Source organism: Python bivittatus, unplaced genomic scaffold (assembly GCF_059951505.1).
Source record: "Python bivittatus isolate LINGU-HERP-01145 unplaced genomic scaffold, Pbiv_v1 ctg000980_np1212, whole genome shotgun sequence".
Classification (NCBI taxonomy): domain Eukaryota; kingdom Metazoa; phylum Chordata; class Lepidosauria; order Squamata; family Pythonidae; genus Python; species Python bivittatus.
This window is the reverse complement of record NW_028277125.1, coordinates 42,917,650-43,028,030: the sequence shown is the minus strand read 5'-3', so window position 1 is coordinate 43,028,030 and position 110,381 is coordinate 42,917,650. Positions and strand designations below refer to the sequence as shown.

The window sequence follows — 110,381 nt, the reverse complement described above, 5'->3', positions numbered from 1 at the left end:
CTGAAAAAATTAAAGCCCTTGACTGGGTTCAGATTCAAAGCTATTGAATCTCTCATTACTGCATGCGGGTATGTTGCATTTGAGAATTTTCAAACATCCTGCAACCACAAATAAAGTCCATGTTGGAAAGAGCCCAATCAAAAGAGAGGCTCTTTTAAGGATATTACTTTTATTGCTCAAAATACAAACCAAACTCCATCCCATCTCTGACCGGCCGCTTCTTTACAGGACTGGTTTACGACAATGTCTTTGTTACCATTTTGTCTTTTTCAGGATACCTGTTACGCTACCCAACCACAATTCCCATAAAAGCTGCACGGCGTCGAAAACATAAAGAACTTTTTCCATCTCTATCGTGGACTCTATAATTTTCTAGTTCTATGGGTTTTACGAAAGCATATTAAGTGGATGACGTCATCTCTCGTCTTCTTAGCGCAACGTCATATCCTTGCGACTCCAGTCTCTAAGCAACGCAGAGATGCGTCTATTATGGCAGCGAGGAGGCTCTTATTCTCATTCCTGCTCTTGCTGTCGGAGTTGTGGTGGGAGTCCGAGACTGACAATGTCACTCTAAAAGCAGAAAACTTCTCCACGGAGGAAACGCCCCTCACCGGGACGCCTCCCAGCGGAACTTCCGACGTGCAAACAGAAGAGGGTCTTGGACCCCGTGTTGGTGAGCGGGGGAGAGTCTGGGCTATGACTCAGAGGCGTACACTCCTCTTCCCCTTCAAGCGAATCATCCCCTTTATCATCGACTTTTTTTGTTCTGATTTTTTGCTTTGTTTTTAAAATCTTCGCTCATGCTGCTTCTTTCCCTCACAGATGCTTTGTCAGACTGCCCCTGTGACCTGCATCCAGGCTTCTGCGACCTCAATTGCTGCTGTGATTCACATTGTGGTTCAGAATGCAACCTGGGTGCGCCTGGGTGCCCCTTCTCTTTCTGTCTTCCAGGCAGTACCAGGTGAGATGGCAGCTTTGGAGATTTTTTTTAGGTTTCTAGACATCCTACCAAGACCAGAAGCTTCAACTGGTCCAGAATGCAATGGCATGGACAGCCTTGGTATGTCTGTGTGACACATCTGCCTTGTGAGCTGCACTGGTGCTTCCAGGTGCAATTCAAGGTGCCCGCCATCACCTATAAAACTCCACATGGCATAGGGCCAGGTTGTTTGAGAGACCACATGTCTCCCATGGTTGCTGCCTGGCCAGAACCCATGCTGGGTTTCTTTGATTAAACAATGCCATCTATTGGGATCCAGGAAGTGTGCCTTCTTTGTGGTGGCACCTGCCCCCTGGAATGAGATCTCCTCTGAAATCCATGTGGCTCCCACCCTGTTGGCATTTTGTAAGATCTTAAAGACCTGGTTGTCCTTCCAGGCCTTGGGTTAATATGAATGGAGCCTCTTGTTAGATGTGTTTTTGTCTAAGTTTTTGTACAGAATGACTGGATCCCATTTTGTTCTGTATTGTTTCTATTGTATATTATATTGTGAACTGCTCAGAGTCAGGCAGCACACACATATATATATGTATGTATGTACGTACGTATGTACGTATCTAGAAAATATGTTGCCCACATATTTGTTTTTGTGATTGTTAAAAAAAAATAGCACAATTTTGGAATGGGAGCTGCAGCTCTTTATCTGCTTTTAATGTTAAGTTTTGTCGTTTACCAAAAACTAAGTAACTCTTGAATTTAGCTGTGTGTTTTGAAAGTCATTGTGTGGTATATATTATTAATTTGAGTTTGCTTGAATAATATTCTTTAAGATAGTTTTCTGTATTTGTATTTTTCCTTAGAGTTGTGAGTCGGGTATGTTTGGAAAAGTCCCTCATTTTCCGAAATAACACTCCCTTCCATACTGAAGTCCTTCCAGGTCCTGATGGATGTGTATTACTCTTCTGTGTACAGTTAAATGATTGTAAGGTTGGCTTTTTCTCTACAACAAATTATACTCTTTGATTGCAGCTGTTTTCTGAATCTAATCTTAGGAATAGATATACAAACCATAATTAATGCTTATTTTCTGAAGATAATAGGACAATATAGTGGGTTTTGTTTATGTAGTTTCATTTTCAAACCTTGTGAAATGGATGCATTTTTCATTTGTTATTATGGTATCGATTTTTCTAAACACTTTCCTTTTCTCTCTGTTTTTCTGATAGACAATATTCTAACAGTTGGACATTGTTTTACTATCTCCTCTTCCATAAAAATAAACACAGAGTATTAGAAGAATATCTTAATTTAAATGTATAAATAGTATAGTATTATAATATAAGTAGTATATAGTATAATGCACTTGCTTTTCTTAGGAATAATTTTGCTGATTCCTATTCCATTAATAACTCATCTAGGAAAATTTGTACACATAATACTATGGTTTTATAGTTAATTTTTGAAAGCCACCATAAAAAGGATCTGTTTTCTATTAGAGATAGACAACTGATACTCTGGATGTTTCCAACTATTGTACTTATTATCACAGATCATTCAGAATTCTATCTGGAGCTTAAGAGAACTATAGACAAAAAATATCTGAAAGGTGCTATCATCAGTATTTGACTGCAGAAATTCATAGCCAATTACATCCTGCTATCAAAGTGGCTTGACTCTGAACCATAGAATTATAGCCATTTTGTCTGTTACCAGATCATAATTTTGTTACTGTGTGTATTTGCCATTTTGCTAAAGTGCAGGTGATCTTTGACTTGAAAAATATAATCTGTTTATACCTTCTTCCCAAAATATCTTCCATGACTCTATTTTTGCACAGATGCACAAATGCTTCTGGCCTAAACCAGTGAGATGGACAACCAAGGAAGTTATATACAGAGAAGTTATATACAAGGCCTCTGAGAAAGAATGGGAAAGAGCTTTTAAAAAGTACCACGTCTTATAACAGGGCTTGAAAAAATAGAGAGAGAGGGAATTACATTTATTGCATTTGCAATGTGGGATGTCATTTTAACACTGTGATGTTACTGTTGTGCTTCTCTCCCACATTTCTATTTTTAGCCACACTGAACTATTTACAAGTGCCACAGATGGTGACAGAAGTAAATTTTCCAGTACTTTCAGCACAATATGGAGGGTCATCATTCATCCCTCTGGAACAAGTTTGGTCTTCTCCATCTGCCTTTTATCAAGTGAGTTGGTTCTTGGCTGTTTTTTTTTTAGATATTTTTAGCGGCAAGTGCTAGCAATTCTGAAGCAGGCCAAATTTAGATTTTCCTGCTTAAATTTTAGCCTTTCTCCTTTTCCCAACAAGATGAGACTTGCCTAGTATCTTGCAATGTAAGCTTATTTAAACATCCAACCTTGTGAAATAAATGAAAAATGTTAGCTTGCTTTAAAGAGTCTATCTGATGGTTAAGTTCTTTTTCTATAAGGGCTATGCTAGGAATTAGTCTTTTGCAACTCTTCTGCTTCCATTTCAGGTGGGGGACCCAATTCAGATTTACTTTGCTGCATCATCTACACTAAGTGTGCTTAAGCAGCCTGTGGGCATGGGAGCTAGCCAGGTTTGCACTGATGAGAATCCTGCTGGTGAGCATTGAGATTTTAGCAAAATTCTAACAGTTCACAAAGTTTATCTGGGTTTGGTAGCTGATTACAGATAGTCCTCTGTTTACGACTAATTGTTCAGCGACTGTTCAAAGTCATGACGGCTTTGACCAGTCCTTTTGGCAACTGGCTCATAGTTACAATGGTTGCAGTGTTCCGCTGTCAAGTGATTGCCATTTGCGACCTTCACTGCCAGCTTCTGACAAGCAAATCATTGGGGAAGCTGGCAGGAGGTCACAAATAGTGACCATGTGATGTCACACTTAACACTTATGTGGGATTCGTTTAATGACCACAGTTGGAACTGCCGCAACTGCTGTTGTTAAGTTGGTGTGGTCATGTGACATCACACTTTACAACTGCATCGCTTAGTGACGGAGTTGCTGGTCCCAATTACCATTGTCAAGCAAGGACTGCCTGTATTGTTTCTAGAAACCACCATATTGGGCTTCTTACTTCCTGCCCAATTGATAGCAAAAATAAATATATTATTTGATTCCTGGTAAATGGATGGGTGAGCAAATTTAGAAGAGAGAAGTAGTATATGGTACATAATGATCTTAATTGTGAGGCCATGGCTGGGTTCACATAACATGCTGAGCTATATGCTAGCCAACTACATATTAATCAAGTCAAGTGTGTTGTACAGGTCTAGTCCATATGCATCCCAGGACGCGAACAGCCTAACATTTTTGGAAAGAAATGCAGTCTGCTTTCCTGTATTGCCACCACTGTACTGACTGGTGGAAAACTAAATGGTAGTCAGAGCTAAACTCCTGAATCAACTTTCAAAGTCTGTAGGGCATTATTAATTGTCATTCTTGAATACTGCTGTCATTGTAGAGAAGCAGAGACAAGTAGGAACATGGTTCCTTAAACAGTAGCCCAGCATAGAAAGACATTTCTAATAATAGTAATAATAATAACAACAACAGCACAATTCCAGATGCAGTATCAGATTCTGGAAGAAAAATAGAAGCTTAGCCAGGCAAGGGCTTCTTCAAGAAGGCAAGATATGCAGACTGATATGCATATTTTAAGACTAAAAGGTTTGATGGTCTTTTTTTTTATTGTTATAATTCTCTATCAAGTGACAAGCCTCATATTGCAATGTAGGCACAGTCTCTGAAGTACAGAGCTCAGTCTGTGAAACTTATAAAAGATGTACTGTAAAGTCAGCATTGTCAAAAAATAAGATTATGGAGTTTGCCTGATTATATTGTTAAACACACACATGGCAAATGTTAACTGCATTTTTGAACTCCTAAGTTGACATTTGCTGTTTGTCTGTTTTTCTTCACCTCTTATAGTGTGTTCATTTCTTAGGTTTCCTGGAAAGTAAAACCACCAGCTGTATTAGGATCCTTACTGACCTGAGGAGCAGTTGTACCTCTGACCCTGCATTGGATGCAACTTCATATTATCATAACTTCAGTGTATTGCAGGTGTGAAATCTGACCTACCAATAGGCCTATTATTTTGCTATTGAGGTGTAATCTTATTTATTATTCTTATTTTATTTGTTTATTTTAATGTATTGGCCAGCCAACTCCAGTGGATTCTTATGTATATTTATTAGTAAAAGCAAGCCTCTACTTTTTAAGCATCTGAGGAGGAGGAGGAGGAGGAGGAGGAGGAGGAGGAAGATTTGGTGATTACTTTCTTCTGCAGAAACTCAGAAATTTTGGGGAAAATACTAATATTATCTATTGGCCTGCTACTGGCAGCAATTCAAGTCCTGTAAAAATGTCAGGGGATTATTGTAAAATATAATTATATCAACTAATATTAAATGTTAGTATTCTAGGAAAAGAGGTGCTAATACAATTAGCTGCAACAAATGTTTGTATTATCAACAGAACCTGTGAAGTTCTGTGATAACTAACAGCTAAGGGTAGAGTCCTAACTTAGACATGGGGCTTTTCTAAAGATAAGTAGGGTGTTTCCCTTGTTAAAGTCAGGAATCTGTGGGGAGATTTCCACGTTAACAGCTTAAGCCAGGAGCTCTGTGGGCGAAGCCCTTTGGAAGCATTATGGGCGGGCCTCCTGAAGTAGATTTGTAGTTAAATCTTCTGAAGATATTTTATGGGTATGTTTGTGTGCAGAACTTCTTTGTAATTAATGCCTAGTAAAAAGATATATAAATGCAAGTAAAATAGAAAATGGACGTACACAGAGGCCTAACATCAAGAATGTCACATCCATCTTCGCCCTTTCTCTACATTTGTGCTCTTAGGGAGTAAGATTATATATAAATAGAAGGCTTAGAACTTAGAAACTGGTATGTAGGATCAAAACTTGCTTAATGTTATTTTAACTATTATCTCTCTATTTTACTTTCTTGGAGTGCTCATGATTCTTGTTGTCAGGTTTTTAATAAAGAAGAACTAAATGTTGTTATTACTCTCTAAATGAATTTCATCTTGTGACTTCCTAAGCATGGATATTAATTATTCCGTGCACTGAAGAAAGTAGAAAATAAGCCCAACAGCTCCTGTAGTGAAACTTCTGATAAGAAATAATTGTTCATGCATGACTAATCCACAGAATAACTTGATCCTCAGAGATCACTTGAAAGAGTTCTGGGGAGAGGGATATTGTTAGATCTATACCCTTACAGAAAAACCTGGCTATTCCTAACAAATCCTCCATTCCCACTAAAATGAGAGAACATTATGAGGAAGATTAGGCTGTAAAGAAAACTAAGATCTCACATTTGTGAACTGCATGGATTTATGGTGAAAAGAGGCATCTATGGTTTTGGTTTTGTTTTCTTTTTCAGGTCCCAGTCAGTTTTAGTGATTTTCAACTTTTACAGGTAAAATTATATTGACTGTTACTACTCTTTCCATTTCCAAATTAAGGAAATCCCACCTTGAAATAACATGGAATTATTTGGGCTAATGTTGCCTGGGAAAGGAAGTAGGGTTCTAGCTATATATTAAGAAATTAGGTTTGGAATGATACTGGATTATTTATGCTTGGCCATGACTTGATGATGAGATCAAAGGATTCAGTAGTTCAGAAGATAAGCAAACAGGGGAGTTATTGTGCAAATATATTTGGAGTAATTTTAAAAATGGCAAAATTCTCTGGTCTGAGTGGTTGTGAATGGATCACGTGAAGTGAACATAAAACATTTTTTAAAAATTGAGTATATATTTTCGTCATTGCTAGATCCACATCATCCCACATTCTGAGCCTGCAGCTCCTTGGCTGAATGGCAGTACATGCCACAACGTTGTTTCTGAGGTATTTTGCTACTTCAACAGTTGCTTTTGTCCATAATGGAAAAGTGTGGAAGTAAGCTAAAGCTTATCCGTGAGCATATCTTGTTTTTCACTGATCTATTTGATATGCTTCTAGGTGAATTATGAGGTGGAGTTTAATGGGATCCATGGAATCCAAAAGGTTTACATTGAGTTCAAAGTGGTCAGTATATCAGGAAATCCAGGAGTCACATTACAGCAACGTTTTTCTCTGCATTTTGGGGTCAGTACTTATTCTAGCAAACATCTTTAGCTTGTGAATGCTGGGGCCAAGCTATACAACTAAACTTTCTATTGCACTTATCCCAGTGGCAAGAGTTTCTGGGTTAGTATCTGTTGTGCACCTCAACAGTTTTGATGCTGTATAAATAAGATAAAATGAGCTGTAGCACCAAGCAAGCTTGTGGGCATGGTTCCATATCAATTTCTTGGCTTTATGTGGTTGCAGAAAGATATGTGTTGTGGAAGAATTACTGTAAGGGTGGTGTAGAAGTCTAGATTCTTCTCTGCTCCACCAGAGTTTCAGGTTTCTTAAACAAGAAAACTTTTTTATATATGACATTGCACTGTAGCACTGTAATGCAGATTAATATGGCAGCTAGGAAAGGATGCTATTTTGAAGTAGAATAGCAGGCAGTTTTAAATAACTTTGCTGATATTGAAGGGTGAAAGAATCCATTGTTCTGGAAACATTGCTATCTGGCTGGTTATCACTAGGAAAGAAAATTGACAATCTACATGTTGCTCAAATGCATGAGTTTTTGCAATTCACATTTCATTTAAAGAGATGTGTTTAGTTTGTTGTCTATATGCTTTTCATATGTTTTCATTATTATGCTGATTTATGATTTGTTTCAAGTATTATAATGTATTTTATTGTCTATCACTAGCCTAGAGAGCCTTGAAAGAAGAACACATTAGAATATTTTAATAAAGTTTTATAATACTGTTACAGGATAAAATACTTTAAATATATAAATTGAAAAGCAGGTAAACCTAAAAAATGCTAAAAATATATTTGGTTGGTATGAAACTCAGATGTGCCTAAAATCTGACCACTATTGCATACAGAAGTATGCATTTCCGGGCAGATCCTTCTTTTCTTCTCAGTATTTAAACATAAAGTGAATATTTGCTTTTTCCCAATTTTCTGTCATTTCCATGTGGATATCTTTCATCCATGGATGTCCAAGTGATATCTTATGAAATATTGTATTGTTTCACTCTTGGTTTATTAACCTCTCTGATAATTTCTGAGCTGCCTACAATCCATTTTGTGTGGTATTCCAGTTGGTTTGATGTGTTTTTTACTTAAAAAAAAAAGGTAAAGTCTTCTTTACAAATGGTATCTTCACAGACACAGCTACAGGCAATGTTCTTGCCACAGTACAAAAGTAGTTTGCTATTGCATTTTTCCAGGATATTTTTCAATTTCCCAGTCTACCCGATTTTCCTGGTACAGGATTCCATAATAGTCTCCTATCTGAGTACTGTACTAACAAACATAGACAAGGTCAATCAGATACTGCCACCTGCTGGCCACGTTTAAAGGAGTACTAGATAACATAGAAATGTGGGCATACTTGGCTCTGACCTGAGAAAGTTCAGGCCCATTTCTTTGGCTGCTAAACGTAACATTCTCTCACCACCCCACCCCTGCCATTTTTATGTTTCTTACAGAGCAGAAGACCTTCTTTCACTAAACGAAGAAGTGGAAATCCTGGCTATATCATAGGAGCACCACTAAGAGCTTTATATAATGGGATCCAGCAACACGTATCCTTTCTTGCTCTATATTCAGTTATATGTTTGCCAGTGGATGTTGGTATAAGCTTTAGATGATTGTCTGTTGGAAAGCTATTATAATCCAAGAGCACAATATAGAGAAGTTTCCCTTTCCTACTGTTCTTGAAATTAGAGCATAGTTGTATGAAAATAACACCTTTTGGGAACCAGGTTAAGAAGCTATATCCCATTTTTACCCACAACTGCTACTAAGAGTCTACTATTACCTACTTGCTTATAATTTCGTTCCTTATTATCTGAAGCCAGCAGAGTTACCTGCAATACACTGTTTAATCTAAAAGCGATATCCTCAGTTGGCAGTTTTGTAAACATGGTTTTACTGGAGTGAGAGAAATTGTACACTACTAGATCAAATAGCAATACATGCAAACAGTATAACTTGACAATTCAGTTAAAATCTAAATATGTGCAAAATACACATAGTAGGCTCATAGGAGAGCACATTATTGCAATACTGATATCAACCAGTGAGGGGTTTTAATGTCAAGAAACAACTTTATGAATACAATAGTTGCTTGTACTGTGACCGGTCTGATCAGCTGCCAATCTTTCCTATTTCTTTGTCTTATATAAGCAGCAAATACTATAGAAAGAGAGGAATTCCTGATAGCTAACTTACTACTGTAAAACTTTCTCTAAATGAGGGTTTGCCAAAAGAATTACAAAGAATTCTTCACAAAGAATTCTGGACTTCTTTTACTGGTTGAGCCAAACTTGCAAGCACTGGGTTCATCATTTTTTAAAGCTTAAACAGCCTGCTTTACTATACAGCTATTGATAAAATATTCAAAATACGTTCATGCCATGCTTTTAGAAATAAGAATAGGAAAAAGTTATATGTGGTGCCAGTACCAGTCTGAATTTTTTTTGTGACTCCACTATTCTCGTTTAGTTTCATAACACTCCCTTTTCTCAGGTAACCATTTTACAAAACCAAGCTAATGGCCAGTGCTCAGCAACTGAGAGATTTACAGTACAATTTGGGGAGAATGTAAGGACAGGCTGCCAATTCAGGTACATTTTATATAGTCTCTTATATTTTTGCTCTTCTTATCCAGGTTTCAGATGTATCTGTTTTGGCACGTGAAGAATTTTGCTAAGAAGTGTTGTCTCCATCAGATACTGCACGTTCATTGCAGGACTGATTTATAAATATTTCTGCAAAAATTCCAGATAATTACTTTCTGAGATTCCAGTTCTAAAAGGACTGCATCTTCATGCTGTCCTTTCTTCATAACTTAGCTAATTTTTCCATGTAGTTCTTTCTCACCGTGTTAATAGGAACAATTGTTATAGTGTTTAATATCTTTTTCTATATCTCTATATGGAAATTAAGTTCAACTGACATATGATTGCCTGGTCTTTTCCAGTATACCCTTCAGACCTGAGGAAACAAACTGCAGCCACTTGCAGGAGCTGTTTTACCAAGCCTTTGAAGGAGGACTCAGCACAGGGCATTTGGCCATAACTGGCAATGCTGATCCAAGCCATCCAGGGGAGTGGACCAGCATTTTTACCCAGAGGTGTAAGCTGCAGGTAATGTGAAAAATAGCATCCAGCTCCATATATGGTTTCCTAATATAAGTTTTGTCATGAGTCCCAAAACTTGATCTATCCTATTTTTTCAACTATATCCAACTAGACATATTGTGATTTGTCACAATCGCTGCACATTTGCAGTTTTGTACTCACAAAGAACTTTTTTGCTGGACCCATTGTCCCTGCTGTACATTATTTTGTTCTTCCCATGAATAGAGAGATGGAGATGACAGAACATTCTGTATCCCTTTGCAGTATTGTGAATTATGCTTTGTACTCGAACGTAAATATTGCAGTAATTCTGATCTTACTATTGCTAGTCAACAGGAAGTATTAGGGTTCCTGTTACCTAAATTCTCTTTTTCTTTCTAGGATGGGCATTGTATGATTCCTGTTTTCCTGGAGATTCAGGTGATATGGGCTAATATGGGCCTCTTATCTAATCCACAAGCTCAAGTATTGGGTGCACGGTATTACTATCTCTGCAGGCCTCTGAAGGTTAGTTACAGATAATACTGAATTCAAAAGTCATGCTAAACCATGATTTTTAACCACAGTTTGTTGAATAAGTAAAAATGGGCTGAGTTCACATATTATGTTAAACAAAATGAAACAAACTGCATTATGGCTTAACATGTTGCATGAACTCAGTGTCTTAAGGTTTTCTCATTTTATTTGGGTAGTTTTGAGCTAATGCAAAATCTAGTTCAGTGTTTCATACATAAGACATAAGAACATTTGGGTTCATGTGACTTTATGTGCTAGAACTGGTAACCAAAAAGGTTCACTCTTGAATTTGAACCAGAATTCCTTCTTACATCAAAACCTGAAAATTTCTCTCACTCTAAGCTCTAGTTAAATCAAGTAGTTCAAACCCATCTGTAACAGATTATCTTGATTTGTTCATGAATTAGCATTTACACTAATCAGATTATCTTAATTCAGACATTACAGGGAATTCTGGTTTTAAAACTAAAGGATGCTTTATTTCATCAAAGGAGAAGTAATAAGATGACAAGCATGTACATGTATGAATTCAGGACTTACTACAGCTTATGTATGGAAGATTAGAAGTGCTGAGGGTCTGAAGTGCCTATTAAATTTCATTTGTGCCTTAAGGGAGGAAAATTATGATAATAATGACAGAGGTTCTAATATTTACAATAAGTATTAAATAAAACTGTTGTGCCTTCAAGTCATTTTTGACTCCTGGCAACTGTCTGGACAAGTCCCTGCAGTTTTCTTGGCAGGATTTTTAGAAGCGGCTTGCCATTTCCTTCTTCCTTCCTTTGCCCAAAGTAACCAAGCTGGCTTTGTGCCTAAATAGAACACCATAGGGTATCATTGGTGAAATCCAGTTCAGAAGGTTAGAAATTATATTATTGGAAATAGTTCTGTATCTATAGGGTCTAAGTGAACCTGCTCTTTTGGCAGAACATTGTATTTTTTAAAGTCTAATTTCTTATGTAGGGTAGAGTTATCTGTTGCTACTTAATGACTTATGAGGGAAGCAACCTAAAGGCCCTTGGAGACAAAGTCCTGGGAAGTCAGAAAGTCTAGAATCTAGATGGTCTCTAGGTTCTGTGTACTTTACTTCTGCTTCTGTTTTTGCTTATGTGGTGGAGAAGGTAATGATAAGAATTCTAGAAAGATTTACCATTTTTATACCAATTCCTGTGTTATAAAATATCCTGTCTAGGCAGCAGAAATAATATTTGTGACACACGGCTACTTTTTTATATTCCAAATCCTTCAATAAATGGTCTTCTCTTAAATGTTCTATTCCTTTTAAGCTGAAGGAAACAAACAATAGTCTTGAATTATAACTAATAATAATTATTTCTCAGTAAGAAATGGAACAGTTTTATCCTACATTTTGTTCCTATCCATTTCTCTACACTCTTTCCTCAAGACACTGGATATAAGATAACAACTAAATAATGTTCTATATTGTTTTTTCTTTCAGTCTCTGGGTATATATATGAACATGTTGTCTTTGACAAGTATAGTTACCTTCACAGATGTTACCAAATGGCCAGAGTCACCACGTGGTCAACCTGAATTTTATAGGAAATTTCCATTTGATTTTTTCTTCCCTTTTAAAATGGCATTGAATGGAGTGAGTAGTTCATGCAACGTATTGGGTACTTTGCTGATGTCTTTAATGCTTTATGGAATATTTGTGAGCTGAAGATACATCCTTCTAATACAGAAAAAGAGTAGCATTTTGCGTAACACAGAATCAAAAATGGTTGCGTGATGAGAGTGTTTAAGAGACTAACTTCCTAAAGGAAAGACCACTGCAACATCTATGTGTCAGATGATTGAGATGTTTTTCAACCAGTCTCAAAGGTTGCATAGATTATGTGGACATGTTGAAAAACCAGTAGACCATAACAAGTTGATCATATGTATGCCATTTAACATTTACCCCCTGATGACAGCTGCAAGCAATTGTTCCATAAGTAATTGCTATATCTGTTTCGTTTATGGATGGGCTTTTGTGACAGGTCTGCTATCAGCCTGGGGAATGTAAGAGACAGGTTCCAAAGTGATAATGGCAGAGGTTCTTTTCGTGTTCTGAAGCTTCTGAATTCCTGTCATCTGTGCAACCCCTTGTCTTTCTTCTCCTGCATAAAGGTGCTTTAGCTTGAAACCAGGCATCTTTAGACTTCAAGAAAAATTTTCCTTAATCATGGAATCTTAGTATCTTTTTCAAGATGAATGAACTATATCAAAGTATGAAGAATCCTGTAATTTTCAGTATGCCTTTCTTTTCCTGTTAGGAGTATGATTGAGACATTTGATAAATTAAAACTCAGTAATTAACACAAATACTTACCTTCATAGGTATTATTTAAAAGCTAATCTTCTTTCAATTAAATAATGTTCATGCTGTTGTTGTTGTGACTGTTTATAATACTAGTTCTTCGCTCATAGGATGTTCCAGTCCTTCCTAAAAGAGTGAACCTGAGACATGATAACTAAAGCTATAATATAAGAAAATATAGCTGCCTTAATACCAGAATCACTCTTTAAATTGAAGTTATTTAATGCATACTACATTAATATATTAATATACAGTAAGTATTTGGTAAGAACTGGGAATTTTATGAGTGTTGTAAACTATGAACATTTCCACTCTCATGTATTACAAATATAATACAAATATAAGCTTTGCAATGGTGGCACACAGTGGATATGACAAATTGTCACTGATTATTGTAGTTTCATGCAGTAATAAAAATTCCAGCATGCTTTCTTTCATGCTTTGAATTTCCCTTTGCTCAAGCAGTTGGACTAATTGAATTCTTATGAATGATTGTTAGCATTTCTCAGCCATACACAAGAATGCTAGCCATTCTTTAATATTTTAAACCATATATGTCTTTAAATCTATTTGCTATCAAATCACTGTTACATTAGAACCACCCTTAACAAATGAATGATATCTTTGAGAAACAAGGAATATTATCATGGACTAACTCAGAAATGCAGTCCTACATTCAAATTATTTAGCTTTAGGTAGATTTCAGAATTCTACAGACTCTTTAATATAATAAAAACTAGGTTTGAGCTAATTTCACAAGAGGAATGAATAAAATAACAAGCATTTTAAACTGTTATTGGTCTTATCAAAACATGCATATACAGCAGAATAGATATTGAATCACCTCCCCACACCAAGCCTGTTTTGATGAAAAGAAATATGAACTGGAACAGATTTCAGGGTTGTAGGGGAAAAGAAGCTCCTGATGCACGTACAGAAATGTGCTCAAAGAAAGTTGGATTTAGCATTATATTTTTTCTGTCTTGTATCTTAGTTATCTATTCTGATATACATATTGTTCAGCTTTTTTACTTGAAAAAGTTCATAACATATCCATGATGATCAGCTGGAAAGAGAATACTTTTCAAACCTCCAGCTACCATTTCAGAATCTCTTTTAGTCCTATAGTAGACAAATACAGTGACCTTCTACCTTGTCAACTCTAAAATAAGGACATTGTATGAAAAATTAGTTTCAGAGTCCAAATAGGAGAGCTAGCAATTTATGACTTTCCAGTTGGAATGTGATACAGTAGTGCTTGGCCAAATGCCTGGCATCTGTTTTCAAGACACATGGGGTTATAGCAGAAGTATTGCTGGGGTACTTGTTCTCAGCAGTTGTGTTCATACATGCTTGCTTTTTCATAGTAAGCCCAAACAAACCACATTACACTGAATATGATGCTCTAGTTCACAACACTCTAAGACATGTGGTATGTTTGCTTTGGCTTACCCATTGCAGTTTATAATCCATAGTGTAACTCACAGGCTTAGCATATTGTTCAAATGCAACAGAAGTTTATACCCAATAGCCTGCTTTTCCTGATGGTAAGAAACTAAAGCAGTTTCTCTTGAGCATGTATGCACTGGCTATTTCTTTGATAAAACATAATTGAGCATACTATAAATAATGTGTGTAGTCTACATCTAATGTAAAATCCAATCTTTTGGGATACTTTGTGTGAAAGGTTCTACCTTGTTGCAAAGATATTGAGGCCTATCTGCATAATCATATTTAGTGTGTTTTAACTGCTTTTTCATATCCAGTCTTTTAAATCCTGTGTAATGTGTGTCAAAGAATGGATCAAGAGTACAGAATGTTATTTCATTATTAAAGCTAAGAAAGATTTAACCCTTTTGTATGTATATCTCTCTGTAAGGCTAAGCTGCTATGAGCTTCCAATAAGGAAAATCAAAATAAATAAAATATCACTGTGTACCATCATTAGAAAGGTTATAAAATAGGAGATACATTATTTCAGCATGTATCAACTTTATTCTGAGATATGGAAGTGAGAAGTGAAATTTCACAACTAATTATGTGAATTGGTAGAATTCTGTGCTGTTAAAAATTATTTTTCCTACTTAAATATGTTTTTCCTATGTTTTCTTGGGATGCTCAGCACAGCACCCAGAGTTAGTTCCCTCTCAGGTGTAGTGGGTGTGCATTGTGGCTCAAGATTTATATCACCAAATTACATATCTGATAACATGGCAATACAGGTTTTTTTAAAAAACGTTATGTAATGAAAGCAATAAAACAAATCAATCTTTATTACAACACTTTCAATATCTTCAAAAATTCTAAGCTGGATTGGAATTTTAACCTGTATCTTACCAATTATTTTAGATTTTAGAAAGTGATTTTTAAAAACAAAATTGGATTGAAATTTCAGTTTAGGATGATTTGATTAATTGGTACTGATGAAAATAATTTGTTACTTGGTCTGCACTGTTTGTAAGTATTTTAATTAAAGTATTTTTTTAAAAACTATGCTGCCTTTCTGTCACAACTCTCAAAATGATTACTTTTGTGCGAAGTCATTCCTTTTTTTTATGTTTATAAAATTTAGTTTGGTATATTTTGCTAACTTAATAGCATTAATGCTGGTGTGTGCACTCCCTTCTAGGTGTACGGTTTTTCCTTAGTACAGTATATTCCTCCATCAACATTTATTGTAGCAAGAGGCAGTCTTCTCACATTTAGCAAAAGTGTGGAGTAGCCATACTGGAATAGTAAGAGGACGTGATCACAGATTTTGTCACATTCCTCTTCATCTCTGTCATGCATTCAACTCTAAGAACCCATTTTATGCATTCTGAATTATTGTTTCCTGGAGCAGACTTTCAAGTACATTTGGCTCATTTGGTGCAAAAATCCCTAGTCATGTTTTATCAGAAGTCCTGTTTCAATAGATTTAGTTCTAAATCATTATTCTTAAGAATGCAGCCCTAGCTGTGTTATGTCCAGTGCACCTTAACTATATTGTTTATAGGTATGGTTCTCATATTTGAGAACTAGCTATTAAAGAGCATGTGATTCCTAATGGTAGAATGCATTTCTCTCACTGGGCTTTAGCTGTATAAGAGCATACAATAACAAAGTCCACCTTTGTTGACTTTAGTTGTTTAAGCAGGAGGCCAACTCCCAAATGGGTAACTACTGAGTACAGGCTGTTTCCTGACCTGCCCCATGTCTCAGAATAATCTTGAATGCTTGACTTCCTTTTGTCTAAAAGTAAACCAATATTCTGATGGAGCAACAAGATAACATATTAATACTTGGTAGAACCAACTTGTCACTTTGTCTTCTGGGTGGTCATTGCATACTATATACTTCCAGTCCAGACAGTTTCTATTTAACAGGGACTGCCCCTTCATTTGCTTTGAAATAACACTGTTTCTGATGTAAGCGCAAAGTCTTAGTTTTGTGAAAGAGATAGAGAGGCACTGAATGTTTTTTTAAGCTTTACACTCAACTGCATGACTGATCTGTGCTGAGCAAAGTGGAATGGCAGTGAACAGAACAAAGTTTTTAAATACTAAGACAGATTCAGTCAATTGCTTTAAAAAGGGTTTGTGGGAAACTGTAATAATACACAATCTATGATCACAGGATTATATGTAGCCCCAAGCCAATCCACAGTTCCAAGAGGAAAAGTTCTGGTCTCAGTTGTATATTAATTTTTAAAATCCTCTGAATCAGTATATGCATTTGAACCCAAAATCTTTTAGCTTTTTTGCATGTCCATCAAGCATGATAAAATGACCCTTCTTGTTCACATTTCCAACATAGATTTGAAGTACCTTTATACATTCTAGATAATTTTTCTGGGATCATATATCAACAGTACATCATTTTATAAAATTTCTCTTTAAGATTATAACATAGTGTAAATTTCAGTCCTTTCAACCATATATTTTCCCACTTTCATCTGTATATTTTAATTTTTTAGCTTATTTTATCATACATTCTTTCACTTGTTCTTCTGTTTCAGATTTCAATAAAAGTTCATACATTTTAGCAATTACATGTTCATCATTTGTACACAATTGTTTCAAAGTCATGCAGAAAAGCTAAGAGTTTGGGTTCAAATGCATACATACACTGATTCAGAGGATTTAAAGATAAATATACAGCTGAGACCAGAACTTTTCCTCTTGGAACTGATGGATAAGCAGTTGGGAAAAAGTCATGGAATTTTGTTTTTATATATGATAACTGCAGTGAGATTATTGTACACACAAAGATGGAAAGATTTGGCAATACCTATACTGGGGGAATGGTTGGTGAAGATGATGGAACTTGCTGAGACAGCCAAATTGACCTGTTTGATTAGAGATGACGGTATTTACGTTTATTGCTGACTGGAAACTCCTTATGGACTTTCTGCATAAAACATAAAAAATGAGTTTATGATGAGGATTAGCTAAAATAGATTATAGAAAGAAGAGACTCATAAGATACTTAGAGAAAGAGGTAAATCTTTAACTGTACTTATATCTGCTGTAAAGCTCAGAAGCCACTTCTTTGTATCTTTTTTCTTTTCTATTTTTCCTTCTTTTCTAGTTTTCTTTTTGCATTTTAATTTTTATTCGTTTTTAAAACTTTCAATAAAATTATATTAAAAAAAAAGTTTGGGCTGCCACAGTTCTCCAAACTAGTGCAAAATGATTTAAATCTATTAGCAATAATAGAAAGTTAATGATGTGATTATATTATCAACTACTACTCACAGTCTGTCAGGCCTACAGCTTGCTAAAACGAACCCTGGGCGATTTGAGAATAATTTTGCTTTCTGGTCCAGTAGGCTAAAGCAAGCAAGATTGCTGCTCGTTCCTGCGTAGACAGTCCTTACTCAGAACGGACACACTGACGGTCCCCTACTCTCTCTTCCTCCCCGTTTTCCGGTCTGTAAAATGGGAAGGATACTTAGGTTTGTCCTAGAAGTGGCGCACTTCATCGAGCCGTTGTGAGGATGCCCAGGATGAGAATCATCACCAACAGCGGCTCTTTCAACGAAAATTAACAACTACTTGGACCTTCCGTTAATCAATAGAAACAATGAAGCTGCCTTTATCTCACGATTCACTAGAGTGGGCAAAGGAGTGAAGAAACAGAAGAATGCATTATACGCGTTACTCAGAAAGAAGGTAAAACACTGCAGAGGAGCAAGAGGAAAAGGAATGCCACGAGGCAATCAATCTAGAGGGTGGGGCTTGAAGGGGCGGGCTGTCGGCCGGAAGTCCCTCCGCTGACAATCACTCCTGCCCGGCGGATTCGCTGGGCTGAGCGCGTCGCGTGGCTTCGGCTGCTGCTTCGAGCGTTCGTAAGTGATGGGGGAGAGCGGGCTGAGCTCGGTTGGGGTTCGGTCGCGCCATTCTTGCGCTGGGCGGTGCTCTGCTGCTGCTCCTCCACCGACCATCCGCGGGGCTGGGATCTCGGCCTCTGCTTCGAGTAGAGCGTTGCCCCATCCTTCGCTGGAGACGCGCGAGGGTCAACATAGCCTCTGTTTCTAGCGGGAGTGGGGGGGAAGAGGCATTCTTTTGATTCTGAATGCTTCCATCAATATCCTTTTCCCAGTCTGAGGCCATCCATTCTCTCGAAACCAGAATCCCCAAGTCGCTGTGGCCGACGGCTGTCTGGTAATTCTTGGAGATTCACTCTCAACACAACTACAGGTTACTGTACTTCTTCCCACCTCTGAATTGCATGTTTATGGGCACTGGGTATCAAGCCTTGTTAGTGACTGTGGATGCAATACAAGAGAGCTCTCTATAATCTTTTAAAGAGAGGGGAGGCGCTACTAGTGAATTCATTTACTGGCCTGAATCATTTCTTACGAGTATTACTAACTGCTACTATCATTTTTTCACACCAAGTTTTTAGTGCAGCCTTCCTCAGTCTAGTGCCCTTTGGATGCATTGGATAATTAGCAAGGCTAGGAGTTGAAGACGTTCATGGCATCTTTAGGACATCAGATTGGAGAAGGTTGGTTGGAGATTTGTGCACTCTCCTTGTAGTAGGATAATGCAGCGATGGTATAATAAAATAATATTTTTAACAATTCATTTCACATGCAGTATTTCATGTCAAAAAGAATGTTTGTGCAAAGCAATTTTAATCTTATAGAAAAATTAAGCACAATATATTTTCCATATGAGAAGGCTGTAGAATCCTGTCATAAACTCATTTTAATTCGCTTTTTGGCTTGATAAAACTTATGCTAGACTTTCCAGAACTTGAGATAAGGTCTTTGTGAACAGGTAGATTTCAGAAATACTATTAAAAAAAGCAAAGTCTAATTCTGGATAGAAAACATTTATTAAACTTTTATCATGAAGGGACGTGTTTGTGCTGGTGCCCTGTTAATATAAATGAGGTAGCAGATGTTATAAAAGCATCCTACCTTTGGATGAGTCTGAGCTCCCACTTAATAGAGGAGTGTTAGAAGGGGAGTTTCTTCCTCCTTCCCTCCCATTTTCTTTCAAGTTGTGAGTTTGCTTGACCATGTTGGTTTCTTATTTTTTAAACAAAGCAGATATTGTACATCATTCTCTAAGCAGAACCGGTCTTAAGATTAGACATTGTTCATTCACTGTTCTTTGCCATTCAGTTGGATGCAATACTAGAGACCTATCTAAAAAGCTTCTATCTAAAGCTTATATACACAGATCTGTTTCTGTAATCTTTTGTTTCTTGTTTTTTTCATATATTGTGTTGCCTTTTGGATTATAGGGGCAGAGGTTGCTATTTAACAAAGGGAAGGGGGGGGGAAAGGATGTATCTGTTTCATATCCTGGCTGTTTGAGAAAAAAAGATGTATATTTCCAGATTACATGGCTCAAGTATGGGATCTTACATAGTGGGAGCAGATTGACAGTTTGTCATCTTGTTCTGTAGCAGTGTAGTTATACAAATTTGCTTTCATAATTCAAAGTAGGAAACCTTTTTGAACCAGGGCTGTTTGAATATTTAAGAATACATAGTTGGCATTCTCACAGAGTGTGATGGAAGGCACACCTATTATCAAATAGTTTCTATGGAAGTGTGATGCTGTTGCCTCCCCGTAATGTTTCCTGCCCACCCATAATCCCATTTTACCTTTGCCCTATTTCCAGGCACCTGGCATACTTTCAAGGAAAGTATGGTGTGTTTATTTTCTAAGAATGCATATAGAATTTACATAGGGAATGAGACATTTTTGTAAATAAAGACACTAGAAGGAAATATGCTTTGCCCCTGTCAGTTTCTTATTAATTAAAATTAATGCTGCCAAGGAAGAGGACCTATGGCTTTATCACCATATATTGAAATAATTAGGTATAGACTGGTTTTAAGCTCATATAAATAGGCATTTGAACAAAAATAAAATCTCAAATTATTTCCTGCATTTCTGTGGTCAGTCTTGGACGTGTTAAAACAGAAGTACAAGCTGTGTAGGAATGTGGCTGTATGATATATAAATACATTATGGGTGCATCCAGGACATTTGTTATTTTCTTCAAAAAGAATAACAAAAAAGGTGGGGAGGGAAACTGTGGTACCATAACAATTTTGTGAACTAGACCAAAGTTTATCAGATGTATCAGTTTTAGTACCAGATGAGAATTCCAAAGTGAGGGATTTTCCAGTTGGAGCCACCAAGCAGATGTTGAACAGAGAAAATAATGCAAGTATGAACTGCTGCCATGTAACAATTTTTTTGGAAAAATAACTAATCACATTTCTACCATCTTCTACCAGAGGTGGGAAATTTGTGGAACTTCAAGCGTTGCTGGATTATTACTCCCAGCAGTCTTGGTGATCATGTTATAATGGTGAGAAATTCTGGTAGTTTAGCCACATCTGGACAGCTACACACTCCTGAACCCTATTCTAAATGCAGCCAATTTTTAAATGATAGCAATTACATCTTATTTTGCTTCCTTTGTTTATTCCTGCCTTTGAACTGGAATTTTCCTCTTGCTTTATGCTACTTAATTGGATCCACATGTAATTAGTGGGGCGGGGGCAGCAGTATTTTTCCTCTGAAATGTTGGGCACAGGCTACCACAGATTGCCAGACAAGACAAGCTGGATTTGTTATAACCTGCTAAGTCCTGCACTAGAATTTTTCCAAAGAGAAATAAGCTAGTGCCATACAGGTAGGTCCTGTTTTGATATCAGATTAATTTTTGTCTCCTGTATTTATTAAGTGGTGGGTGTACTTACCTAGGTTTCATATAATTTAGCTTGAAAATACATTTTAAGGTATGTAATTAGTGTATTGTGCAGCAAATTTTGAAAAAAAAATACTTGTGCATGAAATAATTTTATCAGCTTATGCACTTTACTTTTTATGATTTATTTGCTCTGATTAAAGAATCTGGGATCTCTTCTCTTCCAGTAAAATAATGTATATTTTTAAAGATGGTGTAGTAGCAGTGGGGGACTAGAATTCTGCAAGATGAAAATTGAAATGGCAGGGGAGGAGGGAATCAGGTTTATCAGTTTTCCTTTTCTATCTACTTTCATTGGATGAGATATAAAACAACATAGCAGAATACAGTCACAATAATATTGTAATGTTGAGATTGGACAGTTGTATGCACATTCTACAGCGCTATGTAGTAATAGTATCTGTAGATATTTAAGTGTTGCAGAAGAACTATAATAAATTTGGATGAATTTAAATATAAATTATGGTTGATGGTTACTATGGGCATGAGCTAGGTAAGTTTGGGGCTTGTACATTGTCATTTTATTCTTTATAGCAATAAACAGATTTTGATCTTTTGCTTTCAGGTTCAGTTAATCATAGATTAGTATTATGGCTGAACCTTCATATGTTTTGGGGTACCAAATGAAGCCAACTACATAAACCACAATTTGTCAGTCTTTAGTTATAATGTTTAACTATTGTTAACCAAAACCAGAATCAAAGCTTCCAGGACTTTCTTGCAAAAGAGTAGAAGCACAGAGATTTTAGTTATATTCCTGTATTGATGAGCCAAAGTTTATTATTGCATCTGGAGGCAACCCTCTGTACTGCTCGGAATAAATTATTGAATGCTGTAAGACCGTATTGAGTGGAAGCAAGTTTCCTGGCCCCTCTGAAGGGTAAACTGTATGTTTTTAGGTTATGCATTGTGACTTCTGTCAAAATTGCTTCCAATGCTGAGGGCACAGCTATCCATACTTTCGACCAGTGGAAGAGAGCTATAGAACCTGAAAATTTTTTTTTATATATATTCATCTGCATAAGTGCTCTGAGAAAGCAACATGCAGTTGAAAGATACGTCTTTTGTTCCCCAGTCAATTTTATACTTGGCTACCATATTTTATTCTACAGAGCTAGGATAGTGCTTTTTCCTTCTTTTCTTCCTTTACCTAGAACAGTACACCTCCTTGCACTAAAATAAGGCTCGCTGGTTCTCAGTAAGAAAGCATAAAGCCCCAAATCCTGTTTGATTTATGCCAGTCCCCTTGTGGATAAGATATTTATCAACTTACGCAGGTCACGTAGACTTGCTACAAGGCATCAATGGTAGTCATGCTTTGCAAATTGGCTGACTATAACTTGGAACAAAATTTGACTCCACAGTCCAGAAAACATTCTGCAGATAGGACAAATAATTGTCTCAATTTCATTATATTTAGGTGAGTATATGCAGATACAAAAGTCAAGAAGAGTCTGTGAAATAGAATATTTGTAATAGTGATAATATTGCTAATAAGTGTAGATGTCCATGTTCACACTCAATGGGGTAGGTGTGTCATTGCCTTTGCTGGGTATGATTCCCAGGGTGAAGAAAACTGAGGAATGTTTCAATACTGTGCTGATGATGTGTTTTGAGCCCTTTGATCATCTATAGCCAAGGTTACAAATCTCTGCTGTATTTTCCATCTTCAGGTGGGAGCTTTGGAGGGATCTTCTGTAGTTTCATGAGGAGGCATAGTGTGAGATTAATAACAAGGGAAGGGGACATGTTGTGACATAGCCAGCAAGTCAAGACAAAAGTTCTGATGGAGAGTCTCCAAGTCAAGCTCAGTAAGCTGATGGCTTCATGGACATGTCTGTAATTATCTCAGCAACACAAGAAGTGGTTTGCTATTACCTTCCTGAATTCCCCAGTTCAACTCTGGTATTTCTTCATCTCCCCTCCAACTACTTACCAGGTCTGGCCCTGTTCAGTTTTCAGGTTGGCTAAGTTCTGCTTCCTAGCTAGCAAAAAGTTCTGGACTTTTCATTAAAAATTTGAGAAAATGCTGAAAAGATTCTAGTTAGTACCAAAGGTAGATACAGAAGCAATTTTAGATAAAAACACTAATTGCCATCTGCTATGAGAAATAGAGTCCTATGACAAAGCTGTTCTGTGGCTGAAAATGCGAGCTAGATATTGGTTAGCCTTGCATGTCCAAGTAATCTCAGCAGCCAGTACAAAACTCAGATGAGGAAACACACTCTCCTTAAAGTACCAAGTTCTGCAGTCATGCATCTGAAATGGCAAGGCAGCAGGATCTGTGTATCAAGAAATATGCTCTCCTCCAAACTACCAGTAGTATATCAAAATTCAAAGGTAGCAGACTGTTTCCTTGGGAATTAGGCTTGCTTTTGTGAACATGCTGGTATACATGATCTTTCTTAGGCCTTCAGTCTTGACCTCTTTTGTCCTCTTTGTTATCTTGCAGGATGCAGAGAAATTATGTTCATTTTTTCTCTTGCCTTCAACAATTAGCTTTTCACAGTACCTCACTTAATCAGTAGAAAATATACTCCTATTCTAACCAAGGAGGTGGTGTCTAAAATTTTGATTAGCTCCACACTGAGGAGTCTTTGTAGTCTCTAACTAGCAAAGTTCTGGATGCTGTATTCCCAGTAAGACATTGCTGAAGAACAGGAAGTTCAGGGATCCTGTGCTTCCAGTTTATTTCACAACACTGTTGCACCTAAGATCAGTTTGTTATACCATTTAAAAATTATTTTTAAAACAAATTTCCCAAACCTCATGGGACAGATAAAATTTTTGTTGTTCAGTTATTAAGTCGTGTCCAACTCTTCGTGACCCCATGAACCATATCTTGCGAGGCCTTCCTGTCCTTCACTGCCTCCCGGAGTTTGGTCAATTTCATGTTCATTGCTTCGGTGATGCTATCTAACCATCTCATCTTCTGCCGTCCCCTTCTTCTTTTGCCTTCCATCTTTCCCAGCATCAGGGTCTTTTTCAAAGAGTCCTCTCTTTGCATTAGGTGGCCGAAGTATCTGAGCTTGAGCTTCAGGATCAATCCTTCCAATGAGCAGTCAGGGTTGATTTCCTTTAGGATTGACTAGTTTGACCTTCTAGCAGTGCAAGGGACTCCTGAGAGTCTTCTCCAGCACCACAATTCAAAGGCATCAATTCTTTGGCGCTCAGCCTTCCTTATGGTCCAGCTCTCACAGCCATAATTGCTACTGGAAAAAGTTTTGATTATGCAGATCTTTGTCAGCAAGGTGATGTCTCTGCTTTTTGATATGCTGTCTAGGTTTGCCATAGCTTTCCTCCCAAGGAGCAAGCATCTTTTAATTTCATGGCTGCAGTCTCTGTCTGCAGTGATCTTGGAGCCCAAATAAATAAAGTCTGTTACTGCTTCCATTTCTAACCCCTCTGTTTGCCAGGAATTGATGGGTCCAGATGCCATGATCTTAGTTTTTTTAATGTTGAGTTTCAAGCCAGCTTTTGCACTCTCCTCTTTCACCCTCATCAAGAGGCTCTTTAGTTCATCTTCACTTTCTGCCATTAGAGTGGTATCGTCTGCATATCTGAGGTTGTTGATATTTCTTCCTGCAATCTTAATTCCAGCTTGTGATTCTTCCAGCCCGGCATTTCTTATGATGTACTCTGCATATAAGTTAAATAAGCAGGGTGACAGTATACAGCCTTTTGTACTCCTTTCCCTATTTTGAACCAATCGGTTATTCCATGACTGGTTCTAACTGTTGCTTCTTGGCCCGCATACATATTTCTCAGAAGATATGTAAGGTGGTACCCCCATCTCTTTAAGAATTTGCCAGAGTTTGTTGTGATCCACACAATCAAAGGCTTTTGCATAGTCAATGAAGCAGAAGTAGGTGTTTTTCTGGAACTCTCGTGTTTTCTCCATGATCCAGCAAATGTTGGCAATTTGATCTCTATTTTTTTAATTTTTATTATTGTAAAAACTTACAAATAGCCAATAAAGACTCAACATTTTTTAAAAATATCTTTTAAACTTATTTTAGTTGTTAGTGATTTTATATCAACACTCTACTTTTGGTAAATAAAAGGTAGCTGAGCAAAATTGCTAATGGGCTAAGCAACAGCTGTTCCATTTATGTAAGAATAGCAATTTTCTTCTCCCATCCTTCGTCAGAATACTGACAATTTCTTAGCCTTCATTGTCATGAAAGAAAGTTACCATATGTGAAACTGCCCTCAGTGTGATAAAATTAAGCAGAAACTAGACAGTAAAATCTGTACCAAAATGTATCTTCTGGACTAAGACTCCTGCTACAGCAAACTCAGCTAAATTAGTGCTGAGGAAAATGGAGCAGAAACAGGGACACGGAGAAATAAAAAGCATCAGATGTTCAGAGAAATCCAGCTTTTATGGAAGTACAACAATATCCTTATCTAAAGCATTACAAGAAGTATGCTCTGTAGCCATGGAATATTTAGAGTTGGAAAATAAGGGTGGGCAGATCAAATGCAACATTCTGGCAGACGGCTTGCTGGCTAGAACCCTTAGCAGGAGTCTTAGTCCAGAAGATACACTTTGGTACAGATATGTGCAGTTGGTTGGCCCCTGTGAGAACAGACTGCTGGACTAGATGGGCCAGGGGCCTGATCCAGCACAGCACTGCTTATGTTTTTACATGAATTTATGAGCCATTTTAATCATGCACCTTCTCAAAGACTTAACAGGCAGAAAAAATGAGATACATATTTAATTCCTCCTGTCAGACTATTGGACCAATATAATACATCAGAAGAATTTTGGCACATTTTGTTTTGCAGCCATGAGAGTACTCACCCAGTTTCTATCTGACGTAGTGGAGTGCGTCCACTACGTCAGATAGCTAGCAACTGGAATAAAACTGTTCTGATTGCTAATTATACTGCTGTTGAAGTTCTAAAATAAGAATAAAACAACAACTGAATAAACAACTGAGGTTTAGAGCCCAGAGGCAAAAACCTGTAGAACCGGAATTAATCCCTTTAAGCTGTATTAATAGATTAACACATTTTTTTCTTCCTCTTTAGTGTTTCAGCTATTTTTATTTTTTGTTTTACTCTCATTTTCAATTTCTGCGTTGTTTGTATTGCATTAGGGTATGTTAGATCTGAATGCCAACAACTGTACATTTTTCTATTATGACTGAATACTTAAGGACTACAAGGATTGCACCATTGGATTTACTTTGATTAGTGATGCGGAGGATGCAAAGTATTTGATTTGGATTTGCTGGAATTCTTATGAAAGCTGTTTCTGAACAGGTTCCTTATCTTCCTTGATAGTCACCTCTTTCTTCTAGGACAGGGTCTTCTGCAGGAACTTTTTCACTTTTTTTTAATTTGGTTTAACTCACCAGCTTTTCTTTGTTCTGTTTCTTGTTTCCTGCCAAAGTTGGCAGAAAATAGACCATGGATTACTGTTGAATTTCACCAGCATGATAATGGGGGCCTTTGAGGATAGCATCCAGCCTATAAATGTTCTGAAGTTGTTTCTGTTGTAGAGTTATGCTGTATATCTAGATACTATGGCATAGTATGGACCATGTCTATTTCAGGAAACATAATAAGATTGGAAAGTTTCATACATGTTTAGTTTTTGGCCTCTCCATGTTTGTCAAAGGGAAATTCACACTTAGTAACAGGCATAGTATGCATGTACTTGATTCTTCACGATCTATACAAGTGTAATAAATAATTAAGAGAGGAGAGTGGAATGCTTTTGAATTGAGAGGAATGGGTGTCTGTAGGAGACTACAGCTCTAGTAAGTGGCTGAGAGATGGGTCCGAGCGGTGGGGAACAGATCTGGTCTGCACTGGAGCCGGCTGCCTTACAGCATTTGTTGACATTTCAATCTTTAACTTGGATTTTGTGCTGCAACGTGGAGCTTTTTCATCAGCCATTCTAGTGTATGAGGAGGCAATGCCTCAGCTGTTGGGAGTCAGGTTGCATCAGCTACTGGCAGCTCTGTCTTCCTGGTGGAGCTGATGTGGCTCATCCTGGCAGCAGCTCCAGGATTAGTGGCTGTCAAGGATCGTAATTTGCTTTTGTTGGGGATTTCAGGAATTCAGTGCCTTTTGACATTTCTTCTATTGCTTCTAGTAGAAATCTCCTTCTCCTCTCCAGGTTTTCTTCATGAAAAGTAGGTAACAACACTAGATATTAGAAGCAATATGTTACAAAGGTAATTCTTGGATCCATTGCAGGGTTTCTGTGTTGGATTAATTCTGGCAATCCAGTGCCAGGAAGCTGAAGTTTCATGTGCTTTTTTCTTGCTCTTAATAATATATTGATGCTTGGCTGCAATGAATTTTCAGTTTTTCATCTACGAAGTTTGGGTAAAATGATGCTGAGTCAGCTATGAACATCTTGCTGATTCATATTTTAAATATCTTTTTGGGGGAAAAAACCTAGTTATAATACATAGTGATGTATGGTTACTTTCCTATCAGCCCTGAATTTAGCATTTTTAAAAACGTGAAATGTATTATAACAGCATAAAACTGAATCACTTGGTATTTTATGAAACATAAAAAGTTAATTATCTTGGCTTTATTTAAATGATAATTTAAAAAGTTCCAGGGCGAAAGGGTGGTAACTAACCCCAATGTAACTTAATTTTGGTTGAATGGGAGAATATGAAAAGAAATAAAGTGGAAGCAATTGGAACTTGCCATAGAAGAGAAAAGAAGCATCTTCTTTCAGGGTGTTTCTGGTTCCTGGAAGGCCACATATCCCACTTGCTAAGAATGCTGAGGGCAAGAGGCCTTGTGATTGCTGGAGAAGGAGCATTCTTGGGGCCCTGATTTCTCCTCTCCCTGGTAGAATTGCCCACCACCCCGAAATGCCTGTTGACATGGAACTGCAGAAACAGTCTAGCCCCATCCATTGGCCAAAGGAACAAGAACAGCTCATTGTCATTAACTAGCAAGGAAAGATCCATTTAGCCCAAATGAGATATAAAAATCTGTGATTAGTAGATCACCACTTTGCTCTAACCTTAAAGAACTAGTTTTCCTCTATTTCCTGTTCCCTCCGTTCTTCCTTTGTGTATCTTTAATTTGAAAACTTGATGGCTGACCTCTCCTTTTTGTTGCATTGATGGAAGCCACTTCAAGAGATGAGTGAAAAGCAGGATAACAATGTAATGTTTTCAAAATGTGAAACATCAATGCTGTAATAAAGATTTATAATCTGGTCTTGGTAATAAGGTGGGCATTAGCATTAATATATAGAATAAGCCTGTTTTTAAATAACAGACTAAATATGAAGATCCTTATCATTAGCAATACATTTAGGCAATCCTATATCTTCACTTTAAACTTGGAGTTATATGCGTATCAAATTGGTACCGTAATAATATCCTGTATTGGTCTCATTGGGGCTTTGGGGTTTAAAACATCACAGGTGCTTTCACTTTTAATTTTATGTACATAAAAATATAAAGGTATTTTGGTTCGCTTGGTGAAAAGTATTGGTTCAGTCTGAGTATTTGAGGATGATTTAGTTATCTTCAACTTCTGAAAGTATTTTTCCAATATTAAGTGTGAAGTGTGTAGTTTGTCTAAAACCTTAAATAAAAAATTGTTAGGTCTGTAATTGCTAACCTTACTGAATCTAAGAGCTTTGCAACAATTTAGCTAATGTTAACAATATTATTTTCAAATCTATTTTGAAAAGAATTTCCCATTGTTCTGCAAAAAGAAAATGCTTGTATACGTTTTTTTCATCTTTCCTCCCCATTTCAGTTAGTACAAGGAGAAATCCATGATTTCTTTTGAAAGTGGCATTTTCCCACTATTTTTTTTTCTAATTACCTGTAGAATTTCTGTTTGATATGCATCGAGAAAATTGGACCATAGAAAATCATATTGGCTTCCCTTTTTTTTCTCCTTGCAGGTGTTCTTGGCTTCACTAAGCTTTTGACAATGCTGTGTCGAGTGGCTCTTCTCCCTTCCCTGCGTTCCTCGGGTCGATTCTGGCAGGTGTCTGATGTGGCTGGATCCCATCCTTGTATGTATGAGAGAGAAAGAGCACTGACAGTGGTGATCCTCCTGTTAATAGGATGCATTTGGGCAGAATTTTAGACCTGGTATCTTAATTTCCAATTTGAGGCTACAGGTGGCAGCACCATTTTTTTTGCTAATGGCCAGGGACAGCTCTGCTGTCTGGTGTCCTGCTGCAACTTTGATCCAGAAAGCAGAAATGTTACTGATTACAAGTGTGGTAGCCTCTTTGAAGTTTAGTCTAGAGGAAAAGTTCATTACTTTGATGAAACTGGAAAATTACTGTAAGTTTTAGCTCCACTCCCTTGTTTGCTTAGTAACTTTTCTCAGGTTCCATAAATACAAATGGATGTAGATCAATGACTACAGGATCATACAGGAAGGAATGGAGAGTTTTACCAGAGTTCTGATTTGCCTTAATGATAATTTAGCCCTTGTTTATCCACTAGCAACTGAAGTATCAGGGAAGGTGAAGGGTTTGTTTATTTTATTTATTAGAAATATATCCTGCCTTTGCAATTAAAAAAGATTCCCACGATTATTTGACAGTCATTGTTTATTAAATATTTGTTTATTAACAATCTTTTAAGATGAGGTAGCTTAATTTTTTAAAAAACAGAGAAAAACATTTAATACTGATAAACACAATATTTACATATATATGTATATGCATACACACACATACACAAAGTGATAAGGTACACTAGCACTCATGCTGTTTGCAGGAGCTTCTGCTTGCTTATAACATGGCCAGAAGCTCCTTGGAACTCCAAAACTTACGGTGATGTAGTAGGGTAGTGGTGATACCTGGCTCTTCTATGGGGCATATTCTCTAGATTTCTTTCATGGCTGCCTTGCAATTATGTTCCTTTGTTTTAGAGAGGTATTAGAATGTTTCACATGTTGATAATAAAGTACATGGAATATTTCTTTTCCCTTATGAATATCTTACTCTTGCCCCAGATGTTACTTGGACAAATGTTTTCTTTGTCAGCTTGAAGCCAAACAGGAAATAGAGAGAGGCCTTCCATCTCAGACTTGGAAAAGGGAGGAGGAATTTGGTATAGGTAAGTCCAGCTGATGCTTTTGCTGTGTTTCAACTGCAGGCTTACTGGCTCCTAACCTGGTGTTGAGAAATAAGTCTGCCCGAGGCTGGAGTAACATACCTTTTATCACAGTACCCCTCAGCCGCACCCATGGCAAGTCTTTTGCACACCGCAGCGAACTAAAGCATGCCAAGAGAATTGTGGTGAAATTAGGGAGCGCTGTTGTCACTCGAGGTGATGAATGTGGCCTAGCCCTGGGGCGATTGGCATCCATCGTTGAGCAGGTAATTCGGCTTAGGTCCTTCATACCTAGCTTATTTATTTATCTTAATTCTAAATTAAACCTCCATAAGCCAGCTAAAGCTGGCAGTGTTGGGGTATAAGGGAGGATGCTGCACAATAGATTAGATTTTTTTTAAATTAATTTTTATTGAAGAATTTTTTTTACAGAATAAAAGCAATACAGATTTAAAGAAAAAGAGAAGTAAAAGTAGAGAAAGGTAAAAGAAAAGTGATCAATAAGAATGATATAAAGAAGTGGCTTCCAATCTTCTTTACAGCAGATATAAATGCATGCATATTTTATCCTCTTTCTCTCTAAGGTTACATTATGGCTCCCTTCTTTTCATATTCTGTCCTTTCTAATCATCAAACCCATAAATCCCAGTTTCCTTTTTTTCTGTTTTCAGCAAAAAATCCATAAAAGGTTTCCAGTCACTAACAAATGTAGTTATTGTCTTTTCTCTAATCAAGCAAGTCTCAATTTTGCCATCTCTGCAAATTCTGTCATTTCACCAACCATTCCTCCATTGTGGGTGTTTCAGAATCTTTCCATCTTTGTGCATATAATCTCGCTGCAGTTACTATATACAAAAACGATCTTCCATATGCTTTTTCTAGTTATCTGTCCATTAGTCCTAGCAAGAAGAGTTCTGATTGAATATTAATCTTTAAAATTCTTTGTATCGCTCTATGTATTCGAACCCAAATTTTTCTACCTTTTTTGCAAGTCCACCAAGCATGATAAAATGACCCTTCATGTTTTCCATGTTTCCAACATAAATCTGAAGTACCCTTATACATGATAGATAGTTTTTCTGGTGTCATATACCAATGGTGTATCGTTTTATAAAAAATCTCTTTTAAATGGTAACATAATGTGAATTTCAATCCTTTCAGCCACATATTTTCTTACTGGTCCATCTATGTTACAACCAAAGTTCTTAGTCCATTTTATTGTACACTCTTTAACTTGTTCTTCCATTTGAAATTCAGTAAAAGCTTATACATTTTAGCAATTACATATTCATCATTTGCACATAATTCAGTTTCAAATTCTGTCTTAATGTTGTTCAATTCCAAATGTCCTTTTGTCTACTTTAATTCTTGCTCTTAACTGTACATATGAAAACCACTGAAAACTAAATCTGTCTGCAGTCAATTGATCTTTTGACTTCTTCTTGTATTTTCCATGCTGTTGTTCTAACAACTCTCGATATGTTAACTATTTCTCCTTGCCTGCTGATTAAATGTTGAGAAATGAGGAGTGCACAGGAGTATGAACATTAAGAGTCCTAAAGAAGAGAGGTGGTATCTTAGAAGTCCTTTGTGGTACATATTAATGGATAAACTAAGCTGTTTGGGGATTATTTCAACCCTTTCAGAGGCCAGTTAGTTGTGGGGATGCTGCATTGTTGTATGTACTATGTAACATAAACCTGATCTTGTTGCTTTGAAGAGTGTTTGCCACTGTGTTGAAAAATGAAGCAAAATAAAAACACAGGGGCTGCTTCTTTTGGGTCCATAGGTGTCAATGCTGCAAAACCAGGGCCGGGAAATGATGATTGTCACCAGTGGGGCAGTGGCGTTTGGGAAGCAACGGCTCCGTCATGAGATCTTGCTTTCACAAAGCGTGAGGCAGGCTCTGCACTCGGGGCAGAACCAGCTCAAAGATATGGTGAGTAACTGGGAAGGGATGCCAAGGTTCTTGGGAATGGTGCAGGTGCTCCCGTAGCTGACTGATGTGTTCTCTGATCTTTGTAGGCCATTCCTGTGCTGGAGGCTCGAGCCTGCGCTGCTGCTGGTCAGAGTGGGCTGATGGCACTGTATGAGGCTATGTTCACACAATATAGCATCTGTGCGGCTCAGGTAAAACACACAGTATACATTTCGTGAAGGCTCTGTTGAGCTGCTAGGGCCAATCTTTTGAGCCTTCATTTTTACAATGGGTTCCTTTGTTCTCTGTTCAAGGAACTTCAGTTCATTCAAGCAATAGTACTGTGACAAACTGGAGAGGGTGGGTCTGCACCTCCAACACCAAAGTAGAACAGGCTGCCAGACCCTCTTTATTATACCCTGCCACTCCTTGTGTGATATATAACTATTACTAAAGCCTGAAGATTTGAGAATCCAGACCTTAGGGTTACTTTTTTAGAGGATGGCAGGCCCCTTTTCAACAGTGTTCATTTTCTTTTGTTAAGATCCCAGTGGGTACGTATACCCAATAGTCAGGCATGTGGTTAAGAGCATTTGCCAGGCTAGGCAATCTACTCCAGTTTCTAATTCAATATATTTATTAAAACAACCCAGCAGAGAGGAATTAGAAATAGTCTCCTGCACTTTAAAACAGAACTGCAAAGGCTTTTAAACTAAACTTATCAGCAACCTTAGTCTATGATTATACCTTGAGGCCAGGTCTCTAGGGTTCTAGAGCAGGGTCTGGCCTTTATTTTATACCAGCTTCTGGAAAACAAAGCAGGTTCACTCAATAGGAAGTTTAGGGATATGGAAGTAGATTACAAGGAGAAAAATGTAAACTTACCAATCAGTGCCTCAGATGACCTTATGAGGTGCCTTCTAGGTGATTCTTGAAATGCCTTCTTATTGTTAAATTGAGTCATAGGAAATTCAGGTGGGCTTTGGTTAGGTGTGCCTGGGCATATCTGGAATATCCTTTAGTTAGAAAAATGGTCTAGCAAATGGGATCCAGACTCCCTTTGATAAGGGACTAGCTCAGGACTTGACAACAGCTTAGTTGCATCCTTATTTCATACACTTGTTCACCAGCATTCAGGTACTGATAATAGTTTTTACAGCAAAATAATGGTAATTTTGTAATCTGCAGTGGATTGTAATACGACGTTTTACTTTTGTTTTGAACATAAGGATAGCCCTACTGAATCAGATCAAGGCCTGTCTTAGTCCAACGTTTTGTTTCTCAGAGTGGCCAACCAGATGGCTCTAGGGTTGGAGACATGCAACTTTCCACTGCCCAGATAACATTGAGTCTTCAACCATTAGCCCTTGATAGACCTGTCCTCCATGATGTAATCTGATCCCCTCTTAAAGCCATGTAAAGGAGTAACCATCATGTCTTGTAAAAATGAATTCCATAGGTTAATTATGCACTGTATGAAAAAAAAATGTTTTGTCTTTTCTAAATCATCTTCCAGTCAACTTAATTGGATGGGCCCTGGTCCTGTTGTTTTGAGAAAGGGAAAAAAACAGTTTCCTGTCCATTTTCTCCATGCCATAGATGGTTTTACACAATTATATCCCCATCCCAGCCCAATCATCTTTTTTCAAACTAAAAAATATTAAACATTTAACCTTTTTGCCTAAGTTTTAGTTGCCCTCTTCTGTATTTTTTCCAGTAATATTATATTATTTTTAGATGCAGCAACCAGAACTGTACACAGTACTTCAAATGCAGACATACCATAGATGTATATACCCCTCTCTCTGAGATTGTAAGGGAAGGTGGTCTGAAGGTACCATTCTGATAGATCCTGGTATGGTACAGTAAGCTCAGACAGTGTATATATAAAGTTAAGGCATTTTTTGACCAATGAACATCGCTTTACACATTGGAAACCACTGAGCTCACAGGTTACTGCTAAATCAAGATAATTTATGAACAAATTAAAAAGTACCAGTTCCAGCTGAGATCCTGGAGGACTCTAATTTTTCTTTCCTTCTGTTGAGATAATTGCCTGTTTATTCCTATTTGCTTTCTATTTTTTTAATAATCATAAAAGGACAAGCCCTCTTATTCCAATGACTTCTAAGTTTACACAAAGAGCCTTTAATGAGGAACATTTTGAAAATTCAAGTATACAGTGTTAACAGGGTCCCCTCTATCCACATGCCTATTGACACTCTCAGAAAACTACAGTATAAAAAGTTATTAAGTCAGGATTTGCTTTTGCAGAATCCATGGTGATTTTCATTTAGCAAGTTTGTTCTTCTATATGGCTAGTTATTTTTTCTTTGATGATCCCTTTTACCAGTATATGAAACAGACATGAGGTTTTTTTGTTTTGTTTTTGGCATGTGTTCATTATTATCACCTTATATTTTTTTCTGACAAACTTTATGCTCCTTTTATTCAGTTTGTTAGAAACAGCCTTTCCATTTGTTGAAGGAAGACACTTTCAATTTTATGGCTTCCTGAACTCTGCTAAAATGCCATGCTGGCCTCTTCCAGGATTTGGTTGACTCTTTCTTACACTGTGGAATACTCTCTATTTGAGCATCAGTTATTGTAATATTTAATAACCTCCAGGCACCATGAAGAAGTTTGGCTCTCCAGACTTTTCCTTTGAGCCTCTTTTTCACCAGTCCCCTCAATTTACAGAAATTCTCCTCTTGTAGTAGAATATGACTGTGTTGGACTCTGCTGACAGTTTCCTGTTTCCAGGTACGCTTTTGGCTTAACTCTTTATATGATTCCTTGTTAAGAATTTGGAAACGTTGATAGTATCTCTCTAACCTTGCCCATCATGCTGAAACTGATGGAAGCTCATTTTTGTCAGAGTAGTTTTTCTCTTTTTTTCAGATTTTGGTTACCAACCTGGATTTCCATGATGAGCAGAAACGTAGAAATTTAAATGGGACTTTGCATGAGCTACTACGGATGAATATTGTTCCTATCATCAATACCAATGATGCTGTGGTTCCTCCCCCCGAGCCTAACAGTGACCTGCAGGGGGTAAACGTGGGTAACATCTTATAGTGGGTGGTTGGTGCATGCTTCTTTGTAGATATGCCAATATGCTCATTAGTCCATGCCTGTTTCAGAAGTGCTTTGGACCTTGTGTGGGCTTAGTCTTTCTCTGCTTTTCATTAAAGCCTATCTTCAAACTTCCATATGAGCTTGTAAAAACAATGCTACTGCTTTAAGAATTACATTAACTTTATGAATAGATTCCTGCAAGCAATGAGAAGTCATTCAGAAGTCTGAAAAAAAGTTAGGCTGCTTTAATGAATGGCAGAGAGTGTTGTGCTCGGATGGTGCCACTTTCAAAGTTGCACATCTTTATTAACTAGTTGAGCTTTGATGCATGCTAACATGGGCTTAGTGCATAGAGCTAGATAGAATATAGCAGGGCTGTTTATCTTACTGCTCATGGAGATAGCAATTTGTTCTCTTTGCTGTGACTTGCCAGGCTGATTGTTGAGTTGATGCTGATTGACTCCTCAGTATGCAAATGCAAATTGCTCTCAGGGCCACTGCTGTGTTTTACATTGCTAGGAATTAATCAGGCAGATAGTAGCTCACCTGGCTAGTTTTACTGACCTTTTTTTATTTGGGTTCTAGGTAATTAGTGTAAAGGACAATGATAGCTTAGCAGCACGGCTAGCTGTGGAAATGAAGACAGATCTGTTGATTGTTCTTTCGGATGTTGAAGGTACAAAAGTTGCTTCATTGCCTGACTAAATTAATAATGTGTTTATGCAATGTCTTGGTTCAGGAAGAGAGTGTCCAGGAAGCTCTCTGGGGTGTTTATTGACACGCATTAGAATTTGCAGTGGGCTGAGGAAAGGGGATTTTATTTGGGGGAGGCAGTTTTGGAATATATTCAGATTGCCCCATATCATACACTCTCAGAAGGAAAGAGGAGTGTTAGCAGCCTCATGAGCCTTTTTGGTTCTGCCCTCCCTCTTGCAGTTGGCTGTTGACTGGATACTTGAAACTAATAATGCCATCAGGGAAGAATCAAAGGTCAGTGGTAGTGCACTAGTTTTAAATGATTGAAAAGTTAATAGTGTTGTATAGCACGTTGAATTAGGTCTCCAAAAAGTACTTTGGAACTTGCAGGGATGCAAATGTAGCACTTGTCTGTAACATCTTAAAGCAGCTAGCTGCATCTTTTCTTGGGATCATGTGACTGCTCATGTTCCTGGGATCATGTGACTGCTTTAAGGTGCAAAGAAGTGTTACACTGGCACTGCCACACACTCCCAAGCCCTTTTTAGAGACAGAATCCAAAGCACTGCACAGCCCTAATACCTGACCCCTCCAGGTTGGGTTGGGAAAGATTCTTATTAGAGGCCTGGAAAGCGACTGCAGAGACAATAGTGAGCTTGAGGGACCAGCAGGCCACTTCCTATCATCAGTCCTTATTACATAAGATTCCAGCTACCTCATTTCTCTTCCGTCTTAGATTTAGCAAGAATACTTGCTAAAGTACTAAAGTAAAGAATACTTGCTAAATCTAAATGAAAATACTTATCTTATGGTTGTCTCTATAGGCTTTGTTACGTTTCTGGGCCCATTTCTGTCCTTTCATTTCAGGACTTTTTGACAGTCCTCCAGGATCAGATGATGCAAAACTCATAGATATATTTTATCCTGGAGACCAGCAGTCTGTGACTTTCGGAACCAAATCTCGAGTGGGGATGGGAGGCATGGAGGCCAAGGTTAGTCAAATTTTCTTTGTGTTGTTTCATTTTATTTTCTTACTGAAGGAAGGAGAATGATACTTAATAGCAGTTTGGAACCTCTGTTGATACTTTTGCATAAATCTCATAATTTCCTGAAATTGAAAGTTTATTTCTGTGCTCTGTTTTTTGTTCATGAAAGAGACTTGAAACCACAAGCTAAATTTATAAGAAGGATCTTCCAGATTACCCACTGTGTTCCAAATGCAGTACTTCGAGGAGAAGCAGGAGTCAGTAAACTTGAATCTAATCTCTGGATAAATATATTTACCTGCTGGTTAAAATTACACCACAACCCTACTGGATTGACCCATCTAATACTGGCAGACAACTTCAAATCTTCTTGGGAAATATCTGTCCAAAAGAAACTGAACCTCTATGGTTTTTCCAGTGATGCCATCTTAACTTTAGAGTCAGATCAAGCTAGTTCAGTATCAAAGCAAAGGATCTTAGACATAGAAGGCCAAACAGAAATTGCTGTTTTTTCTCATAATTGCAAATAACCAAATTTTAACGCCTAAACCAGCCTCATATTTATATCATATCACAGTTCCCAAATTCAGGAGAGCCTTATCTTTAGCTTGATTTAATGCTCTCGCCAGAGCCATTTTGGAAGGGAAATACAGGAAAATGTCATATGAAACCCAGTACGGCCCCTGTGACACAGATGCCATAGAAACCACAGCTCATGTTCTTCTGTATTGTCAGTTCTACAGGGACATTTGTCACCAGTTGATTACCCCCCCCCTTTTATTTAAATTTCCGGGGCATTCTGATAAATTTTTATTTGTATTATCTGTTAAACAGCCAAGATAAATTTATTTCTCTAAAAGTAGCAAAATCCTGCTACATTATGTGTAATCTTCACCCACAAATGTTTGCCAACAGTTATCAATCTTAGAGGATAATTTTGCTCTGCTTGTTTTATTGAATATGTTTTTATTGATCAATGGCTGAAATAAAGTTTGTTCTGTCTCTCAAGCTGCCCATATATGTAAATGTGTGTGTGTGTATAGAAATAAGTATAAAATATGCTTTTGGTTTCTGTATCTTGCAGAAAATAATCAGATAGATGACGCATCCTTGGCTTGTGCCAAAAGTTTCTGAAGTAGTTGTTTTCTTAATGTCCATTTCTAAAAATTCACTTGTTACAGGTTAAAGCTGCCCTGTGGGCTCTCCAAGGAGGAACTTCAGTGGTGATTGCTAATGGAACCCATCCCAAGATCTCTGGCCATGTCATCACAGATATTGTAGAGGGGAAAAAAGTTGGCACATTTTTTTCAGAGGTAAAACCTGCAGGTAAGTTGGAGCTGTCATGACTATCATCTGTGAGGAAATAAAAATTGCACTCAAGAATATAACTTTGGGGACACAGTAGGCTCATCTACTCATGGCCAGTGCCTCTAGGTACTTTAAACCACAACTCCTAGAATTTTACCTTCTGGGCTGGTGTTTCTGGAAGTTCTAGTCCAAAAATGATCAGAAAGGCAATTTTAAGTCTTTGAGCTATTTGTTCCTTTGGCCATGAAAGCCAAAAAAACCATGAAAGAACTATCAATGCTAAAAACATTGTGAATAGGTGTCTTGCAGGAGTAAAAAATGGTTTCTTTTGGAATGTTAGCTTGGTATCTATGAATTGGGGAGCATTATGACACTTTCAGAATTTTGATGGGGACACGTTAACCTATTTATTTTTTCATTTTATTTTATATACACAAAAGAAATGAAGGAAGGAGGAAGAAAACAACACACCTCTCATAAATTTATTAAGACATACATAGTAAGCCAAATAAATTAAAGGCATAAAATAAAACCAGAAAAGGCTGCGTAACTAGATCTGGTTAATATCACTTCTGTTCACTGTCCTCTCCATGGATTTTTGTCCTGGCAAACCAATCACATTCAATCCGTATATTGCGTGTTCTTTAAACTTCTCACTCCTTGCTTTTTGAGGATCTGCTCACCTCCATCCAGTTGCTTATTTCTTAATCTCCCCCTTTTCTTAGCGCATTCACTCTTCTTTATATACTTGTTTTCAAGTCCACATCCACATTAATTTACCATCCATTCTCTCTTGACCTTACGTCTTCTTGTTTTTTTCCATGCATACTTCTCAAGTATGCCATTTCAAATATATTCCCCTTACTTTTATGTTATACCTGACATACCCAACTCTCTTACATACAACAAAGTGGGCGGTAGCAGCCCAATCAGATACATCGACATCTTTGCTTCTTGCAGCATTAATTATTCACAACAGCATATGTGAAACCCACAACTTTTCTACCAACATTTGCACACCTTAAAATTTATTCATATATTTTCCCATCTTTAGTAAACATCCTTTTAAGGTATGCAACTCAATATTCTTGCTCTAATTTTTCAGTATTTATGTATAACTTGCAATTTATCACTCCATTTTTCCTGTTAAAACTAACTTGATCTTTAGTGCATTAATTTTGAGATTCATACTCATTGCATCATATACTCTAACACTGGATGCAAATCACTTGGGTTCTCAGCCAATAATATTGCATCATCTGTGTACAGAACTACACACATACTCATATCTTCAATGTGAGTGGTATCCTGAATGTGTTTGAATGCCACATGTACCTTCTAGGTGGTAGGAAACAAACAAGGAATGTTGGTGTGCAAGGTAGTCTCTAGATAAGAGAACCTAGCTTGCATAGAATAGCATGAATGTGCTTGGGGTAAAATTGATTTTAATTATGTCTGGCATATTGACCAAAATGTGGCTGGTATTGTGTTTTTACCATTTATAACAATCTGTTCACTTACACATTCTTAATTATCTGGGAAAGGAGCAGCCATCTCACTGATTCACAAGCTATTAAGAAAAGGGATAGAGGTTAGGGGTAGGGTTAGAGTTGGAGTTATGCTCATGTGGCCCCATTGCTTTGCAAACCTCACTGGTTATCAGTTAGCTTCCAGGTGTAATTCAAGGTGCTGGTTGTCACCTTCAAAGCCCTTCATGGCATAGGGCCTGGCTGTCTGGAAGAACTACCCCTCTCCCCATCGGCTCTGCCCATCCAGTACAATCCAGTGTCCAGGACCCAAGACAGGACCCAGGAAGCATACACACCTTGTTGCAGCACCTGCCTTTGGGAATGACATCCCTTCCAGAGATTCATGTGGCTCCCCCACTTATGACATTCAGGAAACTACTAAAAATTTGGTTGTTCTCCCAAGCCCTGGGATAGGCTGGTTATGGAGCCCTCTTTAGTTATATTTAGTTTACAGCTGGGTGTTTTGTTTTGATAATTGGATTTTTATGCTCTCCAACTTATAATGGGTATCAAATATGGTTAAGTTTTTAGAATAGTATCCTTGTAGTACATGGTGACTGGAAATAACACATCGGTATTTACTACATAATGTCCGTCCTTTTGATTTTAAAAGGACCAACGGTAGAACAGCAGGCAGAAATGGCTCGAACAGGAGGCAGAAGTTTGGCAGCACTACAGCCTGAGCAGGTACTTTTCCAGCTGTAATACAAAACATTGTAAAGCCCTCGAATATGCTGTAGGTGTTTGTAGCTCGATAGCACTATCCAAAGATAAGTCTTGCAGAAGTATTAATATGGATTTTTCTCTATACAAAAGTACTTGTATAAGAATATTGCAACTTTCCCCAGTCTGGTTTCCCCAATCTGGTTGTCCTCTCAGATGTTTTGGAGAACACCATCTGTAATTCCCATTCAGCATAGCCATTGGTCATGACGGATAGGAATTATGGAGATGATAGCCCAATACATTTGGAGGGCACAAATTTGCAAAAAGCTGAAATTGGATCCTTTTTATGCACCTCCCATGGAGGATGATATAATGGCGCCTTAAAATGTCTGCTTCTAAGGAAGATTGAAGTTGTAGCAAAGCCCAGGAATCATGCTTTCAGGATGTTTGCAACAGCTGCTCTTCTTTGAGAAAACAGAAGGTAGTGAACTTTTACTTGAGCCCGTGGACCAGGTGGGGTGATATAACAGCCCACATTTGATGTATGGACTAGAGGCTCTCCATTTCTAGCACTGGGTATGTTCTGCATAAATAGTGACCAATGGAACTGGATTCAACTAAATTCAAGCTGTGGAAAGATAGCTTATCAAACTAACTGCAGTGAAATGCCAGATGGCTTCTTGTGTATCTTACTATAGAGAGCTGAGATCATCTATCATCTTGCTGATCTTCTGACAGACCAGAGAGAAGAGATTCTTCAGGCCAACAAAAAGGATTTGGAAGAGGCTGAGAATAAAGGTATTGTAGAAAGGTTCAGGAAGTTTAACATTGTTTATGGGATAGGAATGATTTTTTCACTAATGACAGGGCATTTTTGAGGCTGATTTTTTTTGTTTTCACATCCTGCAGAGATTGATAAAGGGATCTGTAAGCATTCAGAAACATTTGACCAAATTTCTTCAAAACTTGGGAGCCCAAATTCAATTCAATATTCTATTCTATTCTATTCTATTCTATTCTATTCTATTCTATTCTATTCTATTCTATTCTATTCTATTCTATTCTATTCTATTCTATTCTATTCTATTCTCTCCTCTCCTCTCCTCTCCTCTCCTCTCCTCTCCTCTCCTCTCCTCTCCTCTCCTCTCCTCTCCTCTCCTCTCTCCCCTCTCCCCTCTCCCCTCTCCCCTCTCCCCTCTCCCCTCTCCCCTCTCCCCTCTCTCCTCTCTCCTCTCTCCTCTCTCCTCTCTCTTCTCTCTTCTTTGGTGGAGGGGGAGGAAGCTTTTCATAAATTAGGAATTGGCTATGTTTTGATGGCTGCAGATATGATCACTGCCATATTGGTGTTGATCACTTATAAGATTTCAGACATGAACACTCATTTAAGTGATATGTGATATCATTTAACCACTCTATAGTTAAGATCATCTTGTACTTTCTTCCTGACCATGGTTTGTTCTTTTGTACCCTTTGTATTAGCCATTGAAAGTAAGAAAAAGACATCTAGCACTTTAGAATGAGTAACCATGTCCCCTGTTCAGGAATGGGAAAGATTTCTTTCCTACTATGTATTTTAACTTTACCATAGTTGCCTTAGTGTGGATCACATTAACTATTGCAACTTGATCTGTGTCCTTTGATTTCTGATTCCTTTTCAGGGAGATTGGCTCTCCCTTTGTTAAAGAGACTCAGTCTATCAACCTCCAAGCTGAATAGTTTGGCCATAGGACTGCGTCAGATTGCAGCGTCCTCGCAAAATAGCGTTGGCCGTGTCCTTAGAAAGACGAGAATAGCAAAGGATTTGGAACTCGAGCAAGTGACTGTGCCTATTGGGGTCTTGCTGGTGATTTTTGAATCCCGCCCTGATTGCCTTCCTCAGGTATGGTCTCATTTCTATCAGTATTAATATTGTTTACTGTGAAATGGAAATATACCTTCTTTACCAATTCTTTGGTAATATTTTTGCCTCTCCAAAATAGAATTTCAGTCTCAAACTCATATGCTTGTATGGTATATATTTCATTTATGAGGCAGATCTTCCCCTAGTGGATTCATATCATAATTCATTTGGTATTATGCAATAATAGAGAAAAACTAGACAATGTGCCTGGGAATTCTCAGAGATTTGGTCCAACATATCTCAAGGGTGCCAGATGGAAAGAGGCTGTTCTGGTAGACTAAAGTGGTACTGTGATGTTGTTCTTTAGTGTTGGTCTCTCTCTTCTCCTGATAGGTATCTGCTTTGGCTATTGCTAGTGGAAATGGTCTGTTGCTCAAAGGAGGCAAAGAGGCTTTACACAGCAATCAAATCCTTCACCACCTGACTCAAGAAGCACTTTCAATTCATGGGGTGAAGGATGCAGTGCAGCTGGTGAGTGCTTAGGAACACAATATGGGGAATGGGTCACTCCAGTAGGAAAAGGCATTGTAAGGTAAGGAAATCTCAAATTGATGTCAAAATCAGATGTATTTTGGAAAGAAGAGTAAAAGTAACATGGTACTGCTCTTTTTCTGTGTTTAAGAAAAAGCTTGATACTTGGAACTTGATACTTGGATGAGGAAATAAAGTGAGAATTACTGATAGAAAAAAACTTCAACAAAGTTGTTTTCTGTTGGAAAGATATGTTGCAGTTTACTGCATCTGAAACAGATTTTTTTCCCTTTCTAATTGCAATCTGCTGAGCTTCAGCTTAATGGATGGCTCTGCATCAAATCATTAAAGCCAGTCACAACTTAAGGATTTGTGCAGTGCAAGGAATTCTTTTGGAACAGGCAAGAATTGTGCGAATGTTCTTCATCTGAGACTGTGGACCACCCAAGGCTTTTCCACTTGAGAATTTGTGACGGGCTGCACAGGCTGTTCCAGACATTTGTTCTCTAGAGTTGAGTTTTAACAAGCTTGTTGTTCACACTTGTACACATCAGCTTCCAAAATCAAATAGGACTTCATGAATAGTGTGAACAGTGTTTATAAACAACTTTTACTTTCAGACTTTCAAAGTGATTTACAGTGATTACAAAAGCACACATTGAAAACATCATAAAAATAGGATGAAAGAAGAATGAAAACAGAATAAAAATACCCCATAAAGGGGAATTTAGCCACTGCAATGGTTGATACAAAATAAATAATTTAAAAAATAACTAAAATATGTTTGCATAGCGGCCTGACAGAAATATTTTTGTTCATCTGTTTTGTGTTTAGTCTCATGCTGAATGTTCACGCATTCACAGAATTCACTTAGGTATGTGTATTTATATAAACTAGTATTTGTGGTTTGACTGGTTTGGTTTTTACAGGTGAATACCAGGGAGGAAGTGGAAGATCTTTGCCGATTAGACAAACTGATAGATTTGATCATTCCCCGTGGCTCTTCTCAGCTGGTTCGGGATATCCAAAAAGCAGCCAAAGGAATCCCGGTGATGGGGCACAGTGAAGGGATTTGCCATGTGTATGTGGATTTGGACGCCAGTGTTGAGAAGGTTACTAGAATAGGTGAGAGGTTTTGTTTCTTAAGAGTGGGCATGGAGGAGATGAACTATCCCCATGGTTTCCATATATCTATATATTTCAGATGTTGTAGAGCAGCCTTCTGCTCCAAATGTACAGTAAACCTGCCAGAATTCTTAAATATGGGAGCAATAGTCCAACACATCTGGAGGGCACCACTTAGAAGAGTGCTTTGTAGCATCTTTAAAACATGCCACTGAATTAAACCAATTGTCTATCCTCCTTCCAGTGAGAGACTCAAAATGTGAATATCCTGCAGCCTGCAATGCTTTGGAGACACTGCTAATACATCGGGATTTGCTGAGAACTCCTGTATTTGATCAGATTATTGACATGTTGCGGGTGGAACAGGCAAGTGAGGATGGCTTCCAGTGTAGGTTAAGTATAAAAAATTGCCTGTCAGTAATTTCTATGCAACGTGGGGTGCTGTCTAAAGGATGATGCTATAGATGCATACACTGAGAAATTTCTAAAGGCAGTAAGGTGTCATATCATATTTAGCAAACTAGTGGTAGCATTTGTTTGCCCTGATAGCACATATTGATTGAAGCCAGGCTTTCTAATGGAGCATCTTAGCTTTGGGATTCTCAAGATGCTTGCAGTCCTATTTAGATTGGCAGCAATAGAAAATAGACGTTTGGAAATGAGGTTCTTTTTGAGGGTCCTGAATATAATTCCTTGGAAACACAGTATTCTTCAATAAAAATGGGTTGATTATTGTGTAATACTCTTGAAGCAGGATATAGGGCTGGATAGTGAAAGAATTTTTTCCACAACTTAAGCTGAGAGCCTTATACATTGACTGAAACAAGCAGATATGAACTAGCCCCACAAATGAGACGGAAGTTCTTCATCTAGGTTACTCTGTACATTTTTGTGACTAAAAACATTTGACCCAACAATGAGAGTTTTTTCCCCCCCAGAAACACATAGAGAGGAATGTAAGACATTGTCCAAAGCTAAATTAATGTATGCAGCCTGGAAATTCTGAGAGGTGCAGTCCAATGCATCCCGAAGATCCCAGGTTGGAGAAAATTGATTTTCACTGATTGGTGGTGGCTCTGTCAAGTTTCAAACATGGACTTTTCTGGCTCTATCTGGAAATGCCACTGATTGAATTAGGTATTCTGCATGCAAACACACATCTAGCACTCTACTCACCTTGGCTGGATTCACACTCTGGATAACTTTGTGCCAGTCGCCCTCTCAGCCCAGCTTACGTTACAAGGTCATTGTTGTGGGAATAAAATAATGGGAGATCCTCATGTAAGCCACCTTGAGCTCCTGGAGAAAAGGCACAATATAAATTTAACAAATAAATAACATGATTTGTTTGGTTGTATGAAAGCACAGTCAATAACCTGTGACTTATGGCTTAGTAAAATGTGCAAACCTAATTATGGCTTATTCCACCAACCATGATTAGGCAAGTCACATTGTATAATGTGTGATTTGGGTATGTAGCCAACCTTTTTGTGCAGCAAATGCTTAGAAAAAGAACATACTATGAAGTGTGTTTGTCTTTCACCAGGTGAAGATACATGCTGGACCCAAATTTGCTTCCTATCTAACATTTAGTCCTTCGGAGGTAAAATCACTTCGCACAGAATATGGGGACCTGGAGTGCTGCATTGAAGTGGTGGACAGTGTACAGGATGCTATTGAGCACATTCACAAATATGGGAGCTCCCACACAGATGTAATCATCACAGAGAACGGTTAGTGGCAAAATTGACTACCCTGGTGCATTGAAATGCATGTGTCTGTATGAGGGTTTCAGGGTGGCATCAGTTGGCATGAAGACTGCTTCTGAAGTTCCTGTTTAAGGGGGTGAGACTCCTCACAATGTGTGCCTCTCTTCCCTTGCATGTCCTGTAACATTTGAAGATATGGGCCACAGCCATATCCTAATCCTAATAATGACAAAATGACAAAACCGCATCATGACATCACAAAAGCTCTGCCCTGTTGTAGTTGCATCACAATGTCACAGAGAAGTATGTAAGGGCAGAGGTTGCATCATAATGCCACAATGCACACTTTATCACTTGCCCCCCTGGTCTCCTGCCAATGCCTCTGGCTACGGCTGCTTCCTCATTAGCATTTCCAGTCCCAGATCTGTGAGTAAGGCTCACAAGGGAAGGTGCTCTTGTCATCTTCCTTTATGTGGTCTGGATTTCCTAATGTTTCCAGAGAAATGCAAATGGACCATGTCGTGGCATCCTTATTCCATAAGTAACATCTGAAAGAGGCCTCCCTATGACCAGTGTTTAATTATTTCTCCCCAAGGCTGTTCACTGTTGCTAGAGCTCTCAGCTGCCCATTGTTCCATGCTTCCTCCACTGATCTGTTTGGAGAGAACTGTATAACACTACACTCATTCTTTGGGTACGAGTCCTTCTGTTGGCCAAAACAATGCATCCATAGAGAAGCTGGGAATTATCAGCAGGGCTTGGAGCTGGTTCTTTGAATGCTTTTAAAACTAAGAGGGGGTGGAGACCAATGAAGAGAGGGAGGACTCCTGTGAGGATTTAGTGCTTCCAGTGGCCACCGAAAGTTGGATGGATCTTTGGGAAATCCTGAAAGAAGGATAGCAGGCTGGCCTACATCCAGGATAGGAACCATCCCACGCTGGAACATTTTATGGCAGGTTCTGTTTTCAGAAAGAGAATTTACAGAATTTTCTATGATAAAATATCTGTTTGTTCCCTTAGCTCAGGCACAATGCAAACTATATTAGCATAACATTAGTGAAAAAAATAGATGCAGTACATAGAACAGGTTCAAAAGAGGTAATTCTTGCTGAATTAGAATAGCCTATATCAACACAATGCTATTATAAAACAGGATGTTCAGTAAGAATTATTTTCCCCCCTTTGGTTATCTTCAGAGAAAACAGCAGAGTTCTTCCTGCAGCACCTGGATAGTGCCTGTGTGTTCTGGAATGCCAGCACCCGCTTCTCAGATGGCTATCGTTTTGGGCTGGGTAAGGGAATGTGCTACGTGCCCTGGGTACACTTGAAGCTAAATGCAAAAGGTGAAACATGTCTTGAGATTAAACCTATCTGCATTTCAAGTAGGATTGAATTTCTTTCTGATACTTGGTATGCTAAGGAGATTTGCTAAACTGTCTTGAAAAGCTTTTGAATATTTTAGTATTAGAGTAATTTAAGCCAAAATACGGGAAGAATTTTGATGAGTGTGTGATGACAGGTAGAGGTTATCCAAGGAGAAGAGCGCTAAAAACTAGTGTAAGAGGTAGCTAAAATGCCCTGTTCAGGAAGTATTGTGGGAGAGATGCAATTGAACCAGTGCATAATCAAGAAGCAACTGCTGTTGACAGTAGCCTGTAAGAACCAGAGTATGACATGAAGGATAAAGCAAGAGCTTTAGATGAAAACATGCAGGCATTTAGCATAAGAATGCAATTCTAATAGAAATGTATCAGATACAAATGATTGGCTGGACATGGAGAAATTAGCTGCTTTCCATTTAGTGCTGCATCAGAAAAGGAATTGCAATAATCTGAGTAAGAAGAAAATGTTAAGGAGAGAACGATCTGACAAGTCAAATGCTAGAAAGCAGTAGAAAAGGAATGAATGAATGCTGGCGAGAATTTAAAATGAGTGAAAGCATGTTCTGGACAACAGGGCCTGTAACATTAGAATATTTTTTTCCTATTCTGTTTCTTTTTTTAAAAATCCATTTCTGTTCTATCCTTCTCCGTCAGGTGCTGAGGTTGGCATCAGCACATCGCGGATCCATGCCCGTGGGCCAGTGGGAATTGAAGGGCTTTTGACGACCAAGTGGTTGCTACGTGGGGACAATCACATTGTTTCTGACTTCTCCGAGCAAGGGACCATGAAATACCTTCATGAAAACCTTCCCATTCCACAGAGGAACACTAACTGAGAATCTGAGTGAAGAGCGTGGTACTTGTTAGGGCTGTTACAATTTCAGAACCTAGCCTGGAAAGGACATGGACTTTCTCCAGGCTTGCAGTGTTTTCTGCACTTTCAACTTTCGGGATACTCAGGAGTGTGGAAAGTGGGATTCTGTGCTTTAGTTTTTTTCTCCCCCACTCAACTGCATTCTGTAGGCGACAAGTGCAGATGCATAAAGGATCTCTTGCAGTGCAGGAAAAAGAACTGTTGATCTTTCTTTGATGATGATGACATACCATCAAGTCGTTTCCATACTTCACTCCAGATCAGAGGGAAGGTTTTGGCTAGAAGTAGAACTGAATGCCTTTTTTTCTCCAATGCTGTTCTTGCTTTGGGAAAAACACTGGGGAATTTTTTTTTCTTCCTCCTCCTCTAGAGATTCGTAGCATCTTCTTTTAATTTTTAAAAGTGTTCTACCAGTTCATGTCTTATTTAAAATGTTGAATCACCTTAATAAATATTCCAGGTACAGAATGAATGGTCTTTATCCTCCAAACTTTTTTCATGTCTAGTTTCCTTTAATTACTGGCTGCCTTGTGGGATAAGAGGGTGGGAGAGTAATAGTTGTATATCTGTGAGGGTTTTCACAAAGACCCTTTTATGAATATTTGTATCAAATACTTTATTCATGAATTTTATATAGAATTTTATTTCCCGAGACAGAAACATATTTTTCAAATGTCATGGTTTTGCAAATAAAACTCCCTTGCAATAAGTTTGTTGATTCAACCATTTTGTTCACAATATATATTGTGTTGTACTAGTGATGGGTGACACATTTATATAGTATGCAACACATTGTGCAGTTATACTTGATTAGCACTCACATTATTGCTTGTGCAAAATCCTTTTAATTTTCAAGCTCACGTAAACTCTATGAGTTAAGTGGTAATTATTTCCATTTTGAAGACAGCATTCAGAGCAAGATGCTGATCTGCCCATATTAGCAAGCTTCCAACTGAACTATGAAGTCATGTTTTTGAGATCCAATATTGGCACTTGATCTTCTGAACTGGACTGCTTTCATTACATCTCTCACAGGTTCAATTCATGGTAGTTTTCAGTTTAATTTTAAATGATAAGTTGTATGTTTATGTGTGTATTCCTGTATTTTGCTTAACTAAATAGTCCAGTGAAAACTGTGGCAGTCCTTTGTGCTTTTTCCAAGGAGGGTTGTTATCTGGAGCTATGAAAGCTTCTGGGGGATGTAGAAGTATATGGATATTATTCTAAGTTTTCTAAATTCTGGTAAACCTCAACCTTAGCACTGAATTTTTATATTTCAGATATTTATAACCTACTATTCCTACACATTCCGTACAGGAGGAAAAATTCCTTAATCTAGTCTCTGTTCTGTAATGCCCAAACAGGAGCTCAACATCCTTTTTGCGTTTCCTGGCTTAGAAAGCTATACTTTTGACAGGACTTGATGTCTTTGGTACACTCTGTTATAGCTCTCTACCATTGGAATTAGTTTAAGAAAATTACAATAGTGAAGCTCCAAGTGTGGGAAGGATTCAATTTTGTTTTGAGCATAGATGAAGTGGGCTATGTTGCCCATTGACCTTAATCCTCTTCCCACTTCTCTGACTCTCATTGGTTGTGGGGGTGGGGGTGCATCTTAGTTCTTTCCCAAAGCAGGAACAGGGCACTGGCAATTTTAGTATATGTGTATACGTAGTACTGCACTGTTTCTGCATACCATGGTGTGATGGAATGTATCTATGAAGAGGAAGGTGATGTGAGAGATCAAGGCTATCAGGAAGGAGGGGGTGCATTCCAGGAAGGGAAAGGAGACAAAAGACAACCCAGTCCGCAGGGGGAGTGTGGGAAGCATAAGAGGTTCAGCATAGCCACTCCCTAGAATCTCCCAAGGTATATCCGCTTGTTGCAGTAGTATAGATTTAGTCTGGCAAGATTCTGTCTATAAGGTAACCAAATAAAGGAACTTAACTGTTTCACTGTTGTTCTTGGGCTGGGCCTGACACGTGGGGGCAAAGTCTCATGATTGCAGTGAGTGTAAATACAATAAATAAAATGCTGCACGTGTTTTTCTAACTTACTGATTTTCTTTATGTTTGATAGTATACTGCAAACTTGTTACATATGCTGCTTGTTTTCCCATACACTCACATACCTGGTATCTGATTTATGTTGTCTGTGTATATACTGTCTTTGGGGAGAATATTGAGACAATGCGCACAAACTGTTCCATAATGACATACCAGCTTTGGAATGACTTCATGTCAGGATTGTTTTGCTTTTATTTTCTTGCTGATCTTAATGTTGTTCAAATTCTGTTTTATTAATCTTGTGAGCTTAAAATTGTTTAGAACATCTATGTATGTATTAATTGGTCTCTTCCTTATGAACTTTCTGGACAAATGAAGGAGTTGAAGAAGAAATATCCACTATTCTGTGACATGAGTGATACAAAAGGACCTTATGTGGCTGTCTTTTTACATTGCACTAATTGGTATCTTTCTGGATTGGTAAATTTGATTATTGATTACGTGCGATCAAGTCATTTTTGACTCCTAGCGACTACATAGATAGGTTTTCTCCATGATGATCTGTCCCTAACCTGGTCTTTCAGGTCTTCCAACATTGCACCAATTGCCACTGTAACTGAGTCCATCCACTTTGCTGCTGGTCGTCCTCTTCTTCTCTTCCCTGGTAAATACTTAGTTTAATTCTGAAATTGCTGTGTCACTATGTATGTGGTTTGGGTAAGTATGGCAATTCTATAGACCGGGGTTATAATACATTATATAATCATTTGTCTACTGACTAAGTTTTTCGTGTTTGACATCAGCTTGAACATGATACACGTAGCACATTAACATTGTCAAGGTCACTCTTGTTCAATACTAGAAATACCATCTAATCAGCTGTTTTGGTGTAATAGTTTTTTGGTCTTGTAGCATGCTAAATGCTTTAATACATAGTTTATGCCATCCCTACAGTCTTGAGAGGCCACACTGCTCCTGGTTATTGATCTGGTCATTGATCTGAAGCTAGACTGGAGTGGACTGAATATATTTGCTGTATGGTGACTGAGCTTATACAAGCCCACTGCTAAAACTGCATGTACTCTGGATGGAATTTCAGGGAAGACTGAAAAAAAGATGCTTTCATTTTATCTTGGGCATTGGAGAAGCAAAATATATGGGGCTCTGGATAATTTATAATTTAAAAAGAGCATGCTGTATGCTTTGAAGGCTATTCAATAAGATGAACTGCTGACATGGTGGGCCACTTTTTACAATATGTCACCGACCAAAGACAGTACTGTATTCAAGCCCTTATTAAAAAGGAAACCTACTTCATGCTTCTTTAGAGCAGCCTTTCCCAAGAGATTAGCATTTCTGTGATTAGTCTGTCATGACACATCTTAGTGCCTCTACTGTTCCTCTGATCATCCATAATATGCATGCCCAAAACCCGCAAATGCCCATTGGATCTTAACACTCTGAATAACTTGGGAATTCAGCAACACAAACATAAAAACATATATCTCTAAAGAATATTTTTCATCCCTCCAGCCACGTGTTGTAGTGTGCCAGTTTCTGGGAATCTTTTCTCCTGCCCTCCCACATACTGCAATTCCATTGTTGTTGATTTGTTCTCCTTTTTGATTCTTCTAAAGATTATCTTCTAAAGTTTAATTCAAACATTCTGTGTCTGTTTTCACTGCTTATTTGGACGTCTTGCTTGCTTGTTCTAGAGAGGGAAACACATGGTTTCTACCCAAAAGTAATACAGTAGTTGATGGTACATCTCTGAATGGCTTTTGCTCTGAACAGGTGCTAACAGAAGCACTGTGACCACCCAATCATCCCCAAGGGAGTGCAAAAATAAATACAGAAATTTTTAAAAAAAATTATGGGTTTCTAACTTTGCCAAAGAACAAAAGTCCTCAACCTGCCTCAGTCCTTCTGTTAATTCCAGACTCCTGTAAGAGTGCTATTTCCTGATTCTGGCAAAGCCCAATTTCTTCTGCTCTCCAGACGGTACATTTTCTTTATTAATTCTAGTTTACTTTATTTCCTACTTCGTTAGTACACTCATTGATCTAGCAAGTGTCTTTTGTTTCCAGGTTAATAATGTTATTTTAAAAATTATTATTCTAAGGTTATGTTCAGGCTCAAATCAATTTGCTGCAATTTTTGGAGAAGGTTGGAACAGCCTGTAATATAATCCTTGAGGCTGCCAGCAGAATAAATATAGCACAGCACACAGATGGCTACAGAACAAGGGATCCAGGCAATCTACAATCCCACTACTTTTGGGTATCCCTGTTTCCTGTTCTTCTCAGCTCCTCCCCAAGAAATCTTCAGCAACTCTTCTCTTGCTGTGATACCGTCATTCACCGCCAAATGTCCCTCTGCAAGGTCACTGATTCTTTGTTCATTAGCAATTCTAGGTCAGCTTGCTGTGAGAGTCTCCTCACTCAGGAGAGAGTCACATTCTGTATCAATGTCTCCAGACAACAGCCCTTCCCAAGCTTTCAGCCAGGCCAATTGCTGAGAATCCCTGTCTTTGATGATCCTTCGGAGGACTTGTATACATACTTTGAGCACTGCAGTGATATCATAGAAGACACCATCCAAAGAGGCGGGAAGTGCTTAGTGTACTGTAAAAACGGCCGCAGCAGATCTGCAACTATCTGCACTGCTTACTTGATGAAACATCAAAAGCTCAGGCTGAAGGATGCCTTTGAGGTATTGTGAGCATGCTGAAAATAAAAATTACTTCTGTATCTGATTAAACGGACTTGTATTTTGGTGATGTGTGAAACAAATACTGAAATATTTAACTGGATGGAATATTTTAGCCATCTCAGTAATCATGATTCAGCATTTTGTTTTGTAAAGGAACTTAACAAAAGGGCCAAAACACAATTGAATTATGAAAATAGCTAATTTAAGTCTCATCTGGTTAACTCTGACAGGAACTTAAAAAAAAAAAACCCTGAGGACTAAATGTAAACCATTTTAACATATCTGATTCAAGAGCAAAAAATATCCATAAAATGAAATTTGTCAACTTAATTGATGGAAGTTTGTACTTTCTTCAGCATTTAAGTATTGTATCACTTTTTTAATGCCAAACATTTCAGAAATAGCCTTTCCATGCTACTTTTACTTGCAAACTGGTTTCTGAAAGATACCACTTATTTCCTTAAAAGTTCATCTTTTTCTATGAAAAGCAAATTATTTTATTCTCCCCCACCCCTGAGATTGGAAGCTAGCTGCTCATGCTATATATTCTCATCTGCTCTCAGAATCCAGTTTTTGTGTTGTTTTGAAAACTTGACTGAGCAACAATGAGAGAAAGGAAATGTGTGTATACAAGAGATGGTGATGCTAGAGTCAGACTTCCAATTTTCTTTCATAATATTGTCATGCTCCAGAATTAGTATAGCTTTCAGCTGAGTTACCTTCAGTCATGACTTTAGAAAAAAAGTGGAGGGGGGGGCTTCCCTTTGAACTCCTTGGAATCATTTCACTACCTTTAATTTATTCTAAACAATCCATTTTGTAAATGATGAGTGTAAACTCAGGCTTCTCTGCCTTGGAGTAACACAAATGAATCTTTTTCTTGAATCACAAATTGCACTTCGGCTAGGTCACAGAAGGCTAAACCAGTATTTAGATGCAAGCATCTAAATGCTGATTTAGTTTAATTCAAATCATACCTTCCCCTCCAAATTCACTGAAGCATATTATGTAAACAGGGCCCAACTACATTGTTGAGGACAAGTTAATATGCCAGATGAACCTAGGAAAACTGGATTAAATAATTGGAAGGGCTTAGTTTTAACCACAAACCGGCTTGTTTTAGGCATTCCATTTCACTGCTCATTTTAATTTTCATTCCCTCAACCAGACCAGGCGGGTGAAGAGAAGAAAAGGAATGGTAGGTCATTGACTCCCACCAGAAAGAAAGAAAGAAAAAAAAAATGACAAAAGCAGGAAGTGAGGTGGGAAATAACCTCTCAACTTCCTTTATGGCCATATAAGAGCTAACAAAATGGCTACTGGCCCAAGCAACACAGATCACGTGCTGCCAGCATCCAAAGATGAATACATTGACCAAAGGAAGGAAATAATAGCACTATTATCCTGTTTGATTCTCCTATAGCTGCAATCAATCTCCTTTTAAAATGATTATTAGTATACTAAAATTACAAACGTTCATGTGCAGAAGACACTGTTCAACTTGTGTTTCAAGTTGAAGGTTGATGGTTCCCCAGAAGAATGTCTAAGTTGTTCTATTAAACTGCCTTCTAACTTCATAGCCCTGCTAGAGCTATTGGGAAGACCAATACCCAGGAAGTTGCCTTACTTCACATCAGACTGCTTCTCCTTCTAGCCTAGTATGGTTTGCTCTGATTAGCAGTAGATCTTTGGGTGCCAGTGGCGTCTTCCCCCTCACTGCTGTTTTATCCTTTTCACTGGATATGGCTGGGATTGGACCTTGGACCTCTTGCATGCAAAATATATGTCCTACCACTGAGCTGTAACGTTTTCTTATAACAATTGCTTGCTACCTCCTTCATAATTCTAGGATAAAATGCTTGGGAGGGAAAGTCCTTATGATCAGTGCAATGTGCTTTTTCCCTACCTTGCAGATTGTGAAGAATGCCAGGCCGATGGCAGAGCCCAATGCAGGATTTTGGTCTCAGCTACAGAAATATGAAGACCATTTGCAAACATAGCAGCAAGGAACTCTTTCTCCAAAAACAATTTCACATAAGAAATATATTGATTCAGATTATAATCTTGGGAAATTCCTGTAAAGAGGAAGATTTAAGATACTTCTGGGTAATAGCTGAATTTAATATATTAAAAAAAACTCGGATCAGCTACTGTATTATTGTAGACTTAAGAAACTTTACCTGAAAACTTCTGTAAAAATCTTTTAGCACATCACAAGGCATAATTCAAATCTCTGCAATCTGCTCCATTTTAAGACTATAATTAAATGCAATTATGGTGGGTTGGCCAAACCTTTTTGTGGGACAAGAGACTCTTCTGATGGTGTTGTTGAATGTCAGCAGCATGGTTTTTCACCATTCTGAGGTAAAAAACATGCCAGCGTTGTAGTAGAAGCCCTAAGTTAGTTCGATGTTTGCTTAAACAGAATCATACTCCCTCAAAACAAGGGTGAGGGGGAAGAATTCCTGTCAGCATCTCCCATTTTGTGACATCTGTGGCCTATGCTTACTCTAGCCTCCATCTACCAAAAGATTGCCCAGCCCTGCTCTGTGGTTTGAAATCAGTGACTGGTGCCTCATTGTTCTGTCCAATTTTAAGCTGTTATTGTTGTTTTGAATAATGAAGAGTTATGGGGAATGTAGAGCTGGCTTATGACTGACTTATACTGCCTTATAACTTTCCCAAATTCTTCAGGTTAAAGACTTCAAAAAACCTACAGCAAATTGTGTCTGGTCTGGTCACAAAGATTCCTGAAATCTTTCATGTGGAAATTGAGTCTGCAAAGATTTTTCAGGCGAAAAATAAGAAACAAATACTGTTAAACTGTTTTTCTTGAACAAGCTGAAAAATCACATAAAGGCCAGACTTTGAAAATTATTGCACAAAATCAAGTTGCAATAAAAAATTGAAAATTTGTTTAAAACATTTAATGTAAGTTTGCTACAAATGTGTCTTGCTTCATCTACTATATAGATTTTGACAATGGTAAAGAGGCATTACATATATAAAAGTATCTGTTCTCTTCTGCTTGTCTTATTAGGACAATATGTTCAGATGCTAGTAATGCATGATAGAGAGTTGCACAGAATGGATAGGGAGTACTATATACAGTATAAAATAGTTAATTTGGACTTAACATCTAAAATAAAGCTACCCTTATTTGTAATTTATATCTCTATTTATTTACAATATTTGTAGACCATTTTAATCAAAAAGACTCTGGGCAATGCAAAACAAGGAGAAAACTTTATTAATTAGACCCATTAAAACATACAATAATAAAACAATTAACACAATACAGTCAAGTGCTCACACATAATCACTCCACAGGTCAAAAACTTATTAAAATAAAACAGTTTTCAGGGGCTTCTGGAATGCAAGGAAGCCGATACAAATACTTTCATGTCTCACTGTTCACATTAGGGCAAGGAATCCAGGTAATGTTAGACTACAACCTCATTATCCTTGATGCTAGTTAAGTGTTGTCTAGCAACAGTTGTCCCAGAGATTTATTACCTCCATTTAATTCAAAAATACATCAGCTCGAGTATTTGCTTGTGACTTGGCATATTTGTTTGAAAAAACCAGTGAATGGTGACCCTTCATTTTATACATATCATTTTAGGAGCATTCTAGCTTGTAGGAAGCAGTATTTTCTTTAGAAAACTTCTGTTATTAAACCTTAATGGCTAGTTTTTAAAATGAAAAATAGCTTGGGAGAAGAGAGAAAGCCAAAGTGATAAACTTTTCTCACACTTAAAATTTTCCACTCTGATCTCCCAGTTTTTCCCATCCTAAATGAAAATATCTTCTCACTATTTGTATGTTTCAATATTTCTGCTCTTAAAATGGTTACTCTTTTTTTTAAAAAAGTTATTTAAGAGTTTCTTACATTTATTTGTGTAACATACACTTTGCTCCAAAACTCTTGAAGATTGTACCAGCTTTTATGTATTTATTTATCGTATTCATATAGCCACTCGTCTCACATAAAGTGACTTTTATATAGAAGTATTCTACATACTAGCCTTATTTCCACAACGTGCCCTCCGGGTTATGCTGAGACCTCAACTGCTAGAATTCTCAAGCATACTAAGAATTTTTCATTGATTGGAAATTTTGATATTTACATTTTTGAGGAACACCAAGTGGGGATTAAATTGATATAGAGTTCTAAACAGCAGATGTTATAATAATGTAACAAAGTTAGGGTTAGGGTTAGCAACTTAGCATTCCTGGCCACTGGAGTTTTGTAGTCATTGTAAGTGGTAAACTAGAAATCCTTCAATTCAGATCTAATTTCTACCACTGAGAACTCCCACTTTCCCTGTCTTCCATCTCTGCAAAATTGGTTTAACATACAAACTATTATAAGGCTGGTATGTACTTTGGACACAATGCCTACAGATCTCAGAATAAGTCTCACTGATCTCAGTAAGACCTGAATAAAATTGCACCGAGGAGACTATCACAGATAGGGAATCTTATCCCCTAAATATTCCTGAATTGCACTTCCCAGTAGACCCAGCAAACATGGACAATAATAAAAGATGCTGGGAGCTGTAGTTCAGTAGCATATGAAAAACCACTAGTTCCAGTCCCTGCTTTATATAAATTATTGTATTCTAATTGCTTTGAAAACCATTTTGGTGTAATCATTAAATGCACTAGAAACGGAAACCACGAGTGGCCAGCTGTGTGACTTTGGGCTACCCAAGGTCTCCCAGCCATAGGAAGGTGGCAATAGACGACCACTTCCAAGCAATGTTGCCAAGAAAACTGGATGGTTTTGTCCATGCAATCCCATTCTGACTTGATGGCTATATAAATATCTTTGGAGCTTTGTAAGCCACACCCATGAGCTTGGAGGGAAGTTTAGGCATTAGACATAGATGATATATAAAGATATATAAAGATATTTATATAGCCTTCAAGTCAGTGTTGACTCGTGGGGATTGCATGGACAAAAACATGCTCTCTCTCTCTCAAAGTATCTTCTCTAGATACTTGAGAAATCAGATTAGCTCCTTCCCAGATGTACATTTTATTGTACATTTTAATGTACATTTAAATCTTCAATCCTCCAAAGTTCTAAGTAGTTTTATTCTGGAAATTATAACTTTATAATGTCCCAAAATAATATGACCTAATACATTTAACAAATTAGGAAAAATAAGTCATTTTCCATGATTTTATGGTTTAAATAATTTTCATGAGGAAATGTTACATATGCCATAATGTTCATTATAATATTCAGCACTAAAATGAAAAACTACTTAAGGGCTTTTCCCCACTGTTGAGTTGAAATACCTCCCCTCCAAGCTCATGGGTGTGGGTTATAAACCCGCAAAGATTTTGCACATCTTGAGTTTGTTCTTAGTGTCAGAATAGGAGGAAAATACAACTTTAACACCAATACAACTAAGGGCAATTTAAACTTGTCTCACTCTTTGACTGAGGATAAGATGATGGCAACATCAGATATCGCCAGGGCATAGTGCCATGAATGGGAGAAATAAATGGGAGATTGCCCTAAGATAAATGTTACAGAGGAAGAGATGTGTTAGGGCTGTGCCAAAGCTTTAGACAAGGGTGCTTCACAAACTGTGTTAAGCATAAATGAAGCTACCTCCGTGAAATATTAAAGCACCACATTCTTTGGAAGCTTTGCAGCTTCTTCAAGAGCTATTTCTGGTTGCTTCTCTGTTGAACGTGCAATTGGGGAAGGCTTTTAAAACAGCTGTTGCAAGCCTTCCAGAAAATGCAACAGGTGCTTTAACACTTGAAGGAGGGTTGGGTTATGGACACTAGCATACTTTGCAAAGTGCCCCTTTCAAAAAGTTTGCACAGTGCTATTTTGATTTGGGTTAGAAAATGTAAATATATTTTAAATAATTTTTTAAACATAATCTTTGGCAGATGTGACTGTCTTAGCCTGTTTGATGTAAATTTGTGGTTCATCAACTGTTGCTGAAGCTGCGTAATGATATCCATGGTCTCTGTAATTAAAAAAAGATATAAATATATTACATTCCCCATTCTCTCTGTTTAATATAATTGATCTAGACATTATCAACCCACACACACACACTCCATATTGTTAAACTGCAAAAAAAAAAAAAAAAAACAATAGGAAACTAATAGGACAATTTCATGGCCACTAGGATTATCAAAGTTTATCAAGAACACTGGTTCAGACATTAACAGCCCAATCCAACCACGATTGTATATTCTGTGCAAATAATTTGATCAAATAGGTGTAGCTGAGTACAGTACACTAAGCTATTTTCAAAGAGCTAGTATAATGTGGTTGGATACCACACCTTTCCATCCTGATCATTCAAAGTAGCTAACAGAAAAATCCACAAACATACATGATGAATATATAATCAGTCACATATATACAGTAATTAGGCCTGAGTTTTGATTCTTAGTAGCCTACATTTTTGGTGATGAAAATGGAAGATGTGACAGAATGTTAGTTTACAAATATACAGGAGGCAGTAAAGACTAGTATTGACCAGAGGGCTAAAATCTTTTTGGTTCATGGGCAAATAGATGCTCTGAGAGTATGTTTGGACAAAGAAAATGCCTGTGATAAGTGGCATGCCCATTCACAAAATGGCTACCAGAGTGTAGCCAAAGGCAAAACTGTTTACTAAAAGGTGACTGCTATGGCTACTCTCAGCATCTGTCGAGTTCGGTAAGGTTCTTATATTATTTTTATGGGCAGGTGAACAGATTTAGAAATGACAAAAGCATTGGGCTGCTCTGAGTCACCATTTTTATTTTCTAAGAACATCTATAGAGCTTACATGGAATCCAAGAGTATTCTTGGGAATCAATGTGATTCTGAAGGCTGGTGCTTTCCTATGCAGTTTACCAGCATTTTTCCAATTGTGTTTAAAACTAAAATCTTTTAGCTGTGGACACATTGATGCCCATAGTACCATCACATGGGGGATACCAAGTATACACTGTACAAGTAAGTTGCTGTGTGATGTGTAAAATAGCCCAAATCTCCAGAAGAGAAGAAACAAATGGCTCCAGTCTCCTCAAATGAAATATGAAGCCTGATCAACTGAAAGACTGCCTTCTCTTACCCTAGCACTGGGAGACATCATGGGGGAGATATTACTGTTTTTGGGGAGAGGGCAAGGGTCTGTATTTATATTCAGAGCTCAGCGTCACCAGCATCAGAGGTCTTCTCCATCTTGTCTTGTCTGATGCTCTGTTGTTCTGAGATTACTAAGAGGAGAGTTTTACCTTGAGAATGGTAAAAACCCTGATAAAGTAGAGGATCTCTTCCTATGGGCTGTTTGAAGTGGCATGTAATTATAACCATTTTTCTATCTTTTCCTGTTTGGTGAGTATAAGGAATCTTTTTCATTACCATTAATTTGTCATATGCTTATTTAAATTTGATATGCTTTAAATGAATTGAAACTGAGCTAATGTGATAGGATATCTAATATAGATTGATGTCTGGAGGTTGAGTCATGGCAACTGGACTTCTTTTCTTTTTGGTTAGAGACCTTTCGTTATTTGTCCAAGCAGCTTCTTCAGTCTGAAAAAGTTGGTTAGGAGGACCCCATAAAAATTTCCAGGGTGGCTGTGTTTCTTACTAGCATGATAGGCTTGTTGAAGGGACAATAGGAGATGTGATTAGTAGAGTCTTTGAGATGTAGATGTATTACTCCTAATCCCTCACTCATCCCAGGGGGATGTTAAGTGTTGCCTTCCTGGTGAACTTTTGAACTGTTCTTAATCTTCGTGAGGACTGTTGAAAGGGCAGCCTGGAAAATGCGAGACAAGTTGTGTCTGAGGCCTCCACTTCTATTGAGGGAAGGATTTTCCACTTAGGCATAAATGGATTCCTTCACTCCTCCTCAGAGAGAAGTCCAGTTGCCAAAGAAAAGAAGTCCAGTTGCCATGACTCAACCTCCAGACAATTCCACCTGGATAAATGAGAATCTTCATAAACAATATAGATTGATGTCTCTAGCTGAATGGTCTATTGTGTAAACATAGATAGTTGAAATATTTATTTAGAAATACAATATATAAATAAATTGATTATGACATGTCACAGGCATGAGGCCAAATCCCTTACTATCCAATCATATTCATGTCAGTAAGTAAGCCCCATTATTTTACTGTGACCCCCTTCATTTTACATTATTTCAGTGATATGAGATGTTTCTTTTTTTCAAAAATATTCACAAAAGATGGGAAATGGGTGGGATTTGTTACTGAACAAGTACACAGCTGGATCTTTAAAATATTCTCTAGACTACTACAAACCCTATTTATACCTATGATTTTTAAAAATGAATAATTCATCTTAAATACCTTTGGTTTCCTTTGCACGATGAACATGTCAACAGAATCCCTCCAGCTATGGAAAGAAGGGAACCAGCCCAACCTAGATACAGTGCATATCCCAGTTCATACCTAGAATAAAGATCATATATATCATATTCAATCAAACATCATATACAATCAAATGCTTTCTTCTCATACATTAAAGTTACTAGCATAAGACAAAGGTGGTATTGGGGAAAGGAAAGCTCAAAGAACTCCAAGCTATTGATACATGGAAATGGAAGAATTGAAGGGGCTTCCTGAATAATTGGGATTAATGAAGATGAGTGGGATAATCAAAATAGGGTTGTATTGTTATGCTCCATCTGTATTTCAAATATCAAGAATGAAGAAAGATGAAGGTGAGCTCTTGTTTCCCATGCACTCCAATATGCCCAAGAGACAGACACCAAATATTGAGAAAACAAAAACCAGTAAGTTATTGAACCAATAATACTTCCTTCCTCAACCTGGGTACCTTCCAGATTTGTAAACTTCAACTCCCAGAATTCTCAACAGTGATCACGCTGAGGAAGATTGCAACAATGCACTACAGCATTGTTGCTAATTGGGTTAATCTTTGTGAACAGACAAAACAAGAAGCCTAACATAAGTTTAATTTCAAACTCATTACAATAGATGTGAATTAGCACCCACAGACCATACAATGTTATCCTCTGTGCATTTTGATAATGCTAAAACTCTTTATTAACTGCAATTACCAAACTGAACTAAAATACATAAATATATTAACTTACTTTGTTCCAGCATATAAAGGATCAAAAAACTCGGCTGTGATATTTGCTGCATACCATGAAAGAGCAACCATTGATGAGAGACCTGGCCAAACAACACAGATTAGTGGATGAGTATGTGTTAGGGCCAGGCAAATCATTTGATAAGGCGTTCTACCTGCAAACAAAGCACCCTCTGGATCTCTTCCTTGAAACTACAAAGCTAACCCAGATGCTTAAAGATTGGAAGAAGCTGCTTCAAGGCTCACCCAAGGTCTTTTTGTCATGCTTGGAAGATATTTCCTTAGAGGGGACCTAGAAGAGGATTTCATTTACAAGCACCTTGTGTGATTTGTACAGATTAGTATGCATATATAATCAAGTTGTCACATGGTTAACAAAATTATAACATCTGAGGAAAGCTGAGTCATATGGATTTAGTGGAGTTTTTGATTCAATTTCTATAATTTTACATGAAAAAACTAATTTTAACAGGAAGTGTGTGTGTGTGTGTGTATTCCATTAAAGACTATGCATGTGACCTAGCAGCCTTCATTTTAGAACAGAGAAAGCTTGGATCTCTTTTGTCTGAAGTAAAGTGCAGAATACAGCTTGAGGCAGATACACGCTGAATACAATGAGCGGGCTTTTCAGCAATGGCTGAGACCAGTAACTTGTTTTCAGTCCTAGAAATGATCTCACGCTCCTACACAACAATGTGTTTCTAATTCCCCACCAAACAACAACAAACTTTTATTGTGGCCATTCAAATTCAGCAGAATTACAGACAAAAGGAAACAATCTATCCTCTTAATGTATACTCTAACAGCTACCAGTATATACAGATTAGTCATCCTGTCCCATAATCATGACTTTCTGACAGCATCTCCTTGATGGTTAGTAGCAGAATATGGCACCTGGATAGGTAACTTTGAGACCTGTGTCTGCTGTAAAGTAAATTATGTAAAACTTCTCTTTTCTGAGCAGGCAAGATTTTAAAAAGTGGCTGAAGCAGCCTTTGCCTCAGGGTGGAATAAAATACATAGCACAGAAAAATAAGTTATGTAGATTTAATGTTGTCTGAACCACCTGGGTATAACAACCTCTCTGATAATGGAATTTTGCTGAATCTGCCCTCCAAGAGAAGTCCCATTAATAGTTATAACAGGTAAAAGAAGAGAGAAATTTTGCTGGAATAAGCCTTTGAATTTCCCTAAATGTTCAATGGATTTTTATGGTTTAAAGTCAGCTTATTTTGAAGCTCAATATTCTGATCTCTAGCCTAATCATTTTTATCCAGAACAGGTATTAGCAAAAACTGCAAGAACACAATTTACTTTAATGTTCACTCACTGTTTAGATCTGTCATTGTTCCTTGGGATTAGGGAAAGCAGCCCTGTAGCGAATAGAATTGGTTGCCATTCTCTGGCCTCTGTTCTAGGCAGTCCTGCCACCAATTGCAGGGCTGCATTTCACGAGTATCTTGGGTCAGAAAAAGGGTTTGTAGAAAGTTGAATTGCACTTTCTCACAGGAAGCAAAGCTGAAACCAAGTCCCAGGGAAGCCTCATATAACAACTGAAGGTTTTGCACTAAATAATTATTTGCAGCTGGGACAAAGTATCCCGCCATCTCCCTGAAGTCTTAAAATAACAGCCTCATTCTTCTGGCTCATGAAGGAGACCTAACTGGCTTGTGTCTTGCTGCTTCTGGAGGAGTGGAATGCTAAACCATGGTATGTCAAGCATTTGAACTGCTCAGTTGTTTGATTACCTGTGTGCTAATTATGGGTTTTGGTGCTGTTAGTTATACTGTTACTATAACTTCCATTCTCTGATGGTTTATTATCAATAACTGCTTGTTACACTTCTGGATCAGAGCGCTGAGCAATCTTCTGAGACCAAGCTGGGTGAGCAAGAAAACTGCAGTGTTGTCTGAATAAAGTAGGATTGATAGAATTGGAAAAATACCTTTTCCCCCTCCCCCAAACTGTATTCATTCCAACAGCCTAAATTAGGTGGGAAAATGCATGATTTTAGGTAACAGAGACCCTTGCTGATCTACTTACTGTGTTATGGGGTTAATTTTCCCGTTGGTTGTATTCTCTTTTCATTGATACATGTTGTTTTCTTTTACATTCTTTTTTAATTGTAAGCTGCCCAGAGTTGTTGTGGAGTCAGGCAGCCTCAAAATTGAAATATTAAATTAAAATTAATTAAATTATCCCACAGTGAGATGGGCGGTGACAAATTTGAAATATAAGTAAAAAATAAATAAAAATCACCCAGAAAAAAAAGGAGAATCTGAAAAGAATAGACAGAAACAGGATCTACTGATACTGACTTCTGCAAGTTAGTGCCCTCCATGTGTTGGATTATAACTCCTGTCATTGTGGCCCAATATATCTGAAAGGCATGATGTTGGGAAAGGCTAGTAGGAGACTCTACTTACTGCTCATTCTACTCTTAAAAAGTATTTCTTCTTTTCATACAAATAGAAAGACACCAGTAACTTGGGACTTTTATTCTTTTTTCATTTTGTATCACTTTTAAATGTATGTATCCCCTCTTCAGTGCTATTTCCAGAGAGTTAATGTAGCTTACCCTAGAAATGAAAACTAGTAAAAGCGGCAAATAAATTTAGTGTATTAATTACAAAAAAAATTAATATGCCTGCTCTGTTAATCAGAGGGGGACAATTAAAATGTTTTAAAAATCTAGCCAATTAATTAAACATGGTTAAACATATAAACACTGTGTGATAATAACTCAGATCCAGATTACATTCTAGGAGAACAATACGTTTATTGTTTTCTAAACCACTCTAAGTAAACTTTTCAATTAATCTAGTTTCATGCTTTTTAGTTTTTCAACTCACCCCTGTCCCTTACTTGATACAAATCACAAGATCTCCTAAGGATCCAGGCAAGAATAAATCACCATATATGTATATAGCTTTAAGAAACTTTTCTTGCATAAATGTCCATTACATGATTTCTCACCTGCTAAAACAAATATCATTCCACTCATTATGGAAAGTCTTGCTTTTCTTTCATCACTGGAACCAAGCTCAGTGCATTTCAAACCAAGCAATGCTAGCAGAGTCCCGCCCATACCCAAGACAAGGGACGTAATCATCAGGGCTCGGCATGCTTGAATAAAAGCTGCAGGAGAGAAAAATTGACCAAAGGTGTTGATTTTAGTACAGAGCAAATGACAGGTCTTGCCTTTGATTTATCCATTAATCAAAACTTGACTGGAAGCAAAGATGGGAAGACTCCATATTTCTTAGAAATCTGATTTGAGGGAGGATAGTATTCAGAATGCCATTATGGTTTTTTAATGTTCAGGCATCTCTTGTTGTCAGAACTATCTATTATGATGCTTCAAATGACCTTCTGTGTATTCAACTACTCCTGTGGCTGTGTGGAAGATGCATAAATAAAACATTGAGAGAGAAAAATAATGTACTTGGGGAATGTGCAACTTTTTCCTCAAGGAGATCCCCAGCCTGAGTCATTTAGGTAGGAAAATAATATCGTTTTTCCCTTGCTTTAGGAAGGGATCACTGAATTTATCATGAGACTTTTCACTATCCCCTATTCTCATCTCACAATTTGCTTGTCTAGCAACCAGTACACTTCGACTGAAGAAAGCAGCAAAGATGGGAACAGTTAAAAGACCTGGAAGGAAGCAAAGGGTTAAGAGAGAATGTGGACATTCAAAAGCAACACCAGCAAAATTATTCCATACACCAACCTTCTCATTATTTGGTGGCCTTTTTACCAGAGTGATTTAATTTTTGAAGTTATACTTCTTTCTCCTACCGGCTTTTCAAAGTCTTACCTGCTTTTCAACGTTTCTGTGGCAGTTAACAAATTAACTGGAAGTTCTATTTGGTTACATTAATAACAGGAGGAGGATAAAAAATAGAATTGCTTTTATGATAAAAAAAATGTTGCGGGATATTGCCCTTTGATTGTAATGTTTCATAAAGTAATTTGTTAAACTACTATGCCATTAATAGCAGTTGGAACACAATTATTAATTTAATGACAAGGACAAGTAACAAAGAAATCAGCATAAGTCACAAGATTTTTCTTTATATAACAGTCTCATTATTAGGTGATAATCTAATATTATCAGTCTCTGCTTTAATGAGCTAGTAATTCCCTAAGGTCTACTGAGCTGTGGAGGTTTTGTTTTTCAGACATCAACTTACTTGGCAGAAATGGCAGGAATCAAAGTTAATTTGATTTGAAATAGGAAGCTGTCTTAAACAAGTCAGGCAGGCTATCCAAGCCAGTATTGTCTGTTCTCTTCTGATATCAGATCTCCAAATCCCAGTCCTTTTTCACTTCCTTCCAAAAACTGAACCTGGCTGAGACTTTCTGCATGTAAAACATGTACTATACCAAAGATCTATAATCTCCTTTGCGCTCCACTCCTTTGAACTGCAGAAAACACAAGGTTATCTCTATCGCTCAGATAAAATGTAACCAAAGTGCCATAAATACACAATGAAAAGGGAAACTGATAGTTCAGTTGGTCTCACCTGCTGACTTATGGAGCATCCTCTGTCCTGATCTGGGGTTGTTCACAGGCTGATCCTGAAAAAGCAGAACCCACTCAAAGGGGTTTGCTCAGTGAACATTAACTGAGATCCTGTTTCGTCTAGTGGTTAAGGCACCAGGCTAGAAAGCAGGAGACTGTGAGTTCTAGTTTCACCTGAGGCATGAAAGCTGGCTGGATGACTTTGGGCCAGTCGCTTGGTGACTTTGAGCCAGCCACTCTCTCTCAGCCCAATTCACCTCAAGGGTTGTTGTTGTGGGGAAAATAGGAGGAGGAAGGAGTATTAGGTATGTTCGCCACCTTGAGTCATTTATAAAAATAATAAAGGTGGGATAAAAAATCTAAAAAACCCCCTCACCTCTTCTGTAATAATGAACTGCAAATGTAGCAGTAGGCAAAGATGGCAATGTTTTATTTGACTATCTCTAGCAAGTGTGAAAGAAAATAAATATTAATAAAATTAATATGTCATTAACTTGTAAACGGGAGTGGGAGAATAAAAATGACAAATGGAATAAGTCATCAGAAAAAATTGAAAAATAAAGATTTACAACTCAGACTAAGAAAATGTGCTTAACTAAAATTTCTGGAAAACCTATGAACCTTGGCAACCTGTTGTCTGCTGCCAATCAAAAAGAAAATGGAGGGCAGAGGGGATAAAGCTACAAGTGTAATTCTAGACTCTCAACATATAGGTCACTAAAGAAAAGCCCAACAAAAGTCCTGGAAATGAGTTTGGAGCTTCTTGGGAAAGATGAACCTGGCTCATTCATCTAGAGATTCTGGCCTGGAATGGTAAAAAATTGAGCTCTTTGGAAAGACATGGCTGACTGTTTTGGTCACCTGAGCCCACTGCAATCCCCCCAAAAGAGGAGGAAGTTGATAGGTCATTCTTTAACCATCAGAAAGGCAAATACTTTGGCAGAAACAGCTACTTAATGGCTACTTCCCTTCTCCATTCTCCCCACAACAGAAACCTCTCTGGCTTGATTTTCTCCCAAGTGAAAAGCAAGACTGGGAAAAAACTGGATTTTGGAGGGGGAAAGTATCCTGGGGGAAGAGAGTGAGGAGAACAGAAAGGCCAGGGAATCATCTGCTTTCTTCTGCTAATGCTCCCACTCTCATACAGCCATTATTCAGCAAGCACATCAAAGTCAAGCAAGATTCATTAGGACATTGGAGCAAAGCATCTACAAGAAATAAAAGAAAAAGAATCTATTCTGGGATATATTTACTCTAGTTTAATAAGACCTTACTGATATTTTGAGATACTTTGAGTTGAGTCAAAGTCTAGTGTGGATATAGCTTTGCCCTTAAAATTTCATTCACCAAGCATTTGTCCTTCTACTAGACAGCACTATAAATGTATTGTTAGAAAATGATCCTCCTTTTGGAAGTATAATTATTGAGTACAAAATATATTGAAATACATGCAAAGAAATTAGTGTTCTTCTAAAATTTAGAATGTGAATCGGAGGAGCAGATACAGGAAGCAATTGGGACAAAACCAGCGCAGTTCAATTTTAAAAATAATTTTGTAGTAATTGTTCACAAAAATTATTACTAGATTATTTATTTAACCATTTGTAGCCTTAACAAATTTTGCGTATACTTCAATAATGATACTGTGCTGGTGGAAATTAGTTCTATTCATGCAAAGCACATGACTTTCACCCCTTTCCACCAACTAATTTATTGAAACTCTGTCATCTGTCACTCAGCTACAATAGAAAAAAAAAATCAGTGTGATTAGTGTAAGTTACAAAAAATGTAAAGAAGATCTATGCAAAGTCACTTTGCTTTTCTAGAAATACTGGTGGAAAAATCTTCTATGCTTGCTCACCCACATGCACTTCAACATGGTTCTGCCATCCTGCACCTTCAGTGAGCAGCCTCAGAGAGGCATTTTTTTCAGTGCCTTGATCAAAGACCCTTTTTGAGGCTTCACACAGCTTAGTAAATAAGTAAAGAATAATCTATTATTTTGTCTTGTGCTTGAGTTATACAGAAAGGACTAAAAATCAGCATAAAATATTACTTGGTGAATACTTGTGTTGCCCCAGTTTTACAAGGCTTAACGGAGGGCCAGAGATTAGAAAATTAGGCCCAGCGGAATAATAGAAAAAATCCCAGTTCGAGCTTCAACAACTCCCATCATAGAGGTATTACAAATAACCAATGTTTCTTCTCCCAATCTCTTTCAAACCAGTTTAAAATGCATCCAAAATTGAACTGGACTGTTTTGCCTATTTGCACTTTCACTTGGATGAAGTCTAATACTTGCAAATCTAGAGCTCACCAAAAATTACAACTTAATCTTAGCCTACCTCTTGTTAGGTAGGACATGCAACACACATATTTGCATCAATCATATATATCCACTATGTCACTGTAGCCCTTTAACAGCATTGTAAAATAATGCTTTGAAACTTGTATGTAATGGATCAGCTTGTCTAACATCCTACATGACAGCCATACTTAACACTTTGACTAGATGCAAAGGACTCAATGCATGGGATGATGATATAAAATGAGCGTGATCAAGTCAGTCACATGAGTGGGGGGATACTCTGCCTCTTTCCTCAATTTGGAGGGAGAATAGACAGCTTTGGTATTTTTCTTTGCTTTTTCAAAGGCAAAGGTGTAAAGTTATTTTACGGGTTACGCTAAAATTTTTGTTTCGTGCCTCAAATAGGTGGAAAATGACACCCGTTTCCCAGCAATCACACTGCTGAATTTTGGAGACGGCTCTGGAGCTGGAGGACTACATGAGACCTTGAATGTACAGGTTTATCATCCTGCTTTAGATCATTCCAAAATAGTTTGTGTCCTAAATTCAACAGAAATCAGAGGGTCATTCCACCTCCATTCACTCAACCATGTCAGGCCGTGACAGGAGGTAATTTTGAGAAGTGCAATCCCTGTACATCTAGAAGGAGCCAAGATGGGGCATGTTCTAAGGCATGTTTAAAATTTTAGTTAGAGGAATCATTTTCCATTGCATATATATTCAGAAACAATACATGCCCAATTACTATGGTGCACGTATAAGAGTATGCTATTGGGCTTAATTTGTTTTTCTAGGCTTGGTCTTAGGCAAGCCTTTGGTCTGAAATAGCAAAACTCATAATATGTCTTGAAAATATGGATAAAACTGAACTTTTTGTTGCAAAGGGCTAGCAGGGAAAAAACCCCACGTTAACCATGCACAGAGTGATTGGTTGAAGTAAAAGCATCCCAGAAAGCTGCATGGATACATGTAGTTGATTTGAAGAATCTGATGCAGGCTCAGCAATTTTTCTACAAGCTGTAAGAATCTACTTCCTTCCAATAAAAGATGGAAAAAATAAAGATTATAAGGACAGTGTAAATTCTTAAGGCTCTCTCATTCAAAAGAAATTACTCCCTATAGCATTGGTTCTGAAGAACCATTTGGAAAGGTGAGAAGTAAACAACATTACAAATTAACAAACCAATACTTGCTACAAATCTCAGTAAATGTATGTAAACAGCCAATTTGTAAATATGAAATAATCCATTATGTGCTTTTAATGAAGCATTAGTGAAGATTATGGCATCACTAACAAATCAGATAACTCTCCCCTGTTTCATGGACACAAGATTAGTCTTTACAGGCAGAATGCTCTTTTGTTATACAAAGCTATACCCTCATCACAAATCAATACCAACCATCATAAACTTGTTGCTTTTTCCCCCCTTTTATTTCAAGCACTAGAAAGTTTTATACACTCTCTTTCTCTTAGCATAAAAATTTTAATTTCTTACACAGAGAGAAAAAACTATGAAATGTCAAGAATCTGAAGGTAAATCAAGCAATCTGCCTTCATCACATGGCAACCTCTTTGGAGTGAGGAACCATTCATACTATTACGTATTCATAACATAATATATATATAGATACCAAATGTAGATTTTTTTTCAATCCAGCAAATTATTTCACTGAATAAATATGTAAACATGTGCATCAAAGAAAGACATACCAGGAAGTGCCAGAAGACTATTAAATGCTTTGCAGTTGGAGATTCCAGTACTTTCTTCTGCACAGCTGTGCCATAGGTTTTCATACAAGGTTGAGGTTGTGATGACATTCCCCAAAACAGTGGAGACTTTCCAGTAACTATTTGATAGAGTTGTTCCAATAATGACCCATCCACCCAAAGTGAATATAAAACCAGTAAGTTCCAGAACAAGAGACATAGTTGAAAATATTAAAAATATATGCATCTATTTCATGTTTAAGGTGAAACATGAGAAATTAATGTCTCCATTAAAGGGTCCTTGTTTCTTACTCCATTTGTCCTCCAAAATGAAGCTACCTTTGCTCTTTGCTCAGTAATCTCAATGATAAGATTTGTAGTACATTGTTTTTAATACCTGGGGGAGTGGTCTAAGAAAAGCTGCTAACTGCACTGCAATTACTAAAGAACAAATGTTAATTATTAGGTTTATTGTAAAAATTGGGGGGGGGCGAGTTTCACACATATGCATCAGTCATTCCAAACCATCACACTCCTGCAGTAGTGCTGTAACCGAAACGGTACTAGCAATTGGCAGAATGACACAGCTGCCTCAAGTGGCAGATCTTGTTAGGAGACAAGACAAAATGTTGGGAGGGCAACTTTTATGTGCTACATAGTCTTATGCACTTTAAAATAACCTACTTTCCAGGTATGGAGGAGGGTGAGGATGAGGTATGTATGTATTAGCTTTCCAAACCAATGCAATCATGCAACTTTTATTGGTGTACAGGAATAATTACAAACTTACAATAATCATTAAACATCCACAGTATAATAATTACAATATATTACAACCTATCACCATAAATGTTGAAACATAATTAAAATTATGAGAGCCAGTTTGGTGTAGTGGTTAAGGCATCAGGCTAGAAGCTGGGAGACTCTGAGTTCCAGTCCCGCCTTAGGCACAAAGCTAGCTGACCTTGGGCCAGTCCCTCTCTCAGCCCTAGGAAGGAGGCAATGGCAAACCACTTCTGAAAAACCTTGCCAGGAAAACTGCAGAGACTTGTCCAGGCAGTCTCCAAGAATCAGACACAACTGAATGGATAGGGGGAAAAAAAAACAACCTATCATCAGAAATGTTGAAACATAACTAAATTATTAATCCTATTGGCATGCATAGGTGGAACAGAATAAATATAGGTTGCTATTTTGTCTTTTCTTTTCAGAACTGCTTCTGGATTTAATCAATTACAATTCAAGAAAACTAGATTCTAAAAGGAACCATTAAAACTATCAAGATGAACACAGCCCAGGTAAAAAAGAAACCTAATTTGACAATATTAATGCAACATTTCTAAATTAGGTTTGGACCCTGGATGAGCCCTGCTGTTATATGTTTATTAAGCTTCTAAGGGTCTGCCAATCCTTACTGCTATTTTAGTAAGTCCTCCCGTTTAGAAAAAGATTTTAGTAATGGTAAGAGTTATGGGATGGAGCAACCTGCCCCCTTCCTTCTTTTTTCTCTTTTGTATCCTCTTACCCTTTCACAGAAACAGGTTATGCAAACAGTATTAAAATCCTGTAATGGACGAACACCAATTAAACCAAGATAAAAAAAACGAATGTCCTTCCATCTGGACGCATGTTAAATGTCTCCTGTAATGCAATTTGTATAAAAATTGAAAAACATTTATTTTAGAAAAAGAATCAGTTATATTGATTGGACATTAGAATTAGAAGAGGCCCTATGAGATCATACTGTATTATCCACACACTCTTCTGTGATAGAATGTATCTTTAAATGGTTGTTCTAGTAGTCTCTATCTACACTGTTTGGGGAGAAAGATCATATGTCAGTGGTACGGCACATGCTGTGAATGCAGAAATTTCCTCATTCAAACTCTGCCATGACAGGTAGTTCAGGAAATATTCATCTCAAACACAAGGATGTTGGTGTTAGTCAATGTGGAACTTACATGGATCTCCACAGTCAGAAGCAGCTTTTCAAGGCTTTTAGTGGAAGTTCACACCTGATTTCAGCAGCCATAGCTTTGGAGCAAGGGCACTTCCCTAAGGGTCTTTGCACTGCTCAGGAAGAACTGTGAAAGTGTGAAATTGCAGTGAGGTAAGCAGCACCCCACTGGAAGGAAATAATATCTGTCCTGACTATCTCCCTCCTTCAGGATACCACAGAATACACATAATTCCTTCACCAAGCATGCAAATAGAGTGGAGGGCATCTTTTGAAGCGCTCTCTTTCTCTCTTTTGCAGCAACTGCCAGTCTTTTAAGGAAAAACTGACACCTGCCACCCCCCTCCCCCCAAAAATCACAAAGTACCAGGAACAATGTGGGGATGTTTTGCTTGAAGAATGCTGATTTTGGCTTTCCCCCATGGGGCAGCAAGGTTATCTGCTGTGCTCAGTGTTTTGCTATAGTGGTCTGCTATAGTGAGAACATTCATATGAAGCAATTTCTCACAGCTTTCTGAAAAGTTTGTGAGAACTATGGCAAAAAGATGTATCCTAAGTTAAAAGGAAGCTTAGTGGTTTTAAAGCTAAGATGGGACAGAGTTGGTTTGTCTGGGTGGGGTTTGTGAACAAACATGATTTTTATTGAGGATATACCCTTTTTTTTTTATTGATCGCATCCCACATGTGACCTGTGACATATTTTGCAAGACTCGTATGTGGCACCTTATTTCTCCATAAAACGTGCAACCTCCTGGTCCACACAGTACTAAGGTAGATAAGTTAATGATCTGATAGGTTTATGGCAACTTCCTCTTAAATCCTTTCCAGCTAACATACCTAAAATTTAAAACTCAAAATTGAATTAAATATTAGAGTGGAACTTTATTGTGTTGAATCAAGTGGCAGCACAATTTACTTTTCTGGTTGTAGAAATTATACTTCTAGTCTAACATTTTTGCTGGCCTTCTGTGTTAACATTATACTGTACTCCAGCTTCAAGTATCTCAGAATCTTTATTGCTCATTTGTTATGTCTTTGTGTTTTTCTGCTACATATGAGACATGTCTTACTTGCTCTCCCTCAAAATTTCAGTCTTGTGATAAGTGGGGCTATTATATGAAGTGGGGCTATTATATGAAGAAGGTTGTTACACCTGACTATTACAGATCTTACCTACATACATGGCTGAAGCTGATTCTGAATAGTTGTAAACTATAATTTTGATTTATCCAGTAATAGTCATACCAAAGTGATTCTGAAAGAAGATATGTTAGCAAACTGAATATAATATTTTGGTGAAATAAAATAAAACATTACTTTCTCAACAATAATGAGTACATCTAGTGAAAACATATTCCTATTTAAAGTTGTCACAGACAATTGTGCTGTCTTCAGGATCTTGTTATGATAATATTAACCGCTGGATAAAATGATTTTAGCACACACCAGCCAGCCATTTCTTGGGATTGTTCTTGGCCTGGATTTCCTGTACTGAGAAGAAGATTGGACATACAACCCCCACCCCAACTCTTTGCTTTTGCAACTCTCTTTTTGTATGTGGCATATATGTTATACTTGATACACCCCATTGTAGATCTTCAGTGTATGAAGTAAGAATGCTAGGACTATTATATCTGGGCTACAAATCTGGATAACCGCTAAATGGCAACAAATAGATACAAAAGCTCTCTTTGCTGCTATAGAGAGTGCCCATATTCTTGCAGTTAAAATAAGTTATCTCTAAATAATGCCACTTTTATTTTTATGCTCTTGAGCATGTTCATTGCCTTTCTTACGAGTCTGAATCTCAGAGGCAAGCTTCATAGCTTTCTTCACTTTTAACCCATTAAAAGTTAAGTTTCCTGCAAGAGCTCAACTGCTGGTGACTACATGGACACCTCCATGTTGTTTTCTTGGCAACAATATGGTTCACTTGAGCGAGTGTACCCCAATCAGCAGCTGACTGTAAAATAAATCATGACCCTAGTATCTCTCAATTAAAGCATTAATTGACTTTACAATTATGGATTTGTTAAGATTATGGATTCTTGTGCATCTATGCTCTAATCTCAGGGCAAGAAGAATAGCTTGACAGCACATGATTAATGTGTTTATTTAAACATGGTGCAAGGGATAAGAGCATGAGACAAAGTCTCTATGATTAAGGCATAATTAGAATGTGGTTAAGGATACAAATAATCTATTCAAACTGTTCATTTGTGCTGGGATCACTTTTTTAAATTTATTGTAAGGGTTCAGATGCTGAAATTTAATTATAGAGTCACCAGGTTCTCTGGGGAAAAAATGAAAAGGAATGTGCTTAGATAAACGATCAGCAACCACAGAAACTGTGCTTGCTTTCTTTGCAGAAAAAGCAAGGACAACTCCTGGATGTGCTAACAATTTATCAGATTCTAAGAGGATTACACAGCAACAAATATATAGCAATAGCTAGAGATACAGCAAAAGTGATGGCAGAATATCAATATAAAAATGTATGAAGGGATGAAATATTGGAACATACTTCACAAAACTGCCGAAGTCCACATTCTGTTTTTCACTGGGGTGAGAGGAATTTAGTTGGAAACATAGGAGAGGCACTAGGTTGGGGAAGGCAGATCTACCATTTGAGTTTCAAATATGGCAACTTTTGTGACTGAAAAACTGTTTCGTAAAATAATAAGGAAAAGTAGATACAGTATGAAATGCCTATTATTATCCTTGGTAGCTGCTCTTCAGTAGAAGTAAAATATAAAGTCGAAGGTACATACAGTATATCAGTTAAATTTCATAGCTGGCTACATTTTATAAATCAGTAAAATATTTTGCTTGCAGCAGATTTGAGGGCCCCTTTGGCACAGTGGCCCCAATGTCTACCCCTCTGAATAACAAGCTTCTGGCCTGGTTTAGGGTTACACTGTTACTGCCTCCTCTAGCAGGGGCCAATGAGACTACTCAGGCCTTCTACAAGGCATGATAGTAAACCTCATATGTCATCAGTCAGAGCAAAGTCATTACTTACTTCCTACTGCAAATGTGTTGCTATCTTGCTACTGCCAGATCAGTCCATCTAAAAGAGAAAGAAGTTGACAGCACTGCTCGGGTACGGCATATAGCCATACCAGCAGTGGTACTACTGAATCTGATATGATGTACAGTTCGAAGCAAATGCTTGAATATCCTAGATATATAGTCTTCCACTGAATTAATAGGCTCAAACAGGCTTGCACGACTTGCAGAGGGGAAAGGGGCACATTGATAAATTAAAAATAATTGTGGGCCACAAAGAAAGAGCTGGTGTGCCAGTCAGCTCTTTGGCTGTTAGCAGCACGGCAGCAGCGGTGGAGCTGGCAGTTTGGTAAGGCCTTGTCAGCTCTATAGGGTAGACCAGACTAAGAAATCAATACCATGTAGGTCAGAATTACAGTACTTTTATTGTAACAGCTATGATAACAGAATCTTGAAAATCTGAATGTGCTTCCCCCCTCCTTCACTTTATTGTTGTGTGAACTAGGGAGGGGCCTGAGATATTTTCTCAAATTAGTTTCTTGGAATGGGCTCAAGCCCTGCTTATCTGACCATTGCCTTGGTAGCAGCAATTCCTCCTGTCTTTCAAGGCCATTTCCTATAGCCTCTACAGGCCTGGAGGTGCTTGGCAGTGTGTCTTTGGGGTGGTGGCAGCTCTTCCCTCGAAGGGGCGATGTTTGGTGGCAGCAGATTTATTGAGTTTTCAAAAAATGCTGGCAGGATGTATAAGGCTGCTTGGTGGGCTGCATGTTGTGCAGGCCTGGGCTAAAGGGTGTTTATTTTTCTAAGTCAATATTGAAAAATGTCCAGAAGGTCTTTGAGCAGATTATCAACCTTTCAAGCTGCAGCTGATACAGAATGCAGTGGGGCAGGCAGTTATGCTTCTCAATGAGTGCATGATAAACTTCTGGTCTGAGAGCTGCATTGGTTGCCAGTATGTTCTGGGTTCAATTCAATGTGCTGGTAGTTACCTACAAAGCCCTTCATGGCATGGGACCAGGTTATTTGAGGGACCGCCTCTCCCCAATTATGTCTACTAGTCCCAACAGTTCTGGCAGTAAAGGTGTGCTCTGGGCCCCATCTATTAGGAAATGTCATCTGGCAGGACTAGAATCCACTGTCATGGCACCTGCCCTTTGGAGCGTCACCTCCCCCCCCAGAGATTAGATTGGCCCTGGTCCTGCTGGCCTTTTACAAGGCTTTAAAGACATGGTTTGTCACCAAGCGTGGGGATCCAGATGTATGACAAAGCCTGTACAATGGTTATGCTGATTTGTCCTTTTCTTTGTTTTATCTTGGTTGCCAATTATGTATTCTTTTTATTGTTATAGACTGTTATATGGTATGTTTAACAGCTGTTAGTGCCCAGAGTCATGCATTTAAGATGGGTGGCCATATAAATTTAAATATAAACAAATAAAAAAATACTTGGAGCTGATGCTTATGAAATGCCAGACTCTGCTCTAAATTATGTATTACAGTTCAATCTGAGACACATTCACTAGGAAGTAAGTTTCACTGCTTTCAAAATTCAGTCATATTTCTAGCATTAAGTGCAGCAAAAATATTTGGAAAGTGTTGGGACAGAATTATAATTTTGGGCTGCTTTTCATAGTAAATTTACACTTCGTGAAAAATTGCAGATTCTTTTGGAATTTATGGGCTAATTGGAGTATTTATACTTTACACCTTCTTATTGCCAATCAAGCTTTTAAATTTGGCAGAAGGAATTTGAACTGTCTAAAAGTATAGAAAGGCAATATATTCAATTAAAATGTCTTGATTTCAACATTTGTCCCAGATGCATTACTAGCATTTAAAACTCCTGAATTATTATTAGCACTGAAACATGTTTTGGATTTTTCCAAATCTACAGTAATTTAAATTGTCTAATTAATTGTCTAAGATTATCGTCCAGATGAATATTCGTTATACATTTATTATATAAGTTTCTTAAGACTAATTCAGCAAAATACTTTTTCATGTTTATTAGATATTTCAGAGAATATTTAATTTCATTATGCTGGAAGTGTAAAACGATGGAGGGGACACTTACACATATAATATGAGCTTGTCTAACAGTTGTCTTATTCTGGTCAAATATTCATAAGTTTGTTCATAGGATTTGGGGAAGAATCATATGATCTGAAGATTATTTTTCTATTACGAAAAGACAACTTCACACCAGATTTATAATAATGGATTGATGCGTATTCATTCTCTACTTATGAATTGCCCTCTATCAAAATAATGGAGAGGCTGATCAATATTACACTGTGTGATCAAGAGAGAGTTTAAAAATTATCTTTTTTCTATATTTATTGTGATATCTTTTGGAATTTTTAATTTTTTTCCTTTCCTCTCCCCTTTTTCATTTTTTCTTATTTTTCTATAGTAAAGCAAATATATATTTTTAATAGCCCTAGTGGTTCCCATGAAGTATTCCAATTTTAATGTTTATAGAAATGTAAATTCTTTGAAATTTAACTTCTGGACACTTTTAGAGTTTATTAAAGATGGAATGATTAATGCCTTTTCTAGCATCTCATACTAAAGAATTCAATAAAATATGCAAAGCAGAAACATGCATATGGGAAAGGTATCAAAATATAGGGAGACTGGTGCACATGCATGTTCAAACGTTAAAGAAAAGGAAAGCCACAGAGTGTGTATATAATTCTACTCTCTATCTATTGGCAGTGCTGACATGAATCAAATGAAGGCAGACTATATTGTTTCTATATGTTGTTTCCAACACTGCCAATGTTTTCAGTAACAGATAATGTCAACCCAGTATTAAATCAGAGAATTTACTCTAATCTATGAAAAGTTAATTTCTATAGGGTATATATATAAAGAATATAAATATTCTTTCATGTATTTTGTTAACATATAATATTAAATAACCATATTGCAACTTCATGCTGTTAGAAACAAGATAGCAATCCATCATTTATATATGAAAAACACAACTTACTGTCTAAACTTAACAGGGAGTACAATGTGTTGCACTGAAAGGAACCCAGTGAAGTAGCTTCACAATTCATCCACAGACCTTCATAGTTCCAGTTTGTAGTATTGACTCTACTAGATATTTTCCAGTTGCTGGATACAGTAGTAACAAGTAAAAATATAAAACCCATAAAAATAAGAAGCAATGCTGGTATTTGAAAAGCTGTCAAGGCCATTCTTCAATAAAAAAAGTAACTTTTGAAGCAGTTTCCTTCTCAAATTGTGAAAAGAGAAGCCGATTTCTATAGCTGATATTCTGTTGATAGCAAGCAAATAATAATATGTTAGTTATTTAATATTTATATTAAGATGCAAAAAGAAAAATGTTATTCAAAAGTTATTCTCACATATAAAATGTTGATTCAATTAACATACAAGATTCAGTTCTATTATAAAATCAATTAACTAAATTATAATATTTAAATTACTTAATTAAATTACAGTACTTGAAATATATAAACTTAAGTGTCCAATATCATTTAATATATTTACTTTGATAAATCTACTTTGTTTTTTCCTCCTATGTAGCCCTTCTAGTCCTGTGCTACATCAGCACATTGTGAGGGTCAGTTTGCCAAATTTAAGTAAATGTTTAGTAATATTTTAAGACCTTTAGATCCCTTGTTCCAAAAATCAAGGCTTCCCAGCCAGTTCATTGACTTCACTGATCAAATGAGGGCTGCAATCCTGGAAATAGCTGCGAGTAAAAACTGCTGAACTCCATTGTATTTCTGAATAAACATATGTGGAATTGCATAATAAAGCTCCAGTATTTTATGATCTCCAAAAAGGAAAGTTGTTCCTATTTCTATGATTTTTCTGTGTTTTCCAAGATAAGAAATTATGTGGTATTCTAAAGATATATGGGCTAATTTAATCCAAATGGTTATATAGTGTAGGAAGTTGCCTCTTCTCAAATTTTCTTCTCAGATCACTATAGCTCATCTAGACAATTTCAATTTGGCAGGACACGTTATATATAAGTTATCAGCTTGATAACGCTATACAGTTTTCTCCCAACTCATGGAAAGGTGCACAGGACAAGTGGTATTAATATTGTGAGATGGGGAGAGCCATTTTGGGACCCATTGACCTACCCCTTTCAATTCATTCCTTGTCCCAAACCTTCAATAAATCTGATCATGCAGGGTAGGGCTACCAGATGTGGACTGCAAAAATCTGGATGACTATTAAATGGCAGCAAAGAGCTAGAGTTTTCTATATTACTTTGTGGCCATATCTAGTAGCTATTTAGATTTTTACAGCCTAGATACAGTAGCTCAAATGCAGGGCCCTGGTAGGAACTGTAGCAGAAGAGCCAGAGGGAAGCAAGAAGGGAATGTGTGACAGAATAGCTGCTGCTGCTACCATGTCCTCTACTGCAATTCCTGATCAGCCACAGTATGCATGCACTTGAAGCAGCGTGCTCAGAGGCCATGGCAATTTCCTCATCAACTGCTGCTGGCTGCAGTCTTCTTCTCACTCTCCTCTTCCTCCTTCCTAGTGAAAGGAAGGCATACTATATCTGGACTGCACATAGGGCTCAGGCCCAAGGCTGCTGCAGTGGGAAGAAATGGCTGTGTGACCCTTCTCTTTCCTTTCTCCTAACCATCCCCAGTTGCTACAGCTTGGGGAGGGAGGTTAGTACCTTAGCTCTTTCATCACTGGGGGAGGGGACCCTCAGAGAGATTTGCTCTATATATACCCCTAGGTGACACTTCATTCAGCAGTGGGAAAAGCCCTAAAATATTTAAGAATTTTGCCCCATATTTCCTGGCTAATGAATTTTCAGCTGAAGGATTAATTACAGTTGTTGTTGTTTAGTCGTTAAGTCGTGTCCGACTCTTCGTGACCCCATGAACCATATTGCACCAGGCCTTCCTGTCCTTCACTGCCTCCCTGAGTTTGCTCAGTTTCATGCTCATTGCTTCAGTGATGCTATCTAACCATCTCATTTTGGGGCTCTAAGGACTGCGTATGAGGACTACATTATCCAAAAATTTAAAAAAAAAGTTTGGGGGCCAAATGTAACCATAGGGCCACAGAATGTACAGGAACTTGTACTTTTATATGTACTTAATTTGACCATTTTGGTCTAGTCCATGGGATTAGCTATACAATTAGCTTAATGGCAGGGCAAACTACTGTATATAAACAGGGAGCAAACCCCACCTCACTTGCACTGATCATGTTACCTAGTTGGGTAATGAAACATCTGCAAACAAACCACCAAGCTCAGAGAGCACCAAGGACTCCACAGTTAGCTTAATTTCTAGAACCTTATGATCGATGTTTACTTTTTGGGAAAAACAGTATCAAGATCTGTCCACTTACCAAGATCTTAAGTTTGCATGCCACGTCCCTTCAAAAAGATGCCGAAATCCTAAGTTCAGAAGCCCTGCTTCAAGTGCCCTCACATAGCTATTCTTAAGTACCTGTGTCTACATGGGCAAAATTAAATGGTACAGAGATTTTAGGCATGCCCCCTCTTGGAAATACTCTGTTCCAGAAATCCATTCCAATTTGGGTGTTTTTCATGGCTGTTTCTAGGGCGCTGCTGGCCACAGTAAATAACTCTTCAGAGCAGACTGCTAGCGGCAATTCCTTTCCAGCAATGACTGTTATTTGTAGCAGCTGCTCTTATTTCTGCTTCTAATTGCTGTTGTCCACAACATTAATGCATGTACTTTCAGTTCCTTCTTTCCGTATGTTATACTATCTATAAGGGAAGAACGAATGTTTCATTTTAGTTAAACCCTCCTCTCTCCCAAACACCCCTTTTACAAGAACAAAGTTACTGTTTGCAATTCAGCTTTGAGATGCGCAGAAGCAACGTTGATAAAATGGAAGGATGACCCGAAATGTTTTAAAATGGCGCCTAAAGGCGAAAAGGAAGAAGGGAGCAGAGCACTCAGGGCGGCGACAAGGCCCTTGCTCTTTGAAGAGGCACCAGGAACCAGCCAGTTCAGCGTGGAGGCGGGACCAATACTCTTCCCCTCCCAGCCACACGCTCGGGAAAAGCCAAAAGGCCCTTCCTGCTTCCGTTCGGCGACATGACGCCCTCAGATACGTAAGGGCAGCCGCTTCAAGATGGCGAGCGGTCGTGGCTGCTGACCCGGAACTGTTACTTCGGGAAGGTGAAGAAAATGGGGCTGAAGTGCTATGCCCGTGTCTGGGTGAAGCGAGAGTTATGGGGTGGTGGACTATGGGGCCACAGGTAGGACGATATAACGTGTGTCCGTGTAAAGAACAGAGTTAACCGTGGGCGGGGAAAGTATTGCTAAGCGTTCGTACCGCCCTCTGCAACCACATTTCCGTCTACCGTGAATCTGGTGTTTAGTGTTAAGCGCGTGCCATGCGAGCCCAAGCATTTGATTAATTTACAAACCATAGTTAATGACGAGTAAGGTGGTTGTGTGGACGCAGCCATTAAAGGGCGTTGAGGGAGCGTAGGCGGATAGAGGGAGGTGTTGCAATACTTTTGCGAACTTCGGCCAAAGTATAGAAAAGATATGTACCCACAAAAAATAGGACGGCTGCTTTTTTGGAAATTGAAGTAGTGGGAAAAGTGGGATTAATTGTGATAAAGACTATACGGGGAGAAACACAGGGAAGTCCTTTTCTGCCCCCGGCTAAGAGCGCTGGGAATGGATGCTAAGAAGGCGGAAGGAATGGCCCGCCTTAGAAGTCCAAATCCAAAATCGTATTTGGGGTGGGGATATTTTAGTCCTTGAACCGGTGATAGTAATAGGCAGCCTAACAGAGCCTCTTCGCTTTTGTAATATTTTGTTCTCCATAAGGATATAGTGTCTTTGGTTTTTCTCCAGTTGTGGATGACTGCTAATATTTAAAACAAGCATAACTCAATCCGAAGTTACGCCGTTATTATGTTATGATTCATAAGAATATTTAAATTTAAATATGTGATGTTTGAAGAAGCTGCTGTGTGAAGCTTTGGTTTCTGCTGTGATATACTGTATGGAAGCCTCTGCTACACATACAAAGATTTAATATGTGTTGATATGTGTTTATTTTCATTTGATGTATCATTAATCCAAATATTGTATCAAAGAATATGAGCTCTGTACAACTATTAGTCGCACATGTACTGCACAATCTTGTAATGGTATAGTAAGATGCTGTGTGTTTCAACCAATAACTTCCTCAGACTGTTTCACATGTTTTTGTTGTTGTTGTTCAGTCGTTAAGTCGTGTCCGACTCTTCATGACCCCATGAACCATATCGCTCCAGGCCTTCCTGTCCTTCACTGCTTCCCTGAGTTTGCTCAGTTTCAAGCTCATTGCTTCAGTGATGCTATCTAACCATGGTTTGGGGGCATGTTAATTAAAAAAAAAAAAAGCATTATCTTGTAAGAACTCCTGGAAGCAAAGCTGCAAAATTTCAGAATAAAAGTCTGAACTGGAAGCAGGCAGCTGTGAAATTGCATGGATGCCCTTTTTAAGGATGACAGAAAATTGGAGATCACTGATATGCTTATCCTCTGTCATTTTCAGTGTCTGCTTGGATGTTTCCAGTAAGAAACATTTTCTTTTGTTGCTAGCTGCATTTTTACAGAAGAATCTCTCCACTGAAACAATAGAGGGATCTGCACTAGCTTATCCTAGAAAAGTTGAAGGATCCAATCCATAGACCCTACTGAGGATGGATTTGTTTATACCCTATCTTTCATCCCAGATGTTCAGGATCTGTCCTATATGAAAACTTTTATGTTAGCAATTACTGTCAGTACATTTTCAGTTATGAGCTTTCAGTAGGATAACTCCATAAAGAGAATATCTGCATCATTATCTGTCCAATATCTCTCCCTGGACAATTTTCATCCAGTTTCCAACCTTCGCTTTTTTAGGGAAAGTTGTTGAGAAGGTGGTTAGTTTACACCTTCAGAGAGCCCTGAAAGAAGCAACTTTCTGGACCTTTTCAGTCAAGATTCAGGCCTGGCTGTAGTACTGAGATGGCATTGATCACACTTGTCAATGACTTCTGGTGGGCTCAGGATGGCGGTTGTGCATCCATCCTGGCTGTGCTTGATCTCTCAGTGACTTTTGATATCAATCATGGTCTCCTTGGTTTAAGGATTAGGCATGGGGGGCATGGTGGTTTCCCTTTTTGTGGGGCTGGTTCCAGCCAGTGTTGGTACTTTGGGGTGGAGAGGTCAAGCCTGAGCCAATGGTTTGTGGGGTGCTTCAGGACTCTACTCTCTCCCAGCTATTTTTCTCCTCTTACAGACTTCTAAGTCCAGGTGAGCAGTGTAAAAATATATGTGGGAGAAAAGACTCATGAGGCATACGAAAAAGAGAAACTCTAACCAATCAGGTTTTTTCCCCTTTCTTTCCAAAAATGTCTGGATTTTTCTCATGAATAGCAGTCTTAAGCTGCATAAAACAGGACTTCAAACACCCCCAAAGGTGATTGTTCCACTGTTTGTTGTTGATTGGAATAATAGATGATGATTGTGATGGATATTTAGCATCTAAAATAATGTAGAGAGATGTACAGAAATCAAAAAGCATAACAGGTTCAAATCTATTACAATATAAAAGGGACTAGGGATAAAGAGGAACACACACAAACCAGTTATTCCAGTTGCAAAAAATTACATTCTGATCTAGTGAATGAACTCCAGATAGCAGTTTATGGGAAGGAATTGTCAGTTATCCCACTTGAGTGACCCTTGTGATCTCAGTTTCTCTTGTGTAGAAACTGCTGCACTTAATCTTTCATTAACATGGAAAGTAATAATGCATTTACTCATATTTATTATGAAAGTTTTATTGAATATTGTTTTATTGAATCATTTAATTAAATATTTGGCTACCTATATGAACATGTATTCATAGATAATATTGTCAAATGGGTATTTAAACAGTAAGTTTTGCAAATTGCTCATCCAGAGGAAATTGTTTTTGTTCTAAGTGAGTACAGTAGTGAAAAATTGTTCTAGTATCTGGAGATTTCTTCCAAGGAGTAATGCTAGGGATGCCTAGGTAGTAGGACTTGAATTATCATAAAAGTTACATTTTTTCACCAATGAATCATCCTTGTGTTTCCTTACATCAAAATATTCTAAATGTTGAATAGCAGATGGGTGGAACAGTCTCCGTGTGACTTTTTTATAAGCTTCATTTTTAATTCTTTCTGCATGAAATTTCACTGAGAACCATTCTGTGTATATCAATTTTTATTACTGGACCACTGGGGTAGAAAAGAATATAAGTAAAAATAATGTATAATTATTTAGGTAATAAGGAAAATAAGATAGTGTTATAGAGTACTATAGTGCAAAATTCAGCTAGGGGATTTTTAAAATATTCTGATAACTTACTTGTACAATCAGTGCCTGTACATCTAGAATGTGCATTCTGATTTTGGATCATGGTAAAATTATAGTAGAAATGAAAGTTTGATTTTATATCTGATTGTCAGAAACTAGTATTTCCTTGCAAGTTGGAAACATTTCAAATATGTCTGTTTTGTGATTAAAATGTATTCTTTCAACAGATCTATTCTGTTTACACAACCAAAAAATGGATTCAGAAGACCAGCACAGAAGACTGATTACCGCTCTGGAACTGGCACTAAGCTACACAAAAGTGGTTTGACTCCTCCAGTTCAAGACCTGGATTTTCATGAATCTTCCCGTTCAGTGAAGAAGCTATTGAAACCTTTCTTCTTTACAGTTGGGGTAATAATTTGTTCATAATTCCATGTAACTGGCAGCAGTTCTGGTGAATGAACATTTGTGAATCATTTAGAAATATCTGTGATCCTGTAATGCTGTGAGCTACAATGTCACCTGAGCTTCATCAAGTTCTACTAATAAGTAAAAAGCTTATGGTTAAACAAACAAAACTTGTGTACTGAGTCATGTATTTTTTCAGTGCCTTGAACCACTTATCACTGTCTTTGTTGGAAGAAGTATGTGAAGCTTTAGATTTAGTAACTGGTGGTATCTCCTTTAGCAGCAGTGACTTCAACCAAACCTTTCCTGAACTATATTGATAAATTGTGCACAAATTCATTGATATTTTTGAGGTTTTGTAGATGAACTACTCAGTTCAGATCATGTAACAACCCTTCAATTGGGTTAAAGTCAGGGCTTTGACTCAGCCATTCTGAAATATGAAATTTCTTTTCCTTCCATTCTTTGTAGATTTACATTTGTGTTTAGGATTGTTGTCATATGGCGTGACACATCTTCATTGGCAGCCATTGTGTCTGAGTTTTTTATACCTAATTCATTGGAACATCTCCCTCAACATACCCCTTAAGAGAAATGATTATTTTAGGGATTCACATATTTTTCCCTATGTAACCAATGAGTATTGACTCAGTGTATTCAATAAAGATATGAAACATACACTATTGGGGAGTTATTTTTTAACCAGGATTTCTTTATTTATTAATGAAACTTACATGAAGCTCTGAACGCATTGTAGGTCACATTACTGCAGGATTACAGATAGTACAAAAGGGTTCACAAATTTTCTGTCACTATAGAATATAGTTTTGTATTAATAAAACTCTAGCAAATGATATGTTGCAGAATTTCTACATAAGATAATTCTTGTTTAGAGAGGATTTTGGCAGACAGTCTACTGCAGCAGTATGACCAATGTAGGTGCGTTTTTTCAGAATGTTTAAATGTGAAAGTCACAAGATCCTTGTATGCTATACAGGTTATACTTTCAGTCTAAAGACCCCACAGGCAATTCTTTGAATTCAGAGTTAATGTATATCTCTTAATCCCTGATTGTAGATGTTACCATGCAATCAGATATGAAGTCTTTTGTGGCTTAATTGGAATATTCTTGGTCTATTCTCTCCATCTTAATAAATCACATTTTGCCTGAAATTTTGATTAAACATATTCCTAACATTCTCTAGTTTTCAGGCTGTGCTTTTGGAACAGCTGCTATTTGGCAGTATGAACATCTCAGAGCCAAGTTCCAAAACTATTTTGAAAATGCTCAAGCAGACTGGCTGGATAGAATACAACCACAGAAAGGACTCCGCTTCAGAAAGCAGGTACAAACAACTTGCTCTGTATTTTAATTGTTTTCTTCCAGTTCATTAAGATACAGATGTTCTGTGTTACACAGTTCAACACATTTCATCAAGGTAAATAATTCCCTAGCCAATATAGCTATGGATTGTCACAGCTGAAGTCTAATATATCAGAAGGGAGTCAGATTTGGAAAAGCTATAATAGAATACTGCTGTTAATGTTATTAGGAATGCAATCACGGTTGCAGGTGTTTTTTTTTAATTTTTCCTCTTGTGCAATAATATCCAGGAAATGTTAATTTGCTTAACATATTTCAAGGGTGAATATGAGGGAAAATATAAGTAAGTATAAAGTATTCAATATTAAGAGGAAGAAAATTATTAAATTGTGGGACTTAATATTCATTAACATGCTTGCATTGAGTGATGGAAAAATTAATATTTTAAAGAGATAGAACTGGTCCACTCATCAGAATATCAGATATGACTGCAATATTATATATTTGTAAAATAATATGGTTTTATTTTATACTAGTTCTAGGTTCTCCATTAAATTTTTGTAGCTACAAATCACAAAAATAAATATGAGGTGGATTGAGAGAAAAGCCTGCAGGAAGGAAGCAGGTGAAAGGTGACTTTTGTTATGCCTGACAACCTAGAGATTTCCTCTACTGTTTTTTCGTACCCCATTTGTCTATCCTCTTTTTGCATATTTTTTGTTGATCCATTTCTTGTTTGATAGCTCACCTATATTCACAAAGAAATGCTTACATTGCAAGCCATGATTCATTGTGAATACACACACACACACATGTGCAAGTGCATACACATACAATTCATTTTAAAGTTGTTATAGGAATTATTACATAAGCAAATTATATACAGTACTGTGCAAAAGTTTTAGGCAGGTGTGAAAAAATGCTGTAAAGTATGAATGCTTTCAAAAATATATATTGTAATTGTTTGTTTATCAATTTACAAAATGCAAAGTGAGCAAACAGAAGAAAAACCCAAATCAAATCAATACTTGGTATGACCACCCTTTGCCTTCAAAACAGCATCAATTCTTCTAGGTACACTTGTACAGAGTTTTTGAAGGAACTCGGCAGGTAGGTGGTTCCAAACATCTCGGAGAACTAACCACAGATCTCCTGTGGATGTAGGCTGCCTCAGATCCTTGTGTCTCTTCATGTAATCCCAGACAGACTCGATGATGTTGAGATCAGGGCTCTGGGGGGCCAAACCATCGCTTCCAGGACTCCTCCTTGTTCTTTATGCTGAAGAGAGTTCTTAATGACATTGGCTATATGTTTGGGGTCGTTGTCCTGCTGCAGAATAAATTTGGGGCCAGTCACACACCTCCCTGATGGTATGGCATGATGGATAAGTATCTGCCTGTATTTCTCAACATTGAGGACACCACTGATCCTGAGCAAATCTCCAACTCCATTTGCAGAAGTGCAGCCCCAAATGTGCAAGGAACCTCCACCATGCTTCACTGTTGCCTGCAGACACTCATTATTGTACCAGTCTCCAGCCCTTCGGCAAACAAACTGCCTCCTGCTACAGCCAAATATTTCAAATTTTGACTCATCAGTCCAGAGCACCTGCTGCCATTTTTCTGCACCCCAATTCCTATGTTTTCATGCATAGTTGAGTCGCTTAGCCTTGTTTCCACCTAGGAGGTATGGATTTTTGGCCACAATTCTTCCATGAAGACCACTTCTGGCCAGCCTTCTCCAGACAGTAGATGGGTGTACCCGAGTCCCACTGATTTCCACCAATTCTGTGCTGATAGCACTGCTATCTTCTGATGTCGAAGGGAAGTAAGCATGATGTGTCTTTCATCTGCTGCATTAAGTTTCCTTGGCCGACCACTGCGTACAGTCCTCAGTGTTGCCCGTTTCTTTGTGCTTCTTCAAAAGAGCTTGAACAGCACATCTTGAAACCCCAGTCTGCTTTGCAATTTTTGCCTGGGAGAGACCTTGTTGATGCAGTATAACTACCTTGTGTCTTGTTGCTGTGCTCAGTCTTGCCACAGTGTATGACCTGTGACATGAAACTGTCTTCCACAACCTCACCTTAGTAGCAGAGTTTTGCTGTTCTCACCCAGTTTTAAGCCTCCTACACAACTGTTTGTTTCAGTTAATGACTGTTTCAACCTACATATGAAATTGATGATCATTAGCACCTGCCTGGTATAATTGGTTAATCATACACCTGACTCTAATCCTACAAGATCCCTGACTTTGTGCAAGTGTACAAAGTGTGCAAGTGTAAGAACTGATGCTGGTTTGAAGCCAAAGGGTAGTCACACCAAATATTGATTTGATTTAGATTTCTCTTCTGTTCACTCACTTTGCATTTTGTAAATTGATAAACATAAACAATTACAATATATATTTTTGAAAGCATTCTTACTTTACAGCATTTTTTCACACCTGCCTAAAACTTTTGCATAGTACTGTAGGCCATTATATTGGTACTTCATCATATTTTAGTCCTTCTGGCACTCCCAGTACCTCTCCTTTAGTCAGGGGACTTTGCTAGTTGATGTGTGTAGTGTGATGTGGAGCTGAGGAAGAAAGTTCAGCTCACAAAATTCATTGGTGAGATGTTCCTTGAGCAAAAGTATTTCCAAAAGATTCTTCATGGAGATGAATGTTCCATCCTTTAATAAGATAAGATTATCAAAATTGGGTGCTGAATGGTGGGGCCCATTTCCCTTCATGTGGGCCAATCAATATCCAAGAAGTAATATATATCCTACAACAGACCTTTAGAAGTATATAGCTAAGGTTTGTTCTTTTTCTTTTTAAATTTTGGTAAGAGAATTGTGTGTTGGTAAGTAAGGAAGCAAATTCTGAATGTTGATTCTTGATTCTCTTCTATCCCATTACAGTAATATAGTCAATGAACTAATAATTGTATCAGAACATGAGAGGTTGGATTTTACTTAGGGTGATTATTTCAAGCAAATGTTATTTCTTTTAAAAATGGCCATATGATTAATGAGGAAGAATTGGTGTAGATTTGTTTATTTTATACACCTATGAAAAAGGTGCATTGTGATAATTTTTGGAAAATGTTTGATTAGTTTATTTTGTTCAAAAGCTTAATTTCTTAAATGTTTCTTTATATTGAAAAACTTACATAATGGAGATTAATTAATTAAATTTAAACTGTCTTGAAATACTGTATATACTACAGTCTAATACTCCCCATAATATCAGCTTCCTTATAATCATTGTCTGCTGTAATCCAGTTGATCAGGAGGTTATCAGATTGGGGAACGCTGTTATACTGAAGTACCAGAATGATAACTTTGCTTATTCTCTTTCAGATTAACCTGTGGTGGAACAGTCTTAGCAACGGGCAACGGGCTGTGTCAGGTTTGTGTTAGCTTACAAGTATTAGACATTCTCAGGAAGAGAAATGAGGCAAACAGGTACAGTATGTTACTGGATGGCTTTCATACCATGCTTACAAATTAATAGACCTAAGGTAGTCATGTCCAGCATATATTTTGATCTTCCATGTAATTTACTCTGTTCTTATGGTACAGTAGCTAACTATTAGATTGGCAGTTGTTAAGGGACATAACATTTTGTTAAACTCAGATTATTCCATCTATAGAATTGATAACACTGGCCTATTCCTCTTTCTTACTGTAGAAACTTTATGATTTGGGCTATTTCACACAAAGTGTCATTTTTTTTCATGGTAGCTATTTGACTTCCATAGAAAGTTGTGTGTATTAGTATGTTGCAAGGAATTCGTTTGATTTATTAACTGTGTGACAAAATAATATATATCATATTTATCCATAGGAAGACATGTCTTTCCCCCATATAGTTACCTGTGACTTGGGTCATTCTCTTCCCTTACATGAACAGAAAAAACAGTTCAAAAAGGTGAGAGATCAAATGGCTGCAGAAATCTGGATACTTTTGAAGATTAGCCAAAACATTAGTCATTACTTCACATGGGTTGCTTGCTGAATAAATGTAACCCTCTTTGTAATGCCTAGTCAATGCTTCTCCCTCCCTCCAGTTTTGTTTTCTTCTCACTGCAGTTACCATTCATCTTGTCCTATTGCTATCTTTTCATTCTGTTTCTCCTGGAGAGAAGGAAGGTGTGTGTAAAGATGTTTTTTATGTATAAGAGAATGGTGAAAATCTATTTTGTAAATCTATTTTCTATTTTTCAGTCAGTTATGTTTTAATTACTAGCTATTAATTCAGTACACTTTTTATTTTTCTGCCTCTGCCCCTTTTTCAAATGTGATTTCTGCATAAACATATATGTATATATCTGTATACAAGAGTATCCCACATACAGATTTATTGGGCAGGTGAGGAGAAATCTACAAGATTGGTTTTAAGTAGATTTGGCAATCCTAAAATGACAAATTGGAGAAGCTGGGTGTTGCACAGGATTTTTATTTTTGTTTATATTTCATTTCTGTCTATTCTTTGGGGAAGGGTCATCTTCCTTTTGGATAAATATGGTATGATTGAAATAGGCAACTGATCTGCATTTTAGGAAGGGGAACAGAATTCATGTGCTAAGGCAAGATAAGAGTTTCACTGCAGTCTTTCCATTACCCCACTGTTCATCAATCAGAAATAAAAGGAATGTATGGGAATTCCTTAATATTTTCTGAATGATCTTTGAACGATCTCTTTACTCAAGTAGTTCTGTAAAATAAATAACGTGTATATGAATAAAGATGAAAAATACTTGTCTGTTGAGAGTTAGAAGGAATATGACAGTCTGATTTAGGGTGATTTCATTTTTTAAAAGACTCTTCAAATTACATAGTTACTGCATAATATAAAATAACTATGTTCTGATTGTTTTTATTTGCAATAACTTATTTGTGGCCTTGTAAACACTGTAAATTGGAGCATTTTCCTTCTTTATCCCTACATTTTTCTTTTATTAAATTCACAGGAATTATTGCTGCAAATGTATTTGTATTCTTCTTATGGCGAGTACCTACTTTGAGTCGGATAATGGTCACATATTTCACATCTAATCCAGCTTCTCGTGAGTGTATTACGATGCATGTGAAATTGTATAGATTCTCGCTGCCTTGGATTTTTAATGTGGGATCGTATTTGGCTTTATGAATCACAGAAATAATCTGGTTCCATTTTGTGTCAACAGCTTACAGTATGAGATCATTTAACTGCACGATATTATCATAAGTATCTTATATAATGGAGTTTTTTTTCTTGCCTTATGTTACCATTCTAATGTAGACAATATAAGATAGTGAAGATTTCCTGAAATAATTTACCTTTAAATTATTTACAGGTAATTACTTAAGTTAAATTTCAGGTTAGTAAGATAAATTGCATGAGTTGGTGTACTCTTCCAAAATGTAATCTTTTAAAAAATGTGTATAGCTTAATATTGAAAACTGATTCATAGCAAGTCTGTTTTCTTTTTCCCAGTTTCTTAACAGTTCAGCTTATAAATATAGAGAAATAAAATGCTTAAATTATCAAAACACTGATTTCCCCCCCCCTTTTTTTTAATGTAGGAGTCTTATGTTTTCCCATGTTGCTATCTACATTTAGTCATTTCTCATTTCTGCATATGGTGGCCAACATGTACGTTTTATGGAGCTTCTCAACCAGTATAGTTTCTTTTCTGGGGCGTGAGCAATTCATGGCAGTATACCTTTCTGCAGGTAATAAACCTCAAATCCCACTCTGCTTTAGATGTGTCTTTTTAAATTGTTCATATATTTTTGAACATGAGTTTTGGCACTGAAGTAATATTTAAAGTAATAAATGTCATTGTTTGGACCAGCAGCATTTTCAGCTTCTGAGACACCTGAGATACTAGAACAACTTGTTAAATCCTTCAAAACTAAAAAAACTACTATTGGTTTTTATAGGTATTTGGTATCAATAAATCAATTTGATATGCAGATATTAAGAAATGAGTGGAATAAAGAATTAGAGGTTCCCATACTGTCTAGAAAGTGGGAGAGCATCTTAACTTCTATAGCAAGAGTATCAATGGACTTCAAACTACAACTTATATAACAAAAAATAATATTTAGAATTTATTAGACTCCGCTTCGTTTATATAAAAAAGGACTGAGACAGCATTCTGTTGGAGATGTAATAAGGATAATGCTTCTGTAAAGCACATGTTTCTACAATGTCCTATACTTACTAAGTTTTGGGAGAAAGTTTTGGACTATATAAATTTGACTGTGTGACAAAAGCTAAAATTTTCAGAGGATCATATTTTCTTGAATTACATATCTATTACATGAAATTTGACAACTGGACAATGTAAATGGATTCTCAGTGCCCTTACTATGGTCAAAAAAGTAATATTGCAGCATTGAAAGATAAATGTGTGGCCCCATTTAGTCAATGGATTGAAAACCTGATTACACTTGCCACCTATGAACAGATTGCCTATAGACATAGTTCGTATGGACAAGAATAATGAAATATGGAACTTGTTTAGCCAAGTTTAACAGTAGGTTAAAAAAGAATGATAGTTATATAAGTGTATTAGAAATAAATGTATATGCACTTGAATAATACTTACATTAGATAAGTATACAGGTAGTCCCCAGTTTAAGAACAAGTTCCATTCCTAAGGTCTGTCTTTAAGTCAAATTTGTACATAAGCTGGAACAGTATTATTGTATAATACTGTATAAGTAGTATTGTGTAATAAACTCGAACCATTGGGTATTTAAATCATTGTGTATTTAACTCAATTTTTGCTACAATAGGCTCCGTTCTTAACTATGGGTCATCTGTAAACTGGGTGTTCTTAACCCAGAGACTACCTGTATATCAAATTGTAACTGTTAACTGTTATAATGATGTATTATACTTTGTTTCTTTTTTTCCCCACTTTTTTTAAAGCACTTTTGATGTGTTGTTGTTTTTTGAGAATATTTGCATCATAATTTTTTTTATGTTTTGTTCTTTTTCTGTTACTATTCAATTTAAAATAAAAAAGTAACAAATTTAAGTTTCAGACATTGTGTTGAGCCATGATTTACCCATCATTTTTTGAAGAAGCAACAATTGGCTTTGCTTACATAATACGCTAAGCCAAAAACAGTAGCCTGCAAATTGCAGTGACTGACTTCAGAGAATAAACTAAGTCAAAAACAAGCAATCCCACTTAATTTATCACAATGTGTGAACCTAGTAATTATTTACTTACCCATAGAAAAGCCTTATATAAGAAACTCACATGTTTTGTTAAACAACTGAGATAGCTAGGATAGTAAAGCAAAAATATTTTTATATCTATGCTCTTCAGTGAATTTATGTTTCTAAGCAATTAAAAAAAAAATCTTTCTAGGGGTTGTTTCTACATTCGTCAGTTATGTCTGTAAAATGGCCACTGGGAAGTTTGGACCATCACTTGGAGCTGTAAGTGCTACTAAATATCTATAAAGCAAATTATTTTTAGATACTATTTTGGAACCCACTGTATTTTGCTTTAACAGAAGTTAAGATGTCTTTTAAAAAAACTACAGTAAAGACTAGCATAACATTCTAATGTTGAGATTTTTCTATAAACTGCATTCTAACAAAAATTAGGATTATTTTCAGGTTAAATATTTTGTCTGTCTCTAAGTTTCTTAGATCAGCTACTTAATAAAAAGAATGTTGCAGCCACTTCAATTTTTGTGATAGTTTAATGTTGTAGAAATGAGAAGAGTGGCTACATGGACCCTGCTACTTTATAATTTACTTTCAGTTGCAATGTCTTTTTTAAAAGTTGATCACTCTGAATTTATTTGTAATTGTAACTAATTTTGCTTAAGATTACAGTTATCTGCCTGGTCCTTTCTATTATTTATCTGATTGGGGGGGCAGGAGGTGGGGGGAAATATCTTCAAATCAGTCTTGACTCCTGGCTGCTGCGTGGATGAGCTGTGTAGTTTTCTTGGAAAGACTTTGGAAGTCGTTTGTCATTCTCTTCTTCCTAGGGCTGAGAGAGAGTGACTGGTCCAAGGTCACCCTGCTGGCTTCGTGCCTAAGGCAGAACTAGAACTCACAGTCTTCCAGTTTCTAGTCCTGTGCCTTTAACCACAACACCAAACTCGCTCTCTGTTTGAATTTAGTCCTTCTGAATTAGCTGGACTGGTTCCAATAAAACAGCTTTCTAAGGATATCTAGGGAAAAAGCCTGATCCATAGGCAGAAAAAATGATATCCATAAGGAATATGCCACAGTCAAAATTATTTTAAAATAGCTGTTAGTATGCTCTACTATATAGCTCTACTATATAGCTAAAATCCTTTAGCTTCTTTTCTCTGCCTTATTGGCAAAGGATTTTTGTGAAATTGCATTTTGGTACAAAAAATAGCTCCAGCTTTTAAAACTAAGTATGTTAATTTATCTCCTGTTTTCATGTGATTTTAGTCAGGTGCTATAATGGCTGTCCTTGGAGCAGTATGTACAAAGATTCCAGAAGCCAAGCTAGCTATAATATTTCTTCCAATGTTCACATTTACTGCTGGAAATGTAAGTGGCTTTGAATAATTGATGGGAAACCCTCTTTTATCTGTTGTTATCTGCACCTTATAACACTTTTCTGTGCTTTATTGTATTTCAAAATTGGATATAATTTTAAAGTTCTATTTAAGCCCAGACAACAGACAGTACAGAGCAGTGTGGCATTTGTTTACACTGTAAATTGAATTTCTTAAGGCCAAACTTATCTTTTGAATTATTTGTGTATTAAATATGCTAAATTCCAAAGGTGTATTATGAAAAGTGTTAAAATATATAATTAAAAGCTTGGTTTGAGATCTAGAAACCTACTTTATGTAATATAGAGATGTTCCACTAGTCTACAAGAGAAGCATGTCTTTCTCGTTTGCTCTTTGTCCCACTTCTCTTTCTGCTATAGCCTTTTGGAATTACCGGTACTAATTGGCCTGGAGTAGGCCAGGAACCCAGGTAAACTAGTCTTCTGGAAGAGCTGCTGAAATGACCTGACTTCCCATTTCTCTCTTTCTGCTATACATAATGAAATTTCTAGTTTGCATATTAGCAACAGAGCCTGAGCCCATAGAAGAGATGTGTCTTCAAATCAGAATTTAGCATAACCCTCACGCTTGATCGTTATACTGTTGACTGCATAGCAAATGTTAATTTATGAATATGGGATAAATGTTTCTGATCTGTTTATAACTGCAGTAGCTTTGCTGTTTATTGCACCTTACCAATAAGTCATTTACTTATTTCTAGGCTTTAAAAGCTATTATTGCATTGGACAGTGTAGGACTTATTTTGGGTTGGAGGTTTTTTGACCATGCATCACACCTTGGAGGAGTTCTGTTTGGCATGTAAGTAGTGATATTATGTTATCATGATAAATGTGATATGTCATTGCATTTTTCTTGTTTTTAAAAAGATCCTGTACAATGACCATTTCTTGGGTCTGACTTTCCTGTTAAGAATTATTTTCAGTCATGTAATTTGATTACCTTTGTCATATAAACAATTCTTGTCTCTCTAATGTATCTTGTGAAAAAAAGTTTCTTTTGTTTGTTTCTTTCAAGGTGGTATGTAATGTATGGGAATAAACTAATATGGAATAATAGAGAACCAGTGGTGAAAGCATGGCATACAGTGAAGACATGGAGGCCAAATAAATGAAGTGGATTCTTGGCTACTGCATTTCAGAATATATTTGTATTGAAATGAGCATAAGTGTTGGAGACAGGCTAGTGTATTGATTAAATCATAACTACATACAAATTACTAAGATTTTAAGTTCTAACCCCACACTGAAAATAAATATGCTTGGTAAATAAAATATAATTGAAACAAAGATGTGTACCTTGTTGTTGAACTGAGTAAGTCTGTATCCTTTCTTTGGGTATTTTAGAGCTGAATTAAAATTGGATCAGTTGTCTGATGAATTAATTCATTTTTAAATGAAGGTAAGACAAGAGTTCTTAAAGCTTAACAATCCCAATGCCACTTTTAGAGATCATTTTTCATTCTTTAGCAATCTGTATTTGATATGAATACGCACATAAAGAAGGGATTCTCAAACATTATGATTCTGTGACCCCTTTGTAGCTGCTGCTCAATGAGTAGGTGGCAGCTGTGGCCAGGAGGGCCTTTGCACAGGTTCACCCTGTGTGCCAGTTGTACTCTTTTCTCAACTGGGAGGACCTTCAGATAGTCATTCATGCCCTGGTCACCTCATGACTGGACTATTGCAATGTGCTCTACGTGGGTCTGCCCTTGAGACCATCTAGAAACTATAGCTGTTTCAAAACGCAGTGGTGCAAGCAGTAATGGGCACTTCTCATTATGCCCTTGTGTCACAGCCAAGCGAGCTCCACTGCTTGCCAGTTGGCTTCTGAGTGCAATTCAAGGTGCTGGTCGTCACTTATAAAGCCCTTTGTGGTATAGTGCCTGGTTATCTGCGAACCACTTATTTCCATTTCTGGCTGCCTGGCATGTTCAGGCAGAGTAGATGCACTCCAGGTCCTCTCAAACAGTGTCACATTGTGGAACCACGGAACCATGCCTTCTCTGTCACTGCCTTTGCCCTCTGGAATAGCACCCTCCCCAAGATATGTATGGCACCCACTTTCCTGGAAACAGAGTATGTCTGTCAAGATGGTTTTGTGAGAAAATGCTCACCTAAAAGGAAAACCAAAGCATTTGAAGATAGAAGCAACAAAATATGCTTTATTGGAATACACTTACAGTGATCACGGGCTCCCCGCCAGCAGACAACAGGAGAGAGTTCTGAGCAAAACAACCCCAAACGCTGTGGGTTATACATGTTTGGTTGATTACATGTGAAACAGAAAGATAAAAGGACTAATACAATTACATGGCTACCCTTCCCCTAGAATGCTTTGATAAGCTATTGAATTGACCTTATTATATTTCATGCTTGCAGTATCCTTCCTGATATTGACATGTGCCATAAACAGCAATGTTTACATTGCAATCTCTTGTTACAGCATTTCATTCCTCCTCCCTAGAACAACTGTCTGATTTATATTAACTGACTCTGGTCCAGGGTCACAGTATTAGGTACTAGGTTATACAAATACATTGCTGCCTCTAAGCTACCTAAAGATTTATACCTATTAATAGGTGTATACAGTATATTCTAACATGATTTGATGTGTGGCAGACATCAAATTATACCACCATATTCTCCTATTTCCCCCCTCTTGAGGTGGGCCACAAGGGGGCAGGGGTTTGGTATGACGATATACGGGCTACCCAGGGGATGACTACAGGGGAATGTATACACCCTTTATGACCATAGTTGTTACAAATAACACTAATTACCACAGCAGGAGAGTCTACAAGCAATGTAGATATAGAGAACCAGTACTAATAAGGCAACTAATAGACCCAAAACTAAAATATTTTAACCCATTTCCATATACTGTAGTGGCAAAGTTGGGAATGTACAATAATGTATGCTCCAAACTACCTTCTGTAACTTGAGTATCCTGCATTGGATCTAAAAACAGCCTGCTTATGAATTATTGCTATATCAGTTTCTATGTGTTTGTGTTGATTAATCCAAACACAGCAGGAGGAATTCACTAGTTTACATACTGAAGCAAGTTACTCCAAAGCCATTCTGTTATCCATACTAAACTGGCCAATTTCTTCCACTTGTTTTTTGTATAGTATTCAAAGCATTGATTAATGCATGAAAGGCCAACTCTACTTCAATGGATGCATTCATGATATCTTTTTGTAATTCATTGGCTCCCAAATTTGGTAGTAAAACCCTTAACAGTGTAACCCTAGTGTTGTCTTCCTTCCTATCGAAGGGTTCTCAATATATCTAGGAAATCTTAAACGATGGGGGCCACTAATTTCATACTGATATGATTCATCTACTAGTACATGCCCTAGGGAAGAGCTTCCCTCAAAAATTCCCAGCTAACATTTTATTAGCATGTTCTCCACATATCCAATAGAAACGAGGCTACAGGGAAACAATATTTGTGATGATGTCCAGGACCACAATGGGTCACACACTTCCAGAAAAAAAGTTATTCTGGTTTCTGACCTTCTCAGAACCCTCAAGTAGACGCCTTGGCCAGAATCATGTTTAATCTGCTTCAGCTGATAACAATTTACAACTGGTGCATTGACACCCCTGGCTTGATTTTATAATGTACTCCACATAGGGCTGCCCTTCTGTGTCACTCAGAAACTTCAACTGGTTCAAAATACTGCAGGTTAATCCCATAAAGGCCAGTTTCACCAGTTTTGAAATGCTAACGTTAAATATTTTACTTGAATACTGCTGGTGAAAGAAAAAGAATGCTGACCTCAGGATGTTAGGAGTGCTGCATAATTCCTGCAATATCTAGCTTCTCTTGTGAAGATTGCCACTTGCTTATTTTCCTTTTTTCCATTCATTCCTGATTAGTCATCTGACATCTGAGTTTTCCTCTTCCCTATTTTAGATTGCAGGAGGCATGTATAATCGATTCTTCATTAGACTCTGCATGGAAGGCATGTATAAGGATGAGCTGGCTAGCTGCAGCGATTAGTGTTGAGCGCAGTAGGATGCCATCTAGAGAGAGAGGACAAGAGGTAGGATGGTAGGGTGGAAAGACTCGGTGACTGGTGCCATGTGTCACCCCTTTGCCCCCCCTCCCTTATTATCTCTATCCCTCGCGGATGCTGCATTAAGCTCCTTCTGTCACCCGGGGAGGGGGGTGGGGATGGGAATGAATGACAGGGCTATCATCACGTGTTTGCTAACCTCCTAAAGAAACTGAGGGACCAAAGTGTGGTATGAGGGGGGAGTGCTGACACTGAGAAGCCACGGGGCGAGCTGGAAGTAAATCTCAGCTGGGGAAGCCACCTCGCTTGCTGCAGAACTCCCCCTCCTCCGCTGAGGCACCCCCACCCCCTGGCCCCGGTATCTATCATTGCATCCTTGCACGGTGCTGCCGCCATGGCTTGGCCCTGCATCAGCCGAGTGTGCTGCCTGGCGCGCTTCTGGAACCAGCTGGACAAGTCGGATCTGGCCGTGCCGCTCACTATCCACAATTACTCCGACATCGAAGAGGGGGCGGAAGCGGACGGTGGGGACACTTCTCAGCAGCCTCGGATCCCGTCAGGGGGCAGCACCAGCAGCCGACCCCAGGCCCCTCCGCGGGCAGCCTCTGCCCTGCCGGTATCCGCGTCCGCCCCCTCGCTGCGGGACAGCTTGGTTGTTGTCAAGAGGCCGTCGAAAAAAAGCGGGGGCAGCCACCGGAAGGAGCCCTTCGCCGCAGAGACTCAGTATCAGCAGGATTTCCGAGCGTGGCCGCTGCAGAAGAGGGACGCCCTGCCCTGGCTCGGGGAGTGTCGGAGAGTTGAACCCACGCGGGCGCCTCCCGCTGCGGGCGCCCCCGCCGCCTTTCCCCACACTGACATCCTGGCAGGGTCTCGCGTGTATGTGCTGCCGGCGGCTAGGCAGGAGGTGAGCAATAAGGACGTTGGCTCCAGACAGGTGTGGCCTTCCTCCTCGCCTCCAGGTATCGCCAGGACAACTTCTTACAGGTAACCCTTTGAATGTGATCTAGTTTCACCCCAGCCGCAGGGTTGAGCTGAAGGCAGCAGCATTGTTCCATCTCTTCAGGCCCGAACAGATTATACAGAGTGTGTGAGTGTATGTAGATATGTATGTTTGTATCACCGTATACCTCCTGCTTGAATATGGTCAAGTCTTTCAAGGCAGGCAAACTCAGGAAATAAGAACCACTAGGATTCTGGTAACGTAACCATCTTGAAAGCCTGCCAAAGCTTTCTCTCCAATTCTCCACCTCAACTCTAGCAGAATTAAGGCAGAGTTACCCTGAGTTTCTTTCTCATGTTTCCCCTGTCCCCTCGACTCAGGAATCTTTTCCCAATGGCCTTGTTTCCTTCATAACAGTTGTGCTCCCTCCTCCATGTTCCCAGGTGTGTTAGACATTCCATCACAAATATATATTGAGCGTGTTGTTATTTAGACTGAAGTCCTGCCCTTTCTCCAAGAGCTCAAGTAGGTCCGTTGTCATGGTGGAGAGTCAGTACATCCTTTTTGCTTGCTTTATACAGTACGTATGTAACAGAGCTGGCACCGTGAAATCTGCTTTCAGTAGATCAGGCATTATATTTAGCCTTTCATGTTACATGTAATTCACATTTTAACTATTATTTAATTAAGTCTACTATATTTATATCCTGGCTTTTCTTAGGAAGCTTAAAGCAATGCACAGAATCCTCTCTCCTGAGCATACTAGTTTTATAGTAAGCATGGACAATATATTAGGCTTAATATAGAAATGATTGGGTTGAGAACAGCCATTGAGTTTCATAGCTGGGTCATCTTCTTTAATACATGTGTAGCATCTAACCATTCTTAGTTGTGAAAGTACTAAGTAGGGTTACACCTGGTTAATACTTAGACCTGAGACTAACAGAAGAGCTCAGGCTGTAGGCAAGACAAAATTGAAAAAAAAAATCCTGAATAGAGGCAATGACATGCCACTTCCATACTATAATCAAGAAAACATGGATCTGTCTGTATAGTCACCACAAGTTAAAAAGATGTTGTCAGGGACATTTTTTTGATTGCAGTGAATTGTTGCCTTTACTTGAAAGAAAAGGTCCATTAGGCATCCAATATATCTACACAGGACAACATTCATATGCATATAATCATCAACCAATCCTTCCTTACATACAAGTGCTTACTAAGTAATAATGTATGGAATAGGGTTATCAGGGGCTGAGAATTCATCAAAATGATGAAACATGAATAACGATATCAGGACATAAGCTCCACATCTTACATATTTCCATATGAAGTTACAGTGTAAGTACAAAGGGGGCAGAATTTGAATTGTGCAGTCACAATGCACATTTCAACATTTGCCCCCACTGTGGATGTCCATGCAAGTTACCATAATCTCATGGGATCTGATTTCCAGAGTTCAACCACTGATAATCAGGCAGGCTTCAGACATGGTATTCTTATAGCTACTACTGTATGTGCTCTCCTAAGCATCCTTAGCCCTTTCAACACTTTCCTTCCAAACAGACCTTAAATATTGCCCATAAATTAACATTATATAATTGAAGTACAAATATTTATTCAAAGTGAAATGGAACCATTTAGTCAAGGGACATTTGTAGTACAATCCTGAGTTAAAAGGGGTTTACTTATAGGAAAGTGATTATAGAATGAAAGATTGCATCCTAATTCTCAAAAATAATTAATTGCTCATCTTTTTTCTCAGAACTCATGGCAAGAGCACAGACTCAGTTTTGCATTCAACATGTTGTACTGACAAATAGCAGATTTTCCCTGTATTTTCTTTTCAGGCAAACCTATTCCTATGGAGGATATTTTCTATTACTTCAGCTCAGTCTTGAAACTCTTTAATGTTTTGTGAGCCTTTCCCCATTGCTGAGTCGCTCTCCATTCATCCTTAAATCAGCAGAAGCTACACAGTGTCATGAGATTGGCTCCTTATGGCTGATCCGTATCCTGCTTTCATTGTCTCTGTTTAGATCATTGTAGTCACCTGACTTCTGTCTAAGGAAATGGTTGCCAAAATTTAAAATATTCTGTCTGTTGGTCTGTCTGTGGATCTTTGGATGGTATTGGAATTATGGGGAAATTACTACTTTAAACAGTGGTATAGCTAACAACAACTATCCTCTCTCAGTCATGGGTGGGGATGAGGTAACGAAGTATTGGAGATAGGGAAGAGAAAAATACGTTGTTACTAAAGTTTTCCCAATTTAGCTTTGTCCAAATACATTAGATTTGAAACTACAACTCCTATCAGCCTGGTATAGCATGAGATTATGAGAGTTATAATCTAATGTATCTGAACAGCAGCATACCAGATAGGGCTGCTCTGCAAAACTTTGCTCTAAGCAAGATATCCTGCAAGTGTGATGCTTTTGCGAAGGAGCAAATATGGCCTGGAAGTTTGACAGTATCAGGAAGATAGACAAATCTTGATTTCAATCTGAACCCTATACATAATGTATTCAAATTGCATTTACAAAGTACTTATAGCTATAATCCCTGTTAATTCTATTTTCATTTTGTGAGGGTAAACAAGGAATATTAATTGAAAAATGCATTGTGTATATATTTGTAGCTTTCTGTGTATGATGAGAAAGCCGTCTAAGTTTGCCTTTTCCTTTTCAAAGCAGCATCATCTTTTTTTGTTGTTCAGTCGTTAAGTCGTGTCCGACTTTCATTTTGCAAATTAATTTTAGAAATGAATATCGCCCATGGTCTGTAACAAAACGATCCAGGCCTACAAAGACAACACAAGGGTTCATTATTCCAGAGGATCACTTTGTGCAAGAATCTAGCTACAAGGCAGACTTTAAGGTAAATGTGCTTTACAAAGTTTTTTGAATGTAGAAAATTACCAGTGTTTGGCCAGTAAAACACAGACCGTTTAAAGAATGGCATGTCGTGAAAGAAATGCTTCAAGACTCAAAACAGTAGTTAAATGTTAATAGAAAGTTGGAAATCAATAGAAATAGAAATCAGGAAAGGTGTCCTGATTTATCAGAAGCAGTCCTATGGGCGTGTTGTTTCATTTATGTTGAGCTGAATCCCAGTATGAGCAATACTACTAACTGGGCCCTCTTGTTTTAAATACATCTTCATTTGGAGCCACTAGCTGATACATGGAATTACCACCAAAATAAAGTCAGAATATGATACTTTGAACTTTAAGATTTAATTGTACACAGCATAGTCCTTTGCCATAATATCTATGCCTTAAATGGAGCTCACATTTAGTTCAGTGACGTCTAGTGTCATGTAAATGGGCACACAATTGATTATTGTAGCTTTAGTTTTTCTGCTATTAGTAAAAGAGGACATTTTAAAAACCAGATAAATACAAATTAGCATGCCACACAATTCCCACAAACATCAAATATTATAAAACAGTTGATTTGAAAAAAAAAAAATCTATAAGAATGCAGTACATCTATTAAATTAGTATCCTAAAGTTTAATTAATTTGTCCCTAAGCCACTTGTTGTGAGGGCAAATACATTTAACAATTCTCTTGTCCATGCCATTTAAGTATAATTTTAGTTAAATTGGACTACATTTATCTAGAATAGAAAAAACCTATCTCATTTTAATTTCTAGAAAATGTCCCTATTAATAGAATCACAGAATCACTACATTCAAAACTAATCTTGTCATGACTGTCAAGTATCTCTATGTGAATGATTGTTACCTTAATGCAGAAAAGTCATATCAGAGAAATGTAAATGAATTTAGGCTGATGGCTCTCCATTTTGAATTCTTCTCTAACAACTTATATCAAAGAAAGCTGATGATCATTATCTAGCAAATGGGTCCTATTTCCTTTTAATGTGCTCCCATTTGTTTTTAATTATAGAGAGGGTTGGGAATTAGATAAACCTCAGATAAATGCAAGATGAAGAATGCAACCATTGGCATATTTTCTTCTGTGCCTGTGTGTGTATATGTATGTATGAATTTGTGCTTTTGAGTCAGTGTTGACTTCTGGTGACTGCCTGGACTGTAGTTTTCTTGGCAAGATTTCAGAAGTGGTTTGCCATTACCTCCTTCCTAGGGCTGAGAGAGAGTGACTGGCCCAAGGTCACCCAGCTGCCTTTGTGCCTAAGGCAGGGCTAGAACTCACAGTCTCTCTGCTTTTAGCCTGGTGCCTTAACCACTACACCAAACTGGCTCTCTTCCTGAGAATAAACTTTCACTAATACACTAGAGATCCATGCATCAGATAGGGTTCACAGATAATAAGCAACTTTGTAAATTCTCTCTCTGTCTTTTTTTAATATATGACTGCAAAGTCTGGACTACCAGAACTGGACTGCAAATATCTGAAGACTACTAAATGAAGGCAAAGGATTTTCTGTATCCTTTTGCTGCTATCTAGTGATAATATGTTTTCCCATGCACAGAACCCATACATGATGACTCTGGTCCTAGGTGGGACATCACAGTTTTTATTTGATATTTTTTCTTAAACAGCTTTTCTCTTTGAAATCAGCCAAACAGCCACCAAAAGGAAGGCTGGTATACTAGTGAAGATGGCTAACCTGATATAATTGGGACCCTGCCAGTGTTTCATCAGGGACAGTAGGAGACTGGGTCAGCCATCTCATGTGGCACAGCTAATATATAACATAGAACTACTATATGCCACTACCACTGCAGGGATTCACATTTGATCTACCCTTAAGGACCTCTGCCCTTAAGAATTTTTTAAGTATGCTGGAGAATAAATGAAGTAGAGTCAGAACTATCATAAGGTCTACAGAATTTGTTTCCAGATCATACAATACAGTGTCATTGGGCAGTTAAGAATCAGGCAATAAATGTACAAAACAGATTTCCATTCATTCTGGAAAAAAGCATAGTCCAAAGTATGGTATAAGATCAACAATATAGCCATTGACACTATCACTCAGAAAGCCTGAAAACTCTTCGATCATAATTCAGCATTGTTTGGCACAGTAAATAGGTGGGATTTAAATACATGTAAATGACTTTACATTGCAGCCATTTTAAAAACAGAAAATTGTGCCACCAAAAATGAGTAGTATAATCTGATGTATAGGACATTATTTTAATTAGTTCTGATATAAGGAACATAGAAGGTTTGTTTTCTAAATTAGTGTTAATATAAAATTAATATAACATTCTTGCATTTGTTGACATTTATTCCCTCATTGTCTTATATCAATTTAATGTTATTATCCACCAATAATGGCCTGGCTCACACTTAATGCTCTGCCAAGATTTTTTACTAAACTTTTGGGAACATAACAGTGGTCGAGTGTACATATGCATACTCATCCATAATGGGTGAATTAGTTCATCATACTAAGACAGCGTATTGTATCCTTAGTATTACATATGCACTAGGCTAAAGCGAAATTTCTATTGGCATTACATTTGGCTTTTAATTTGGATTTTACCTCACACTGAAATTGTCAACCATAATATAAATACATGCTCATAAGCAAAAACCTAAATGTTATGTGTGTAAGGATTTGAGATACAATTTTTTTGGTGTTTATGTGGGTTTCTGGAGGACTGCTCTTTGGTTTTAAGGAAGCTTAAGTTACAGCTTATTTTAACTCAATTAATTTTAAAAAAATAATTCAAGGAAGAATCTGAGGAACAGTAAAATCTGCAGTTCAAAACATGATAAGGGATTTTAAGGGATTATCTGCTCCCCACCCCACTCCTCCAGTACTTGCATATGGGCATCACAGACAAATCAGATTCAATTTAGATGTATTACTTATCTGGTGGCCAAATAGATCATCCTCATGCTGGGAATCCATGTGCAGGAAATGATTTTTAAATCCTTCAACAGGAGAGATGCTATTGAATAATGTAGGGCAGCTTTCCCCAAGCAATCGTTCTATAGGTATGTTAGGTTACAATATCCATCATCCCCAGTATTACAACCAGAGTTGTTCTGGGTCAAGGTGAGGGATGATGGAAGTAGTAACCAAGTATATCTGGAGAGCAAACTGGTATAGGGTTAGCACTTATACCAACCTTAGTATAGGTGTATGGGGACCATTGATGCTTTTTTCTGTATGTTGGATATAATTGGACCAATACATGGGGAAAAATCCTGGACAAGCACTTTGTAGAATAAGTATAAATGGGGGAATATGTTGAGAACAGTAGTCATAAAGCAAAGTAGGTGGCTTTGGGAAAGAAATTATTTTTCCTCAGACTAATGTAAGTAACATTAGTTTTTGTTGTTAAAAAGGAATGCAGCTTCTGGCATATCTAAACAATTTGTTCGTATGTTGTATTCCAACAACATATAATAAGGCTGAACTTTGCATTGCATGTGAATTGGCTGCAAAAACAGCAGCAAACTTGTCTCAATAGTAAAAGACTTTTGTGTATTTCATAATATGATATTTGTATGTCAAATGAATGTAATGTCTTTTTCTTTTCCTCTCTAGATTCCAGAAGTAAAGACGAAGTTTTCTTCAAATCCTTCTGCTGTTTTCCAGGCACCATCTCGCATCCTCAGTATATAAATCTGGATCATGCCCATTTTCCATTCAACCAGCTTAAGGTTGTGAAAATGAACAGCTATGCAACTTTGTAAGTGCTGGTGAGGTAAAAGCAAAGGATTATTAAAAGCAGCTACAGTAATTATCAGAATTCATGCATCTATTATGAATATGTAAATCATAAACACTTGAATTTGAATTGAAGATAGTCTAACTTACTGGAAAGAATGACCTAGATCCATAGAAATATCCTCATTACCACTAGCCAGACTTGGTTTCCATTTGAAACACTGACTTTAGTAAGCAAAAACACAGTATTTTAAGCAGTGTGCTGATTCTTAAGTAAAAAGTACACCGTATAAAATGCATTATTAATTTTCCCTCTCCATTATTTCATGGTCATTTTACTAAGGGGTCCGTAAAACACTGAGTAGATTTTGAACTTTGCTGCTTCTTTTCACTCACCTTTAAATGTATCTCATACTGTTGCAGACATTTTAATGCCATGTTATTGAGAATCATTACACTACAGAGAATCAAGACCACAGATGTGAGCCTTATTTTGGGTGTTTGTAAAAGTCATCAAAGCATCATGGGAATGAAAGTGGAGTTGGGCTGAGTAGCTTCGATCACTTATATTGTGTGCATCATTTAGCCACCTCCCCAAGTTATTTAAATACAAACACCTAACAGGGATCAACTCTTTCTATAGTTTACTTCACTTCACTTCACTTCACTTCACTTCACTTCACTATTTTATTTTATTATTTAAATTTTTACACTGCTGAGCTCCCAACAACTCTGGGCAGTTTACAGATTAAAAACACAAAGAACAATAAAAAAATACAGGATAAAAATAAAGAACAAAAAATAGAACAAACCTGACAACAACAAAGCAAACCCACATGACCCAGAAGGCGACTTCAATCATGAAGCCAGTTCTTCAAGGCTCTCCATATTAGCAGGGTGGAGGCCATCCGAATCTCGGGGAGAAACTGATTCCAGAGGCCAGGTGGTACGGCAAAGAAGGTGCACTTCTGGGATCCCAATAGATGGCATTGGTTAATCAAAGGAACCTGGAGCATGCCAACCCTGCTGGATCGAATTGGCCGAGCAGATACTGCGGGAGATGGACACAAATAGTGCACATAGTATTCATTCTGAGTTACTTAATGTGGTTTCCATTTTCCTTGGTTTGTTACATAGCATCTTAATGCTAGAATTTACCTCAGAGGTCATCTAGTCCAACCCTGCTCAATGCAGGTTCTACTAGACCATCTCTGATGGATGATAATCCAGCCACTGTTTACAAACTTCCAACAAAGGTGAATCCACCACTTCCTGCAGCATACGATTCCACTATCTGACAGATCATACAGTCAGATCTGCATCTGGCTCAAATATCTGATTTGAAGACTGTGCTCCTGTCTCCCCTCAGTTGTCTCTTTTGTAAGCTAAACATACCTAGATACTTTCACTGTTCCTCATAGGGCTTGATTTCCAGACCCCTCGCTGTCTTTGTAACCCTCTTCTGAGGATTACAAAGTGGGTGTGACTAAGAAGTAGTTAGAAACCATCCTGTTTCTTTAATAGGCCAGAGAGACTCCTAAATCATGCTCTGAAATGAAAGCTGAACGTTTTAAAAGTGAGGTTGCTTCATTTATTTATACTGTACTCCACCTATTATACAGAGTAGGTTGTTTACATTAAAGTATGCCAAACAAGAAACACAGTTAAAAACACAACATGCAGCCAGAGGATCACGGCCTCATCAATATTTTCTGACTTAAATATTTACTATTAACTGATCTTTGTCAAACACATTTTTCCTGGAGGTGTTTTTTTGCAGTTTTGATACTGTTTTCCTGAAGGTCCCATTTCACTGAGAATTCAGTTATTAAATTCTGGGAAGAACACTCCTCAGAGGCAGTACAGAGGCAACTGCAACCAGTGCTCACATTTTCTTGGGGGCTAGTAGTCCTCACTAGCTTGAGTTAACCGTTGAGTATTGCACTGGGCCAGACATTAAAGCAATGGCCAAGATAATTTGTAGTAACATTATTTAATGTGTATGTAAATGTTGTACATAGAAATGATTTTCCAAAAGAAAAAAGAGTGCATGCTTAATATGATTTTACTTAACATTCATAGTTTTTGAGTATGCAAACTAGAAAATGTATTGCCTTGAAAAAGCAAAATTACTGCTTGTTGCTAAAGCAGTTGTGCTATGTAATATGTGTTATAGGGTAATTTTCAGAGAGACAATTTTACATTTTCATTATTTTGGAAGTGCATTTTTGTACAGTATTGTAAAGTAATTTTTGCCTAGGCATTTTAAATACACCATTTCTTAGTTCTCATTCACTTCCTTATATTGCATATATTTAAGACAGGGTTTATGTACTAATTGCCCCACCTTAATGTTTTCCTTTGTTTTCTTATGCAGAAGTTACAATAATATTCTGTTGCCCTGATTCCAGTATATTTATATAAGCTTTTGATGGGCACATGAAGCTTCTGATTGGAGTTGAGTTTCTCATCTAGCCCTGTGATGGCCCCATTTTGAATGGGACCTTTCTGTGAATATACAAGAATTTATATATTGAGAATTTTTTATTTAACATTTCCCAGTTTAAAATGTGGCCAGTAACATGCAGCCAACCTTTCATGTATAAACAGAAGTACAAGTAAAATACAATTTGGAGAAAGTTGGCTGCACCAAGTCCTTTCACGACAAATGTACTTAAATCGTATTCATTCCCTCAGCTAAGATCTAAAAGGTTATTTAGGTTATCAGAAAGGTCTTAGGGGTGTGTGCCTGTTGAAAGTGTTTTTTCATTCTTTGAGCAACAGGCACTCCTGCCTTTCACCAGTCCCATATCATAAACTGCTTTTGACAGTATTTTGTCCTGCAATCAGTTTTCCTTTCAGCAAAGGGCCTGCTGCTTGAGAATTGTATTTTCAAAATCTCCTTGAGCATGTTTTTTTCCTCTTTGAAACAGTCACCATAGTAAGATGCTTATTTAGAAGGTAAATGACAACATTGTTCCTTCAACAGTCATATGGGGCCAATTTGCCAGATAAATCTAACATGCTGAAAGGATTAGGAGAAATGGGAAGGTAAAAATTATGATTTTGTAGGAACATGTTCCAAATTGCCATCCTTGCATGTTGGGTGTTTCTAGGTGAAAATCCTATTAATTCTGCTTGACTGATCTGATTTCTTTGAACAGTTGAGTTTAATTAATTTATTTGTACATCTGACTTTTACTAAATGGAGAAAAGAAAATCACACTGCCTGCTTGGTTACAGTTATTTTATTTCTTAAAGAAAGAAAAAATATGGTAGTACATGACATTTGTATTTTATGGAATTAGATAATTTAATAAAAATGTATTTTTGGTTACACATTCTTTCTCCTATTCTGTTTCGTCTAATAGAAATCATTTGAATACTGAAAGATTTTGATGAACTAAATTTACACAGAAGGGCACTAATATAAACTGTCATGTGCTTTACTTCCTGATCCTATCTATCTAGAGTGAAAAACTGTATACCTTTTCCTACACTCTGTATTCTCCTCTCTAACATAGAACTAGGAAAAGGAGTTCTCTTTTTTCCCTCACATTGCAGGTGATCTGGGCATATCCTTAACTTGTTCCCCTTTCCATCTTAACAAATAATAGCTGATTTCTGAGATTTCTGCTAACATTGCTCATTTTGAACTTCCTAGGTGCTGTCTAACTCTGGAACCATCTTGTTCAAATTTAGTGAAGCAGGTCCACATAGGCAACCATTTCTAATAATTAGTTACATTAGATCATTGGTTCTCAACGGGGCGGTACCGCCCCCCGGAGGGCGGTGGGAGGATGCTAAGGGGCGGTGAACTTGTTTTGGGCGGTAGGGGGGCGGTGGGCATGTTTTGGGCGGTAGAGGGGCGATGAGCATG

The 110,381-nt window shown here is 37.6% G+C and overlaps 6 protein-coding genes and 1 long non-coding RNA gene across 22 annotated transcripts; 5 read left to right on the top strand and 2 right to left on the bottom strand.

The window, feature by feature from the left end:
* Positions 1-460: 460 nt before the first annotated feature.
* On the top strand, positions 461-15,497 carry TCTN3 (tectonic family member 3). Of its 2 annotated transcripts, XM_015887486.3 has the most exons (14): positions 461-673; positions 823-961; positions 1,801-1,922; positions 3,020-3,150; positions 3,442-3,550; positions 4,895-5,013; positions 6,351-6,386; positions 6,746-6,820; positions 6,935-7,060; positions 8,518-8,613; positions 9,560-9,657; positions 10,014-10,179; positions 10,555-10,680; positions 12,149-15,497. In XM_015887486.3, exons 1-14 carry the CDS (start codon positions 490-492, stop codon positions 12,371-12,373), a joined length of 1,752 nt encoding a protein of 583 aa, XP_015742972.3. In that variant the 5' UTR covers positions 461-489; the 3' UTR covers positions 12,374-15,497. The 2 variants fall into 2 exon arrangements, with proteins under 2 accessions (XP_015742972.3, XP_025020241.2); XM_025164473.2 differs by lacking the exons at positions 6,746-6,820; positions 6,935-7,060.
* Positions 12,832-17,888, bottom strand: LOC148213576 (uncharacterized). The gene is made up of 3 exons (XR_015794498.1): positions 17,749-17,888; positions 17,282-17,401; positions 12,832-12,961 (listed from the first exon to the last, which is right to left on the bottom strand). It is a non-coding gene; the product is annotated as an uncharacterized LOC148213576 (long non-coding RNA).
* Positions 17,889-18,041: 153 nt separating this feature from the next.
* On the top strand, positions 18,042-48,424 carry ALDH18A1 (aldehyde dehydrogenase 18 family member A1). 12 transcript variants are annotated; one of them, XM_025164464.2, is made up of 20 exons: positions 18,282-18,341; positions 18,596-18,693; positions 18,895-19,003; positions 29,144-29,257; positions 30,357-30,580; positions 32,104-32,253; positions 32,340-32,444; positions 35,134-35,292; positions 35,896-35,986; positions 36,874-36,998; positions 38,174-38,318; positions 40,443-40,516; positions 41,194-41,293; positions 42,154-42,374; positions 42,729-42,866; positions 43,796-43,991; positions 44,236-44,357; positions 45,538-45,724; positions 46,897-47,043; positions 47,737-48,424. In XM_025164464.2, exons 3-20 carry the CDS (start codon positions 18,973-18,975, stop codon positions 47,916-47,918), a joined length of 2,511 nt encoding a protein of 836 aa, XP_025020232.1. In that variant the 5' UTR covers positions 18,282-18,341; positions 18,596-18,693; positions 18,895-18,972; the 3' UTR covers positions 47,919-48,424. The 12 variants fall into 12 exon arrangements, with proteins under 12 accessions (XP_087988704.1, XP_025020238.1, XP_025020232.1 ...); XM_025164472.2 differs by lacking the exon at positions 18,895-19,003 and having other exon boundaries at positions 18,283-18,341; XM_088132579.1 differs by lacking the exons at positions 18,895-19,003; positions 30,357-30,580 and adding an exon at positions 30,214-30,317 and having other exon boundaries at positions 18,283-18,341.
* Positions 48,425-52,192: 3,768 nt separating this feature from the next.
* DUSP28 (dual specificity phosphatase 28) lies at positions 52,193-55,751 on the top strand. Its single transcript, XM_007424739.4, is given in 3 exon segments — positions 52,193-52,244; positions 52,247-52,674; positions 54,588-55,751. Coding segments are annotated over 3 exon segments (648 nt in total). The 3' UTR covers positions 54,756-55,751.
* A 146-nt stretch (positions 55,752-55,897) lies between these two features.
* LOC103056609 (claudin-15-like) lies at positions 55,898-81,088 on the bottom strand. Of its 3 annotated transcripts, none has more exons than XM_088131751.1 (6): positions 80,670-81,088; positions 78,301-78,591; positions 64,772-64,933; positions 61,797-61,878; positions 61,027-61,128; positions 55,898-58,673 (listed from the first exon to the last, which is right to left on the bottom strand). In XM_088131751.1, the coding sequence occupies exons 2-6, from the start codon at positions 78,509-78,511 to the stop codon at positions 58,574-58,576; spliced, it is 657 nt and encodes a 218-aa protein (XP_087987877.1). In that variant the 5' UTR covers positions 78,512-78,591; positions 80,670-81,088; the 3' UTR covers positions 55,898-58,573. The 3 variants fall into 3 exon arrangements, with proteins under 3 accessions (XP_087987877.1, XP_025020229.1, XP_025020228.1); XM_025164461.2 differs by lacking the exon at positions 80,670-81,088 and adding an exon at positions 78,828-78,914; XM_025164460.1 differs by lacking the exons at positions 78,301-78,591; positions 80,670-81,088 and adding an exon at positions 70,343-70,711.
* A 306-nt stretch (positions 81,089-81,394) lies between these two features.
* PARL (presenilin associated rhomboid like) lies at positions 81,395-96,204 on the top strand. Its single transcript, XM_007424738.4, has 10 exons — positions 81,395-81,552; positions 84,856-85,039; positions 86,242-86,382; positions 89,705-89,753; positions 91,318-91,413; positions 91,913-92,062; positions 93,718-93,788; positions 94,788-94,889; positions 95,619-95,716; positions 95,933-96,204. The coding sequence occupies exons 1-10, from the start codon at positions 81,482-81,484 to the stop codon at positions 96,027-96,029; spliced, it is 1,059 nt and encodes a 352-aa protein (XP_007424800.1). The 5' UTR covers positions 81,395-81,481; the 3' UTR covers positions 96,030-96,204.
* Positions 96,205-99,015: 2,811 nt separating this feature from the next.
* Positions 99,016-109,828, top strand: MAP6D1 (MAP6 domain containing 1). Of its 2 annotated transcripts, XR_003084323.2 has the most exons (4): positions 99,016-99,926; positions 102,645-102,762; positions 104,234-104,372; positions 106,379-109,828. XR_003084323.2 is itself a non-coding variant. In XM_007424759.4 (3 exons), exons 1-3 carry the CDS (start codon positions 99,337-99,339, stop codon positions 106,454-106,456), a joined length of 786 nt encoding a protein of 261 aa, XP_007424821.2. In that variant the 5' UTR covers positions 99,050-99,336; the 3' UTR covers positions 106,457-109,828. The 2 variants fall into 2 exon arrangements, 1 of the variants encoding a protein (XP_007424821.2); XM_007424759.4 differs by lacking the exon at positions 104,234-104,372 and having other exon boundaries at positions 99,050-99,926.
* The last annotated feature ends 553 nt before the right edge of the window (positions 109,829-110,381 follow it).

Coding starts and splice junctions, on each gene's coding strand:
- TCTN3 (XM_015887486.3), top strand. CDS start 490: ATGGCAGCGAGGAGGCTCTTATTCTCATTCCTGCTCTTGCTGTCGGAG. Junction 3,151..3,441: donor CTCCATCTGCCTTTTATCAA/GTGAGTTGGTTC, acceptor CTTCCATTTCAG/GTGGGGGACCCAATTCAGAT. Junction 10,180..10,554: donor CCCAGAGGTGTAAGCTGCAG/GTAATGTGAAAA, acceptor TTTTCTTTCTAG/GATGGGCATTGTATGATTCC.
- ALDH18A1 (XM_025164464.2), top strand. CDS start 18,973: ATGGCATCTTTAGGACATCAGATTGGAGAAG. Junction 29,258..30,356: donor TGTGGCTGGATCCCATCCTT/GTATGTATGAGA, acceptor TTTCAACTGCAG/GCTTACTGGCTCCTAACCTG. Junction 32,254..32,339: donor AGAACCAGCTCAAAGATATG/GTGAGTAACTGG, acceptor TGATCTTTGTAG/GCCATTCCTGTGCTGGAGGC.
- LOC103056609 (XM_025164460.1), bottom strand. CDS start 70,586: ATGCATATATTTTTAATATTTTCAACTATGTCTCTTGTTCTGGAACTT. Junction 64,934..70,342: donor TAGTCTTCTGGCACTTCCTG/GTATGTCTTTCT, acceptor TCTCTCCTGCAG/CTTTTATTCAAGCATGCCGA. Junction 61,879..64,771: donor AATGATATTTGTTTTAGCAG/GTGAGAAATCAT, acceptor TTGTTTGGCCAG/GTCTCTCATCAATGGTTGCT.
- PARL (XM_007424738.4), top strand. CDS start 81,482: ATGGGGCTGAAGTGCTATGCCCGTGTCTGGGTGAAGCGAGAGTTATGG. Junction 81,553..84,855: donor GGTGGACTATGGGGCCACAG/GTAGGACGATAT, acceptor TTCTTTCAACAG/ATCTATTCTGTTTACACAAC. Junction 86,383..89,704: donor GACTCCGCTTCAGAAAGCAG/GTACAAACAACT, acceptor ATTCTCTTTCAG/ATTAACCTGTGGTGGAACAG.
- MAP6D1 (XM_007424759.4), top strand. CDS start 99,337: ATGGCTTGGCCCTGCATCAGCCGAGTGTGCTGCCTGGCGCGCTTCTGG. Junction 99,927..102,644: donor GCCAGGACAACTTCTTACAG/GTAACCCTTTGA, acceptor AATTAATTTTAG/AAATGAATATCGCCCATGGT. Junction 102,763..106,378: donor GCTACAAGGCAGACTTTAAG/GTAAATGTGCTT, acceptor TTTCCTCTCTAG/ATTCCAGAAGTAAAGACGAA.